Below are 144,179 nucleotides of genomic sequence, written 5' to 3' on the forward strand. Positions count from 1 at the left end.
GTGTTGCCCTTTATTTGAAGTTAGACGCAACAAGGCAAAAACTTCAACTGATACGACTGCATAGTCTTGCCATGTGTACTTTCACAGGCCGAACACAAGCAAGCACTCATAACGCACGAGAGTCTGTTAGTATGGTATAGTGTTGTAAATACTGAAAAGCGTTCGCTCGTGGTTATAGGCCTGGAAACGCTTTCAGTGTGTGAAATGGCGACATCTGGAAAAATCGAGAGGTATGCGAGAACTGTAAAGTTTGTTGATCGTGAATTTCTCGACAACTTTCACCGCGCATCTTTGTCGAGTAAAATATTCCAGCTTAGCATGAAGGCAATTTACGTCAATCAGTTAAATAAATGCAAGCATCGGGATTGTTTATCAGTGCAGTCATCGATTCAAACCAATAAAACGGTACTTTGCATAGGCAAAGAACGGCGTCCATTAACGAAAACACCGTCTCTTCTAGGCCGTGCCAATCCAGAGCTGCAAAGCTAAATTAACACAGCTCAAACTTCTCAAAACCTTCTGAGTGGAGCTTTTCTCTACTATAAGTACAAGTGATTGATGCTTCGCTCAGGATAGACATTAAGAAATACTTCTTGTCTGATAAATTTGACAGAATCATGAACTCTTATTCCTACCAAGGCACTCGAGAATTAATGTTGATTACGCCAGAACCCTTTTTCTACTGATCAGCCGAAAGAGGCAAAAATCGACGTACTGCTGTGTACGTTGCTGTAGAGGTGACAAAGGTGACAGAACCGCCTTAGGGTATTGGCTTTCAATAGCAGCAGCATGCATGAAAGGAGCCTCAGGGGGACTGTTGAAAGTGATTTACGCGTATCGCAAGCACCACGAGCATTTGTCTCACAGGCAAAGTTTGCTTATGATTGATCTGATAAGTTTAAATGCAATATTAAGGTTTTCGCTTTTCATCTACTCTGCTTTTGGTTTTGTTTTTCATGTGTCTTTTTCAAATATTTCCATTTTCCCCCCAAACAAGATTAAAAAATAAACGACTTTGTAACAAACCAAAATTTCTGATAATTTTGCACCTGTAGCGGCATTCATTACTGCGGACGTTGCTAGAGAGCGTACGCGTGATATTTATCGAGAAGCAAATTACCGTAGGAGACGGCGGTAACCAGGTCGTAGACTAAACATGCCAGCGTGCGTTGCTTCGATGCTAGCTTTGATGCTCTTTCACGAAGCAAACCTGGCTGCTAGCGGCAGCTGAGTTCGACGCCCTTTGAAGGTTCTCAGTATCGAAGAGTTGGATACATGAATAATTCACAACACAAAAAGTAACGGAGTCGTCAGGAATATCAGCTTTGCGAAAAATAATCGAACGATCTCAAATTAGAGGAAACTGTCGTTGATTAGGAGTACTTAGCTGCTGGCAACCGGTTACGAATAACTCTAGTTGCAACATCATACGTCCTGTAGGCACTGCTTAACCTCGCTGTGGAAGATGCATTATGCGATTCAGCAAGGAAATATCTACTGAAACTGCGCCGTTAGCAACGACAGTATAAAAAAAGACCTCCCGTTGCCGGCAATCCAGGATATCGGTGCGGCCAGCGCGTGCATATCACAGACCTTGTTTCATTGTCTGGCTGTAAAGCTTTCGTCGTAAGCCTTCTGCCTACGTACTCAACTAAATAACACTTAAAGAAACACTTCACTCAATGCCCAGAGGGAGTCATCACTCTAGCCGCATACCGTTGAGCTAGTTTGAAGGCAAGAAAGGACACCATGTTAGTTTTCGTCGTTTTGCGTCGGAGATCTAAAAGAGATGCCTCGGTAAAAAAGCGTTGATTTTTCTTTCGGTAGCCTGAGCGCGCTCCAGCGGTATTTGAGCTGGCTCAGGTCCAGGCGTCACAACTACAATTTATTCACTCGTGCGCACTTCATCGTTCAGTCCACGAAAAAAAGAAAAGCCACGTAATGTTCCAGCACAGTACGCGTGTATAATACTAAGCACAATTTACTTCAGCCCATGAAATAATATAGAGGCCATAAAGCAAAATGTTAAATACGACCTTAAGCGAGTTGTAGTATGTACTACATGCCAACATTCAAGACAACTTGAGCTCAAGAAGTTGGATACAGGAAGCTTTTTTCAGCACGAACGTGGCCTTGCGACTCTTATCGTGCAACGTGCAGACAACAAAGGGACGCTATCCTTATCGGAGCCGCTGTTAAGCTGCCGCAAATCGGCCGTCGTCCCAGTAGGGCCATGGGACTCCTCAGAGCGCTCATCCAGCGGACCGCGGCCCGCGGCTGCAGCCATTTGGCCGGTGCCTCACAACCACCTCTAAAACAGGACTCGCTTGGTGATGCCTGCGCCAAGGCTGCACGCCAGTGGCCCGACAGGGCCGCCCTGCACTTCCCCGCCGAGAATGTGTCGCTCAGCTTCGCCCAGTTTGATCAACAGGTGCGTTTTGCCACTGCTCTGACTACAGTGTGTACGCCGCTCCAGCACCAGCTGGATGGTCAACCTTGAGAAAAATGTTTTCAGTAAAATATGCTACCTCTTGGCTAACTATTATCCTTGTAGGGGCTCGTTATAGCACAGCATTATGCCCTTGAGCGAAATATCACCAATATTTGCAATATCGCGAACAAGAAATCGTCACGGACTTTATCAAACGCCTTCGCAAGTTTCCTATGTATTATAGCTACTAGGCCAGCCTTATCTGATACCGTCTACAATACCGAATGTGCAATATGGATATGGGTTTAGATACTGCGGCCTCTGATACCACATACCTGGTGCAATCAGATTAAGTTAGCGATCACTAACTGAATGCGGGCAAAAAGAACCTAAGCAAAAAGTTTGTAATCTTCATTAGAGGAAAATTATTGCCTCCGCTTTTTGGTACTGACATATATGCCCAAAATAGAAAGTGGGAGGCAGAAACCCAGCGCCATACGATGCCTGAAGCACTTCCAGCAAAATAAGCCAAGACGAAAATATTTTATATAACTCACTCAGTAATGCATCCAAGTCAGGAGATTTCTGATCCTGTAGTCTAGAAATCTCAGATCTATTCTCGTCCAAGGTGATATGACTACACGACGCTGCTCATCATCGATTCAAGGAAACACATCTAGCGAACAGCTTTAATCTGATCTCCCATTTTGGCCCCCACAGATCCCGAAGAGCCTCCGGCAATAGACAAAGAAAGACCAGGCATTTCATGTGCATCCCTGTGCGTGCAGCCGCCATATTGAATTTCTAATAGTTCCTTCGCGAACGCAGTCTGCTTTTCATCTCTCCAAGGCCGTCGATATGATTGTTCATCGAGAAATCTATTGAATCTAGACCTTACTAAGGCCCGCCTATATCTCTCTGTTGCACACTGCAGCTCTGCTTTGGCGTTATTTCCTGTGCATAGGCACCAGGGTTAATTCTCTCATGCTCATGTAAGTCAATTAAAGCATGCCTAGCTCATGAAGCTGATGCCTCTTTAGGAATGCGGTTCTTGCTGAGGTTTCAATGGTCAAACTCTTTGTCTCCTGTTTAAATAAATCCGACTACTGAAATATAGAGAGATTCATGCGCGACCAAGCGTCTTTCAGGCAAATAATTATACCAGGCTGAAAGATTACGTCTAACAGGAGACAGTTATTCATTTTACACAGCCCCCATCGACGGTGTACTATAAGCACTTACTGTACTTTTCTATCTGAACAGACACCATGTATTAATCACGAAGATAATGGGCCTCACCCGCTAATCAGAAAATGTAGCTAACGCGTCTGGGGAGAGAAGCCTGTCAAAACAAGCACTAAAAAAACGATGAAAATTTAAAATGGATATTATCACCCTTATCATGCCCAGCATCCACAAGGCTGTGTTCAGAACATAAGCCAGTAAGTAAAGCAGCATTATATGTGACAGCGCCTACTTAACACTAATCAGTCTTCATCTCTGCAAACACAATTAATATATCCCAGGAGTATAATTTTACGATCTGTAAATAAATGGCCTACCAATGAGAGAAAAAATAGCTTTCTGTATTGCGGCTTTACAGGAGCATAAACACAATTAATTATCCGTTTAACGCCCAAAATTGCGAGGTCATAGAATATATATCGCTCATCGTCGTCTATGCAATATGACATGGCAGTAATATCCAATGTGTTGGCCAGGAATAGCATGCAGCCTACGGATAAGATTTCCGAGTGGCTAATGATAACATTGAATATTGGCAAAAGATGCTCGAGGGCCGCTTCCGCATTCTCATCAGACAACAGATTGGTTTTCTTAATGGCTGCCACCCTGACATTGCATTTTTTTGTAATGCCGTAAAAGGTATTGCCCTTGACGATTGCGAAAACTCCCTACGTTAAGGTATAGCGACTTGAAATTCTGTGGTCAAAGCTTATTTTGGAGAATGGCTTTTGGAACGTCATCTCCAGGATTGCGGTGGCCAGACGATGTCCTCATTTTTGAATGAACTCTTCCCGCGGCCACCATACCGGATAGCTCTTGCTCCTCACCACCGACATACATCTCCTCATCTGCAGTAAGTTGAAACGATGCGCAGTTGTACATGATTTTTTTATATTTAGGAAACAGCGCAAAGGACGGAACACACAGACACAAGAAAGCACAAACACATGATCCCTTCCCATATAAGCAGGTCCTTGACCCATGAAGCTGAACGGACCACGTGGCTCGCAGCCATGCCGATGGAGCGTATAACATACTTAAGACTGACACTGCACTACACTGCTGCACTCCAGCGACGAAAGGTCATCACCAAAGGGCAACTAGAGAATTTTTTTCTTTAACTACGAAGTTTCTGAGAAAGCTGTATAGCTTTCTTTTGCAGCCGTATGGCTGCTCTTGGGTCGATGATAATGAGTAAATACTCCCTTATTAGAAATCTACTACACGCTGGGGTTTCCCCTAAATATTTGTGTAACAGCGCATGTATATAGCGCCTGTCCCGTCTCTATCTGTGTCGTCCGTGTCTAAATTTGCGCTATGGCTTGAAGAGATAATCGATTTAACAGAGATGACCCCTGCCAGTTCTTTAGATCCCTCTAACGAATGTGTTTTCAATGTCACCATCAACACCAATGCATTAAGTGCTCTGTTCTTTTGACGTCACTGCTGCATTAGTGCGTGGTAAAAAGTTGCCTTTGAATTCGCGCTATAGGCCGGGCGTCCGCTAACAGGACTCTCGAAACGACGTTGCATTCGTCTTTATGGCAAGGTTACCCGACCAGTGTAAATAGCGTTGCCTGGGTGATGGGTGCTCTTTCCGAGGGCGAAAGCAACCGAGCGCAGAGAGGATTTCACAAACGCGACTACACGCGACGTCCTTCCCTGCTGTGTACAGAGACCGCAGTCCTTGCGGTTCGTGGCGAGTGCCGTCGGCCTCGTATTGCCGCCGGCCCCAGTGCTGTTTGTGGACAGTGAGCTTCAGATTTCGATATACTCCTCTCACATATCGCGTATCTAAAGTGTCACGTGAGTGTTTCTAAATATCGAAGACGTGTGATGCAACCTTTTCAAGATCTTGTACAGTCGCAAATTTTTAGCAAAAAAAAAAAAAAAAAAAAAGAAAGCCTCTTGCGGCAAAGATATCAGAATTCACATTGGCAGTGACCAGGACAGAAGGTTGTTTAAAGCGAACATAAGAAGCATCAACATTACGCTATACCGTAGTCTCTTCTTGTAATTCGGGTATAAATATAAGTGTCTGAGCACAACAGTTCACTACCAAGAAAGTTTCGAAAGCGCAATGACTGGAATTCTACGGTTTGTTACTATGCAAATAAGAAGCTGGAAAGAAAGCGTGATCACCTTTTTGTTCCATTGAGGATATGGACTGGACGTTGCAGTTTAAGTATTTCATTTATCTTCAGCAAACTATGCTTAAAACGTTTGTATGCATAATCCAAGTTAGTTTTCTTATGCACCGTAGTGCCCTTTTCTTCTTTTTTTTTTTTTGTTGCAGAGCCTCAAACCTGCGTAAGATTGCTTAGGTGGTAATGCAACAAAATAAAATGCAGCAATGTAGCTGTGGATGAACTCAAGCAGAATATAATTAATGGTTAGGCCAGCTGGGAGCCAAAGTCATATATTATGCAATATGACAATAGACCTAAGGATATCTGCGTGAAACTTATTTATAACAGTCCAGCTGGGACTTTTCTAAAAAGATTCGCCTAATAACCTATAAATGAAAAAAAAAACAAAAGCGTTCGTGTTCGAGGAGCAATATACAGCTTATTGCGCGGTTTGAACAGTGCAAATGAAATTTAACTTAGTTTGAGCAGATTAATCTGAGTGGAGACGACAGTTTCATTTTCCAGTCCTTCGCCGTGATTTTAAAAGCAGATAAATGTTTCCCAGAAGAAAAAAGAAAAGAAACAAGCTTGTCTCAACCGCGTTCACTATAAGATCAGTTACAGTCTTTGTGCAGAATTCAGAAACCAGAGGGTTTAATTCCGAGCCACACCATGTAGCTCGTCATGCATTCCCAGTGTTTCTAGTCGGCTGAAGGTACGAACAATTTTTCTCATACCTTGTGCAACGGGAAGTACATCGATGAATGCTAAAGGATCGCCACTACACGGCTCTAAACTTTTGACAAAGACTGTATATTGATTATATGGACAATATTATTATTTTAAACCGTCATTAATAAATATGTGGTCATAGAACCTTATGGAACGCCATATGTAACGCCATGGATGTAACTATAAATAGATGTTTAGAAATTTCTGTGCATAATAAAATTAAAGGCTTTTGTGAAATCAAGATACTTACCATGCATGTATTTCTGCCTAAGTTCTTGAACAAAAAGCATGTTGCTCTCGTAACAAGAAACTCCCTTTCATTTGCGAAATTATTTAGACGCACTTTATTATTCTTACAGCAGTTAAAAAAAAAAAAAAAAAGCTCCGCCTTTAAGGCTATGACGCGAATGTTTCACCAGCTTCTACTTGCGGCTCTCATTTACTCCTTACTTACTTAATATGTACCTCTATTGCCGGCAACATAAACGCCTCTAGGGGGGAAAGGCTACGCTTTAACGAAGTCATGCGAAGGTGCCTGTGTCGTCCAAGGGTAGCGCGTCGCACTCATGATCCGATTATTCTGGCGGGTTCGACTTCCTTCTCACCCACTCATCTAAAGCAAGCAATCTGAGTTAGTGGCCATCTCGACCACTTCATGTCGTGTCCTGATTTCACACAGCCCACTGACGGATGAGTGCCCGGCGATGTCACCTGTTGCCTGCCCGAATCATGTTCGGGACTTTCGCTTCAGAGCCCGCGCTGGATTTCCTAGAGAGTAGGGCATTTAACGTTGCCGCCCTAATGTAGCTCGAATTGAAATTAATCTGTAATTGCTTACGTCATCAAGCGCACCACTCTTATGGGAAACGGCCACCCATCCAAGTTTCAGGCCGTCTGGAAAGGCTCCTGCACTCTAAGAAAAAAAAAACCGGCTGAAGTGGGGAGTAACGTTCACTTTGAGAAACGCTTATCACCAAACAAATTATTTATTAGAACCCGACGTTTCTGGACCAACTCGGTCCCTTCCTCAGGGGCGACTAAAGTTCGAGGCCCGCAGTAGCAGGCAGCTCCCGGATTCCTGTTCGCTGTTGCAGCTGTCAGCCGGATGAACCACGACTCGACGTGACGTCTTTTGAAAGGGTTGGTCTCCACATCAAGTATGCTCACCTCCTCAAAGGCGATTTTGTGGTCGCCGCATTCGCAGTGCTCGGCGAGGCGATTGCTTTCCGAGTTGAATTGCCGGACGTCATTTTTGTGCTGTAAAATCCGCCGGCTGAGATTTTTCGTTTCGCCGATGTACGAGGCTGGGCGCTCGGAGCAGTGTTTCTCAACTTTTGTTTCAAGTACCCAACCAGGCGGAGTTCCGCCAAAGATGTTCTCGTTCAAAACGTCCACTTTGGTCCTCAAATCTCGAGCCGTTACTCCGCGAGAGGAGCAACTGCGGCGAGAAGCCTGCCATGTGCAAATTTGGAGGATTAATGTCTAGTCCTGGCTCGAAAAAGACTAAAAAGAGGAGGAATGGAAAGACGAACTGTTCACTTGATCCCTGGCCTCCTTTACCACCTCTCTCGTCGCGCGTTTCAGCTGCAGGGAATGTGTTTCTGGCTCGATGGACAAAACGTGCATACTATGTTGCTGGAATTGCATACTACGTGCTAGAATTAGCTTTTTGACGCTCGGTGTGTCGCTGACGTCCGCGATGCACTGGGAGAAGTGCTGTATGTGCTCTGGGGCCGCACTAATCTCAGTATCGCTTTGAAATAGTCGGAAGTCCGAAAACTGGAAGGCGAGAAATAATTCGCTTATGAAAAATATGGTTCAAGTATAGCAAATTTTTGCTACGAAGTCGCTGCGCACCTGTAAGAAAACAAAGGCAGTATCTTTTTTCTAGAGTTGCTATGTTTCGATAGGTCGTTTCGAGCATTTCGAGAGAGACCACGATCGTCGCACCTCTGATATCTCATGACACACTGACGATTAACGTACAACTAAAACTGGATTTGAATAATGTGGGCTACCACGCATGACAAATTTCACAGCTGATCTTGAGGGCACTCTAACACAATGATTACTGCCAAAATGTTCAATGCAGACTCAATCGCAGGTTCCAAACAGGGCCTACGCATTAGGGAGCGTAACGTGCACCGCGGCCCAGTATAAACAGCAGAAAGGAAAAAAAAAATAAAACGAGGAAGATAGTAGCTTACCGAGAGATGGGCCCACGACAGAAAAAACAACATACAGAGCTTTTGATGCATAATAATTTGAGTGTTTCTCAAGCTTTTGTGCTCCTTCTTGCTCTGCGTATAAACCAGCCAAGCCCTCGGTCATCGCAACGCTTCCCAGAATGTTTACATATACAAATAAGATTTAGATACCAGCAAATCAGAGTCGTCGCTGCTGCGCTTGCCAGTATTGAAGCTTGGTCGCACTTTTTTCCTTGAAGGTTTGTGCTACAGCTCCGTGTTCAGCGAAAATTACGCCCACGGTAGCAGTGCACCACCGAAGAGCCGGCGCTGTTAAATTTTCCAACGATGTCAAACTGCTCATGTTAAAATAATACCAGCGCTCACAATAGTGCGCACAGACATCCAGAACATTAGTTGCAAGTCGAGAGAGGAAGCGGCAAGCTCCAATGATCAAGAAGTTGTAATTGTTAGAGCGGCAGCAACGGGTCTGTACACTTCGAAACATGAAGTTCCAACCTTATAAACGCGGTCATGACATAACATGCAAAAATATTTCAATGGATCCCAATTCTCGGCGTGTTTCGAGAGCAGTGTGCTTTGGTGAGGAGTATGTATGCTGCACGTGAAGAATGTCCAAACTGGATGCCGTATCTAGATGCATGTGTTTGTCTCCCAGAATTTTCATGTTTTGATAATGGTGCATTGTCGGGCTAGGGATATGGAGGGCTCGTATTAAGCAGCCCGATAACTTTAGACATCGACAAATTTAGGTAAGTGGAGTTTTTCCTTTTTTTTGCGGAAGTTTTGCCATGCAATAAAGAAAGGTCTGTTCGGTCATTTTACAGGAAATTTCAAGAGAGGACATTGCATGAGAGTTTGTATAGCCTCTATGAATTAGAAAGTGAGGAACATGGAGTATATTTAGACGAAATTGCTAGGGTAAAGTGTGACCTATAAAAACAGGATGCTAAAAGATACAGGGGTGCCCGAGTTCGATCTCGCACAAATCGTGCTTTGCACTCTGAAACCCCTACGCGATAAGCTCTACTTGATTAGCACCGTTATGCTACTGCCAAATTGATACCGGGAATGATGCCCAATGGCACCCTAGTAACGAAAACGTGTGACATCATCTCTGTGTTTGTGAGCTATTACACGACACTGTTCAGTGATGCTTCTGGTATACTTCTAATTCGGATCTACTAGCTAACTTCAAAGCTCTTATAACGCCTTTATCAGATGATAAGTGTGCTCTTATCGATGGTCCTGTCACGTTGGAAGAAATAGAACGCGCAATTGACCAGTTACCCCTCTCTAAAACACCTGGCCCTGATGGCATATCATGCGAGTTTTACAAAACTTTTAAACCTTTGCTGAGCCTGGCCCTGATGGTATACCATGCGAGTTTTACAAAGCTTTTAAACCTTTGCTGAGCCCTGTCTTGCTGCAGATTTTCGCTTTAAGTTTTGATGTGGGGGTCCTTCCTCAGTCCTTTAGTAGGAATCACACAGTCTTAATTCCAAAGAGTACGGATAAAGAAAAATTGCTCTCAGTGGATGGCTACGGGCCAATCACGTTGGCAAATGTGGACTACAAAATTTTTGCGAAAGTACTATCAAATCGTTTACAGTATGCCATGACGGTTCTCATTGGCCCTCATCAGACGTGTGGCTTGAGGGGACGCTCCGTACAAAATAACATACATATTGCACGTACAATTCTTGAACCTTGCTCTGGCTCTTATGAGGAGCTTGCTCTACTCCAGATTGACCTTGCGAAGGCATTTGATCGTATCCGGCATTCGTTTCTATTTTCTCTTCTCGAGCGTGCAAATGTTGGATCAACTGTACTGAAAGGGGTGCAACTTTGTTACGACAACTGTTCCACTCGCTTGATTGTTAATGGTCACCTCTCAGAGCCTGTGCTATTTCGAACACCCGTGAAGCAAGGCTGTCCTATGTCACCGCTACTCTTTGCCCTCTACCTAGAGCCACTTTGTTTTAGTGTACTGCAAAACCACCGTATCCGTGATTATGTTGCCTTCAGTAATGAAGTCAAAGTGCTTGCGTAGCCGACGATTTGGCGTTTTTCTGCACAGACAAACCCAGCATTGACAAAATTATAACCACCATTGAGCACTTTGGCATTGTATCTGGCGCTCGAATGAATAAGTCTAAAAGTTCGCGTCCGTGGTTCGGTTCATGGGGAGCAATGCCGACTCATTATGCTGGAATTGAATGGTCTCGTGTTCCCCCTAAATACATTGGAGTTCCCTTTCATGCATTCAAGTTTAGTGGGCGTTACTGTGGAAAGAGCGGGTCACGGCACTCAAAAGCTATGCTCTGACTTTTGTTCCGCACCGCCTATCAATTTTTGGCCGAGGACAGGCATGTAACATGTTTCTGGCTACAAAACTTTATTATGTTTTACAGGTACTCCATCGCGCGAGGAATTACATCCACAGTTTTCACCGAACGTTTGCGACGTTCATGTGGCGGTCAAATTTTGAGCCTATGCTGCGCGATAACTTATTCAGGCCTGTTTCTGCTGGCGGAATAGGTTTGACACATCTCTATGTCAGACAGATAGTTGCCCGTTTCTTCTTTTTTCGTAATAGCTCCCATCCAATTACCAGAGCATCCCTGCAAACTAACCTTGTGAACTATCTTCCAAACTTAGCGGTCTCTTCCAATTTTACCGATCGGCCCTTATTATTTGGCTTTATGAAAGAAGTTTACGATTCAGCGCGTTTTCTGGCAGTTCGCTTCTCTTATGAGTACTTATTCTTTCTTTCACGGAAAAATTTATACCAAGAATTGATATCTATGTTGTTCCCGCCTCCCTTATATCGTTCACTCTATTCTAAGTGTATAGGGCATGATGCGTTAAAACGGGTGCGCAAAATGCCGATCTCGCCTTCTACTAAAACGTTTTCTTTTTTTTTTTAAACTTCATGCCGAGGTTTTGCCTGTTAAAGTGTGGCTTCAGAAAAATATTTTAGTTTCGTCGGTTAATTGTCGGTTATGTGATACACCTGAAACCATCGAACACTGTTTTATTGCCTGCAAAGATGCAATATAATTTTGGGACGTTCTGCAAAGAACATTGAAGAAAGACTTTATTTTGAATTCCCACAGTGTGCGTTACTTGATAACCACTGAACATGACCACGAACCCTTTGACATGATTTTCCTCCTTGGACTGCACAGCCTGTGGAAAACGCGTATGTTGGATCGGAATGCTGAGCCTCTAGTCTCCCCCGCTACTCATTTCGACCAGATGGTGCACCAGCTTAGAGACACTTAAGAAGATAGTGACTATCAACCGGACTGGCTGCCATTGTTGATGTGTTGTCTTTCCTTGCCACCGTTTTAGTGAAGTTGTGCTAAGTCGTATTCTAGTTGTGGGGTGTTGTGTTGTATGTTTCAATTGGACTTTTCGCCTACAGGCTGATTACTCTGTAAATAATGTATATAGCTCTACGCTGAATTTAAAAGCATGTAATAAAGACTATGCTGAAAAAAAAAAGAAAAAAATGGTTAGCGTAGCATAGCGTAGCGTTAGCGTAGCAAGCTGCTGAGTTTAAGGTACCGAGTTCGAAGCGCGCTAATGGCGAATTTGTTTCTCTTAGTTTTAATTTTTTTTTTCTTTTATTTAGTTTTTGTTTAATGTTCTTGAGCTCCTTCGTTACTTTTTAGCTTTTACTTTTTATCCGAGGCCTCTTTTTCTCCTGGCGAAGAGTACTACATGTTCTCTCCTTAGGATCATTTTCAATGATCAAATGTTTGTCTCGGGGAGCATCTGCAAGGAGCAACCGTTCCTCCTCGTGCAGTTCATCCTTCGGACACTAATTGTTTATCCCCATGCAGTTGGCCTCCGAAAGGATTAATGGCTGTGGCAAACCAGTTGGTCCCCAAAAAGACTAACCTCCCTACCCCTTTTAGTCCTTTTTTTTCTTAGAGTGTGTATGCTTTTTCCCCGGACTGTTTATGACTGGAATGGTTTACCTGAGTATTGCCTTCACTCGCTTGACTCCATTGACAGTGTGCTGCAATCAAATGATTGATGTTATCCTTATGTCTTTTGTTTTTGTAGCACCACATCAATTCATTTTTTTTTTACTTCTGTGCCCTGATCACGCACCATTGCTCCAGTTTATGTATCTTGTGCTTGTATTTCACCGTACTCTACGTCTTGTATGTCCCTCCTGCCTGGGCCTTTCGCCTGCAGTATCTTATAAATAAATAAATAATAAACTGCTAAGCGGTAGCACCGCCCCGATGGCTCAGTGTTTAGGGTGCTCGACAGCGAACTGCGGATAGACGGATTTGACCCCGGCCTTGACGAAGGCGTTCGATGGAAGCGAAACACCAGGCACCCTTGTACTGTGTGGCATCAGTACACTTTAAAGAGCCCCAAGGGCTCAAACTTAACAGAGCCCTTCGTTACGGCGTCCCTCGGAATCCATGTCGCTTTGGGACATCAAACACCATAAACCAAACATTCCATACCCTGCAAGGGATCAGACATATGGTCATCAAAGGCCGAAATATGTGCACCATTGAAAGCATTGTATTCAGGAGCCGTACTTTCAAATAGTGATGTATGAGAACTGCCGTGGAATTGCGATGGTGCAGGGCATTATCCACGGACCAGGTCAAGTTTTTCTTCACCGGTGAAGTTTCTGGCGCATGCAGCTATAGACATTTCCTTCCTAGCCGCGTGGCAGTGCTTGATGGGTTTAACACGTCAGTAAAATTTTCAGAGCCTTTTGCGGATTCTTCTAAACATTGCTTCAATCCGCATACAGCTATAGACATTTCCTTCCTAGCCGCGTGGCAGTGCTTGATGGGTTTAACACGTCAGTAAAATTTTCAGAGCCTTTTGCGGATTCTTCTAAACATTGCTTCAATCCGCATGCAGCTATAGACATTTCCTTCCTAGCCGCGTGGCAGTGCTTGATGGGTTTAACACGTCAGTAAAATTTTCAGAGCCTTTTGCGGATTCTTCTAAACATTGCTTCAATCCGCATGCAGCTATAGACATTTCCTTCCTAGCCGCGTGGCAGTGCTTGATGGGTTTAACACGTCAGTAAAATTTTCAGAGCCTTTTGCGGATTCTTCTAAACATTGCTTCAATCCGCATGCAGCTATAGACATTTCCTTCCTAGCCGCGTGGCAGTGCTTGATGGGTTTAACACGTCAGTAAAATTTTCAGAGCCTTTTGCGGATTCTTCTAAACATTGCTTCAATCCGCATGCAGCTATAGACATTTCCTTCCTAGCCGCGTGGCAGTGCTTGATGGGTTTAACACGTCAGTAAAATTTTCAGAGCCTTTTGCGGATTCTTCTAAACATTGCTTCAATCCGCATGCAGCTATAGACATTTCCTTCCTAGCCGCGTGGCAGTGCTTGATGGGTTTAACACGTCAGTAAAATTTTCAGAGCCTTTTGCGGATTCTTCTAAACATTGCTTCAATCCGCATGCAGCTATAGACATTTCCTTCCTAGCCGCGTGGCAGTGCTTGATGGGTTTAACACGTCAGTAAAATTTTCAGAGCCTTTTGCGGATTCTTCTAAACATTGCTTCAATCCGCATGCAGCTATAGACATTTCCTTCCTACCCGCGTGGCAGTGCTTGATGGGTTTAACACGTCAGTAAAATTTTCAGAGCCTTTTGCGGATTCTTCTAAACATTGCTTCAATCCGCATGCAGCTATAGACATTTCCTTCCTAGCCGCGTGGCAGTGCTTGATGGGTTTAACACGTCAGTAAAATTTTCAGAGCCTTTTGCGGATTCTTCTAAACATTGCTTCAATCCGCATGCAGCTATAGACATTTCCTTCCTAGCCGCGTGGCAGTGCTTGATGGGTTTAACACGTCAGTAAAATTTTCAGAGCCTTTTGCGGATTCTTCTAAACATTGCTTCAATCCGCATGCAGCTATAGACATTTCCTTCCTAGCCGCGTGGCAGTGCTTGATGGGTTTAACACGTCAGTAAAATTTTCAGAGCCTTTTGCGGATTCTTCTAAACATTGCTTCAATCCGCATGCAGCTATAGACATTTCCTTCCTAGCCGCGTGGCAGTGCTTGATGGGTTTAACACGTCAGTAAAATTTTCAGAGCCTTTTGCGGATTCTTCTAAACATTGCTTCAATCCGCATGCAGCTATAGACATTTCCTTCCTAGCCGCGTGGCAGTGCTTGATGGGTTTAACACGTCAGTAAAATTTTCAGAGCCTTTTGCGGATTCTTCTAAACATTGCTTCAATCCGCATGCAGCTATAGACATTTCCTTCCTAGCCGCGTGGCAGTGCTTGATAGGTTTAACACGTCAGTAAAATTTTCAGAGCCTTTTGCGGATTCTTCTAAACATTGCTTCAATCCGCTGCTCTATCCGGCGACGTTCTCATAACAACATTTTATAACCGCGTCTCCACCCCAAAGTAGCAGAATCGCTGCGACTTTGTAGTCATGAGGCAGCTTTGGATTTTATTAATAGCGTTGTTTATTGCCTCGGGGCATAAAGAAATATGTAAAGGGGTATCAAATGAAAGAAGAAAGGTTGGCTATTGTAATAAAGTTCAAGAGAGAACGATGATAAGGCCCTTGCCTCCAAGCAATGTACGAAGATGGGTTGTTCGGCGAAAGGACCACTGTAGATTTGGATTGTCCCTGATCCTTAACTGCCGATGCGCTTTAGTCGATCTGCCATACCCGACCCCTTTCGTATTTCCACTCCAGATAAGCTCTCACTACTAATGCATTTAGAAGGCCTCCGCGACCATTCTGCCGAGCATTGTTCATTCAATCGTCGCGTTTCACTTCCACATAAAATGACGGGCACGATAACCCCATACGACAGAGACTTATTCAGAACTTAGTAATTATAGGCTGGACAGATTTTCCGCCCATCAGAGACATTTGCAAGTTTCTTTTTCCTTAATAAAAATGACTTTTTTACTCCAGCAGATGCATGATTTCGTGGTAGCATATATGCAAACTACCGCTATAACAAAAAAAAAAAAATCACAGTCATCGGCATTGCACAACGTCGGACCAGACGTGTAAGTCATATGAAATTGCGCTAAGATGAGTTAAATAATAGTCATTGCTGGTGGAAGCAGATTACACTGCCCGGGAAACATCCAATCCCCGGCAAAAAAAAAAAAAAAAAAAAAAAAAAAGAATTTGTTCGTGCCAACAGTTCTGGCCATGTTAAAAAAAGATAAGAATTCATACTGAAAATACAAATCAAACTGAAGGATATTAAATCTAAAGCACATCTAATCGCAAAATTGGGCGGGCAGCGAATAAATAGGAGTTCCCAAAGGTATTAACACTGTCTCAGGCAGAACTTGCCGGCCCAATATTGGGTATGCGTTGGTAATCAGTTCAGTTCAGGCGTTCAGTCGTGTCCGACTCTTCGTGACCCTATGGACCATGTCACGCCACGCTTTCCGGTCTCTCACTATCTTCTTAACATCACATAGCTTCATCTGCAATGCCTCGAGAATGCCATCTAACCATCGCGTTCGCTGCCTACCCCTTCTCCGGCGACCCTCAACCTTTCCCAACATCAAATCTTTCTCCAGCGACTCCTCTCTTCTCATCAGATGACCAAAGTAGCTGAGCTTTAACTTTAGAATTTGACCCTCCAATGAGCAGTCAGGGTTTATGGTCGACAATAATACGTTGGTAATACTCAGCCCTATATCGGACGAGTACATTGCCAATATTGGGCCGATCCTGCGTGCTGCCTGGGACGTACGTACCAGAAGATCTGCAACACAAAACGATGACCTCAAAGAAATTGTTTGATTCTGTGGTTGTAAAAGGTTTTTGTCTAATGTAAAATACGGAAGTTAAGGCGTAACTGCATGACCTGGCTCAATACCGCGAGCGGTTTTAAATTTGAATCGTAGTCACTGAATGCGTCGTCATCGGGCGCGCCGTTTGTACCAAGCTCCCTGCACGTCTAATGTGCCCGGTGTAAGTTCTGAGCAGAGTAAACGCCGGAGTGTTTTACTTCGTTTCAAAAACTTATTTATATTTTATGCACACCTTGACGATTCTTTTCGTTGATATTGTTTATGAAGAGCCACACACAATTAAACGGCGCTGAAGGGCACAACCTCCCTTCCAAATTTAGCACCTATTAGCATCTAGTCGTGCGCGAAACAATGCCTCTATTGATGGTGTTCGAAAAAAAAAAGTATTTCAGGGCAGATCGTGCTATTGATTTGTTCAAACATTCAACTACTGTTTTACATTGTATTTTATAGCCTGCTTTATACCTCGATCCGACGCAGCAGTTTTCAAGCGTCGTTTTTATGCATAAAGGGATGACGCATGAAACATCCAAAATCGAAAATGAAGAAATGTGGTTCAAGCCTTAAATAACCAACAGGACATTAGGCCAACAACATAACTGTCAATCTATTTGAATCTGTCGCTTTCATTCCTATAGTTCTCGCTGCGGACAGTGCATTCGAGCGGATCGAGTCGAAACATCTCGCATAAAACGTTCCATACTTTGAAGAATGCAACATTGCAGAGAAAAGAGAAGAATCAACAGCCAAGGCTGACGAAACTTCATCGTCATTCAATTTTTCCTGTTCCAACCGAAACTGAGCATAGCTTCGGAGCCGAACTCGGAACTGAACCCTACAACCATAAACCCGAATCCGAACCGAGCCTGAAAGAGTGCGATTCGACATCTTGCTCAAAAGTTTTTTCATGCGCGGTTTGATGTTTAAGGCGGCAGTCTCATATGTCCAATTACGCCAAAACCTATAGTGTCATGGTGCTGTGATACGAGAAAACACCACTTCCATCTGAGGAAAGGTAAGGCGCAAAAATCAGCAGAGGAAAGGGGGGGGGGGGGGGGGACTTAAGGTTCTTAAGGTTCGCCTTTCAGGGCACGACGCGATATCTGTAATGGCTCTCGACCTCTTGAGGATCTCGCAAACATGCACTCTGCTACTCATCTAATCAGTAATGACTTTATTTTTGCCCCCATTATCTCGCTCCCTCACCTTTTGCCTCTATTGGCCCACGCATATTCATCAGCGCAGAGCCATAAACTACGCAGTTAATGCGACTGACCCCCGGGAGGTATCTCTAAAGCCCCGTTTTGAACCAGCCATGCGAACGTGCCTGCGTGGAGCAATGGCTGTGTGTCTTCACTGCTCATATATGGGCAGTGAAGACACACGTATATATTATGGTGAGGCTACCAAAAAAAAAAAAAAAAACAAAATAATGTGCCTCTCACACAGTGGGCAGTGAGCCTTCCACAGCCTATAGGGTGTGGAAGGCTCGATTCCGTTCCACCCACTCATCTCAAACGACAGTCCCATTTGGCAGCTCCTGCCGTTTGACATGGTGCACACCTGAACCGCACTGTGAGGAAAGGGAGCAGGATGGGAATGGAAGAAGAAAGAGGTGCTGTAATGGAGGCCTTATTAGTTACCGAGCGTCCTAACCACTGGGCCATAGCGGCCTACAGAGAGCGAGAGGAAGACAGAGAAATAGGACTCTAGAGGGTTCCTCAGCTTCGCGTGCATTTCATGCACACTAAATATGGTGCCAGCAGAAATCATTTCACTACGTAAGGAAACCATAACTCGAAAGTGTTTCTCCCGCTGGACAATAATGTTTTCGCATTCATAGATGTCAGCAACCATATTTCAGCTATTTTGTCAGCACATCAAGCTAACATGGTCACATCGACCCTCCCAGAGCCGTTATCTGTCTTTAGTGCACATGTCATCGCAATCGCGTTTTTACAGTAAACACTTTAGTGTATCTTTGTTTTGCGACAATATCTCGCGATTGCTACCGTCTATTCAACTGCACTTCAAGGCTGACATTGAACACCCGACTGTCTGTGAATTAGCATTGTATTTCTGGGACACGTGAGGTATCAGTAATAGAATAAACAGTAAGACAAAGAGGCACACTGATAACTAACAGCTGCTTTATCTGTAACGAGCACTTTGTCGCCTTACGGATTTTCACCTTAGAGATCAAGTGTCGGTAATCACTGCACGTCCAGGAGAGCAACCTCTGCTCAACTTCACAATCTCCGAGTGCTTGATGCGACTAAAGGGAGGAAGAAAGATGGCTTGAAAATTCGAGCGCCGTAAGCCAGAAATTTCCGAAGAAGAATTTGCGTGTAATGGGCCGAACACAAACAAGAACGTTCGAGGCGTCCCTTTCGCGCAGGTTTATTTCTAGAGAAACGTTCAGCAATTCGTACAGTCCGACCTGTTTTCCCCCAACCAAGATGGCGCGAGGCCCTTCTGTTAGCATTTACGCCCGCAAGTAATTTCAATTCCAGGTCACCGTCTCTCTCAACATTTCCTCAGCCGCCTCCTTAAGACGCGGTACACGCGCCGACCTTAACTGCAACATTGATACTGTGCTCTTTCTCGCTTCATGTACGAAGTGTGAAACACGCGGAGTTGCGGGATGCGGTCCGCCAACCCTAAAAAAGATTTCTGGATTTATTCCGAAAACTTATGCCAGCTTCACGACTCGGTTTTAACACCAGGTTCGTTTTCCAACTAAAATAATTTAACAACTTAGACACTATAGGCGCTACGCGTTCCTTGCGGATTTGAAAAACGGATTTTACCCCATAATCAAGGTGAACTTCAGATGGACTTCAGCGGACTTCTATAGCGGTGCGCTCTCTCTTTCGTCACCTAGTATGCATTTTTTTTTTATTTTGAAGATAAGCGGCTGAAGTATGAACTTGATAGCGTTAAAAGCCCCGTTTTCGAGAAAGATCGCACGTCGGATTCGTCGAAAAACAACGGGCTCAGGCAGATGGTAGCTGGTAGCTGACATGGCCGGACACTGGGTCGTCTTAGGTTTGTTCGATGTCACTCATCTACGTGACAAGGCTGATTTGGCTGAATCTGCAAACTAGCAGTGCGGCACTCAAGATCCTCAAAGAGGGTGCGCCCTCGGAGGAGACACAAAAGCAAGACATAATCTGGATACCGAGCCACGCGGGAATCAGGGGCAACGAGGGGGCAGACAACCTAGCTCGAGGGATGACCAGCCGAGCGGGAGCGTCGCACACCCCGGAGGACCCCCAGATCAGATGCGGAGACAGATATTCAGACCTACTAAACCTATATAAGGGGCTGAGGTTCCACTACCCCCCGCCACACAAACAACTAACCAAGGAAGAAGCCACGGGATGGAGGAGACTACAAACGGGCTCCTTCCCAAACCTACACATACTAAACAAGATTTTTCCAACACAATATAGCGCCAGCTGCCCATGGTGCGGATGAAAACCAACGCTATATCACATCACGTGGGAATGCGAGAGAAATCATGCATTTCACAAACAGAAAACACCAAGTGCGGAGCAATGGGAGAGTCGGCTCACCAGCTGCGAGCTAGAGGCCCAGAGGGCACTCATAGCACACGCAAGTGAGGTGGCCCGACTCAGTGGAGCCCTGGACTAGGGGCCCAACCACGGCCAGGGAGGTGACGGACTTCCAGAAGAAGCCTCGACCTCCACCGCTAACAAACTTACAAAAGACAAATAAAGTTTTCAATCAATCAATCAATCAATCGGGCTCTACGATCAGACTGCGTAGTGAGGGGAAACAAAATCATCCGGGTCATTTGCATTCCGAATCAGACATGCTACCCCTAGGCCACGCAGGCACGTCGTTCGTAAGGCTTGGGTAAGCTGGATTTTACATCTATGCCGGGTGGTATTTCGCCTAATATGATCCAAAGTTTGACCTTAAAGACTAGCTTTCCGCTGAGGCTTATTCACATTTAGCGCTATCCCCAAGCATAAAACGAGCCTACAACTATATGTCAACGAGTCTGTTTTCACATAATCATCAGCATAGATAGACATCTGAGCAGATTGTGGCAGCAAATCGACCAGGCTGATGAGAGCAAGGTTAAACAGGGTTGGACTCGACACCCTACCCTGTGGGACTCCGCGTGAGCACCATTGTAAGAGGTTGGTCCGTCCTGAATCTGGATAAAAAGCGACCTCTCTGATAAATAGCTGCGTATCCAGCTGAACATACGGCCTCCAATCTCAGCGGTTTGCAATGCTTCCATATTAGCCTGATGTGTAATGTTGTCGTAGGCGCCCTTAATGTGCAAAAACAACGCCGCAGTCAGACTTTTCAAGTTAAGAGTGGAAGTACAGTATGGGGGTGACGCACTTCTATTTATTTATATTTAACATTCATAATATTTTATAGTGTTTTGGAAGAGCTTGCGTTATTTTTATTTTATGGCTCCTGGTCCGCCAGGGACGAAATTTTCTCAATGCAGCCTGCACAGCCATATGAATTTTTGAGTCCGTGATACTGTGCCTTTGGCAGCGCGGCGGCTCCCGTGCTGGGAGGTGTTTATGTTATGAGTCAACTGTTGTGGCGTCCGTAAATAATTCTGCAAGGTAAAAGTGGCAGCTACCACTGTGTGACAAGGGAAACGGCGTACGGTAAATGAACGCTCTACTCTGTGCGTGCAGGTTGATCGGGTGGCACAAGGCCTCCTATCTCTCGACCTGGAGCCGGGGTCGCGGATCGGCCTCCTCTCTCCCACCTGCCACCGCTGGATCATTTGCCAGTTCGCCGCAGCCAAGGCTGGCCTTACCCTGGTGAGCTGCGATGCGCTTACACAGCCAAGCACTTCAGGATTACGCGAAGACAGAGCCATTAGCACCATCCCATTTCCAAAGTTGAGAAACCCTGACTGTTCACAGTCATTGACGGCAATATTTAAAACCTCGACATAAAATCATCCGCTAAATTTTGTTTCTCAAAGTGCACTAGCTCGTCATCTTGTTTTATGACTTCACTACACCACCATTACGTCATTGTTATACCATCGCATCTTCGTAAGACATGTATTTTAAATGTAGGGTTTTGAATATTTGGGGGCTGGGATTTAAAACATTCCTATGTAAAATCTACTACACCATTCGAGCTGAAATAACGTTCACAAAGTAGCAAAATATCGTCTACGTTATCTGATAAGTGATTCAACATTGGTACTTGCCTAGATTTTCCGAAATCGAGAAAAACCTGCTCTCGGCGGCTTGCACAATTTTCGCAGAAGAGAGTCGAAAAGCTATTTTAACATGGTGCGTCATCTGTCGGGCAGCGAGGCAAGCGCACCAACGGCCGGGATGGAGCTTGTCTCACTGCTCGACAGATGACGCATCATGTTAAAATAGCTTTTCGACTCCCTTCTGCGAAAATTGTGCACGCCGCCGAGAGCAGTTTTTTCTCGATTTCGGAAAATCTAGGCAAGTACCGATGTTGAATCACTTATCAGATAACGTAGAAGATATTTTGCTACTTTGTGAAAGTCATTTCAGCTGGAATGGTGTAGCTGATTTTGCATATGATTTTTTTAAATCCCAGCCCCCAAATATTCAAGACCCTGTACATACCCGCCGAGGTGGCGCAGCAGTTACGGCGCTCGACTACTGCGCCTAAGGCAGCGGGATCGTATCCCAGCCTCGGCGGCTTCTTTTCGGTGGAGGCGAAGCGGAGATGCGTCTGTGTGCTGTGCGATGCCAGTGCACGTTAAAGAACTCCAGGTGGTCGGAATTTTCGGAGTGCTCCACTACGGCGTCTCTCATAGCCTGAGTCACTTTGGGATGTTAAACCTCGCAAACCAAACCATTTCCGGAATGCATATCTGCCTTGCTTTGTATCCAATAGATCAGTATTTTTTCGCCCCATAAATTCTGCTCATTATAGCGCAGATTGCTTGGACTTACCAGACTAAAGCACAAAAGTTTCGATTAATCGCATTAACCAGAAGTGTGCAGATATTTTGTTTTAATGCACCAGCGTTGGAGTCAGCATGCGGAGAAAGATAAGGGATGTTTGACGAAATTCTCTGATGAGTTCGTAAACCTCTCCACCAATCAGCGCCAGCGATCAGGTCAGAAGGCAACATGACCTGATCAATGGACGTCACATGGTTACGTGACGTCTTCAATATGGCGACCAATCATGGCTTTTGTCGACGAGCTTGCCGCTGTTCTGGTAGGTGGCAGTCCGCAAGCGACATAACCGAGCATGGTGGCAACCGCCATCACCCCGTTTCAACGGGGACGCTCATACAGTGCGTTGCACAATTACATGAGCGCCGTAGATTGCTTCTCCCAGCTAAACCATCGAATACTTGAAGCTCAAAGTTCGCACGGGAACGGCATTTGGCAGAAAGTATTTTTTAATATCAAATTAGTTTGGAATACTCACCTGATTCCACCAGAAGTCTGATGTTCCTATCTTATCCGGCGGCAGGCCACTGTACTGCGTTATAGCCTGAAGGCGGGGCTCTATTGTCCACCTAACTTTTTGTTCCGTTGCACGTGTAACCAATGTAACCGTAACATGTTATGCGGGAAAATAAAGTTATGCAATTATACCCTGAAATTTTATCTGTTGGTAGCCCACATAAATAGCAACTAAAAAGGGGAAGGGAGATTTGTGTGCCGAAAGACATTTGGGTGACTTTATTAAAATTAGCATCTATTTGCTAGTTTTTACTCCAAACACAATACATTGCAAAGTAGTCTCGGAAGCGATAATTGCCAACGGAACTATTAAACTACTAGCAACTTCATATGAAATTCAGTTATCAACATAAAGACAAGCCTTACTATAAATGGGCTTTTGAAAATCATTTTTGTGTGTTAAAAAGTTGCTGGGCGGGAACAAAGCCCTGGGGTGCTCCTTAGTCGAACTTTTAGTCGCGTTAGTCGAATTAGTCGAACTTCGAGAGAAGACGTGGAAGTGAGCGTCATAGTAGATCGCCGTCTCCGGAGGAAATACCACGTTCTCTAGTTCGCATGACGATGATGATGGGGGGCGTACTTCTTCATATTCATGAATGCCCCACCTGAACTCAAGGTCCATTTTTCTTTCTCAGATTCCTATGAACGACAGATGTCATGCCCAAGAACTGGACAAGGCCTTGATCAGGGTGAGACACCACTGAACAGATCTGCCGTATACATGGTCGCGGTAATGTCCAAGGGATTACGTCATGTGCATTCAGCCAATGCCAGTTCTTCATAAGCAAGGACGATAGGCATTCTTTGACGATTATGGTAGAATTTAGTGCCAGGGGGACAGCAAAGCCCAAGAACGCCAAATAAGGGTAGGCGCGCTATTCTGTTTCTTTTTAATAGTGGCCCTCAATACGAGAACTATACACTTGCCGTTTTCAAATACAATGGGCGCAACCACACAATCTTCTTTGTGTGTGCGCAGCCAATTCGTTTTAATATTTCTCCTACATGTCCTCAACTCAGAGTGGTGTGCAGAGACTCAGCGGCTCACAGTTCAAAGGTAAATTTTCACGGTCAGTGGTTTGACGGCAAATGAGTGTTTCTTCTCCCTACAGTCCGTACGTGAACGTTTCTCCGGACATCATTCTATTAATTTATTGTTCAGTACAGAGGCCAGTAATTTATCCCTAAGAACAAGCTTCTGACAGGAGAAAACTTTCTGGAAGATTGTATTTCGGATGCTTTCTTAATGCCCGATTCGGCGGCTACCTGAAGGGCAACCACAAGCCTAGCATTCAAGAACAAATTTGCTCCAGCACACCCCACTTTTTTTAGTGGTGCTGCGTTCTCAGAAGCCATTATGAAGGCATACTGAGAATCGAACCATCTTATTTTTCGTTCCACAGGACAATGTGACTAGACGGCTATTTGTAGCTCTGATATACAGCACGCTGAGCAGTAGTAGAGCAGTAGAAGGGACATATTATTGGTAAGACGCTTGGAGCTGCTGAATCCATACATTTTTCCATCATTAAGTAAAAACTGATGACATGGATGATGTCGTAGTTTCCGCGAGTGCTGGTTTCTAGTAGGTATCACTGTTAATGTTACTTGATTATTGCTTTCAGTAGCCACTTTTCGCATGCTTACGCATGGTTGCGCCATCTGGAACCAGACAATGAAAACTATCGCTTAATGTCGCCCACTTCCCCTTCCCCTTAGGCCTCAATCATACTTGTGAATAGATTTATGACTGATTGCCTGCTATCTTTTGAAATGCTTTTCTTATGTTGCATTTTATTTAGGTTATCTCCCAGACTCACCTATCTGAATTTTTTCTATTATACTACATCTGTATAACTAATGTTTTTGCCAGGTATTTGTACATACCAAAAATGTCCAACGTTTGTAACTTCAAAACTGGTCACGTTAGTTACATATTTAAGAGCGTTGCCGATTTTTGTAAACACAATAATTTTGGCAAACACACACCGCCAGTTTGTTAACGTATGGATCATTAAAAGAAACATTGCAACTGATAATAGCAGAATATTTCTGCTCTAATTTTTTCCCGTTTTGTAGACAACTTGATCATGGCGCATTTCTTAATACTACCCATCGGAGAAGCTGCAGCCATCTAGCGGACTGAACCAAATCAAGCGCGGTGCGGCACGATATAACGCGTGGGAAAGAAAAATATGACAGGTACATGGAGCAGCGTGCCCATTTACAACACTGTTTATCGCCTGCGCCATATATTACAGTAAGAACCCCTCGTGAAACAGCCGAGAAAGACCTCCCTCGCGAAGAGCTGCGAACCTAGCTGTGACGTAGGCAATCACTAATTGCGCTGAAGTCAATAAAATACATAATACGGATAGAGGTCACACATTTTCACCGTTCGTATTGTGCACTCTTAAAATTGGATATCTGATGCAGGCGGTCAAGCACCATTTAGGCACTCGGATACTGAACCAGAATACCCAGATTCGAACCTTGCCGCGGTGGTCACGTTTTGATCTCAGTGCAACGCAAAGCTAGTGGTTACCGCACTCGACTATTGTACCCAAGCACGCCGGATCGAATCCCGAACTCGGCGACCTCTTTTCGATGGAGGTGAAAAGCAAGGCGCCCGTGTGCTGTGCGATGTCAGTACGGGTTAAAGAACCCCAGGCGGTCAAATTTTCCGGAGTCCTCATATCCCGAGTCGCTTTGGGACATCAAACGCCACAAACGACAACCACACACTTGTTTCGTGCGATGTCAGTGCACGGTAAACATTCCTGGGTGGTCGATATTAATCCACAGCCCTTCACGTGTATGAAGTGCTACCACAAATATCTCAAATCCATACGTACTTTCTGGTGCGGCTTATTTTGTTGTCAACTTGGTCACTTGCGCCTGTTTCTGTGCAGACCTCGTGCAATGCACTGTTGGTCGGTGAGGGCTTCAAGAAGCAGGACTACGCTCGCTGGGCGCGGGAGTTGGCTGGAGACAGCGCGCCACCGCCTCTTAACCTGGACAGGTGAGGGATCACGCGAATCGCGCATTGCTAGATTTAGTTCATTATTTATTTATTTTTTATTTATTTATTTATTTATTTATTTATTTATTTATTTTATAATGTCCCTGTCGACACTAGCTTATTAACGTATTAAGGGCTATGGCTGTAACCAATATTTTGTCATGCAACTTCATGAGTATACATAACTCATAAAAAACCCAGAAGAGGAGCACAATGGAATGCGTAAACAAACGTTTACATGAATATGAGACACTTGTAGATGTGATGTGATTGATGACCGGCGGGAGGCATTCCGCTGCGCTTTGCCATTACTTATTTTCCGATCTCTGCGTTTGAGCATGTGAATTAGCTTGTGCTTCTGTTGCAGTGTTGATAGAGGCACGACTGCGGCAGGCAGATAATCTTTTGGATACTAGCGTCTCCCAAGTGGGGGCTAACACTCGATGAAGCTGTACTTGAAGCCCTTGCCTACTCCCACAAGTCACTTCGACCTCGTGCGCAAACAACTCGGTGTTTGAAAGCTCCTTACACTTGGCCTCGGCTCATTGCTTCTGTCGGGAACGCTTAGATGGAGTCCTACTAATCGCTCCCCTCACGCCTTTGCCTTTTGGGAGACTGAAAAGAGACGAGCGAAATGTTAGAAAGGAAAGCCATATATGGCGGCGCCGCTGTTCGTTTCGGTGTGATTCTGCTTCGGCGCTTTGCGTTTATGACCCATTTGCGAGCTCCCCTGTGTACATAACTTTGGCAAGTGTGCGGAGGCAGAAAAATCCAAGTGCCTTTCGAAATGCACCTCGGGCGAGGTGAAGACCAATTTAAATGACGCCTGACTTGGCGGTTTTCTCGAGACTTCTATAAGTATTTTAAGCCCCTCCTCAGCACCCTTTACGTAAAACTTTCCCAGCCAATCTGTATTCCATAGTTTGGCCGCAGATGTTTGCAAAACGCCCCATTGTATTTATATCAAAAAGCATTCATGATGAAATAAAAAAAAAAACGATATGTGGAGGGCTGAAGGCCCATCGTCCTATCCAGCCTTCACTATAAGATTTTTGAACAGTTTTAGCGGCTGTAGTTTCCAGTTATCAATATCATTAGACCTCAGCAGACATTTTATAACGTTATTTATTGCTTCAATGCATAAACGGGGTTGTTAAAGTGGCGGTAAATAAATGAAGAAACAAAAGGTTGGCCTATCTGGTGACTTCAAGGAAGGGGCGATGATAACGCTCCTGCTACCGAGCAATATATCAGAATAAGGGACCGGACCAGCCAGACTAACCTACGTATTGGTATGGTTTAGAGTTTAACGCCTCAAAGTGACTCAAGTTATGAGGGACACCGTACTAGAAGGCTCCTCGAATTTAGACCACCACCTGCGCCGAATTCTCGCAAGTACTTCACAGCCTCAATCAGGCCATGCGTATGGGTCTGGCTTCCCATGTGATGCCGACCCAAGTAAACACTCCCTACCTGCCGACCGAACAGTGCGCTTGGAATTCGGCCGTTCAGGCCACTCCCACCGGCGCTACCAACGAGCCTCGTCCCTCGACAGGCCCGCCGACATTGCACAGTACTCGGACGCGCCTTGCTTTTCGCCTCTGTAGGAAAGCACCCGCCGCGGCCGGGATCGAACCCCCAACGTTTGGATCAGCAGTATGGCGCCTCAACTAGTGAGCGACCGCAGCGAGTAGCTTACGCATACTGTCCGCATAGTTTGGCAGTTTTGTACGAGCTCCCACGAACAACCGGTGGTGCTCCAAATTTTCCTTGCGGAAACGTTTAGTCGAATGCGTTGAAATTTTTATTTTTCATTCTTGGACCTCTGTACAGGTAGTTCAGCTGCCTATAAAGACGTACGTCTTTGCCATATATAACTGTTATACCTATTTTATCATAAATGACTGTCTTTCCCAGCCACTGTCTTATCCCCTGACTGAACACGGTATTCATTACCTCCAGTACTCTTAACGCTTACTTGGAATGCATCAGCATTCTACAGGATAGTGTCATTCGAAATTTACGAATGCTAGAAAACGAGATCGAAGTACTAACGTCAGCAGAATATCTAGCGTTTTTCTGGACAGACACGTTTATCTTGGATGATTAGGTCGCCTTTGCTGGCAAAGTTTGGCACTTTTTGCGGGTTATAGGCCGACCATTCTAAAGGCTGTGGTGATCAGCACCTACTGCATATTCTGGCACAAACTGAACGTGTGCGCCGCCCAAGTACTTAGACCTCTCATTGGGAGCTTACCAGCAAAGTTAAAACTGATGGAATGAGCGCATATGGGCTGTACAGAGCGCTATTATGCACGCAGCCCATATAGTTCGTCTAAATTCGCCAAGGCAAGGGCCAACAGTACGTTTCTAGCAGCAACACTATATCATGTCTGGCCGATTGTTCATGGCACCAGGCTTTCTGTTCATTCCTTCGCGGAGCATTTGAAAGCCTTGGGCCGGGGTTCATCTGTTCTTTATTCTTTATTCAAGAGTTACCCCGCATTGCCCGAAGGCGTTATAGCAGGGGGGTTACAGATTGGCAAAAAATACCTCCTCACTTGCAGAACACAGTTGCATTTCGGAAAGCCGGTTCATCTATAAATGTTATATGCCAAGTGAGAATCCTTCCAAACCTATCACCGCTGGTGGGCCAGCTTTAGTCCATCTTTGTGCGCGGTCTCAACTTCTGTAACCGTCCGTTACAGTGAAATATTACATGACTCCGGCGACTGATAGTTGGTAGGTTATATGAATGGACATAGATTAGTCGTTGGGTTTTGTGACGTCATGGAATCGTATGCCATCGCCGAGTTGGCAGGATCTATCAACTTTCTAACTCTTTCAAGCACAGAAGTTTATTTTTCTTTAAATTTTCGATTTTATCGCACAAATGGTAAAAAATGATCACAAAAACAATATTACAGAAAGAAGAAAACATTTCTTATAGCTCTTTAGAACATATGAGGTGGTCAGCAGCACTGACAGAGTGATGAAGGTGTACACCTTCATCACTCTGTTTATTTTTGAATATCCTGCGGAATATCCTGGAAATGGAATCTCCTCATATTCAACATATGAAAGACAGGTTTGAACGCGAAATTTACATTCATGCTGAATTTGGATGATAAAATATAGTACTACCTATAACGCCATTCATGCATGGTGGTCAGTGTAGCTGACCACCGGTAAACAACATTGCCACATGACACCTATCTGCTGCAGTCTATTTTTGCCTCGCGAGAACAAGCATATATGCTCACGCACTACATATTGATAAGCTCCATAAAACCCCGGCCCTCAGTCACCAGCGGCTGCGGAACAACTGACCACGGCGGCGGTCAGACCTGTGACGCAGCAGGGGGTGCTAAGAAAGTCTGGCTCCGCTGGACAGGCCGCCATTGGAAGCTGACCCTGGCAACGTTTAATGCTAGAACCTTAGCTAGTGAAGCTAGCTTAGCAGTGCTGTTAGAGGAACTGGAGGGCGTGAAATGGGATGTCATAGGGCTTAGTGAGGTTAGGAGGCCGAATGAGGCATATACTGTACTGAAAGATGGGCATGTACTGTGTTATCGAGGCTTACCAGAGAGGCGACAACTAGGAGTAGGTTTCCTTGTCAATAAGTATATAGCGGGTAATATAGATGAATTCTATAGTATTAATGAGAGGGTTGCAGGCATCGTAATTCGGCTTAATAAGCGGTATAAACTGAAGGTTGTACAGGCCTATGCACCTACATGTAGTTATGATGACCAGGCAGTTGAAAGCTTCTACGAAGATGTAGAATCGGCAATGCGAAAAGTAAAGACGCAGTATACTGTACTAATGGGTGATTTCAATGCCAAGGTAGGGAAAAAACAGGCAGGAGACAAGGTAGTAGGTGACTATGGCATTGGTTCTAGGAATAGCAGGGGGGAGTTACTAGTTGAGTTTGCAGAGCGCAATAACTTACGAATCATGAATACCTTCTTCAGCAAACGGAAGAACCGGAAATGGACCTGGAAAAGTCCTAACGGAGAGACTAAAAATGAAATCGACTTCATAATGTGTTCAACCTCCGCCATTATGCAAGATGTAGAGGTAATCGGGAAAGTGCGATGCAGTGACCACAGGATGGTGAGGTCCCGAATTAGCCTAAATCTGAAGAAGGAACGCTACAGATTAGTAAGAAAGAAACCCATCAACGAATTAGCGGTGAGGGGGAGGGCAGAAGAGTTCAGGATCACGCTACAGAATAGGTTTTCAGCTCTAACTGAGGATGGCGACATTACGCTAGAGGCAAGGAACAATAATTTCAGAGATGTCATTACTGAGTGCGCGGTAGAAGTAGGCGGCAGGATAGTTAGAGAGGATACCGGCAAGCTGTCTAAGGAGACGAAAGATTTGATTAAGAAACGCCAGAGCGAAAGCTTCCAATCCAACAGACCAGATCGAATTGGCCGAGATATCAAAGCTAATCAATAAGCGCAAGGTGGCCGATATAAGAAAGTATAACATGGAGAAAATTGAGCATGCTGTAAAGAACGGGGGAAGCCTTAAAGCGGTAAAGAAATTGGGCATAGGCAAAAACCAGATGTATGCGATAAGGGACAAGGCGGGCAACGTCATCACTAATATGGAAAAGATAGTCAAAGTAGCCGAGGAGTTCTATACAGATCTCTACAGTAGCCAAAGTAGTCAGGACCGTAATGAGATTGGCGGTAGGGAAAAACAGTCAGACGTTCCACCAGTGACGAAGGACGAGGTCAAGAAAGCACTAGAAACTATGAAAAGGGGGAAATCAGCTGGAGAGGATCAGATAACTACAGATTTGCTGAAGGACGGGGGGGATATCGTGCTAGAAAACCTGGCCACCCTGTATACGCAGTGCCTGGTGTCATCGACGGTACCGGAACCATGGAAGAATGCAAACATTATCCTCATTCACAAGAAAGGGGACTCTAAGGACCTTAAAAATTACAGACCAATCAGCTTACTGTCTGTTACGTATAAGGTATTTACTAAGGTAATCGCTAATAGAATCAGGACAGCCTTAGACTGCAATCAAGCAAAGGATCAAGCAGGGTTTCGGAAACGGTACTCTACTATCGATCATATCCATACCATCAATCAGGTGATAGAAAAATGCTCGGAATATAACCAGCCCTTATACATAGCATTCATTGATTACGAAAAAGCATTTGACTCAGTTGAAACCTCGGCGGTGATGCAGGCATTGCGAAATCAGGGGGTAGACGAGCCATACGTGAAAGTGCTGGAAGATATATATAGCGGCTGCACAGCAACCATAGTTCTACATAAAGAAAGTAACAAAATTCCCATAAAGAGAGGTGTTAGGCAAGGAGACACAATCTCCCCAGTATTCAGAGACTTGGAATGGGAGCAGTTAGGGATAAGGGTAGATGGAGAATACCTCAGTAATCTGCGATTTGCTGATGACATTGCCTTGCTAAGCAACTCGGGGGATGAACTGCAAATAATGATTGATGACCTAGACAGGAAGAGTAGAAAGGTAGGCTTGAAAATCAATATGCAGACGCAAGGTAATGTTCAACAGCCTCGGGAAGGAACAGCAGTTTACATTAGGTAGCGAAATACTGGAAGTAGTAGGCGAATATGTCTACTTAGGACAGGTAGTAACCGCAGACCCGGACCACGAAAAGGAAATAACAAGAAGAATACGATTGGGATGGAGCGCATTTGGCAAGCACTCGCAGATTATGACTAGCAGCTTACCGGTATCGCTCAAGAGGAAAGTATACAACAGTTGCATCTTACCTGTACTCACCTATGGGGCTGAAACGTGGAGGCTAACCAAGAGAGTTCTACTTAAGTTGAGGACAGCCCAGAGGGCTATGGAACGAAAAATGGTAGGGGTAACATTAAGAGATAGAAAGCGTGCAGAGTGGGTCAGAGAAATAACTCAAGTTACCGACATTCTAGTAGAAATTAAGAAGAAGAAATGGACATGGACAGGACATGTAATGCGAAGAGAGGATAACCGATGGTCGCTGAGGGTAACAAACTGGATTCCAAGGGAAGGAAAGCGTAGCAGGGGGCGGCAGAAAGTTAGGTGGGCGGATGAGATCAAGAAGTTCGCAGGGGTCAAGTGGATGCAGCTAGCACAGAACCGGGTTAAGTGGAGAAATATGGGAGAGGCCTTCGCCCTGCAGTGGGTATAATCAGGCTGATGATGATGATGATGACTACATATTGCACTAAAAAAAAAGGTTCTATATAATGTACCTTACCTTTATGCTTGTAAAACATTTTGGGGTCCATCGCGGGAATTGATATGGCGGGTACAAAGGCGCGTTTTTCACAACACTAACATCCTTACAGACACCTCCCGCCGTTTGGAGGGTGCTCTGAGAACACTACAGAAAAAAAAAAAAAAAGTCAGCGTTTAATTTTTTTCCATGAACCCCAGGTGGCTCTGCAAAAAAAAAAAAAATTAAATGGTGGTCAACAACCCTGATCACCGTGCCTAAAAGAGTAATGCGCTTGCAATGCTCTCCCTCTTGTTCGTTCTTCCCGCTATTTCCCCGTGGTGGTTCGGATCTGAGGTTACTAGCTATGCTAGGCAGATGTATTTTCTTATTATTTCCGGCGCTTTGTTACCGATTATGAACTGTTCTTCCGTTCCCAGACTCTTGATTATAAGACGAAAGCCTTACTCGCCTCAGGGGTAGTATGGACAGAGAGTGATACCAGAAATAGCCCGTGATTTGTATCAAAATCGTGAATGAACTGTTCTTAGTGCACTGTTCAGATTGCGAGAATTGTACGCGAGATTTGTGCGTGAGATCTGTCATTTCCCGCGAGATTATATGAGATTAGTTGTTGTTTAGCGTTCCTGCCACCTGCAATGCCACACTTAAACGCGCGCCAAGGAACGCCACGTGACAGGAGCGATGGTTTACCGTCGAAACACACTTGCCGGAAAAAGTGTGGCAGATAATGTGCATTTCCTTTCCTGTAAATCAATTATACGTAGCACTCGAAGGAACGCCGATAAGAGGCAAACGATTAGAGGCAAATGATAGGAGAGGAAGAGACTCTCGAATTTTTTTGCTTGTATTTTTTCTGCTCTTGTTATTTTTTGCTCTTTCTACTTTCCTCTTCTGATTCTTTTTCTGTTTCGTTATTTCCCACGTTTTTTGCACAATTTTGATGTTTTCTGCACAATTTCGACGTCCGTGGCTGTTTGACGTCTGGGCACTATATCGACGTCCTTGGCTATATTGACGTCTACTTAGCTTTTAGGCTCTAATTAACTAATCACTCCACCAATCTTCAGAATAAATCAAACATTTAAGAAAGGAGAGTTCACAGGCGTCAAATTGCTCATAAAGGAAAGCCATTGTTGCAGATGCTATCCGTGTTATAGGATCGCCTTAGTCCCAGGAGAAGCCTGGAGCTGCCGTTGACACATTCGTTAATTAATTGATCTTCCGCAGTTTGGTGTTGGGGGAATCCGCCTGCGCCTATCTTAACCGCTTAGTGCGGAATCACTGGGCCGCTTGGGAGCCATCCGACTCACTGATCACTTGACTGCAACGCAACGTCTGGCGAAGGAGAACCGTTGCAGCACGAACTCGCTCCGCCTGCCGGTGCAGACGACGTCCTTGTTGATATTGCCGCGAAACCTTCAAAACAGTATTTGTTGTTTTTTTAACAGCCGCCGGCATACAGGCTTATCACTCTGATTCTGGACCGCGTATCAGTTCCGTAATCTTTGTTTGTTAATGTTCGATGCCGCGAATCACACCTTTATCAGTTTTGTTGTAGCACAAGATGCACCGAGATCTGTCTCGAAGGTTCCGGCCACTCGGGTGTCTTTCCACAATGTTCCAGCCCGTGCTGGTAGCTGCTTGCGACGTTATCTAGATTGTTCTGTGCAGCCTTTAAGTTGAGCGTTGCCGAGTGTGACGGGCAATCTTTGTTCGACGACCGACGGGCGCGTTTGTTGCTATCGCCGCCGCCGAGTTGCTTAGTTCTTTTGCGGCCGCAAGTCAGCCCAAATAAAAGGTTTCTTTAGTGCAATCATCGACCCCTTCATTTGTGTCGTCGACCTCGTCCCCACTACGTGACATCTGGTGGAGGTGCTACCTTTGATCCTTCAAGCGAAGACCCAAGCCGTGTTCCTGACGCCCTGGAAGACCAGCCTACAGGTCACCGAGCCAGCCGCCGATTTCAAGGCCTACAACCCGAACACGGTCTGCTGCCTGACCCCATTCGATCTCGGAAGGCATCGACGCTGACAATGGCCCAGCCTACAGCACCGGTTGTTTTCGTCCAACCTCGTGAGCCCCCCTGCTTCCATGGACTACCGGATGAAGATGCGGGAGATTGGATGGACCTTTTCGACCGTGTTGCAGATTTCAACGGCTGGAACGACGCTGCGAAACTCAGGCAGGTCTACTTTGTTCTTCAAGGACATGCCCGAATTTGGTTTGAAAATCACGAGACTTCTTTCAAGGATTGGGAGACATTCAAAGCACAGTTCTTGACGGCCTTTACAAGTTCTGTTCGAAAAGAAAGAGCTCAGGCCCTCCTCCAATCAAGAATTCAACTACCAAACGAGCCCGTCCTGGTCTACGTAGAGGAGATGAAACGCCTGTTTCGCCGCGCCGACCCTAACATGACCGAAGGTGATAGAGGGAAATTCCTAATGCGAGGAGTTAAAGAGTCGCTTTTTGCGGGGCTTGTTCGGAACCCGCCGAAAACAGTGGAAGAATTTGTAATGAAGCATCGACCATCGAGAAGACGTTGGACACCCGGATACGCCACTTCGAGCGACCACTTCAACCAGCCTACTCATGCCACTACCCCAGCGCATCTGCAAGCGGAGGTAACCTTCGGGACATAATCCGGGAGATCGTGCGAGAGGAACTCCGCCGAATGCTGCCACCATCGCAACAACCCCAGGTGGCGACGCTCGCGGACATCGTCCGTGAAGAAGTCCAGCAGGCGCTGGGCGTTCCTCAAGCGACGGCTGCGACTGTTCCAGCACGAGAGGCAACAGCGATGAACTACGCTGGTGCATTACGTCGCCCTGCGCCCCGACGTGATGACTTTCCGAGCCCTCACCGTTACCGCCCTGTTCCTGAAAACCGCCCCTTGGTCCCCGCCCGCCAAGAACGACCCCCAAGCCCCAGAAAGTGCGACGCCTGGCGGACAGCAAGCAACCGACCGCTCTGCTTCCATTGTGGTGAGGCAGGACACATCCTCCGTCACTGCCCGTACAGGCGGATCGGCCTCCGTGGTTTCGCTGTCGACGCCCCACGACCCCGTCCTGGCGAGCGACCACAGGAAATCAACGACTTCCTGCGCAACGGAGAGCACTCGTCGCCAAGGCGTCTGTCACGCTCCCCTTCACCGTACAATGCCCGATTTGCGTCGCCGGGCCGTGGTTACGTGCAAGGACGGTCTCCTAGCCCCCGTAGGGGAAACTAAAGGCAGCAACCTTTGGAGGTGAGGTTGCTCAACGGCGAAAAGACGAACATCCTCCGCCGCCGACGACCACTAACGACGACGCAACCATTTCACCGCCGCTCCACACGACGTCATCGACGACATCACGACCATACTGCAAGCAGACAACGCCGCCCAGCGCAGTAACTACGGTATGCCCCGGCCATGACCTGAAGAAACGACGAAGCCGAGATCGGACACTAAGGCCCACGTGCAATGCGAGGACGCGAACAAGTGACCTTGAAGTTGATATCGACGGTCGCAGTCACTTTCCTAGTAGACACCGGAGCTGACTATTGAGTCATTAGTGGACCGTTAGCCTCTCAGCTAAGAAAAGTTACCACCGATTGGGATGGCCCGCTGATTCGCACAGCAGGTGGCAACCTGATTACTCCATCGGGACGATGCACTGCAAGAATAACCGTAAATGGGCGTACTTACCCCACCAGCTTTGTGGTCTTGCAGCAGTGCTCCCGCGACGTGATTTTAGGCATGGACTTCCTAAATGAACATAGCGCTATCATCGACCTGCGATCCAAGCTCATCAAGCTCTCTGCAGACAAAGCCATTCCTGCTACGACGACGTCGATGAACACATCCCTCTAAAGGTCCTCGACGAAGAATTGAACGTCCCGCCCCGATCAAGTATCGCAGTCTGCGTAGGTAGCGCCAACATCGAAACCGCTGAAGGCATCGTCGAAGGAAATATCCAATTGCTCTTAGAACGAGGTGTCGGCATCGCAAGAGGCATCACGAAATTCCGGAGAGGTCAAGCTCAGGTTCTGGTAACAAACTTCACCGAAGAATACCGGCACCTCAACAAGGGCACGACGATCGCCTTTCTCGACGAATTAGCGGACCTCAAAGATGTATTCACCCTCCACGACCAAACGCTGGATGACGCACCGGACCTATTCCGTCAGCCCACATTTGACATCAACCCGGCATTGTCCCACAACCGGAAAGACCAGATTCTCAGTCTGCTTCGAAGCTACGGGGACTGCTTCTCATCGTCATCGAAGGTACGACAAACACCACTGGCCAAGCATCGCATAATAACGGACGAACACGCCCGACCTCTGCGCCAAAGCCCTTATCGTGTATCGCCGCGAGAACGCCAGGCCATTCGCGATCAAGTTGAGAAAATGCTGCGTGATGACGTAATCCAGCCATCGAACAGCCCCTGGGCAGCACCAGTCGTTTTGGTCAAGAAGAAAGACAGCACACTTCGCTTCTGCGTTGATTACCGCCGCTTGAATAGCATAACGAAGAAGGATGTCTACCCGCTTCCCCGCATCGACGACACTCTCGACCGGCTCTGCAATGCAAGGTACTTCTCATCGATGGACCTGAAGAGCGGATATTGGCAAATTGAGGTCGACGAAAGAGATCGCGAGAAGACCGCATTCATCACACCGGACGGCCTTTATGAATTTAAGATGATGCCATTTGGCCTCTGCTCCGCACCAGCCACGTTTCAACGAGTAATGGACACAGTCCTGGCAGGCTTGAAGTGGCAAATTTGTTTGGTATTTTTGGACGACATTGTTGTCTTCTCGTCAAACTTTGAAGACCACCTAAAACGACTACAGACAGTGCTGGAAGCCATCAAGTCATCGGGGCTAACGCTAAAAGCAGAGAAGTGTCATTTCGCTACGAAGAACTCCGATTTCTAGGTCACATCGTTAGCAAGGACGGTATTCGCCCAGACCCAGAGAAAACAGCTGCAATCGCACAATTCCCACCGCCTGCCGACAAGAAAGCTGTGCGCCGATTCCTTGGGCTGTGCGCTTATTATCGACGATTTGTCAGAAACATTTCGCGGATCGCCGAACCGTTGACGCAGCTTACAAAGGCTGACGTACCTTTTAAATGGGAAGCGCCGCAAGGAGAAGCCTTTGACGAACTTAAGCGCCGCCTGCAATGCCCTCCTGTACTTGGCCACTTTGATGAAAACGCCGAGACCGAAATTCACACCGACGCGAGCAGTGTAGGCCTCGGAGCCATTCTCGTCCAGAAGACTGCCAGACAGGAAAAAGTAATCGCCTACACTAGCAGGTCTCTCACAAAAGCCGAAGTCAATTACTCGACGACCGAGAAGGAGTGCCTTGCGATCATCTGGGCTACTTCTAAGTTTCGTCCATACCTATACGGCCGACCATTCAAGGTGGTAAGCGACCATCACGCGCTCTGCTGGCTGGCTAATTTGAAAGATCCTTCCGGCCGCCTTGCCAGATGGAGCCTACGACTTCAAGAATTTGACATGACTAGTCTATAAGTCGGGCCGGAAGCATTCCGACGCAGACTGCTTATCCCGCGCACCCGTCGATTCTCCCCCGAAGGACGATGACGATGACGCCTTTTTGGGACCGGTAAGCGCCAGCAGTTTCGCAGAACAACAGCGATCAGACCCTGAGCTGAAAGCGCTTGCCGATTACTTGGAAGGAAAGACCGCTTCCCCTCCTGGTGTGTTCAGGCGACATTTATCATCTTTCACGTTAAACAATGGCCTCCTTGTGAAGGAAAACTTCGCACCCAACAAGACCGCGCAGCTTCTCGTAGTGCCTAAAACCCTTCGGCAAGAAATTCTGCAGGCGTTGCACGATGAGCCCACAGCAGGCCACACAACTCTCCGACCTCGAGCGATGGGAGGCTGCGGTGTCCAGCTCTGATCCGGCCGTTCAAAAGCGGCTGACAGACTGGGCTTTGGGTGTCGCTGTGAAGCACCAGCTTTCGGCCACAACACGCAGCCAAGAGCCGACCCGTCATTAGAATGTAATCCCTTAAGGCTCCCAAATATAAAGTTTTTCACCACCACCACCACCACAGCAGGCCACCTCGGATTTGCGCGCACGTTGCGTCGAATCCAGGAGAAGTATTACTGGCCGCGACTGCCTGCCGAAGTTGCCCACTACGTGAAGACGTGTCGTGAGTGCCAACGACGCAAGACGCCGCCGATCAAATTAGCAGGACTACTAAACCCGATTCCGCCCCCAATCCAGCCCTTTCAACAAATTGGGATGGATCTCCTCGGCCCCTTTCCATCTTCGTCTATGGGTAACAAGTGGATCATCGTGGCCACTGACTACCTTACCCGTTACGCCGAAGCAAGAGCACTACCAAATGGTACCGCGGCAGAAGTCGCCAAATTTTTTGTCGAACAAATTCTTTTGCGACACGGCGCCCCAGAAGTGCTCATCACGGACAGGGGAACGGCGTTTACGGCAGAGTTGACGCAAGCCATCCTGGAATACAGTCACACAAGCCATCGACGAACAACTGCGTACCATCCCCAGACCAATGGCCTTACGGAGCGCCTGAACAAAACGATCGCTGACATGATCGCTATGTACGTCGACGCTGAACACAAGACCTGGGACGCCATCTTGCCGTACGTGATCTTGGCGTATAACACGGCAGTCCAGGAGACGACCAGAGCGACTCCGTTCAAGCTTGTGTACGGTAGGGAGCCCACGACAACGCTCGACGCAATGCTACCGCATGTAACCAACGAGGACAACCTTGACGTCGCCGCCTACCTGCAGCGTGCAGAGGAAGCCCGACGACTCGCACGGCTGCGTATTAAAGACCAACAGCGCACCGACAGCCGACGATACAACTTACGACGACACCACGCAGAGTACAATCCAGGAGACCAAGCGTGGGTTTGGACACCTGTTCGCCGTCGCGGATGAAGTGAAAAGTTGTTGCGTCGATACTTTGGCCCGTACAAAATCATTCGCCGCGTCGGCCCACTGGACTATGAAGTCATTCCCGACGGAATGTCAGCATCACAACGGCGACGCGCACGCCCAGAAATTGTACATGTTGTACGACTGAAGCCATATTACGCGCGTTAAAGAATGTGTGGTGTTTAAAATTTGCAGTGCTTGCTTTGTTTTGGAACATCGAGGCGATGTTTTTTTTTTAAGGGGGGAGTAATGCCGCGAAACCTTCAAAACAGTATTTGTTTTTTTTAACAGCCGCCGGCATACAAGCTTATCACTCTGATTCTGGACCGCGTATCAGTTCCGTAATCTTTGTTTGTTAATGCTCGATGTCGCGAGTCACACCTTTATCAGTTTTGTTGTAGCACAAGATGCACCGAGATCTGTCTCGAAGGTTCCGGCCACTCGGGTGTCTTTCCACAATGTTCCAGCCCGTGCTGGTAGCTGCTTGCGACGTTATCTAGATTGTTCTGTGCAGCCTTTAAGTAGAGCGTTGCCGAGTGTGACTGGCAATCTTTGTTCGACGACCGACGGGCGCGTTTGTTGCTATCGCCGCCGCCGAGTTGCTTAGTTCTTTTGCGGGCGCAAGTCAGCCCAAATAAAAGGTTTCTTTTGTGCAATCATCGACCCCTTCATTTGTGTCGTCGGCCTCGTCCCCACTACGTGACAATATGCACAGTACAGCTGGGCCTGCGCTTCAGCGCCGCCACCTGTCGCCTAGGAGCGAGGAGGGTGTGCGCCGGTGCGGGGAAGGGTCACAGCTGGCACTGTTCTAGTCTTTTGATGTATGGGACTGACGGTCACCTCGAGTATGAGCGCTTAAAGGCTTTCGCCTTAAATGTGTGACAGAACGAGCTGCATATGCTTCGCGTAAAGACTAACCTCCAAGGAGCGCAAAACCGTCAATAATTCGAGAAATTCTCTTGGCGATGTTCTCACAGCACACGCGGCGCGAAATAGTGCTGTTCGAGCTCGGTCTATCTGGTCAGATATCTTCGCGCTCTGGCCGCCACTTCGACCTGTCCGATGAACGTAAGCCAATCAGCGAGCAGAATATGTTCTTGTAGTTCCGCCCTCTAAAACAGCCGCCGCGAACAGTGGCCGGTTTTGTTCGGTTGCGAGAACGTTTTTCCAGTATCATTAGAGGAAGCGTTTCATGTGGCATGAATCGTCACGTTTCTGATGAGACGTAATCAAATCTAGTACCTGAAGTACCACATGTCCTATATAGCAGCGGCAGATGAGTCGTTTTAACTAACTGCCAGTATCAAGCGTCTGTTCTTACGCTTTGTTTAGCGTTTCGTGAGGTGTGAAGAATGTTTGTCTAGCCTGTCTGTACGATTGTAGGTGTGCTGCAGGGGATTATAGGCTGTGTGATATGTAACTCTGCCTTGTTATCCAAGAGGGAAGCCCAGTGTAAGAGAGCTCGGGCCTGCCGGTGGGTGGCAGCATTCCCTCCCGCTGGTTCCGGGTGTCCCGAACCACTATTACTCAAATTAACATACAAGGTACACCGCCGTCGTCTCCCGCTTCTTTTTTTTCTCTTTAAGCTTTATGCCACTTTATGTGCTGTCCCGAAATATGTTGCTGCCATTTGTTTTACATCCGGCAGCCAGGGGAGTAACCGCGTTGTTGCGAGGGAAGAGTGCTTCAATGTGCGAGACGTGGGAGCGGCACTCTATGCGACGGTTACACACTGCACTTTGCATCGACCATGTGTCCACTTTGCACTTTGCATCGACCTTTGCATCGACACAATCTCCCCAGTACTATTCACAGCTTGTTTAGAGGAAGTATTCAGAGACTTAGAATGGGAGCAGTTAGGGATAAGGGTAGATGGAGAATACCTCAGTAATCTGCGATTTGCTGATGACATTGCCTTGCTAAGCAACTCGGGGGATGAACTGCAAATAATGATTGATGACCTAGACAGAAAAAGTAGAAAGGTAGGCTTGAAAATCAATATGCAGAAGACTAAGGTAATGTTCAACAGCCTCGGGAAGGAACAGCAGTTTACATTAGGTAGCGAAATACTGGAAGTAGTAGGCGAATATGTCTACTTAGGACAGGTAGTAACCGCAGACCCGGACCACGAAAAGGAAATAACAAGAAGAATACGATTGGGATGGAGCGCATTTGGCAAGCACTCGCAGATTATGACTAGCAGCTTACCGGTATCGCTCAAGAGGAAAGTATACGACAGTTGCATCTTGCCTGTACTCACCTATGGGGCTGAAACGTGGAGGCTAACCAAGAGAGTTCTACTTAAGTTGAGGACAACCCAGAGGGCTATGGAACGAAAAATGGTAGGGGTAACATTAAGAGATAGAAAGCGTGCAGAGTGGGTCAGAGAAATAACTCAAGTTACCGACATTCTAGTGGAAATTAAGAAGAAGAAATGGACATGGGCAGGACATGTAGTGCGAAGAGAGGATAACCGATGGTCGCTGAGGGTAACAAACTGGATTCCAAGGGAAGGAAAGCGTAGCAGGGGGCGGCAAAAAGTTAGGTGGGCGGATGAGATTAAGAAGTTCGCAGGGGTCAAGTGGATGCAGCTAGCACAGAACCGGGTTAAGTGGAGAAATATGGGAGAGGCCTTCGCCCTGCAGTGGGCATAATCAGGCTGATGATGATGATGATGATGATGATGATGATGATGTCTTTGAAACGTGCTATCGTGTCATACCCTTTCCCATTCATGTGATCACAAAGAACTCACTATACATAATGCGAACTTACGCTATTCCAGGTACCCGGCTCTCAAGTACGTCATCTCCCTGAATGACACCAGCGACGTCAGGTAAGCGTTCGATTTCAGCGCCAAATCGCGAAAGTTTCACGTAGCTTCTGGCGAGCATTGTAAAATGACGACCGACGTGATTCCCAATTTAATTCTTTGCCAAGCTGGACTTCGAACAAGAGTTAATTGCCAGCGGTACTGATTTCCGGTGCAGCGGTGTAATTATAACGTCGTAACCATTTCGCAATACAAAGTAACCTTTTCTTCACACGCGATTTCGCTTTGCCCTGACAGTCGCATGAGTGCATCTGCTCGTCGACAGTACTCCTGTATTCTATGTTGGCTCTAGCTGCATGCAGCTTCACTAGTTGAAGCTATGACTCGCCTATTTTACGGCGCAGCTCATAGGTGCCCGTTCGTGACATAAGCGGCGTCACCGTGTCGACGTAACCAGCGGGCAGCTATAGAACGGGCCATGAAGCCCCCTATAGTACTGGCCAACCTGCGGCAAAAGATTCTGCTCGGCCTTCAACAACCCGCCATGCTCATCCAAAGCATAGAAGTCTGACAGATTGTGGTGCATGTCCACGTTGGGATCGTCAGGGACCTCTTATCTCTATCACGTTCTACACCTCAAGGCAAAACTAAAGTCTACCCGTTATGGGGTACCCCAGGTGGCTGCCGTATCGTATGTGGCACAGGCCAGCCTGAGGCACAAGGTTCTGCTCGGCCTAGGGCAACTTTCCGTAGCCATAGGGAGCATTGACACCTCGGAAGATTTCATGAACGTAAGAGTAGGATCGGATCCCTGGGGACCCCTTAACGTAATCGCATCCTGCTCTTAAAAGTGGAGTTTAAGTGTCCTTGCGTATTTGGGTGCACGTTGAGAAAAATATTCGGTAGAAAGGCGCGAAAATAGAGAAGTAAAAAAGAACAAATACATTTTAAGGACTCCGTTTCACGCTCAAAATCTCAGCCCTTATATATTGCGCCATAGAAGCATCGAGAAGTAGCGCGTTTAACTGTTTTCTCGTTCGCTTTCATAAAATTTCTCCAATTTTCGCTAGCTGTCCCCGCTCAACCGGAAGCTGTAGGAATCCCGCAAGAATTTGTCGACCAACTGACCACCCAGGTGACTGTAAACAAACGAAAGCACTAGTGTTCCTGTGTATGCCCCCTGTATGTGCCCCCGCAAGGAGCGCGTACGTGCAGGAACACTAAGAAGCAGTGCAGGGTCTAAAACTGTACTGCTGACCTAAAATATTGAACCAGAGAAAGATATGGAAACACAAGAAAATAAGTACACGGGACTGCGCTGTCCCGTGTACTTCTTTTCTTCTATTTCTGTGTCTTTAGTTGGTTCAGTGTGTTAGATTCGCACCAATTGGCCCAAATTTTCATCATGTTAAGTACCGCTTACATAACGGATGCACGCGTCTAGCTCAATCCGCTGACGACGAATACGCCAGGTTTTCTGTGACGTAGGGAGTGTGGAACAAGTTTCACATTACCGAGTATCGCAATGAGAGTTGTTGCTTAGTCTCGATGGTCCCAAGCTCAAAAGCATCGATCCCCCCTTGCGCGGTTTTTTTTTTTTTTTGTCTACCTCGGCCGGCAATGGTTTTGCCTAAAGAAAGCTTCAACAAAACACATGGCACTATGCCACTCTGGCACCTAGCGCGAAAAATAATTTCTGGTTACTACAATCAGCGAATGACACGATCGTCATCAGCAGCAGTCGGACTGTAGCCATCGCAGAGCAAAGGCCTCTCCCATATTGTAACGTAACGTTACACAGAAGACGCTCTGTCACTCTGGCACCGAAGAACACCAACAGCCAGTCAGGGCAGCACAAAAACGGAGCACCGTTTCGCTTCGTCGTCTTCTCCTAATCGCCCGTTCAAATCTTCGTCGTCTATGAATGGCATGTGTCATTGCCCCCCTTCTTAGCAGCATCGCCTCGATGCTGCAAATGCTGCTTGATGCGATGAGCTGACAGATATGCTAGGTTGGTGTGGTATACCACAACACAAAACGGGGCACCATCAGTCTCAAGTATAGTCAGCCGGGCGATCGTGGTAGGGTTTCATCCGGACGACGTGTACAACATCAGTGAACTTGCGTCGTCTGCGGCTTGAGGGATCTTGGGTCGCGGATTCAACTGCGTAAGTAACGTCGCTGAGGCGGCGGAGGGCACGATATGGGCCGAAGTACCGGCGCAGCAATTTTTCAGAGAGCCCGCGATGACGAACGGGCGTCCAAATCCAGACATAGTCTTCAGGCTCGTAGGCAGCGAAGCGCCGTCCCTTGTTGTAACGGTCAGCGTCTAGTTGCTGTTGTAGGCCGTGGTCCGTCTATGGCTAGTGTGTGTAAGGTTCAGTACAGCCTTAGTCAGGCGGGCCGTAAAAGCTGCCCCGCGATCGGTAATGATAACAGCCGGAGCGCCATGACGCAATACAATGTCGTGGACAGAAAACTCTGCGACTTCGGTGGCAGTTCCATTTGTGAGCGACGCGGTCTCAGCATATCGGGTCAAGTAGTCTGTCGTGACAACAATCCAGCGCTTTCCATTACTTGACTTCGGGAAAGGACCAAGAAGATCCATCCCCACTTGTTGGAAAGGAGTTTTCGGTGGAGCGATCGGCTGAAGAAATCCAGCTGGTTTCACGGGTGGAGTTTTTCGGCGTTGACAATCACGGCAGATTTTAACGTAAGATCGCACTGAAGGTAATAATTTCGGCCAATAGTATTTCTCCCGAATTCTTGCAAGCGTATGACTAACTCCCAAGTGGCCGGAGGACGGTTCGTCGTGACAAGCACTTAAGATGTCAGGCCGTAGGTGCGTAGGCACTACGAGTAGAAATGTCTCTTTTGATCTTTCAAAATTGCGCTTGTAGAGAACTCCACTTCGTAAAGCGTATGACTGCAAGCCACGACGAAAAACAAGCGGTGCTCTACCACCGCGTCCTTCGAGATAATCGATGAGTGGCGCCAGCTCCGGGTCCTTGCGTTGAAGGTCAGCCATATGGGATTGGGTAATGGCCCCAATAAAGGGCAAATCGTCGGCGTTTTCCACTGCAGTGGAGTCCAATGGCGCGCGTGACAAGCAATCTGCATCTTGGTGTTTATGTCCCGACTTATAGACAACAGTGACGTCATACTCTTGAAGACGGAGGCTCCAACGAGCTAAGCGTCCAGACGGGTCTTTAAGGCTTGCCAGCCAGCACAAGGAATGATGGTCGCTGACAATACGGAAGGGTCGTCCATACAAATATGGTCGAAACTTGCTGATGGCCCAGATTACCGCAAGGCACTCCTTCTCCGTTGTCGAATAGTTCGCCTCCGATCGTAAGAGTCTTCGGCTCGCGTAGGCGATAACCCGTTCTACTCCGCCTTGCCACTGAATGAGTACCACGCCGAGGCCAACGTTGCTGGCATCAGTATGTACGTCGGTTGCGGCGTCTTCATCGAAATGGGCGAGTATTGGGGGTCTGTGTAGGCGGCTCCTAAGCTCCTGAAAGGCTTGTTCTTGATCGTCTCCCCACAGGAAGGGTATGTCTTCTCTGGTTACTGCTGTCAGTGGTTCAGCTATCTTAGAAAAATCTTGAACGAAGCGTCGGTAGTATGAACAAAGACCTAGAAATCGTCGAAGTGCCTTTTTGTCGGTGGGGCGTGGAAAATTTGACACTGCGGTAGTCTTCTCGGGATCAGGGAGAACGCCCTGTGCACTGACATGGCCGAGAAAGCGTAGTTCCTTGAAAACAAAGTGGCATTTCTCAGGCTTGATCGTTAGTTGCGCACCTTTGAGTGCTTGAAGCACGATGCGCAATCGGTCCAAGTGTTGCTTGAAAGTAGGCGAGAAAATAACGGCATCATCTAAGTACACCAAGCACGACTGCCACTTCAGACCTGATAAAACCGTGTCCATCATACGTTGGAACGTGGCCGGTGCCGAGCAAAGACCAAACGGAAGCACCTTAAACTCGTATAGGCCGTCGGGGGTCACAAATGCAGTCTTCTCTCGGTCTCTCTGATCCACCTCGATTTGCCAGTATCCGCTTTTGAGGTCTAATGAGGAGAAGTACCTGGCGTCGCGTAGTCGGTCGAGGGCATCATCAATCCTGGGCAGCGGATAGACGCCCTTTTTAGTCACGTTATTCAACTTTCGGTAATCGACACAGAATCTCAAGGTGCCATCTTTCTTTTTGACAAGGACCACTGGCGATGCCCATGGGCTCGTCGAAGGCTGGATCACGTCGTCCGCAAGCATTTCATCCACTTGCATTTTAATGGCGTCACGTTGCTTAGGAGAAACCCGGTACGGGCGCTGGTATACCGGTAACGTGGTCTCATCGGTGATGATGCGGTGCTTGGCGACAGGAGTACGACCAACCTTAGAGCCTGTGGCGAAGCAGTCTGCGAAATCGCTGAGAAGAGCCGAGAGAAGATTCCTCTGATCGGGCCTCAAGTCGGGGTTAATTTTAACGGTTTGCAGAGCATGACAAGGTGCGGCTTCTTCTTTAGGGTTCGCTCCGGCGGTGCATAAATGAGGCAAGGCAGTAACATCGTGAAGGACGGCAACAGCCGTGTCCTTGGCGAGATGCCGCATCTCCTTAGCAAAATTTGTCAGGAGGACAGTAGCACAACTGTTCTGAAGTTGTACGAGTCCTCTAGCAACGGCTAATTCCTTCTCGAGTAGTAGCGGAAGGTGCCCATCCGCGATGCCCTCGTAATCGTGGAATAAGTCATGCTTTACCAGAACCAACACACTAGAACGTGCCGGAACCCTCACGTCATCGTCGACTATACGCAAAACATTCAGACCCGGATCTTCGTTTTCAATGCGCGCCACGGCTCGTTTCGTCGAAAAGGAAACACGCGCTTCTTTCACGTCAATGACAGCGCCGTTGGTCTGCAGGAAGTCTAGACCAAGGATCAAGTCTTTCGAACACTCAGGAAGCACGATAAATTCTCCGACATACACAAAACCACGGATGCCGACCCGCGCTGTGCACTTGCCTGCAGGTTCGATCAAGTGACTTCCCGCCGTGCGAATTTTCGGGCCGGACCAATGTGTCAAAACTTTCTTCAATTCTCGGGCGAGACCACGGCTCATTACTGAATAATCGGCACCAGTGTCGAGTAACGCGGTGACATCCACTCCATCAATCGTTACACATAAATCGGAGGTAGTATGCCGGATGCTGTCGCTACCTGACACAAGCGAAATCTCGTCGGGTCGGCCTGACGATGACGGAGGATCTTCACATTTCCCGACATCAGCGACCCTGCCTCCGAAGGACGCTGGTATTACTTTTCCCGGCTAAGGCTGGGAGAGGAGCGGCGTCGGGAAGAGTGGGGACTTGTCGAACGGTGGCTGTTCGGGGACGTAGACCGACGCTCTTGGTAACCGGACTTAACGGGATACTGTAGCGCTGTAAGGTCGCTTGCAATCTCAGTAGGCCGTTCGCCATTCCGAGGGTAGAGTTCCTCCGAGGCGAAACCCCGCATGTTGACGCGGCGGTACGGGCACGCCCGGTAAAGGTGACTGGCTTCCCCGCAATGATAGCACAGGGGCGACGGTCCCGGGGCCGCCATACTTGACTTTTACGGGGTCGCTGGTAGATTGGCGGAGGGGAGTAGTGAGGCTCCATGCGGCTCCATGCGAGGCCCTCCATGCGAGGACCCTGCGGCTCCATTGCTGGAGCTGCGGCGTTGATACTATGGTCCGGCGGGGGAGCCCTACGTAAGACGGACGCGTAGGTGGGCCTCGCGTCGAGCGTCTGGTGGGGAACGCGCTGCTGGGGAACGTCAGCAATTTGCTGAGCTGCCATACGCACCTCGTCCCGGACGACTTCAGCCAGTGAAGGAAAAGCTGTTGTGTTGCAAGGCATCCGGAGCGCTTGCAGTTCCTCCCGCACGACAGAACGGATGAGATTTCGTAGTGCGTCCATGTCGCTGCCGACATGCACAGGGGGTGCTTCGGACCCAATGATGTTCACGTCACGGTTGTACTGACGGGCTAGGTGTTGTAGCGTTGTCTCCATGGTCGCTGCCTCGCTGAGAAACTCCGCCAGAGTGCGCGGTGGACTGCGCACCAGTTCCGCGAAAAGTTCTTGTTTAACGCTCCGCATCAGGTGACGCAGTTTATTATCAGGCATTTGTGTGTCTGCACGCTTGAAAAGGCGTGTCATGTCCTCAAAGAACGTACGCACGCTCTCGTTCTGGCGCTGATTGCGCGAGTGTAGCGCAGCTTCTGCTCGCTCCCGGCGGTCGGCGCTAGGAAAGGTGGCTTTCAAATCACGACAGAAGGCTGCCCAGGATGGAAAGGAAGCCTCATGGTTTTCAAACCAAGTCCGTGCTGACTCTTCAAGAGCGAAGTACACGTTGTGGAGCTTGCGCTCATCAGTCCACCCGTTGTAACGAGCAACTCGCTCGTAGTTCTCAAGCCAGTCCTCGGCGTCCTCGAACACGTCGCCATGAAAAGAGGGGGGTGTTCGCGGCTGATGACACAGGATGTGGGTGGGAAGCCTGCTCTCAGATGTCATTGCAGCAGGTTCGACGGCCGTCTGAGGGTGCGTCGTCCTGGTAGCGGCCGGAAGGGGTCCGAATTCAGGGGGCTCTCCGCGTAGGCGGCGGCCGAGGCATTGATGTACGGGGGTAAGCTCCGTATTGACAGGTTGATTATGCAGGACTGGATCGTTACCTGGCAATTCCTCCACCAGATTTGTAACGTAACGTTACACAGAAGGCGCTCTGTCACTCTGGCACCGAAGAACATCAACAGCCAGTCAGGGCAGCACAAAAACGGAGCACTGTTTCGCTTCGTCGTCTTCTCCGAATCGCCCGTTCAAATCTTCGTCGTCTATGAATGGCATGTGTCAATATTACTCCAATTAACTCGGCCCTGTGCTAGCTTTATCTGCTTGAACCCTGCGAGCTTCTTAAACTCATACGTCCACCTAACATTCTTCCTCCTCCTGCTGCGCCTTTTTCCCCTTGGAATCCAATTCGTTACCCTAAGCGACCATTGGTTCTCCTCTCTACGCACGACATGCCCTGCCCATGCTCATTTCTTCTTCTTGATTTCCACTAGAATGGCATTAGCTCGAGTTATTTGTGACCCACTCTGCATGCTTATTTATGTCTTAACGTTGCACCTGCCATTATCCGTTCCATAGCTCTCTGCGTTGTACTCAACTTTAGAAAAAGTCTTTTTTTAGACTCCACATATCAGCCCCATAGATGAGTACAGGTTAGACGCAACTATTATATACTTTCCTCTTAAGAGATAGCGGTTAGCTGCTAGTCATAATCTGCGAGTACTTCTCAAATGCGCTCCATCTTAATCTTATTATCCTGGTTATTTCCCGTTCATGGTCCGGGTCAGCGGTTACTAATCCGTCCTAATTAGACATATTCACCTACTACTTCCAGTGCTTCGCTACCAGGTGTAAACTGCTGCTCCTTGTGGAGGCTATTGAACATTACCTTAGTCTTCGGCATATTCATTTGACGCCTGCCTTTTTGTTTTGCCTGTCTAGGTCATCAATCATTTTTTGCAGTTCATCCACTGAGTTACTTAGCATGACAATGTCATCAGAGAATCGCAGGTTATTGAGGTATTCGCAGCTATTGCAGCCTCGTAAAAGAAGCGACACAACGAGACTGGTGTCTATCACTGCTGCTCGCGCGGCCAAATCCAGCAATTGGAGGCTGCTGCCGGCGGCAACTGTCCCCCTCTGAGCAATCCCGCTCGAGATGACATATTTTGGGGGTTTCCTCGCGTCTACCGGCGAAGCAACTTAATTGCGGGGAAGCGGGTTCGCCGCAATCGTGTTGTGCGCTCTTAGGTTTCTATGTGCCGACAGCGGCGCCAGTGGATGATGACATCGTTGGTATCAGCGTATTCGTATCGTACCTAGTTTATAAACATGTCAGCCCCTCGTGGCAAGCCAGGAGTTGTGGGGTCATCGCATTTCAGACTCTTGAAGAGAAATACATTTTCTTTTTTTACTTTTTTGGCGGCGGTGTCGCCCTTCATCAAGCTTTTTGGGAAGAGTAAGTGGCGCCGTTAGGCACCCCGCGCCAGGAGCGGTGTAGTGAAATGTGCCGTGTGCCTTCAGGATAGATGTCCAGTGGGAAGGCCCGTGTGTGCGTTTCTTCGCCGTGGCCGTTGCCCGCGGCCACTGTGCCGCTGTTCTGGCCTAAGATCGTCGCGACGCGTCAACGCAGACCGCGGAATGTCATCGCATCAGCTTGCTGGGGGCAGTCTTCACCTAGATCTCGTGTCGCACCTTAGCGTATCCTCCCACTGAGGATTGTGCTTCTGAATTGCAACGCTATCTTGGGCTTGGTCTTCCTCTACAAGTAGGCTTTCTTTGCTTGGGGAGCTCCCGGCAGTCAAAGGTGTCTTCCAAGCGGGTTCGTATGGTTTCTTCTGTAGTTGGGAGCCCAGCGCACCGGTACAGTTCCTCGACTTTCGTATTTCGTGGAAGGCATGCGATAATGCGCAGGGTTGCGCTGTTCAACAACTCTGGTTGCTGCGTCTGGCACTTCGTGGGCTGAAAGCAAAGTACCTCGCAGGTTGCCTTGGCCACCAAAATAGATTGAACGAGCCTGCAGGTGATATTTTGAAATGTCATGCCAAAACTATTGGATATCCCTCGTATGAGTTTGAGCAATGGTCTTCACTCCTTGCTGAACTACCACAGCCACTCAATAGCTCCTCCTGACTCGTGAATAGAAATTCCCAGTACCTGGATCCACCAACCCTTGGTTAACGAAGCTGACCGAGGTCAGTTTGCGATAACAGCAGTTAGTGCCATAGCCATGGCTTGGTTAGCGGCATTGGCTAACCACGGTTACGCTAACAACGGTTCACGTTCCCGTGCCCAAAATATGCAGCTGTCGACGCGTCGTTGGGGGAGTCGTCGTATGGGATGATGGTGGTGATAATGGCTGTAATGGTCGTCAGTGGCTGCGCTAATTTCACACCAGCAAGTTGTTCACAGAGAAGCTAAAAACTTAATTTTAAAGTATCTGCTGAAACGATGGATCTTAAACTTTGAGGTTTAGTAGCTTGCTACATCAAAAATAAAATTAAAGTAACGTCTGATATTCCAGAATTACTGGCATTGCCCCTTTTTGCTCTAACTATTCAGAATGAAGCGTACCCAGCAGTACGCTTTAGTAAAGAAGCCACAGATAGAGTGTACTTTGCCCAAACTAGAATTAATCCAGCAGATCACAGGATGCCGCACTTGTGCTCGGTCGAAGCGAGGCTCTTTAAAGCGTTGTGATCGCATACACAGGGGTGTACTGGGCTTCTCGGAACTCCTGTCCATGGGGAAAAGCTGGCTGCTTCGCGACACTGTGACTGACGTCCACTCGGCAGCCAGCATGCTTCACTCTTCTGTGAGTCTTTATTCAGTCATTACTTTGCTCAGCCGAACGTCTAGCCGAAGGGAGGTCAGAATGTTACAGAAAATGCGTCTTATTAAATATAGTTAAGTAATGCCGAAAGTTGGGCGAGTTGGTTAACATTCATGATGGAAAATAGCGCGAAAGTACACGAAGGACGGAAGGAAGTAAGACAGCGCTTGTCCGTGTCTTACTTCCTTCCGTCCTTCGTGTACTTTTGCGCTATTTTCCATCATGATTATTAAATATAGCCCACCTGTTCATCTCTGAGTAGAGTGCGGCGTTCCCAAATGGCCGGAACAGGAAAAACAAAGCAGCACGGATATCAGTTCTGATACGGCATTCCGAAATTTTATGGCAATGGTAAATACGAGACGACGCATAAGACGCGGGTCAAAGTATGTTTGTTTGCGAATATCGGTTTTCTCGTAAAATCATTGGTGCCAAACATTAGGTGTAATTCGTTTTGTTTAAAACCAAGAATTTCGATATCGTAATTCAGTTCTCATGCAGCTACAAACATCGGCTTTCGTGTACAGAAATGGGAACAACCATGATTTCGGCTTTGGATTTTACAAGCCTAATATAGTGATCTGTATTTATCGGAAGTCCCACGTGGCACAGTGTTCGATCATCGGTCTAACGTATGTTAAATAAGCTGCTCATTTCAAGTGAGAAAGCGTGGGTTTACAGCTTTTCTCTTCAAAATTTAGAATGCTGGCGGCCTTGAGAACCATGCTATATTAATACAATCTTTCCATGAACAAATGGCTAAGAACGTCACATCCTCATGACCATATAGGCGACGGGCGCGAAACATGACGCTAATTGATTCGTAATCAAAATGTGTTATATTATATTTATGCAAGCTAGCATTAATAGACCGCGCTTGCGTAACCTCCAAGGATGAAATGCGATGGCGCCGGGCACGTGCATGCAAAGTGCGCCATTGGCAACTTTCCTGAAACCGTGCACACGCACTCGATGTACAGGACCTTGTATTTTGCCTTTCCCGAACTTTCGTGCACAGTAGTGACGACCTGGCGTCAATCTGGTTCGGTTGAAACCACGTGCACAGCCACCTCTGAATGCTACTGCTCGCTCTGAGTATACTACTATTTCCTTCCAGCGCATGCACCTGTGAGCGGCAGGTCCTTGGTTTTCGAATAGCTTCCTTTTTCTGAAGCTGCTTGACCTGACTATTATGCTATATGCAATGAACTGTCATTACTTCGGTTTTAGATATTTAGAATTGCCGACTTCTCTGAAGTGAATCTTAGTCTTGTTACTGCGAACTCACTTCTCAAAGGGTGACGCTTTATTCGTTCCCCGTTCGAGGTCGAGCTATTGGAAGTGGACTTGTTCCTCACAGCATTACCTCAAGAACGAGCCATTCTTCATTTCCACGTTAATATTAAATTCGTCTTTTTGCGTCGTTCTCCTCGCTGAGACAAAGAGTGCTATACAATGTACTCGAAACATTAAACACTACGTGCTATACAATTTTCTTGCGCCAGCGTTGAAGTACGTTTTTTTTTTTTTTTTTTTTGTTAGATGATGTCACATCGTTTAGCATGTTCGTTCGAACAGGTTGCCGTGCAATCGGCTAAACTTGGCCCCAAGGTTATGTACAGCTACGTCCCGTGACAACTTTCTGTGTAGAAACTTAAGACGATGCTTACACTGCTCTGAAGCTGTCCAGTACAGTTGTCTAATCAGCGCTGTCTTCGAGAGGGTTCAAAGAGGGCTTCTTTCCATTTTTCAGGGCTCCACGGGACAACCCAAAATCATCCCACTTACCCACTTCAACCTGGTGAACGCTGTGCACCTGTTTCGGCACATGACAGGCTTTTCACCCGAGGTGAGAGCTCGGGACATAGCTTCTGAAAGCTATATTCTCACAAGGACGTCAAATGCGATCGCAGTTGTTCTGGAGCTCTTCACTGCTGTGTTTCTTCCTCTGTTCAGTTCTCATGTTTCTCTCCCCTACGCTGTTGAGACCAGAGCTCCTCAATACTACCAGTTGCGAAACTTCCCATAGAGCCCATGTATCAAAAAACGGCGGTTTTGATTGGTCAAATCTCGGGTGTTTACGAATGGTGACGGCACCCGCGGCCAGTAAAGGAAACTGCATCTAAATTACAAACTTTCTGATTGTTGATAAATGCACAACCATTATGGAAAATAAAATTAGTTGAAGGCTTTCAGCGGCAAAAATTATTAGGATAACAGCCATATAGTTTGTTAAGATGGAAACGTGGAGAGAAAATTTTGATTTCCAAAAGACAATGGCGACAATAGCAAAAAGCTTGTATTGAGCGCTTCCAGATGGCGCGAAAATTCCTAGACGCCCGAAAAATCGTACAAAATCCGGTCACTTTTTGAAGCGGAGTTTCGCAGCTGGTATGATCCAAAAGCTTTGGTTGATACGACCACCTAGAGATGACATTTTCCACTTTCGTTCCGGTCCTAAAAGATGATTTTCACCTGTCATAACGTCTATCAGGAAGTTGTCACACTGTAATAGAACATTTACACATCCATGGTAAAGCCGTTGTTACCCGGCTTCAAGACGATATTTCTGAAATTAATCGCCTGGGCTCGCAGAAACGTTATAGATGTGAGGTGGTGCTGTATATTAACAAAGAATGCGGCGTAAACATGGCTAACATGCACATTTGAAGTGCGAAAAGGTTTGTGCATGACTGTTTCTTTAATTGAAGGGCTTTGTTATTGCTACTGTCGACTACATTCCATCCCATTTTCCTTTTGAATTTGTTGCCACACACTGTGCAGTGTCCTTTCTGCCACCGAATCAGTTTGATAAGAGGATTGTAAAATCAAACACAATGGAATTAAATTTTAGGGGTACTGGAGCTCCACCTTAGCACCTTGAGAGTATGGCTTTCATATCACTAATAGGTCCTTTCAGCGTTCACATATTCCTTTGTATATCACTTCGTAGGCGCGGACACTGTTATTATTACTTTTTATTTGCCGCAAGACACACTGGGCCTTCCTTTTAACCAAATCATACGAACGTGCCTTGATTGTCTAGAAGTAGCGCGTTGACTCGCGACCCTAGGATCACAGGCTCTATTTTCATCTAACCAGCCCAGTTTTCTTTTCATGACTGCTAATTATATGTCGTAATGATACTTGAGTCGTGTTACGAAGTTATATTCATTCATCTCTTTCTTCAGTTCAGTGTGAGACGCTTCCCTCTCAACCAATCCGAATATCTCTCGACACGTAGGCTTTTCCGCAGCATGGGGCCCTGAAATCAGGAAACTTGTATCCCAGCTGCCTTGGGTGTATTACATATGGTTCCCATACACTGCTTCAAGACCAATCGAGACAAAAGATGCGTTTAATCCGTCTGAGGATTAAATCCCGCACCTCCAGCAGGCGAAGCTACGGGCTAGCAAGAGTGCATCAACCCTTGACAGGGAAGTGATGTAGGACGAGCGTTCATCCCCTAAAATAAGTCGAAATGTTCGAAGCACACGATGAGCACTATAGACGAGTGCCGTTCTGTTGAATCTTTAATCGTAACTTTTTCTTGGTCATGTAGAGGCTTCGATTCCGTCTGCGAATGGCATGGTTGAAATGCTCCATCGGCAGTTGAATTGCCCGCGACGCCCGAACTTCATGGGTCGACGATCTCCCGCTAGTCCTCCTCGGTATTAGGTCGGCGATAAAGGAAGACCTAGGGTGCACTGCTGCCGAAATGGTTTACGGGACCCCTCTACGTCTACCTGGTGAATTCTTCACCCCACCTGCAGCCCCCGCCCTCTCGCCTCCTGCCTACGTTGAGCAACTTCGGTCATTGTTTGAGCGCCTGCGACTAACACCACCTCGACGGCCCTCCACTTTCAACGTTTTCGTACGCAAGGACCTGGCTTCCTCAGCTTATGTTTTCGTCCGCCGTGAAGGTATCCGACCTTCCCTCACCACGCCGTACGATGGCCCGTTCGAAGTAATACAGCGAGGAGAAAAGACTTTCACTGTGTCTGTGAATGGCCGCGAGGATGTGGTTGCAATCGACCGCGTAAAACCCGCGTACATGGCGAACTCGTGTGTGTCTGTTTTACTCCCCAAGTGTCCGCCGCCCGACTCATCGGCTCCCACCATAGACTGCCCCGTGAGAAAACACGTGTCCTGGACTTCGCGCGTCTGCGGAAGGGGGGGGGGGGGGGGGGGGGGGGGAGCCCTGTAGAGGCTCCGATTCCGCGCGCAATCGACACCGTTGTCTACCTCTCTGCAGTCAGCGGATGTTACGTCAGCAGGCTAGCAGCGCCACCCTCCTCGGCTGTACCTCGGCAGGCACGGCGGGCGCGCGTGATGCAGTGTGAAATAAAATTTGTTTCAAGGCTGCCCGACTGCGCGGCGGTTGTATTCACGTTTCGCTCCTTGTCTCTCGCGAGTGTCTGTCCATAGCGGACGCATTTCGTCCTTGACGCGACTCAAGACATTATTACAAAGGCTTTCGAAAAGCTATTCACGTTTTTCCTCAGCTTCGGGGCGCGACGTTCAAGCACTCTTGAAGGGCTCCAGCGTCGGAGGGCTAAATTCTTCTCTCCCATCCACGTTGTTAGATTTACCGACGATGCAAAATCAGCAACTCTGCGCGGCACAGAAGAATAATAAATCGCCTTAACTTCCGCTTAAGTAATAGAGGTATTCCTCACAGCATGATCCACATTCGGATACCGCAAGCTGGTTTCTCAAGTCGCCAACTGCGCAAGTCCACGGCGAAGCTTGTTACGGCAGCGTGTAATGATATGCTAAACCTCTAATATCGCTCTTCTTTTCACAGCGCACCGTCATGTGCTGCGTGATGCCACTATTCCATGCCTTCGGACACATCGACTTCTCCATTCACGGCATAGCCGAGGGCATCACGACCGTCTACCTGCAGCCCGGAAACGATCCTGCTCATACTCTGGCCTGCATCGACAAATACAGGCAAGGATCTATAAATTCAACGGGTGCTCTCAAGCCATCCACGGCGCGAAAGGGGGGAACACGAAACAGGGGCAAAAACTACCGGAAATTGATTGGGAGCCGCATTTATACGGCAGCCGTTACCAACGCGGCAGAGGAACCTAGGCGTAGGCAGCAGAACAAAGAAAACAAAGTTGGCTGAAGAAAACGTCATAGTTAAGTTGTCTATCATACAGTTAAATCGACATCATGGATTCTATTCTGCCACCTACAATGTATTGTGGCCAATCCCCCACTTTGGGTATGTGCCATATACACAGAAGGTGAAAAAGAAGGTATCTCTAAACCGATACCAAGGAAAAGAAATTGAGGATAGTGTGACAAAATGAAGCAGCATTTATTTCTCAGAAAACAACAACAAATGAATAAAATAAAATGAAAAGGTGAATATTGAGCAAGGCTAGAAACAGCAACGAAAGAAGTATAGAAAAGTTGAAGCAAGAGTAAAGGTCATTAACTTGATCGGCACTTAAAAACAAACACATTTTCTCACAAGATAGTCGGGTAACTTCGAGAGCTGATTCAGATGTACTGCCGCCGGAACAAAGAAAGCGCGGCAAGGAGTAAATTAGGCTAGAATAAAAAACGACGATCTCTGGCTGTAATTCAATGACTTTCCCAAAGTACCACAACTTAAGGAATTCTCAATGACACTGCGTTATTATTTCTTCCCGACCCTTAGTAAGTAAACTGGCCAGGGCCTGTTTTCCGGTAAGAAAAAAAGAAGAACCGCGCTCAAATAATAATAATAATAATAATAATAATAATAATAATAATAATAATAATAATAATAATAATAATTGGTTCAGAGGAAGGGAAAGGAGCAGTACCTGTCACACTTGTTTCAGTGGACATCTGAACCAAGCCGTAAAGGAAGGGATGAGTGAAAGTGGAAAGAGAGAAAGGGGTGCCGTAGTGGAGGGCGTCCGTGTGCTGTGCTGTGTCAGCGCACGTTAAAAATCCCCAGGTGGTCGAAATTACTCAAAAAAGGCGTCCATCATTTCGAGAAGCATTTTGCAAGAGTTATCAAACTAGTCTCCTTTAGAGCGAGGAACTGTGCATTCATCGTCCAACCGGCCAGGTGCCTGGCTCAATGAACGACCAGTGTGTACGCAACGGTGACCAGTCTAAGAGATGCAAGAACGGCGTTTAAGTCTACCTACAAAAGGGTAAAAGGTAAAAGCACGCGCTCGCATTTAAAATAAAAAGCTATTACCTAGGAACTTGCAGGCAAGCTCGACAGTTTATGATTTTAATACCTTGTGTAGCGCGTTTAAACCTCGAGCTCAAGAAAGGAAAGCAGACCCAGCTGAAGTGCTCTTATCAGCCTTCATTTGTGGTCCAGGCCATCAAATGTGATATAAAACCAAATAAGTAAGGTATAAAGTGCAATGAAAGCCAGATTGAGCTTTGGAAATATATGTGTAATTTGCGGCATCTGCTAAATATTGTAAGACACAGTTATGAACATATTGACGGAGACTGTGCAATATTTCCGTCCATGTGAAATTCTTGCTTATCAAGTTTGTCCTCCGCCGGCACTGAGCACTTAAAGCTGCAATAAAAACAATTCAGATATTTTTCATGCGATGAATAGGAAGCTAGAATCTTTTAGATGGTGGGTAGGCAGATATATTGAATGTTATTATGCCGCGAAAAAAAACATGCATTCATTGCATACCTTCACTCAGAATGTCTAGGCATGAAAGCGTTCGATACGTCTGTTCACAGTAGAACTTTTGTTTGAACTCGCTCTGTTTGCGGTAATTCATGCCATGCCTTATTTTGAGAGTGAGTGGGTTTAAATTTGCTGACTTTCTCCTCAAAGAAAGCCAGGCGAAAGCAAACGCATGTTTTGTGTCTTCCTTCGTGCTTTCGCCTGTCTCGGATGTCCGCCCTATGCAAGTCCTGAAAATAACAAATTACTGAGGCAATGCTGATTACCAGAACTGCTGAACCGCATACCCCTGTAATTGCAAGGCATCGATTTTACTGACGCACACTGAACTGTTTCACGACGCAAATGTGGCCATCCAGCTCCGAAGTACTGACAATGGCTTAATTTGCGTTAAATTTATTTTAATGCGTCAACAATGCTAGCCTTCTTACGCAAAACTTAATCTGGCCATGTTATGGTGGTTCAAACTCGATATTAGCCATAAAGATGACGGCGAGCTGGTGGCAGAAAAACAGGATTAAGTGAAGTAAATTGGTCAGCATAGGGGCTCGAACCCAGGCCTTTCGCCTGCCAGGCAAGCACACAACGCATGGGCAACGAAGGATGGTTGGCTCAAGCTTGTTAGAAGGCCACCTTGTGAAAATATTAACGTGTGTATAAGATTTGTACTAATATGACAGTAATATTAATCATTGAGTGCAACCGGGAAGTATTGCGGCTGAATCAATAATTCACCATGACATATGTCTCGACGCACTGAAACCTCGAATCCTCTTCGACGACATTTCGTGCTATGCCGTTCAACCCAAACAACTCTCGACGCTTTGTAGTGACAAGATCCTAATATCGCTGGTCTGGTGGGTAACAAACATTCCTACCTGAAATTAGCCGACCCTTAATAGAATACTGGACCCGCCGTGGTGGTGCAGTGGCTAGGGCGTTCGACTCCTGTGCTTAAGGATGCGGGATCAAATCCCGGCCTCGGTGTCTGCGTTTCGATGGAGGCGAAAAGCAAGGCACCTGTGTGCTGTGCGATGTCAGTGCACGAGAACGCCCAGGTGGTCAAAATCTCTGAAGCCCTCCAATACGGCGTCTCGCATAGCCTGAGATTCGTTGGGACAATGAACCCTATATACCAACTTAGTAAACGAATGGGTAGGACTCAGCAGCCGGTATTCGCAGCAAGCCAATGCAGGCCTAAAGGTGTGCCCTAGTTGGCTGCCAGTTATGCTGGTTAGTAGTTGCCCATAGATTCAGCAAACAATTGGCAAATGGTAGGAAATTATTCGTCACCCAATGCTCAGCAGCCAAACATGGCCCAACGTAGGGCCGTAGTTAGCTGCCCACGAGGTTGGCAGCCAACCATTTTGAGCCGGCCACAAGTTAAATGCCAAACATGGCCCAAAGCAGGGCTGTAGTTAACTGCCCACGAGGTTAGCAGCCAACCATTTTGAGCCGGCCGCAAGTCAAGTGCAATAGGCGGATTGAAGTTTCTAACATGAAGTTGGTAAGCATAATGTATTGCACTGGCAGTGTACCTATTCTATCGAATTGTACTGCTTTCCGTTAACCTGGTGCATGCAGATTTAATGACATATATATATAGGCCTCGGAAAAGTGCCTTCTTCAAAATTAACTTCCATGTTTTTTCGAATAAACTTGCATAATGTTCTCCGAAAGAAGGGAGAGCGGATTTTATGAATAAAAATTATTAGCAACATGAGCATGTCCTCTTTCTTTTATTTTTCTTTTTTGCCGTCGCAAGCTTAAAAATGACTGAAATAACTTCTCATACTAGCGAGTGTCACTAGCTCTAAATGGAAGGCCTGATATGGGGGATATATATAAGCTCGCTGGAAGTTCCTGCTATGTATGTGCGCACAGTACGGTAGCATCTTCTGTTTCGCAGTGTTTTCTTGGTGTGGAGATTTCTGAATTAACAATCGACACTTTGGGACAGGCCTTAGCCGAAACCCTGCCCAATAACGTTGGTAAAGTGGCCTGCCTATAGCTGCCGACATAGGGCCAATGTCGAAAAAAAAAAAACCTTGCGAGCGCTGTCCGTCCAAGCAAAGGAAAACCTTGTTTGAATAGTTTCAAAAGTCGATCATTCGCGCAATTTTTTCTTCATTTTGGTGGACGGTGCCTGCATGCTTGGAGTCCAGCCTTGGTCTTATGTCGACCGCCGAAAGTGGCCGGTTTAAGGCCAATAAGCATCCCAGCCTCGGCCCAACCTTACTGACCTCGCGTGGGCTAAGGTCGGTTAAGACGACGTCGGACCAATGGAAAGTCAATGTCATTTTCTCAGTTCCGTTCAAATACGCTGTGACAAACATATTCAGCGAATTACGACCTCACAAAGTGATGATTTCGCCTCGTCACACGTGGGCAGTGAATTTCTTAAGTGTCTGTAGAGAACTCTTTTAGTTCTTATTATAAGCCCCAGCATAATAAAACACAGGTATCCATCACATTAGCATGAGAAACTTTGATTCCTTTCTCAGGTGGCTGTTTTTTGACGCAGGTATAGTTTCAACGCGATGAAGCTTTGCTGAAGCTGTTTATATTTTTGTTACCAATCACTTTGTTCAGTTTTACTTTAACTGTGGTTTTGCTTACATCTCGTTTTGCATCGCCATCACAACGAGGCTGAAAGGCTTATTTATTAGTTAGTTTTTTGTTTTCGTTTTGTCAGCAGCTCTGCTTCCTTTTGCTGGGCTGGGCATAGATATACTTCTGTTTAAGTTTGAACATATTGCGATTTTTTACAATACATTGCAGCATTGTTGTTGTGCTGAAACACGTGTTCTGGGATCAAATTTTGTTATTGTTCGCCCGTAGTTCCTTCTATCGCGTGAATCTTGATTGGCAAATAATTAAAAACTATCTCCCAATAATTTAGACGGCAGTTTCAGAGCATATACATCACGTGTTTGCACTGCCACTCTTTTCAATGGACTGCCACGAAGTTCCAACTATAACCATAATTTACTGTTAGCAAACGCAAAAGACAACAACAAAAGGCAGGGCTATATAACATAATCTTGTTAACAATAAACCCACACCAAGTACCTCCCCTCTTGACGTAAGTAATTAATTTCATATGGTACTCCGACCATGTTCTAACTCGCTTATTAATGACGTGGAGAGCGATAGTTGTCACTCAACGTGAAGATTTAGGGGCGAAAGAGAACGCGCGCGACTTGCCCTGAAAGTCTTCCCAAGGAATCATATTTCCAGACGTCTTCCTGGCCTCTCTGCAGAAGTGAGAACGATCGTGTCCCTGTACGGCGCACAGATCCAAAGCAGATTGCAGTTGTGTTCTTCCTTGGAACTAGCGACAAGCTCAGCAGCAAAATTCAGCATAACCGCGGTCAGCTTATCAAACATCCGGCACATACCACCAAGCGACATGATGCAAAAGCACTCAAAGCGAAGTCTGAATTTTTCTCAATGATCGCCATCACTACGCAAGACTACATATTCGCTTCGACGGCTCATAGCGCAGTGGGCAGAGACATCTCTGCAATGTATCTGAGAAGGCGCATGGCATCCATTCAACCGTCGTGACAACTGACAGCCTTGCAGTCAATCCACAGGTGCACGGCCATCCAGGGCACCCCCACCGTGTACCACGACCTCATGCACAACCCGGAACTGGCACGGCGGAACGGCACCAGCCTCTGTGAAGGTATGTCAGTGTGCGAGCACATCTTGTACTTTCGTTCGTTTTCGGCACGGTCAGGAAACAAATACAGGTGCTTAGATATAGTAAAGATCATCCTGTCTGAATAGCAAAGGCAGAAGACCTAAACACCTAACAAAGCCTCGAAACCCTATACTGACACTTAACGGTTCAGGCAGCACTATTACTTAATTAAAATATTTTCCTGTCAAAGTTCCATCCGACAAGCTATAAATTGCACCACACCTAGGACGAGGCAAAAAAGTAGTGCCTGTACACGTCATCCTTGTCTCTCTTTTTTTTTTTTTTCACACTGTCACTACAGCGCTCAGCCTCTATAAAAAATGCCTTTATCCAAAGGTCTGTTTCAGTAACACTCCGAGCACTGAAAAGAAGCACTACCACATTAGGACGCACCGCAAATAAGTGAAACAAATGTGTAATTTCCAAGAAAAGGCTGCATCGCACCGACAACAAAAAGTTCTGAAAATATCACGCGCGAATCACATTCTGAAATGATAAGAACCATAATCACAGAGGCAGTAATAAAGAGTAATTGCACGTATTGCCGGTAACGATATATAGATTAAATTAAAAGGTTTAGAAGGAGTAACGCACGCGGGGAAAGTAGTCGGTGAGAATATGAGATCACAGCAGATCTGTAGAAGGAAAGCAGGAAGCTTGTGCTTATAAATTTAGTCGCCCTTTGCACGCAGTGCCTCATGATCTCGAACATGCCAGAATCTTGCAAGAACGTATACATAAGCACGGCAACATCGAGCACTTCAAAATAAACATCAATCAGCTTACCATCCTTTACCTACAAGATACTTACAGGAAAACTTTACACTTCAGTCAATCCAAGGAGCAGGTTGGCCTTCGTAAATTCTGATCCGATGTATATAAATCCGCATTATTAACCGGGTGATAAATAACTGCGAGGAAGAAACTGATCGTTATGTATAGTATTCATATATGACAGGAAAACATCTGATTCCTTCAAACATCAGTATTCGTACAGTCATTCGGTATCACGAAGCGGCTAGTGTAAGTACTCGAAGATATATACTTGTACAGAGCAGGAGAGAGAGAGAGAAAGAGACTAAACTTTATTTATACAAAGTAATTACGCGGGTGGTTCAGCCAGGCCCGGGAAACCATTGACGAATACGGCCCTCCAGGCCTGACCGATAAGCTGGCGCTGAAGGGGGAGCTCTGTTTGAGCCGGCTTCGCCTTCCACTGCTCATGACTAATTTTCTGTAAACCGTATGATTTACGTTGTTCGGGGCAGTTCCAAACCATGTGGAGGATGTCGGACCCCTCCCCGCATGCCGGACATGCATTTGTGGGGTATTGCGCGTGCCAAATCTTATTGTGCCGGGTTGGGTTTGGTAGTGTGCGGGCTTGCATGTTTCGCCGTATAGTGGCTTCCTGACGAGCGGAACATCATGAGAACTCACACTCTTTGTACAGAGCAGGAGTCTCGAGCACCTATTGCTATGCGCGCCGCATTGCTAAAATGTCGTCTCTAGTGGTCTAGGAGCACGGAGATAAACGAAAACAGAAATACGAAATAAAAAAAATATATAACAACAACGAAAATAAAAACGCGTTGTTCTCGAGCGACGGCCTATCAGTTTTTGTACTCGGCTGTGATTTGACGCCGGATAGGCGCGCCACTTCAGGATTGCTCGGAGAGAATCACTTAACACGCACAACGGTTAATAAATACCATATACTTATCCTAAAAAATGTAGACTGGAAGATCACGGAGCGCGAGTTGTACAGCACCTTGCTCATGAAGGCAGTTGACGTGAATCCGAAGTATACTAGATTCAGTGTTTAATGCCTGTTTTCATTTCCAGAAGCAACGTGTATCATTTTACTTGGGAAACGAATTTGATACAGTATGGCACAGTATTTGAAAAATAGTTAAACTTCGTCAGTTGTTTGGTTTGTGGAGAAAAGGAAAGGCGCATCGTCTCACTTCGCAGTGGACACCTACGCTTGCAACGAAGGGCATAAAATTGGAGGTATACATCTAACAACTGTTCGAAGCCCCAACGCAAAGTAGCCACCAACTTTATTTGATGCTATATACTAGGTAGGGAAGCGAAATGGCTTGGCTCCATCCTAAATGCTGCACAGAAAACGGTTGCGTTAGATTTGATGGGAAATGACGGGCGTATTTTTTAGACGTGTTTGTCCGACGCCTTTCTCAAAACTATGTTACGGCGGAGGCTATCGGCACAACGCCCAATACGCTATCGCGTAATAAGCGTATTGCTCTCAAATTCTTTACCTCAGTGCAACCTGCAAACGCAAATGCCTCAACAGCTGTCGCTCTGTTTCGCGTTAGTTATTGGTAACCGTCCTCTGTTGTGTCTTTCGATCAAGTCAGCTTCAACGTAATGTAAAACCGATCCATGTTTCTCGGCGCAGGGCTCATCGGAGCGACGACTTTGCAGCCGCCTGCACTGGAAAACATTGCTTCTAAACTGAGAATTCGGCACCTGGTGGTGAGTGGAGACCACATTGCAGTTACGTCATGGGAAAGTGCAGGTTTTCAGTGCTCAATGTCTACGAAGAAGCTGTGTCTTTGCTATTCTGTCGCAAAAGCAACAAGACACGCTGAACGCGAAGGGCTCAACAGCGCAGGGTCTAACAGCTCTCGCTCAGGCTCTAGCACACGCTAGGTGCAGCTGGAAACGAAACGAATGACTGTGTTTGGCTACAGCAGGCACGGAAGAAATGGACGTCGGTGGCTATACCGTTGCATACTTTTAAGGCGAAAGCCTTTCTAGATTCACTGTGATTATCTCGCATCTGCGAAACGTTTCCGCGAGATTTCGCGAGATGCGTTCGCGAGATCTGTCAGCGAGACATCGCAATAGATTCTGACATCAAACAATTTCCCCTGTAAGGACATCGCTATAGGTTCTTACGACGAAGGCAAACAATGGAACGCAATGACATTATGCCGAATACACAAACACTCAAGATAGAGGAACAAGAGGTAAACAACAGAAGAAGAAGAGGGAGGAAAGGCTTTCGTCATTAAGCTCTTAAAGAAACTAGGTATAATCTTGCAATTTTTTTTAAACCAAGCTCAGTACAGCTCCGTCAAATTCCCGTTCTTAGTGACCATGGACTCTGTCGCTCTTTCTCAATATAGAGAGATTTAGCATACCGTGATCCGCGATCCGCCAACGTGACACTCTACCGCTCGTGGGTGGGGCGTACAAGCTGATTGGTTCCGATGCGCCAGGTCAATGTGCCGACATCAAGTATGTGGCGCCATCTATCGGCATGAAAGTGATCTGGGCATGCGCAATGGAACGCGCGGTGGCGGATCACGGTAGCGAATCGCGGATCACGGTATGCTAAATCTCTCTACTGATGATTGTTCAGTGTCACGAGGGGTGTTTATTAACGAGATAGCGTTAACGACCCCGTTTTCCACATAATCTGGCGCCGGCGTTGTCGGCGTCAGCGTTGCAAGCGAAAAATCCCGAGCGTGCCTCTTGACGTTATAGTGACTCCTAATAATCGCAGCTGATATTCCGGACTTCAGACCGCTCCTATACCTACAAACTATTTTCTAACTAGATATCGTCACCGACGAAAGGGGAAAGAGCAGCACAGCACAGCTGTTCATTAATTAGGCGAAGCTCGCTGAACCGCGCTCTGATCCGAGAGACTAAGACGACGCTCGGCCACAATATGCTTGAAACTATTCGATAATTTAGCGTTTACGTCGTGTCGAAGCGTTTTATAAAGAAAATTTGGTGATTATGATGCGACAACCTTAATGGCTCGAGCCTGTCTGCGGCTCACCTTCTGAACCCTCGTTCGCGTTCATACATTTTGCTATTCACCTAATTATTAACAATTCGATTTATGTTTTAATTATTTGAGACGTATAAGTTAACTGCTAGTAGAATAAGCTATCGCGTTACGTAATATTAGGTAAATACCCGCTTTTAGAAAACGTACTGCCTGCGTGGCTTTTGGTAGCATGCCTAGCTCAAGATCCAGGCAAAGATCCCGGGTCGATTTCATTTCATAGGAGCTACACGAGGTGGGAGCTCTTGCCAATGCGGTTACCTCATATGACCTTATCACGTTACACTAGCCGCTGACCATTATGTATCCGGCCATGTGACACAGCTCCCAAGTATCACGAGCTAGAGGAATTCTCGTGATTTTTGTTCACAACGCTGACTAAAATGACGCCGGATTTTTTGCTGACCGAGACGCTGTTACGTTAACTGTCGGGCGTGGAACGTGTATCGAATTTTCTATCTGGAAATCAGTGCTGAATTGTCACATTGTAATGCGCTGTGCCAGCAGAAATCGGTATAATGCCAAGATTTGGAAGAAGTTGCAATTCTTGTGTTTTCGCGACTCCTTGATCTAAGGTCACAATTGAAGGCGGTGTTTGATAACGGGTAACATTGTGTAACACTTGTTGCACTGCAAGATGAGTTCAACCTTTGCACACTTATCATTCCAGAAAGCTTTTTTTTTTTTTGTTCGTAAATAAAGGGTTCGTGGGGATGAACATCATTCGCTATGTGAAATGTTTCGCTTAGCCTATCTTAAAGGTTCCTTGATCCCGGCATTCGAAGTTAGGTGACCTTCTCTTCTTACTTTGCTACCTAGCTGTTACTTTGTTTGGTACGGAGCACGCTTTTGTTGAAGTTGAGCGCTGCCTTAACCATCGACAAACCGTGCCATGCAAAACTATAGTCCCTTGCACATGCTGAGCGGACGAGTTTGCGCAGACGGCGTACGGCCTGACGGAGACCGCGGGACCCGTGGCGTTCGGCATGCACCACGAGGCCGGCTACCGACCAATGCCACATACCCAGATGCGAGTAGTGGACGACGAGGTGCACATTCGAGGTCCCACCGTGTTCACCGGTTACTGGGACAACGACGTCTCCGGACTGTTGCCAGACGGATGGCTACCCTCAGGGTGAGCTTACAGACTATAGGGCGTTGTAAGGGACTGAGCTGAGCTTCGGTGGAATGCGGAGGAGGCCTGCATTCCAGTGCTTACCGGTCGACATGCTTTAAAGAGGAATATCTTTAAACGGCGGAAATTATCCGCAACGCGCCCTTTAACCACTCCCCCAATTAAAGTGCATTGTTCGTTCATTGTGATGACTTAGATTGAAATTTGCAACTTTTTATTAAGTTTCATGTCTGGCAACACTGCACCATATAAACAAATACGGCCGTCCGACCCGAGTCCGTGATGGCACTTCCACTTGGTGCTGTGCTTCGATTTCTAGGTTGTGGTATGAAATTCTCGGTGCTTTGCCGAGGACGAGCGGATCATATCGGTCTACAACTTCTTCCTGATCGGACTGGACAACCACAGTATCGAAATTGTCGCCCTGTTCGGCTCTGTGGATAGGCACGCCCGTACCGAGTGTGAGCTGCGCCAGAGTGTTCTCAAAATAAGAGCCCCTTCGAAGAGGCCAACTTGATGGCAGTCCAGCGCATATGACTTAGCAAATTTTCTGAAAAGTACGAATCTTTGGTAGTGGCATTTATTCCATTCTGTAATCAAGTCGCTTCAAAGTTTTCGCCGAACTGGCCCCGCACGTTCTCTTTCAACTTTGCTCAACCGCATGAGCGGTGAGACGATACATTTCTCTACAACCGGCTATGCTCGCCTAATGAAATTTGATGAGATGAGAAACGACCAACAGGCTGTGTTTGATGTCAATCTTAATTTCCGTAGACACGCTTTGAGTCCTAGAATTGCGGAAGCACGTTTTGAAGCTTTCTGTGGAGGTCGAGCCTCGTCGTCCCTGAACCACACGCTATTCTGTGCAGCACGCAGCTTTCGTGGGTCTTTTAGAAGAGCCATTGCGATGCTTTCTGGGGCAAATTAAGGTAAAAGGCTGTTTATGGGAGGGAACTTCTGCAAATGTCATTTTGTTCTCGTACTGATTTGCATGGGCTAACTGCTATCTCAGATCGATTCCCAATTAGTGTTCGACTGGTTGCAGTTCCTCATGTGTGAGTGCGGTGATGCTGAAAACGGCTGACAGCGTAGTAACGAGGACTGGGTAGTTTCACTACTAACGTTGTATAGTTTCCGAAGAAGCAAGAATTTAAAAGGTAGTAAGCGGTGGAGGGGACCCGGGATGGAGGTAGATAGAACACTGCAATGATAGGTTCTGGAAATATGACAGTGATGAGCTATCAACGTCCTCCCGTCTAACCAGCTCACCGTCTTTCCCTTCATTACCTCGGAACAATTTTGGGCGCTTCGTCGGTTTGGCGTGCGGTCATGATGAGAGAGAAACATCACCAAGTCAGCCGCTAGAGCGCACTGAAACTTTAGCCACGTTGATTAGCTGTTGAGAGTTGCCTTCAGTTGAAACAAAAGAAAGCAGAGATAGCACATAAGCTATAGGACAAATTCAGTTGTCAAAGAGAGGCCACCTACGAAACGAAAGCGCTTGGTCACAACATGATGTGGGACATTAAATTGGGAAAAATAATCAACTAATCAAATAATTGGGGGGAGGGGGAGTTAAATAATCAACTTACATGGTAAGTTGATTATTTCCGAGTTACAAGAATGTGTCGCAAGTGAAATGGTTCGAACAAAGGATTGTGGTCACGGTCTTTTTTTTTTGTGCTTTCTTTTTTTATTTGTAACTTATTCTGATGAGCGTAGCTTGCTCACCAGCGGAAACTACAAAACACGCCGTGCGGGCTTTCCACACATAAGGATCATGGAATGGAACGCAGGAAGACACCTATGACCTCATTGTTTTCTTTCTTCCCCATTCACATGATGGCATGTCACGGCCGGTCCAATCAGTTACCATTTTATTGCGAAAGCAATACTGCTAGCACTTCGAGCCTTTGGCGTGTCGTGGCGCCTCCATACATGACCTTTCACGTGACCGTGTGACGTCATGCCAGACCGAGAGACGGGGCCCCAGCTCGCGCCATCGGATGGTGATGGGGAGTCCATACACGGCGCTGTGTCGCAGCCGAGAGAGGCGCTCGCTGTTTGTGACGTCACGCTAGGAGGATAAATGGGCTGTGGCTCGGCTCCTCGTAGTAGTCGGGGCGCAGCCTTATGGTATGTCGGATGACGCGTATAAGGCGTATAAGGCCCATTTAAATGGGCAAAGAAGAAGTGAATTAAGCTACTAGAAGCAACCAACAGCAGCATCCGTGCTTTCGCATTACTCCAATGTAGATTCTGCAGAGCTCTAATATTTCCTTCCTCTCTCAAGGGTCCTCTCCCTCTACGACTGAAGTAGAGAAGAGGAGTCCTTCCTATTCACTTCGACACCAGCCTGGCGATCCTACAGCCGTATGGAAGGGTAGATTTTTTGAAGATGGGCTTCATTTCTTGTGCGCAACAATGAGAGATTAGAGCATTGGCTATGGCGTAAAATAAGCGACTCGAAAACATGCCGTGCCCCAACCGGCGCTGCAACGTCTTAGCGCCTTCCCAGTTCTCTGGGCTAGCCAATGCAGTCGGCACACCCACCGAAACATGAATACGCCCGCCGCAAGCAGCGGCGGGCGTAGTTTAGTACAATTACAAGGTCTCACACTGCACAAGTGTTATGAGCTGTGGACGGCGCCGACGAGCAAGAAAAAAATAAGAGGCGATCGTTTCCGTTAATTCAGTGAAACTGCGGGAGTATTTTCGACTTCACCTTTGTCACGACTGCACCAAAGATGTATGATGCTATTTACCTTTCTGATTTGTGGTTCTCTTGAATATTTCTTCTCTTAACACTTTTAATTATTTTTATCTCAAAACGCTTATCACCGTTATCACAAATTTGGTTTTATTAATCATTTACCCATTTCACCTTGATTATTTACTCTTTCTCTCTTCACTCATTTTCGCCGCCAGCCTCTGCCTCGAGCATGCATCTGTTGCTGTGTTCAGCGGGCACCGTGTCGTTTCCATGCCGATTTCATCCTCGGCAAACGCTAACAGATCTTCAGCTGGCTGCACGGTTGCCCCGCCTGCCTCATCCTTGCGTTTTCCGCAGCCGCGCATTCCCGAACAGCTCATGTAAACAACACACTTTTCTCGTTCGGACTCGTGTAAACAACGAACTACATACAACCTGGACACGGGCTCGTTCTGTGTTCTCACAGTTACCGCCTGCTTCCTTTTACACCAAAGGCTCTAGCCACTGCTTTGATTCGGAGGACGATCAAGAATCGGTGGAGGCTCGGTAGAGGCTTGAGAAAGACACTGGACATTATTCTTCGAAATGGTTCTGCAAAAGCTGTCCGCTTAAAAGCACTGATATTTTTAGTATAATATTCTGTCACGAAAGACGCAAAGATTAGACTAGAACACGCGAATAGTAGAGTATGCAACCTAATTGTTCTTCCATACTCGCGCGATATTAGAGCCAATAAGTATAGTCGCCACCCTACGGTTATCTTCATTAAGTATTTATTTCTTTATATCAGCATTCAACGTGCAGAGCATATAACGCTTGTCTAGAACCCTCTGGTGGTGCTCTGAGGTGGAATTAAAGTGAAATTTTAAGGCAAGTACTAACTGCAATTTGTATTATTTGCACTCTACAGCGCAGCCGCAAATTCAAGCGAACCGCAGAGCCACAAGTGCATCGCTCCAGGCAAAGCAGATGCGTTAATATTTAATATTTCACTTCGTTTCCACCGAAGCACACTGCTCGAGCGCTCTGGACAAGTGGGATTGACTCAAAAATCGAGGTACACACCGAGAAGTTAACGGGACCCTACGACTGGATGTGAACTTTTCCTGTCGATCTGTTATTCTTTTTTCTCGCATGATGCGTTAGAATGTCTATCCATAACGTTTATAGTGAGTATTCCTCCCTCATTTAAAGCACTAGAGGTTCAACACACATTCTACAGATGGCAGCACTTTGGCATTTGACATATAACCGAACTTCACCAAGTGCAACATCAATCTTAGGTTTTTTTCGTCACCGTGCTCTGCATAGTGATTCCTCACCGTCCCATATCAGGTCACCTTGCTTCGTCCCTGCCACTGCGCGTGAGCCGTGGTATAGCGTACGTGTAGTGTTACGGCATACGTCTGCGCTAGTACGTCTCCTCAACGCTAAATGTCTCTACTATACATCGTCGGCTGATTCGGATCGAAGTCACTAACGTGAGAGCTACTCTTGTGAATGAGGGTTGAGTACCAGCTTCGCCTATGATGTGGGCATTGCCATCGGCGCAGGGACCAGGCGGCGGTGACAGAGCAAGGCCTGCTGCAGATCCGGGGTCGCATCAAGGACCTGGTCATCAAGGGTGGCGTCAACATCAGTCCGCAGGAGATCGAGACCGCCCTGGCTGGTATTTATTCCTTCACTTTGAGGGCTGGGGACTCAGTCAGCCATTAACGGGGCTACCATAGCAACTGTCCAATTTATCTGGTCACATGCTATGCAATGCAACCCATTCTTCGAGAGAATGTAAACCGAATGTGTGTGAAGTAAACAAATTAAAGGCTGAGTTGTTAAACGAGTACCAATGAGTGCATACAGGCGCGCGTAACCTTATGTAATACCCAAAGGAGTTCTTCGCGTAAGGAAATAGGAGTATTCTAGGGAGCCATACCTTTCTCCTCTAAGTGCATCAAGTTGTTTCGTGAATCGCGCAATTGTTTTGTTGTTTTTTCGTAACCGAATGCAAACCAGTTCACTGCTAAATACATGTCGCCGGTAACGAGGCATTTCCGCTAGCGTGAGCTACCTCACTTCCTGCCGTTGCCAACGCGATTCCCCAAAGCAGCCTGAGCCGACTCTTGGTAAGAGGAAGTGTAGCTCCTTAGTCAGTTCATTCCGAGTTCGGTCCCTGAAAAGGAAACTGTGCGATAGATGCACTTTCTCGCTATGTGTTGAAGTCCACCCTTGCGCGCAGAGCACGAGTCGGTACGCGAGGCCAGCGTGGTGGGCGTCCCGGACGCGCGCCTGGGTGAGGAGTTGTGTGCCTGGGTGCGCCTGGCGCCCGGCGCCACCACGGTCAGCATCCAGCAGCTACGTGAACACTGTCGCCGAAAGGTGAGCGTTTACACAGCATCCATGCCTGTACCTACGCACTGTCTGAAGCCAATGCGCGTGGACAATGCAGCTCGCACTTTGACTGATACGTTGCTATGTGATTTCTTTGGCTTCGGTGACATTTCCGTAATGCCTTCGGCTACGGCTAAAAGCAGTGCTGAAGGCCTGGCGGCGCCGAACGGGAGTCTCTAGTCATTTGAGAAAATGTGAAGAGGGAAATAAAGCGATTGGCAGTCTGTCTTCACAACTATTTGAGATGCGAAGAAGAGAAATCGTGTTTAAATATGTTTTGTTGCTCACTGTATGCCACAAATTTGAGACAGGCTATCTCCACGCTCTGCTACTAAGTCAATTGCTAGGAGGTATCTGACGCAAACCACCTTGCAGTAAATAGAAATGTCGGCACTTCTAATGCATAATATATTATTCTCGAAGCCAGTATTCTATAGTGCTCTTCGGATTCGTTCAGTCCCGACATCCTATCGCTCTGAGGTCTCAGGTTCCTTTTAGATACTAGTACGAGGTTTGAAACCGTACCTTCGACTTTGAATTCAATCTACAGGTAGTAGTAGCTGCAGTTTTGTACTCAGATAGGATTTTGCGGGGACACTGCGCACCTGAGAGCCATTTTTCTAGTTTAAAGGAGTTATATTGACTGATAGATCATCGAATCTAAGGCCGCCCTAACAGCTTCGTATCTCGTGCTCATTAAAAAAAAAAAAAAAAAAAGAAACGATCGGCTTGGATTCGAACAAAAAAATGAATTCTTTTCGGCGTTGTTGCTTAAAGTATGGTAAATTAAAAAGCGCTTTTCGTTGTTTTTCATTGCGCAAGTGTAGCGCAACGAATTGTGGCATGCCATGTTGCAGAACACTCTCAGCCACGAGCGGCTATAGAGCCAGAGCTTCGCCAGTCAGCCTTACAAATGCTCTGTTCTTGAGATGTCCGCGGAAGCGAAAGGCCGGGGTCTATTCGGTCTTTTGATGGAGGAGGCGTCTCATACGAACCAATCACATTGCAGGTCAACAGTTTCAAAGTACCACGCTACATCGAGATCGTGGACGACTTCCCCCGTACCAGCGTGGGGAAGATTTCCAAGCCGGACATACGGAGTGCCATGTCCCGCAAGATGGACGCTTGAGCGCCTTCTGCGAGGCCTCTCTTCCTGCAAACACCATCACAGTACTGCACTCTCAACACCGGACAACTCACTTACTCATGCATAAACATGTTTGGAATAAGAAAGTCATATCCATTGTTTAAAGTGTCAATAAAAACCCATAACACCAGAATACGTGTCATATTTCTAATATGCGTTCTTAAATTGATGTTATTAAATTTGGTATTCAAGCAGAAATAAAAATTGTACATATAACTGAGACCATGAGAACATAAGTAAGCTGTATTATTACTTTCAGTTTGATTGTTTGCCGCGCCAGATGGCCGCCAGTTGCGTCCTGTCGGCGATCTCTTCGGCCCACTCAGGGGAAGGAGGTGGTGGTGGCTGATCCCGGCCCTGGTGGGGCTGGGACCGGTAGGTCACCGCCGCTTGCGGCGGGGACTAGCCTGCCACCATATTTTAACTGTTGTAGGCCGTCATTGCACCCGCTACCGCCGTGGTGGACGACGGTTGTTGCGGCGCGCCTCTTTCTCTCCCTCTCCTTCACTTTCTTCTCTATTTTGGACTTTCTCTCGAGACGCCGAGCTGTGCGGACGAGCGCCGCATGGGCTCTGGCCTCGCGACCACTTTTTGTCAAATTTCTGTGACTTTGGCCCTGTGAACAGTGTTGAAGATTCGGAAGGGTGTTCCATGCTAACCGATACCGGATTTCACCTGGTACGACCACCGACAATCCATTTTTCGGAACTTTAAGTGTCAGCACTTGGTGAACCGCGTTTGGCCTAACGTTAGGCCAAACGCCGGTGTCGAGCCGCCGGGACCCGCGTTCGCTTTTGCGAGTCACCGAGGATACTTGCATCATGGTCTACACCGTAGAGGGTGAAGACTGGCAACAGGAGATGTCTGCCTGGTGGTAAGCCTAGCATGCTACTCCTGATGAGGGTTGAGGGATGAGGGTGACAGAGTGTGGGAGGGGAAGGGGAAATAAATGAGAAAAAAAGAGACTCGGTGTCGCACACTTTCACACGCACATAAGCACACACAGATGAGTTTTAAAGGGTATTGATCAACCCTGTGTCCTTAAAAAAAGTTAACTTTCATACGCACATAATCACACACAGATGAGTTTTAAAGGGTATTGATCAACCCTGTGTCCTTAAGAAAAGTTAACTTTCACACGCACATAATCACACACAGATGAGTTTTAAAGGGTATTGCTCAACCCTGTGTCCTTAAAAAAAGTTAACTTTCATACGCACATAATCACACACAGATGAGTTTTAAAGGGTATTAATCAACCCTGTGTCCTTCAGAAAAGTTAGTAAGGCCTTGGTAGCTCGCGCAGCAGACGATCCGTCGCACCAAGGACCCAGGACATGTTCAAGGCGCGAGGTTGTTTCTTTAGGTAAGCTTAAATTATTGCGCAGTGTCCTGCGATGTGCAGTAAAACGTTGACAGGAGGTTACCAAATGTTCAAAATTTTCACACACATCACATGTAGAGCACAGAGGCCTGCTCGCTATGCCTATTTTATGTAGGAAGTAGTTTGTGTATGACACATTCAAGCGGATTCTGTGTAGACAGTTTCGATGCCACCTGTTCAAATTGTGAGGAATTCGAAAGACGCAAGTGGGATCTATTCGGTGTAGAGGTCGATATTGATGGTTCGGGTCACACCACAGAGAGCGTTGCAATCGCCATGATTCAGTTGCTACAAGTCTTGCTGCATCTCTTCGTGAGAATGGTATTGAAATTGTCCTTGTGGAATCTTTTAGTTCTTTTGCAACGGCGTCTGCGAGGTCGTTGCCCGCGATGCCGCAGTGAGCAGGTAACCACTGTAGCACAATGCTGTGACTCAGGTCATAGGCCTCTGTGTGTAGCTTATTTATGTCAATGACGAGCTCTTCCTGAATTCTTGATGATTTAAGCAATTGTAGTGCAGCGCGACAATCGCTGAAGATAACCCATGCTGCAGGGCGTTGTTGTAGAATATATATAATTGCTTCTCTCAGAGTTGTTAACTCAGTAGCCACAGCTGAAGTGCGATGACTGAGTGTTGCCGAGATTGTGGTGTGCATTGATGGTATCCACACGCCGATGGATGAAGAAATAGCTGTGACAGAGCCATCAGTATAGATGTGGCAATGATGACTGTAGCGTGCACAGATGTGCTTAAGGGCGAAGTATTTAAGTGCGGGTCCTGGAGTGTGGGCTTTTCTTTTGATGCCAGGTATAGTTGTCCAAATTTGCCATGAAGCAAACCTCCATGGTGGGAAAGATGACGGTACTGCGCGTTGATATTGCGCAGGCAGTAGATTGGAGAGTGATGTCATACTTTGCTCTGAAAACGGGTGGGTAGGTTCACGTGCAAAGCGCAGCTGGGCGCGAAGCAGCTCCTGCGGTATCAGCACGGTTACAGATAGACGTCTGCTCTCCGCCAGAGTGCCCACTGTGGAAGTGTTTTTTGGAAGACCAAGCCACACTCTCAAAGCTTTGGCCTGCATGGCTTCAAGTAGTTTAATGCTTGACTGCGAGAGGCCTTGAAGAACAGGGAGGCTATAACGCAAAAGACCTTCACAAAGTGCTCCATAAAGCCGTAATAAGGAATCGGTAGAGCAGCCTCTTCTGGTCGTTGAGAGCATACGGAATATAGATACGTATGAAGAGAGTTTGGTCTTAAGTTGTTGAACGTGTGGTGACCATGAAAGAGACCTATCAAAGGTCACACCTAGAAATTTTTTATTGTTGACATACGGTATAGGAGTGCCAGCAACTTTCAGTACATAACGGGAGAGATCACGTCGTGAAAATGAAATTGCTGCGCACTTTTCTGGAGATATAACAAGACCTCGCTTGTTTAAAAATAATGCAATGCCAACTATTGCTTTTTGTAGCCGAGCATGCACAATGCACCTGTTTCTTCCGGAGCACCACATGCAGATGTCATCTGCGTAGAGGGAGATTTGCCGAAGGAGGATGGCAGACTGTACTAAACCTGCAAGAACGCTACCGGCACCATGGCCCAAAGGAGGACGGACAAGCGAGCCAAGACCTGACGGACGCGCGCGTTCCTCATAACCAAGGCGTCTAAACCCTCTCCTCTCGAAAATCGGAGGAAACCACCTGCCCGACGTAGAAAGGCGCCGCTCCCACGGCTACCAGCATACGACTATAAAGTAGTCATTAGGCCCAGAGGCATGGACTTGCGCACCGTCGCGCCACGCAGCCTTCTCAGAGCTACCTGCATAGCGGTTAACCTACCGCTTCAAGAGGTGCTGGAACAAGACAGCCTTCGTGTTAACCGTTAACAACACGTTCACCATAAGCACACCGCATAAGCTCAGGGCTTCGGTTTACAGTAACCTGCGACGGCTTAAGTTGGGCGAGAAAGAGTACGAAGTGACATCGTACGTGTCAGCGCCGGACGACTCTACGAGAGACGTCATTTATTATGCATATGACACGGAAGTCCCGATGAGGTCCGACAAGGATTCCTGAAGCGCAACCAAGGGATTCCGGTGGTGGATGCTCGTCGCCTTGGCCAGTCAATGTCCATACTGGTGACGTTGGCCGGAAAGAAAGCTCCAGATATCATTTACTATAGGGAGAGTCCTTTCCGCGTACACCCGTACAGAGAGCAGGTGGAAACCTGTTTCAATTGCAGAAGAGTCGGCCATCGCGCGGATGTCTGCTACAAGAGGACCCAAATGTGCCGCAGGTGTGGTTTGAGCCGAAGGGGAAGCTCACACCTGCACGCCAAAGTGCATTGTGTGCAAAGGCGCCCACCACCCCAGGAGCAAGAACGGCAAACATCGCTTTGTAGAACGCCGCCCCAAACAGTAACAACACAAGAACCTGAACGATGAAGTCGACCAGCAATCCCAACACAGGCCGCGCTCAAGAGACAAAGCCGGTAGCCATTCGTCGAGTCAGGGGAAGCAAGACCCGCCACAGGTCGTCCTCCTTCCCGCCACTGTCATCTGGACGCCAGTTCGAGCAGGAGCAGGTGAGCTGGCCGGATAAGGCTTCCCAGAATTACACCGCTCGGGAGAAGGAGCTCTTAGCTAAAATACAGTCAAGGGACGCAACCATTGCGCAAATGCAACGGGAAATAACAGAAATGAAAAGTCTATTTCAATCTCTGCAACCACCCGTAAAAACGACACCAGTACCCCATGCGCCTTCATCCACCACGCTAAGTTCCATACCCTCCACCAGTAATGCAATGGAGACGGACAGCCGCATTAACCTGAAAAGACCGGCTCCTTCCGACGAGGGTTCCGGATCGAAACGCGCTGCAGAAGCGTCTAAAGATGACAACCCGCAACCGACTACCAAATCTGTCAGCAGGCAAGCTAAGAGCAGAATTAAGCGCACTCGAGAATAAATTTAGCGGTCTCGAGGAGAAAGTTAACGTTCTCACGCGCGAAGTAACTGAGCTGGGTTCAAACATCGCTGGTTTTTTTTTTTTTTTTTCAGCAAGTAGTGCAGCGTCTCGCGGCCCTGGAGGCAAGCCGTAATGTAATGCCGGCATCCGCGACCGTGCCCGTAATTATTCCTCTAATGTCTCAATATGGCCCCTCGCCAGCAAATTGAGGTATGGCAGTGGAACTGCAGGGGATTCCGCAACAGAGTAACCTGTTGTTTCACATCCAAAGCTTACCTAAACAACCGGACGTAATATCCCTTCAAGAAGAAGCTAGCGGTCCGGCGAAATTACCGGGCTATAAAGCGTTTACTCCCCGCTCGAACGCAGGGACGACGGCGACCATCCCATTCACAGCGACATTTGTTCAACGCAACATTACGGCTATACAACACACCATAGACAGTTCTAGCGAACAGTACACGCTACTTGAAACTGTGCCCAGAAAAAAGGGTGAGGCAAATCATTTCATACTCAACCTATACAGTTCACCGAAAGACAGAGGGTCAGGAATTCCCGACCTGCTGAGTAAAGCAACTCGACTCGCCGCAGGAACGCAGCTCCTTGTGGTGGGCGATTTTAATGCCCACCATTCGGCTTGGGGTTATCGGAAGAACAACCCCAAGGATACAAAGCTGTGGCAGTCTATCCAGAACCTGGGCTTCACAATTCTTAACGATCCCCAACAAGTCACGCGGGTCGGCAAGAGTTATAGAGCAGATACCTCCCCCGATCTCACACTAACCAAAAACATTAGCGACGCCTGCTGGTCCAACACGAGAAACACACTAGGGAGCGACCATTACATAACAGCTACAACATTTGACACATTTCACAAACTGCACCACATGCGCAAACGCATCACCGACTGGGATAGGTTCAGACGCTTACGAGAGCAAACTGCCCCCAGTCAGATAAACAACCTAACGGAGTGGATTGCTGCACTTAAAGAGGACGTCAAGACCACCACGGTCGAGACGCCGACTGAGGAGCTGCACCCGACGACTGACTACAAACTCCTCCACATATTTGAAGCGCATGCCAGCCGACTAAAACGTTGGAAGAGACAGAGACACAATAGAAATCTACGCAAGCGTATAGCGCAACTCGAGCGCCATATCGAAGCGTACACTATAGACCTGCAGGAAAAACAATGGGGCCGAATCTGTGATAATATGAACGGGCAGCTTGGAAACAAAAAGACATGGTTCTTCCTCCGACACTTGCTCGACCCCACACAAACAAAATGCACACAGCAAGATCGGCTCACGAAATTAATTCACCAATACCAGGGTACGGACGCTGAGCTACTTGCCGAACTACGAACACGCTACCTGAAGACATCCCACACAGACCCTCTACCCGCGTATGAGGGTCTCCCCAACGACACCCTGGATGCCGACATAGCAGATGCCGAGGTCTGGTTTGCTCTCAGCAAGCTCCGTACCACCACCGCGGCGGGACCTGACGGAGTGTCAAACAAAACGCTCAGAAACCTAGACCACACGTCTGTCGCGGCCCTTACGGAACTAATGAACACCTACTGAGGGAAGGCGATATCCCCCAGGAATGGAGGCACGCGCGGGTCACCTTCATCCCAAAACCGGGCAAGAAACTCTCCATCGAGAATTTACGGCCCATCTCCCTCACGTCTTGCATCGGAAAGCTAATGGAACATGTCATCCTTAACCTACTGCAACATTACGCGGAAGACCGCGACTTACTTCCTCCAACAATGATTGGCTTTAGGGCAAACTTGTCCACGCAGGACGTGATGCTACATGTCAAGAAGGATGTGCTGGACCCTCCATGTGGAACTGGGACGAAGGCGGTACTCTCTCTCTCAATTGGACCCTGGTGAACGGATATTTAATTATGTCCGATCATTCCTATCCGAGCGGCCAGCAGAGCTCACTCTAGATAGCCTTAAATCAGATCCCATTCCTCTGTGAAGCCGGGGCACACCACAAGGCTCGGTGCTTTTCATGGCATTACCCATCACTTCAAGCTGGAAAGGCGCACATATCCCCCCCCCCCCCCCCCCCCACACACACAAATCTTTAACAAAGGCGCAGGAAGTTACCTGGCGCCGACTACAAACACGCTCTCTCCTAAATCCGGCGGTGCTTGCCCTGAGGTACCCAGGCCAGCACAACCCAAACTGCAGTAAATGCGGCGAAAGAGCGACATACGATAACATTCTCTGGAACTGCGCAAATAATCCACCTGCGGTGGAATTAATACAGCTCCCTTCTCCCGAGCAGTGGGAAGTCGTGCTGGTCAGCTCGGACTCGAAGATTCAACTACGGGCCATCGAGCGGGCTAATAAGGTCGCCGCCAGCCATGGACTAGCGGCCATCTGGTACATCTCTCCTTAGACCTGCTTGAGCGACGAAATAATGTTTTCCAATCCAATCCAATCTATTTTCTCCTCTGTCCGCACGAGGCAGTGGAGATGGCTCAGCTACAGAGCCAGTAGCAGGTCCGTGCATTTTCTTTTCCTTCTTCCTACAGCCACAACGGCCCACTCAGTGACCCGAGCCTGGATGGCCGGGTCCGAGCAGCGCAGCACGGCCTCCCAATCCTCCAGATGGAGCTGGCAGCAAATCGGCGGGTGGCGGATAGGCCGCGCAACCCCGAGTAATGTGGTCTATAGTGGCGTCGACGCCACACTGAAGGTCGACCTGCTTTGAATATATACGAATATAGTTTGGGGGCAGGGGAAAGAGCGGTATTGTAGCTGGCGCAAGAGTATCTCCTGGGAACTATGTGAGGGAGGAAAGATGCAAACCCGACGCGGCCCCCACACCCTTGTTATGCGACATATTTTCACGCTGCATTTGGAGCCCGTTTGTGTGACGTTGTTGTGGCTGTAGGAAGAAGGAAAAGGAAATGCACGAGCCTGCTACTGGCTTTATAGCTGAGCCACCTCCGCTGCCTTGTTGCTGTGGCTATAGGAAGAAGGAAAAGAAAATGCATGGGCCTGCTACTGGCTCTGTAACTGAGCCACCTCCGCTGCCTCGTGCGGACAGAAGAGAAAATATAGAAGAAATGAAAAAGAAGAGAGAGAGAAAGACGCGTGCTGCAACAGCCGTCGTCCACCACCTAAGCGGTGGCGGGTGCAATGACGGCCTACAACAGATAAAAATTCGGTGGCTGGCTAGCCCTCGCCACTAGCGGCGTTGACCTACCAGACCCAGCCCCGTGAAGGAAGTCTTTATATTTATACTGTCGCTCAGTAAATGATCAAGCATGTGATATACATTGCGGTATGTTAGCTACATTTGTCCATTTTAGCCGAACTTTTCCCAAGCCTGTACAAAAATAAAAATAAAAAAAGAATGAGCAGTGATCGCATCGAAGCTTCTTCAAGGCTAGCATGACAGCAACTCGTCTGCAACAACAAAACAGTCTTTCAGCGCTAGATGCAAAACAATCTATGTAGCACCGAAGATGAGAATAATTTCATAAAAATGTAATGTAAGTTGCAAAATGCTTGAGTAATATAAGGTATTAGTACAATGAACAAAGTAAACATTGTAGGGTTGTTTTAAATGTTATTATAATTCATGTATTAGCAAATGAGTTGTATTATTAAACATTTCTTTAATTTTGCAAATAAACATTGTTTCAATGAAATTTTTATATTACATAAGCTTATTATGAAAACAATCAAAACTGGTTTGATATTCATGACACCACTTGTGCGGGAAGCGGTAAAAGGAAGCCAATAAATGACTCGGGTGATACTAGACTGCATAACAGACAAGTTCATTTGCTGTATCGAAAGCATCCAAGAAACTTCTAAAGCGTTAAATAAGGAAACTTTCACAGAAGAAACATTTCAAGAAATGCTGTTCATCGCGAAGTCTACTGTACAAGAGGTAGAATGCCTCTGGTGGAAAGGTGTTGGCTCCGTCCTCATCAGCAAACTCAATAGCTACCCCACCGAGGCTCTGTTTAGAAAAATAAGGCTATATGCAGAGAGCACGACATGCTAGGTGCGAGGGCCGTAAAAGCAGCACTTGACCACATTTTCAAGATGGACGTTTCACCTTTGAGCAAAATGAAGGCAGCTTGAGTCGATGCCGAAGAAATCATTTCTGCTCCGCTGCCATCAGTAACAGAGGAAATGAAGCAATTGTGTCACTTGTCCTCCCATTACCCACTGTCACATATTCCGGTTTAGCTTGCGTCGCTCGATATATTGGTAAGTTAATCACTGACTTCGGGTGTGACGCCTCCACTATCCTTAAAACCGAGACCCAAGCCCCAGGCGAGGGTTCTGTGCTATGGTTTAACTTGTCACTTTCGGCTAGGCCGAGCTAGCCAGATCCATGCTGCCCAATCTTGCTGTATATACCTTTGCAATCTCCAAGTGTTGCTATCCATATTTCATTACTCATTGTCATTCCACTTCCCCATCCTGGAAAACCTGAAATTTACTTGCCATTTTAAGTTGTACCCTACTATAATGTACAGTTATCAACTACTACTACTACTAAAACTATTGCTACTACTACTATTACTACAACTATTGCTACTACTACTATTACTACTACTACTACTATTATAAAGGGATCCTACTACTACTAGGGCATGCAGGCACGGCCTTATGGTCTGGTTAAAGCAGCTTCATATTTTTGTCGGTATTCTTCCATATACTGTGGTAGAAGACTGTATGACAATGAGCATGTGCAACAGAAAACTGAAGTGCTGATGCAGTCAATTTGCATTTAGCCTAGCCATGCTACATTGAAGATATTTTTTCACAATGCCAAGAACTACATCTCGTGCTGTTTGAGTTGATGTTGTTAGAACTTTATGCTCTCATAGAATACCATTTATTTTTCTCATCACAATTTTTTAACACCTCTTTTTGCATCTGCACCTTTTAAGTATATGCTGCCTTCGTAAACCTGAAATAGCTACAAACTGCACCCCTGCCCAACACTTCTGTCAGATGTATTTTTGGGAGTCCTGTGGTGGACCAGGAGAGACAGGAAAAAAAAAAAAAAAAAATTCACATCATGGTCTGTTGGGTGACAGCATTTTTCATGACTGCTGTGGTTGCTGGGTCAGGTACTGTGTACAAGAAAGCACATATTCATACCCGTGCCCAGCAATGAGGAGGAAGACTGGCAACTGTGTACATACAACCATCTTTACTGGTCAATAAATAAATGACATAAGGGCTTACAGACAGACCGCCTTGTGCGCTCAGGGTGGCCAAGAACAGTTTCCCTCCTGTATGATGGCACCACAGCAGCATGACAGAGGCGCAATTCTCAGTGAAAGAAAAGAATATATTACGGTGACTCTCTACACTCTGCGATGGAAGCGCTTTGCACGAGCTGTGGGTGGCGCAGCGTCTCTAGAAAGCATTCCATGAGGAGTGGCAATGGCCACCTAGAATGAAGTCATGTCAATAGTAGAGAGCAATGGGTAAACGCTCCGGATGGTGCAGCGTAGTTCAGTGGTACAGTGCCACTCACATTAATGATAGGGCTTTCGCGTCAGATTCGATCACCTCTTCAAATTTAGCCTCAAACACCTTCGCAGAAGCAAAATTTAGGCTTTGTAAGATGTGAAATTCCAATACTTTTGCCAAACAGTTAAGTCAGGTTTCATATGAAAGTTTCAGAACCAGTTCACAACCTTTGGCGACCAAGAAAGCTTCTCCTAAACGACCAATGAGTGTCACATTGAGGCACTTCAGTGGCCTGAACAACTAACAGCCTCATTCAGAAAAAGTTTGAAGCAGCTCTGCGAATTACTTTTGGCATCCATTCTACTTTGACACCGCCACCACACATTTCGTGAAATACCAAACACCTCCAGAGATATCACGGGCCAATACCGCTTGCTTCCACTGTTTCGAGAGCATTCGTTCGAAAGACGTGCACGATCCAGGCTTGAAAATTTGCTCTCAAGGAGTAAACACGCAATTCCATAGCAGCACAAGACAATTGTTAAAATTGGCTCCTTCAACTACTACCAAACTCTCAGCGGTATCTCACCATCACAAACGGGGGTTATAAACTTTAGAATTCACCAATTCGGAAGCAGCAGTTCAGAAATGTGCCTTCACTGTACAGCAGGTTAAACGGCCACACCACGATGAGGGTATCCAGCACATGAAGTAAAATTCTACCGATAAACTAAACACAGACAGTTTAAAAACAAAAAAAAATAAGAACCACAAACCAACAAGAACAACAGCAAAGATGGAAAGGAAAAACACACTAACTACCTCCTCCTCCAGGACTGAGAACACTGCGCTTCAAAAGCTCCATTGAACTTCTATGGCTCTTTTTTCTTACCACCAACCACAGGGGCTCCCCCATTCAAACTGGCACCACACAACATCAACTTTTTTCGTAAACATGAACAGTTTGCACACAACCTGGCTTTTCTTGTTGGTAAACAAAACAGTTTGCACTGCATGCACAATGAATGATACTAGAGAGGTTTAGCATATTGTGATCCGTAACCATGACCCACCACTGCACGTTCCCCTGTGCATGCCCAGGTTCCCTTGATGCCAACAGATGGCCCATGTTGGAAGTCAGCACATACACCTGCAGTGTTGGGACCAATCAGTGTGTGCACACCAGCTGCGCGCGGTGGGGGTCATGATGACGGATCGCGTATCAGGCTGTACTAAATCTCTGCGACGGGAGCCAGTGTCACTCTTGTAAAAAGAGCATCCCACACAATCAAGTCGATACACAATTGAGCTAGCCATACCAATTTCTTCCCCCAAGAATTTAGCCGTGACACGGATCCCCCACGGTGGATTCAACAGATGCATATTACTCTCTGCAGAAACACACACACTATTCAACATGCAGTGGCACAGTGGGGATGCCGTGCAAACACTAAATGACCAACAGCCAACATGACAAAGGGGGAGACACGTCGCTTTGTCATGCCATTTCTTAGCCCTCCAGTGTACACAGAGCAAGGGACAAACAAGTCTAACAACACACTTGACTGTCAGATTTCAAAAGTACCTGGGCCAAATCAAATGTTACCACAATCAAAATGGGTCAACCCCCCAAAAAATGCAACACTATTGGAATGAACACTTTCATAATGCGGCACGCGAGCACAGCCACCGCGCACCATCAAAACACAAGCAACAGGAATCAAGTCACTGTACAGTAAGCAGTTTGCGGGCAACCTAACAAAATGCACTGCCCGATCTACAGGTGGCTGCTTTCACAACTGGGCAACTCAGTCAGGGTCGCCTCGTTCAAAGCTCCTCGCACAATAGCAACTATAACCAGCAAGTAGCCCTCAAATACGCATGCAGAGCTTCCCTGGTTAAAACCCGCAAAATGTCAGTGCATTCGAATATGCGTGGCGAGTGAAACAATGCTCGAGACCAGCGCTGTCGCTGTGCTTCCCTGGTGCACATTCTGTTCATCGCCTACTGACCAGATTGGGAATGGGGCGCAGCAGTTTAAAAGAAATTTGTGCCAAAAAAAATATTTCAGAAGCAGTAATAGGGCTGCTTCATGCAATAAGAACTCATGACCAACTCGTAACAGTAAAAACAAGACAAGTCACAAAAGCATCATGTCGTGCGAGATTTGCGGTGGTGTTTGACGCCGTTGGTATGTCACATGCACATGCCTTTCAGCTATACAGGTGCTCGGCACCATCTTGTTTTCCGTACTGCATCTCATTTTCACTTCCAAGACTCGCAATTCATTTCAGTTAAAACCAGCGGTGCTAAATGCCATTTTACAGCACAGCATCCATCAAAATGAGTAACATATCTCCGTGCTGGATGATTTGGTTCATAGAGTTTAACGTCCCAAACCTCAAACCTTTACAGTTAAGTTGATACCTCTACCTTCAGCCAAGCCAACAAAATCGGCTGACAACATGCATGTGTGTGTATGCGTGCGTGTGTGTGTGTTTCTACTGTTTTGTTTCTGCCTGCAATAAAATACATTTTACAAGACACAACAAACTTGTAATAAGAGAATAATTACTCATTAGCATCCTTCATGTCCAACACTGCTGCGATAAGCCACTGACTGCTGTCAAAACAACTGGCACATGCATGGACTGGTTACGCCCTGGTGGGAACTATGCGCAAAAATTGTTGTGCTTCAGGCAAAGGAGACAATGCGGGCCTTCAATACATTCCATTTCATTTCAGTTCACTCGAACTAATAAATGCTAAAGACCAGAAGACACAACTTTTTGAAATGGGCCATTCTGTTAATTGTTATAAAAACTTTTTTTGCTGGCTCAGATGCACATAAACGAGCACAGCGGCCATGCCTACCAGGTGGACCAGAAAAAAAATTTAAAAAATAGAAGCATCCCCATGGAAATGGGTCAGGGTGGGGAAGAACAAAAAATAAAACTGAGTGCGCCCTCAATGCGGGGGGAGGGTGCACACCAGCGGCCAAAGTGACTAGCACCTGCCCCAACCCATGACTGCGCCGCTTGCCACCGTCAGCTCGGCAAAACCCGAGCGGCTCGTGCCATTAGAGTTAATTGGGGCAGAAAAGTTGCCCTTGCCTCTCGAGAAAAGGAGGGCCATGCCTACTTGCCCCAAGAGCCTTTTCATCAATACACAGCAAAAACGAAGACTACAATGAGCTACAATTCAAGGCAGATGTGCGCCACTCGATTTCGGTTTTGTCCATTAGTGCTTACAAGCTGCTCATCAAGGAAAGCGAACAATGGCGTTATAAGAGTGGGGCTCAATGAAGCAAAAAAACAAAATGTAAAACAAAATGTAAAACAAAAGGTGCTTGATGGGAGAAAAAAGAATAAGCGCCGAGTCTGAACGATCCTCGGTAACAAGCAAACATACTGTGCCTAACACAACTGCGTTTGCTCACATGCCACAGCTTCAGTAACATAATGAGCTTTAGATGGAGCAAGATTTGTCACGTTTTTTTGCCCTTCCTCGGCACAATAAGACTGCCAAACACGATTGCTTTATTTTGGGTCATAAAAATACAGGGTCACATAGGTTGTTGCGCTCGTCGTGCTCATATAAATTAAGGTGTTACCACGATTGCTCACTTTTAGTCATAAAAATACACGCTCATTTAGGTTGCATATTCAAGTCATGCTTATGAAAAATGCACGGCATATAACATTCGGCCTGCTTACACCTACAGGTTCTGAAACATCCAAAAATGCTGTTTCAACAATATGGTAAAAGCCTCTAAAATCCTCTCACTTAAAGCGACCATAAAAAATTAAAAAGAGAGCATAATATAGCTATTAATAACAAAGTGTAATATACTTTCTAAAAGGCAAGGAACTGCTACAATTGTGAGTGAAGCGTCTAAAAATCAATTTCCTATTCACTAAACAAGAAAAATGAAGTCTTTGAAAACTTTCACCTTTCACTCGACGCAACAAAAAACGATCGAAAAAGCACTCATGAGATTACAAATGCTAAAAAAATGTTCTCTCAATCAGGAATGATAAAAAAATAAATTTTTCGGCCACACGGTTCCAAAATATACCTCATGATTTCTTCTGCCAAACTATTCGCACCCCACCTTAAATTTAGATATTCACTGCATAATTCATGTACAGTGTTATCTACTGAACAGAGTTATGGTCACGAAGCTGCTAGACACTGCAGTACACGTACTGTGGCTGATGCTCGCGACTTTTTAAACAAACTTAGTGCATTCCCCTTTGTGCCTGCAAATTACAGGTTTACATTGTGCATGCAAAAAATCTTGAGATTCGACTGATGGCTTTGTCTAATACATTGCATAAAACTAGGACATTCAATAGATGGGTTCTGCCTTATTTATGCACTGTCAGCAGCAAAAGTTTGCGGGATCTCCAGCGCGTGGCAGGACGATGGAAAACTGCATTGTGGCGCCATCTGCCGTAGTTGCGCCTGATGACAAGGCTAACGGAACTTACGTTTGAAATGCGCTTTGCGCACGCCTGTCCTTTCTTCGCTCTCAAGCATGCCTCGTCGCTTGCTTCCCCTTGCCGCGGAAGCCGCTGAGGCGCTGGGTTACATTCGCCGCCAATCTACTTTGGCAGGCACGATTGCCGGAATTCGTCGGCACCTTTTGCATTGCGCCCTATGCAACGATGGTGACAACGATTCAGCAGCAGCTACGAGCGTCAAAAGCAAATCCAGAGGAAGCAAGCGACGAGGCATGCTTGATAACGAAGAAAGGACAGGTGTGCTTCAGAGGCAATTACCGTTAGTCCCGTCATCGGGCGCTGGAGATCCCGCAAACTTTTGCTGCTAGCAGTACTTCACATGAAACCTGGACATTTAGCAGGTTTGCCTGCACTGCACAAAATTCAAAACATTCAAGAGACTGTAATTGGATACAACTTTAGAAAGATTGCAGCGACAAGAACTTCTGTTAGGACGTCCCCCTCCAATGGCGACAACTAGTTCCTGCAATAATGTGGTTAATCCCAAAAAAGTGGGATTAACCAGTGTTGGAGGAACTGGCTGTGGCTCCACAATTAGTTAATTGGTTAATCCTGTCACCTGTAAATCCCATAAACCGACACTACAGTTTGCCCAACCTACTGCACAGAATCTGGGAATTCAGTCAACCTAAAAGCAGTGTATGTAATATGGATATTGAACGGCTTGCCTGGTGCTACTACACGATACCTTTGATGCCAGCGGATGTCACGTACAAGCGAAGAGCCCGGAAGCTCACTGGCCGGGACTGCCTGCTGAACGGGCAGGCCGCAGTACCTACTTGTCGTAAAAGGGTTCAGTACTACTGGCGCTGCCCGTTCCAAAGCGGGCTGCCACGCGACCAGTCACTTCCGTGGAACCCTCCTTGGTGCCAACTTTCCGAAATGACGGATTTATAAGACTGACAGCTGTGCTGCCAAGTCACGCGTCTAGTGCCATATGGAAACATTCATTCATTACCGAGTTCATTCTGACAACTAGTAAAAGGTGAACCACACGAGACAGCCCACCCTTATGGGCACCTCTTCCACGTGTGTGCAAGACATCACAGTGTACCAATTTGCAAGCACCGGCAGCGCCCATACCCGTGTCACTGCGAAAAAGCGATCGTCGCCCAGCCCGCTATCGAAAGGGGGAATCACTCTTGTGTTCCAGGCAAGTGAAGAGTATGGCCTTGGCTTCAAGCATGACTACCTGAGAAACTCATTGGTGCTGGTATAGTTCCCCTCAAATACAACTGAGCGGACAATATATGCCTTCCTGAATTCTTACCAGTGCTGTTGAACAGCCACGGTCGATAAAAAAAACCGCCATATACTCGTGACAGCCCTCAGCGGCAGAACCACAAATGCTCTTGTCATGCATTTGGCAGTGGATGAAATTAGCTGTACTGCATGGTCACGAGCAATTCAGGCAATTGGTGTCTGTAGCAATTGTTTCGAGATTTCATCGCATTGCCCCATCAAATGAGTTCAAACAATGGTACCACGCCACAGATATACAAACCCCACAATTGTACACAACACGTTCCTCTTCACTCATGTTTAAGACGCCAGTCGGCTTGGCATACAGTGGACAAAAGTAACAGACCAAGACCTTTCCAAAACACAGTAAGTGCAGCAAGCTGCCATATTTTGTTCATAGCCCAATTTAGATGTCTATGCCTTACCTTCTTTTATGCGCAACAGTTCCATAATCGAGTTGGAAAAATTTCCCACACCATTACACTCTTTAAATTCAATCACACACTGTAGTTGCACTCAGGGTGGTTGCCCAGGCAACCTCGGTGGCATAGGGTGGCAAGCGGCTAGCAACCCGGTGGAGCAGGGAGGGCAAGAGACGGTGCCCCTGCACCTCTGGGAACACATTTCAAGGTGGACAGTGTGACCGTCACACACTACACCTCGTGGGTGAAACAAAAGCTGCATGCGCGCACAACGAAAATGGCAGGCTGGGAGCTACCATACGTACTCTGCTATTTGGTGTACTTCATGGCATTGAAAAACGGGACACCGCGTGTCGGACAACCAAAAGGCTCCACCCCTACGCGGGCCCTGGCGGTTGTGGTGACAATGGATTCATGTGAGCGATGCATGCATTTAAATATGAGGCAGGCTCTGCAAAAAGAAACGACGAGGAGCAAGACCAGCTGCACCCCTCCCTTCCACCAGTGTGGCCACCCCATTTGGCCGCCCGGTACGCAGTGGGGTAGGTGATGGAATGGCAGAAGACCTCCTCCAGGGGTGAAGATAATAAAAAGGCAAGAAAGAGTCATGGGCAGCACACCAGGAGTGGCCAGCACAATCAGGGATGGGCGGTATATGCGGTCGTCGGGCCATACATGTGCCGAGAGCCCCTCTGGGGCACTCCCTTGCACGCGTGTGGCCCAGTCCCTCGGCATGGGCCGAGAAGACTTCCTTACGCGGTGGCCAGGGCACCCCCTCCAAGGCTGAGTCCCTTCCCCCTGGAGCATGCTGGGTCGCAGTGGGAGTCGCGCCAGCAGCTAGCAAGAGAAGCAGGGAGCGGCCGGGGCAAGTCGGCCGCCCGGGAGGGGAGGCGAGACCTCCTTAGGCGAAGTACATGACCTTGAGGGTCTCCGGGTGGATGGTGACCGCACGGGCCAGCGCCACCACCGTCCGGTCATCCCCGTTGCTTGATTGGTGGCTCCCCTCTCCACTGAAACACACAAGGCAGCCATGTCAGCTACAGCAACCGTACTTTGCCACACACTGGTACAAATTATAAGACCCCTAGTGCAGCACCAAGAGGACAGGAGCGACTTGGAAGAATCTGGGCGATGTCTGAACCCCATCCTGCCCAGCAACATGCTTTAATGCATCACTCTCAACTGCCGACAATTCACAGCACAGGTCTAATCCCCCCATGACTGTGCAATCTCTATTTCACACTTGTGCTGGGTTAACTGAATATCCGCAAACTCCTTTGAGTGTCTTGTACACAAGATTACTAACCTTCAGTCTTGTAAATAATGTTCCTCCTGGAACATGTATCTCTCGCGTTGGTAACAGCAACCCCAAAGAGTACCAAAGAGCCCTACAGCTAAGCAAAAATTGCTCGCCTTCATATTATCCAGCCAGCCAGGTCAAGCCGCATGTTGCTTTCAGGCACTGACTGGTGCACTCCTGGTCTTATCCTCTCCATTCCATGCGTCCGGTAAGCCTTATTTGATGTCATCAATGATATCGGTTGCCATTTTGTATTACCATATTAGACATCGCATACTTTCATGCTGCCCACTCAAGCAGTACACAGTTGTCAGTATGTCAATATCGACAGAGATAGGCAGAGATAAGAAGGCCTGATAACAGCATAGCCAGCAGTACAGCCAGCCCAACTCAAGGCGATTCCTGCTATGTGTGGGCATAGCAATAATGACGGTGCAGCTGAGAAAGCGATGACTGGCAGCTTTCAACAATGCAACAGATAATGCTTTTTCAGCAATGATAGCAGCAAGGGTGGTAACGTCTCGCAACGAAAATCACAAACCTTCACACAACAGGCTTGCTTCTAAATGATGTGGTACGAAACAAGCACGTAGCGTGTGTATCTATAGCTGCCTACCCGACTAAGATTACAGTGTGACTGTGACATCTACAGTCGCACGCCACTACTTCGGCATCAATTTCAGGGAGATGCCACGCAAAGATGCCCATCTCTGGTACTAGCCTAGAGACCATGCAATCTGTTCACTGGGAATTTCATTGTTGCAAGTGCAATTATCATGATGGGAAACAGCGTACCCACACAAGAAATCAGTAGGAACTTTAGTAAGTTGTTATCCCTGGTGCTTCAAAGATAAAGATATACTAAAAACGTTTTCCCCACGATTTTTCAAAACTGCACCTTTTATGCATTCAGCATTTTGGCAGAGTGATATCTCAAGTTCTATACCACCTACTGCAACAACTTTTTTCAAAAAAAAAAAAAGCTCGAGCTTTTTATTATTATGAATGTTAAAACACTGCTTATATGAGAAAATTATGGAAATAACTAATGTGTCTCAGTCACCAAAAGGCACCTTTCGTTTGTGAAGTTTAATAAGCCGTACCTTTTTTCCAAATCACCTTAGCATTCTCATCTTTGCTTCATTGCAGTACTTAATTACTCTACACTCGTTGGTAAATAGAAATCTCCTGCTTACTTCCAGCTATGCTTTTTCCAAACAAAAACTAACTTTCCTCGATACATTTGAAACAGCTGCAGGCAAAAAATGTTCGGTTTTGAAATAGGCACAAGAAATGCACAAATGGTAAAATTTTGGTGCAGATCAGCCCATAAATTAAAGGAATGAACCTAAGAGGGATTTTCACCTTTGAGTTCAGTCTCAAAGAAAACCTAATTTCTCGAGCTGAATTTGTATGAACACAAACATCGCCAATGGACTCGTTGACACTCGAACTGGCGCTTCACCTACATCAACACATTGAAAAAGCTGAGGCCAATTCCAAGCCGAGCATACCTGAAACAAAATCCCCCCTCAAAACATCGTCAAACTCAGAGAAAAGCCAACAGTTACCTGTCGTGCTCCTTTTCGACGAGGTGGTAGCGGGCTCGGAAGGCCACCAGGTGGGCGTAGTAGGCAGGTGCCGGGATGGAGACTGAGCGGGTGCAGCGCACGTACGTGTGGCAGAGCTGGTAAGTCAGGCACTGCAGCTCATCAGCCGAGAACTGGTTGTCGTCCCACAGAACGTGGTAGTGGGAGGGCCGGCTGGTGCCCTGGATGCCCGCGTGCGAGCACAGGTAGAAGTCGAACTCGGTTGGGTGGGTGATGCCCATGTCCACCGTGGTGCCAGCGGGGATGTTGCCGCTCTTTCCTATCTGCTCCTTTTTGTCGGAGCAGAAGAGGCGCGTGTGATGCCGCTTCTGCACCACCACGAAGGTGATGCCCGGCTTGTAGTCTGTCTCGAGCTTGAGGCAGGCCTCGCGCACCGCCAGCAGCTCGTGGTGCAGCACCTGCTGAAACTGGCCCTCGGAGACGCCATCCCGGTAGAAGATGATGCGCGTCGGCTTGAAGCGAGTCGACTTATAGAACTGGATGAGCAGCTCACGCACCATGGATGCCAGGTCCTGAATGATCTCCTGCCGGTGCTGCTGCACTCGCACCGTGGCCGCATACCGGCTCGGGTGTGCGTCCATGCTGCCCACCACCTGCCCACCACCACCACGGCACTCTCAGGACAAGTATGTGTTTGCACTGTCGCTTTCAAGGTTTAGTGCATTTCTTCAGTGGGTAGGAAATAAAATGATGCACTGCAACTTGTTTAGGATCCCTCCTACATTTAAGAAACTGCAAATGCAGAAAATCTAAACGAGTGGCTAATCTCCTAGCAGCAGGTTGGAGTAGAAAGGCAAGGCATTCGATGTATAAAAACTCGATACACTTTTGTTTCTCTAACGAGTTTTCAGCAGCCAATAGTATGTCGATAGTATCTGCACGTAAGAACCCCCATTGCTTTGCTCTTCTTTAGCAAAGACTGATGAGGCAGCTGACAGCCCAGTTTCGCGTTTATTGTACCAACCACTTCATCAGGGCAAATTCCATTTGGTCCTATGTACAACATAAGGCCTGTTCCTTGCCCTCCAAACACACTTGAGCAGGAGGGTCTTTTATACCAGACCCTACTGCAATTTTCAAAGCAGTGGCGACTAAAGTAGTTACAGACAAGGAAGGGGTCACAGAGAAATTATATATACACAAACCAGAGAACAGTATGATCTAAACAGTACTCTATTTATGCATAAATAATGCAACCATGAGTGTAATATGAGGGGAGGAGACAGAGACCTATAGAAGATAGAGAAGACGGGGAAATAGAGAAATTAAATTAAAGATAAATCAATATTATTTGATTAAATGGTCAATATTATTTGAGAATTTGTGCAGCATCATGAGCTGCAGCAAAGCCTCTGATGTGCACACAGTCTCCCACACAAAAGAAGCAATCATCCCCATGCCACCCCTACAAGTTTCAAGTTTCGTACTGCCAAGTCCTAAGTCCTACAGCCATCTGATTGGCCTTGCTTTCCCCTTCTACCTCAACTGTTTCAGTGCCCAGAAGAGAAACCACAAGCTTCTTTTTGTGTTCATGCCATTCTCTGCTCTACCCAGACTCGACCCCAGGGTCTTACAAAAGCCACCTTCTCCCAACAGCTTGCAAGCCTTACGGCGAAGGCCACTGTAGCCATCTTGATGTACAGTGAGAAAGAAGGTTTGGTTTATGGGGTTTAACGTCCCAAAATAACTCCGAATATGAGGAACGCCGCAGTAGAGGGCTCTGGAAATTTCAATCGCCTGTACTTCTTTAATGTACACAGACATCGCACAGCCCGCAGGTGCCTTGCTTTTTGCCCCCATCAAAATGCAAAAAGCAATGCACCCAGATTATGTTCTCACTCTGCTGTTCAATCCCGTTAGCACAAACACAACATTAACAAAATTTTCAAAAATATTTTTTAAAATCCCCACGAGATTCGCCATCACTTTCAATCTAAAAATATTTCAGAGCTATCCCTTTCAATATTAGCTCACATTTGGGAATAATGTAGGAAATATATTTTACCTCAGTAATCAAGGAACACCAGCATTACGAATTCAGCTAAAATTAACAGCGCCGCAACTTTGGCGTGAAACAGAAACTGCAGTTTCAGTGTGCATGCTGCAGAGAAGTAACTATCATCAAGCCGAAGGAGTATGGCTTGTCACTGGTGATATTGATGCCAACTCTAATGTTAAACGAGTACAGCTAGGGAGGGGTTGGTAGTTGAAGGGTTAAAACGAAGCAAATGCAGTCTTGGTTTCCTTTCGGTTATAGCACTAGTACATATAACAGTGGAGGCGTTATACATATACCCAGCACAAGAAAGCAGGTTTTATCACAACTGTGCAGGCAAATTTCTTTACGCAGGCGAAATGAGGAAATGCGATGTTTCTGCGTGCGGTAAAGAACCCGAGGCGGCCAAAGTCAATACTGCTCACTGCCAAACGGGCCTCATCACTAACCCCATTAAACTGCTTAAGCAATTACAATTATGTTGCAACCCTTATACCAAGAGCATCCCCAACAAATGCAGGCGCCACATCAAAACATGGAAGCACTATATATGTCAGATATTGCTTCAATGCATGAGCCACTGTTCAGTGAAACTTGCCTTCGATACTTGAGCCTCCCAAGCAGCAACAGCCGCTGTTACGCAATGTTTCGAGCATGTCCCCAACCCCCTAACCTCATTTTCCCAGCCCCTTCAGTGACATCTCTTTCTGAACAACCTGCCTCCTTTCATATATACACCTCACCCCCTTTACCTGGAGGACAATAAAAGCATGGTTTGTCCCGGAACACTTCCAGACTCGTGACAAAGGTGCTCTAACCATCATCTGAAGAAAAAAAATAAAAATCACACTACACTGGTTTTGAATGCAGCTCTAGGTGCATTCTGAAGCATTACTGGTGGTAACCCACAGAATTTTGCGGGATATTACCGGAATTGCAATTTTTCTGCTGCAGAAAATCAGGGGCCCTACCAATCGATCATTGGCTTGTGCATATTTCATTGTTCGCAATCGTGGTGTTTGTGATGCCCCAGAAGTGCTTTGTGCTCAAGAATTCGGTTGCATCTTGCACTTTCTTATCATCTGTCATGCCATGAGAGAGCTGTGGAACATAATGACTTCTGCACATTGTGCACAGAGTACTCTGGCCAGTCGATTTTGCATGTCGGCATTAATCAAATCTGATAACGTCACCGAAATCTCACAGTTTGAAAAAAAAAAAAAAGCCTCCTACAAGACATCTGATCTAAAAATGAACTTGACTTGGTAATCATTGATTTACTGAGCAAATTGAATATGAGGATATTCAATAATGGCTGTGTTTGGGTGAGTTGGTTAGACATATTGATCCTGAAAAGAGCATAAAATACACATGGACAACAGCAAAAGACGGACACACGAGCGCTCGCATGTGTCTGTCTTTTGCTGTTGTCCATGTGTTTTTAATGCGCTTTTCAGGATCAACATGTTATTCAAGTTTATATTCAAGGTGACTAATGAAAAGCAGCTTTAAGTTGGCAGAACGGTTGTTTGCAAGTATTGCAAGTATACCATCGACATTTCTTCTTAGATTTTCCTGTTTATCAGACGGACAGCACGGACAACAAAGTGAGGCACACAAAGAAGCCCACTCACAGCAGCGATGGAGGGCTTCTTGTTGTCCCCGGCCGGCGGGTGAGTGACGTCCGCCCCCAGGAAGATGACGGGCTCGTTGAACACCTTGGGGCGGATACTGGGCACCAGGATGGAGTTGATGCCTCCCAGCTTGACGTTGATCTTGAGGCACAGGTTGGACAGGGTCTGGGGCGAGGTTTTGTTGACGTTCTTGGCCTGCACGCACTGGGTGGCCATGCCCAGGACGGTGTCGCCCACGCGCTTCACCTCGGCATAGACGGGCGTCTTGCCCGGCAGCACTACCACCACCAGCTGGAGCCCCTGGAAGGTGGACTTGAGGTAGCGGAACATAGGCTCCACCTGGTCGGGCCCCGTGGCATACTTGCAAAAGCAGGGCTGCCCGATAATGGGCATGCCCGCGTCGTTGCTGATCTTCTGCAGCTGCTGGGTGAAGTTGCGCAGGGCGTCCTCGCGGCAGGTGCGCTGGGGCGCAAAGCAGGCGATGGCCCAGATGCGGATCTCGACGCCCGTGTGGAACTGCTTGCCCCGCATGTCCCACACCCCCTGGTTGGGGATCGCCTGCTGCTTGGTCCGACCGCCATACTGCAGCTTTGGCGGAGGCAGGATGCGGCCCCGAACCTCCATCATAGTGTTGCTGATGGACAGACCAAACTCCTGCACGTACGGGTCCGTGTTGAAGTCCGCCTTGCGCACCAGGTTGTTGATCTCCCGCTCCCGGTCCGGTGCCGAGCGGGCCGTCGCCTTGATCATGGTGGACGTCTGCATGTCGGTCAGCTTCTTGATGCACCGCTGGCCCGCCACAATGTTGCACACCTCTAGGGGCAGGTAGGTGTGCTTGTGCTCCTGGCCCACTTGCAGGCACGGCAGGTGTGGGTACCTGCGGGGACACCTTGCTTTTAATACCACTCTTTCCCAGGGCAACATGCCCACCTTCCCTTCCCTTGACACCACCCATGCCTGCCCTCTTTGCAATGCAAACCGACACATTTACAGCGCTGCTATAAAATAACAGCCGTTATCATATCCTGACCAGACAGCTGCGGAACACCTCTCCCCTTGCAAGTCGTAGGCTGCGTACTCGTTTCCCTGGCTCTCTCTATACTCTCGTGTTTTCAGGCTCATCATCAGAGTGGGGGGGAGTGATCCTATTTACATCTCCCTGGCATGATTTTGAAAATTTTAAAATTGCAATTAAAATACCATATTCACCCGTGCAAAGAGATAATGAACCTGCTCCCTATTTTATCGCTGAGAATTTTTTTTCTTAACAGCATTCACTTTTCTTTGCACATTCATCAGTGTTTCGCATTATCTTCGTTCGATGCAGTCCACTGATAACTCGAGTGGTGTTTCTCTTTTGATGAGAGCTCATGTGGGGAATGACTTGGGAGAGCCCCTTGACGGGAGCCCTGACAATAGTGACTTGCTTGGCGAGGTGCTGTAAGCCTGGCTCTACCAGTGTACGCATTGAAGGCCCAGTGTTCAGCATATTCACTCTACTTAACCATCATCGGTCACCAACGTATGCTATGTACTACAGAGTTGTCAGCTCACACTGCGATAATGGCAAACACGTTCGGAAATGAACAATGCTAAAAAATGGGGATGTGATCGATGTAACCTTATGCTTTGGTTGATGATGATTATCAGACATTTTTTGGGGCAGGCAGGAATATGAGAGTTTTAAGTTGTGATAAAAATCAGTTGAAGCTTCACTTTTCTTCATAAAAGAGACTCCCCTCAAACTGGTGTGAACATTAATTGAAAAAGATAAAGAAAATATGGTCTAATCGTGCAAGTAAATCAAGGCCCAAAAATTTTGTACCTGAATTCCTAACAGCACGTACTACTGTGGCCACGGGTAGTCTCATTTTTACTTGGCACATTCAGAATACAAAGGCAGATTTTAAAATGGAAACAACACTTTTCTTTATGGGGACTATCGAAATAAGGCTACTGACTATGCACCTTATAGCATATAATCACAGTTCAACTGCAGTTTTCTCAGTTGCCCGTGTCTGACAGGTTTCTTGAATGTTGGAGAGCTTTTGATAACTTGTTCTTGTTTCACACACGAAGGGATTTTGAACCACTTTCTACATAGAGAGCTGCGACACCTGATGACATTCTTAGTTTATTCGTACAGGTGGAGCATAATGTCAATTAAAAAGTAACTGAATGCAATTTGAAAGTTCATTAAAGCTGTGCAAGAAAAGTTACCTGGTTCCACTCTAGCATTTCTATTAGCACTTTTATTGAAAGACCAGCAATTAAGCTGTGATTGCATATTCGTGGCTTTACACAGGTGCCATCGCACCACTGGGAGGGAGGAAGAACCTGCTCACCTGAGCTTCATCTTGTACTTGTCCAAGAAGTACTTGGCCACTGTGCACTCCACAGTCTGGCCATTCTCCAGCTGCAGCGGAAACCTGCAATGACCACATACACACTTTGTTTACAGCTGCACCAATGCATAAGACAAACCTTTTTGCAAAGAGCTGTTTTTCCTACAAAAAAAAAATTTTTGTACACAAGTTGCACTTGTATAAAAAAATAACATCCAGACAAGAACAACGGTGAGATACAGTGAAATCCCGTTGATACGATTCGGCTAAATACGCTTTTCGGCATAATACGTTTTTTTTTTTTTTCGTTCCCGGCCGATGACCTATAGAGGTAATGCATTTTTGTACGGCTAATACGATCGTATTTCCACGTCGGTTTGGATAATACGATCGTGGAAACGTCTTCCGTAAATCTCGCGCAGTTTCGATTTTCGCGCCAGGAGGCAGCAAAAGTGTCCTAGCGGGATCTGACAGTAGCTGCAGTGGTCGTAACTCCCCTAGCGCTCGTGGCCGATTTTCGATGTTGGACATGACCTTTGCTAGACACGTGTAGGAATCACATCTCTCCAACTATGATGATGACATCAGAGCCAGTCCTTTGCAGAGGGTGGGCAGAGCTACTAAAATTATCGCATCGAGCGAAACTACAGGCACGGCGGACTAAACACGCGACATGCGCTTCGTATGCTCAAGGCTTGGCTTGGCTCGGCTCGAGTCCGGCCGTGCCTCAGCACAGCGTCTGCAGCAGTGTGGCGGCCTCTGGGAGCCATTTTCCCAAGCTCGCACAACAAAAGCGCCGAAGCGCACCGAAGGTTTTTAGCACCATCTATCCTAAGACATAGTAATCACGGTAAAATCACGTGACCAAGAAGCAGTGATTGGCGCATGCATTGACGATGCTGTAGGCTTTGTTGGCTTTGTGTTTGCCATTTCTCGTTGCCATTTTGGTTTTCCGAGCGTTCAGCTTGCACTTCGCACTTATCGTTTTTGTTTTGGTGCCGCGTTTCACCCGTGCGCTTCACCATGTCTAGGAAGCGTAAAGCGTTATCGCTGAAAGAAAAACTTGATATTCTCGTAAAAGTCGACAACAATCCGCAGAAGAAACGTGTCGACCTGGCACGCGAACTTTGTTTGCCTGTCTCCACGCTGAACACGATCGTCGGCAAGCGAGAAGAAATTCGGAAAAAACATTCAAGTCTTCGGCGCCAACGTGAAGCAAACAAGGGGTGCCCAGCATGGCAAGATGGAAGAGGTTCTACTGGCGTGGTTCAGGGAAGTAAGGGCGGCGGGCGTGAACGTGGACGGGACAGTTGTTCGCGAGAAAGCTGATGAGATTGCACTCTCGTTGGGCATTGAAGATTTTAAAGCTTCGGGCGGGTGGCTCCATCGTTTTAAAACACGACATGGCCTGTCGTATAAAACCGTTTCCGGCGAAGGGAAGTCTGCCGACCAAGATCAGGTCTCCAACTGGCTTTCGACTCTGCCGGCGGTGATTGCTCAATACCAGCCAAGGGACGTGTTCAACGCAGATGAAGCTGGGTTGTTCATCAACCTCCAGCCCGAGAAAAGTCTCAGTATGAAAGGTGAGACGTGTCAAGGTGGAAAAAAAAGCAAAGAAAGAGTCACCGTATTGTTGTACTGCAATGCTGATGGAACCGAGAAGCTCAAGCCTACCGTCATTGGCAAGTTCTGGAAGCCACGCTGCTTCTCGCGTAACCCACGCCTTCCTGTCGTTTACAAAGCGAATAGGAAGGCATGGATGACCGGAGCCCTTTTCACAGAGTTCCTCACCCATCTGGATGCCCGGATGCGTGCCGAGAACCGTAGAATTCTTCTATTTCTCGACAATTGTGCCGCGCACCCTGTCGATATTTCGTGGCTGCAAAACGTCAGAGTAATTTTCCTGCCGCCCAACTGCACCAGCCACTTGCAGCCCCTAGATGCAGGAATCATTAGAAACGTGAAATTTCACTTTAGGAGCTTGTTGGTCAGACGCTTTTTGGCCAAGATTGACTGGAAAGATGCCAGCTTGAAGGTGGATCTTCTTGATGCCATTCATTTTCTAGCGATGTCATGGGATCGCGTCAAACCCGACACCATCGCCAACTGTTTCAAGAAGTGTGGCTTTTTTTGTGCATCTGGCGATACGGAGGAACATGGAGCTGACAGCGCAGAGATTGACATCCCGGACTGGGGTGACCTCGATGTCGACGTGTCTCCGGAAGAGTTTGTATCGACGGACGACCAACTGGCGACATGCGAATTGCGCACCGTCCAAGACATCATTGCAGATGTTACCGCTGAAGAGGAGAGCAACGACGATGACAACCAAGACGCCGGAGATTGCAGCGGCGATCGTCGGCCATTAAATACTGACGGTGCACTCCAAGCTATGGACGGGCTTCGTGGCTTTGTCGCGTCTGCGGAGCTGAGTGAGGAAACTGCTACTCATTTCTACGAGTTCCAAAAAAGCTTTCTTCAGGACCTCGAAAAGCAAAAAGTGCAAAGCAAAGTGACGGATTATTTTAACGTGCTTTAATAAAAGAAAGTTCTGTGCCAAGTATGTATTATTCGCGATCTTTTGGAGTCCGTTTTGGATAATACGATTTTCGGATAATACGCTTTTATTGTCGGAGCCCGTGGGAATCATATCAACGAGATTCTACTGTATTTGTTCGAAAAACATGTTACTAAAAGAGTACCCCAACAACCGCGTACGTCCAGGATCTCAGCCAATGCTTCACCAGAGAGGCTAGTACCAAATGCTCATTGTGCTCAAGGGCAATTTTCAATAGACAGAACCATGCAATGCGATGTCAGCAGCCGCCAACACTTATAGAGTGGAAAGAAGGGGGGGTGGGGGGAACTCACTCATCTTTCAGAGACCTAGAGCACAGACAATGAAAACCGAGTCCCACTGAATGGCCAAGGAAACCTGGATGATTGTACATTTCGAAGAGCCATACCCCATAATTGTTCACAGGACTCAAAATGTGCTTTGCAAAGAAAAGGTCACAGTAAGAGTCATCATCAGCATGCTGCAATGGGCCAGTGATAATCTCAACGCCAAAGTAATCATGGCTGCCTCCCTCCAAGCACAACAAAATCTCGACAATTTGACATCACCAGCTTAAGACCGCTTCAGGCCTTCCCCATAACTGTACAATGCACTGTCTTGTGACAAGGGCCGCCACCTTACACTAACCGCATATTTGCCTACCTGAGCTGACTGCCTGGCCCTCCCTTTAGCTTTTGTCTTCCCTTGGAGGCGCTCCTTTAACTTTAATGACCATTGGTCACCTTGCTTTCCCATTACATGCCCTTTCCAAGCCTTCGTCTTGATTTTAACCATGAAGCAATTAAGCTGCATATGCTCTGCCACTCCTTTCACTCTTCCTGTTTCGTAACAATACTTCTATCATCTTCCTTTGCACATCTTGCAATGCATAAGTATTCCATCCCACTTCATCAGCCTCTGTGTTTCTGTCACACAGGTAAGCACTGGCAAGGTACCACTTCTATATCCTTGCTGATCAGATGTTCATCACTCGAGAGTGCCGGCCAAATGCACTCCACCCCATTCTTATTCCATCAGCTATTTGTTATTTGACACTTGCACGGAGCTGCCTGCCCTAAGTAGACACGTTCGCATACCACTTTCAGTGCCTTGGTAGTTGTTGCAGACATTAAACTTTGGTTTTGTTTTTGCCCATTAAGCTGACGTTTTGTTTTGCGCGCTTAAGTCGTTAAACATGCATTGCAGTTCGTGCCCCAAGTCCCCTATACTCGCGGACAAGTTTTTCTGGCTATGGAGCCAAGGCTACAGCCGCGGAGCTTTCACTATTGTGTTACTACACCATGTAGTTCTGGTGTATCTGGCTTCAGGTACGGTTTTGGTTTCAGTTGCGCCTTTATTTGACATAATGGCTTCCGAGCCTCCAACAAAGCAGAAATGTCTTTTACACTACTAAAAGTATAAGTGGACATATATTCACGGTTAATGAATATCACGTGCCACATACATTGTCGAAACAAGCACATTGCAAAAGCGCACAGAAGCCGACGTATAGACACAGCAGCAGCAGCTAACGTACGCTTCGGGTAATTCTCGGCAGATGACGCAGCCATCCTGTTTGCACGTTGTGGTATACGGATATTAAAATGCACTACACTAACATTGTATTGACCTATATTGTAGTACAATCTTGATGCAATTACAACATAGACATCTGTGTATTGATACAATATTCTACAGCACAATTCACATAGTTTATCAAGGGACTATATTCTGGTACACAGTGAGCTGATGAGTGTTGGCTCTGTAGCTTTGGCTGCATAGAAACAAAAAACTTATTCGGGAGTATAGCAGGGTAGTGGCATTGAGTACTAATGTATCCTCCATTAGCTTTTATTTCAACCCTTCCCGATAGCTCCTTTAAACACGCAGTGAATAGCGCTGGACAGACCTTGTCCCCTGCCCAACACCCTTCTTAAATGTTATTTTATTGTTTTCTTCGTGCAGGAGTACGGTGCCTCCATAGCCATGATAAGCATACTCTATGGCCCTTATATAGGCCCCACTACACCCTTGCTATGCTATGCTTGCATGACTGAAAACGTAAAAGTGTACAGCTGAACTAATTTGATTAGTGATTACCTCAGTAATTTACCTCGTCAATAAGTGACAGCAGGTTGGTCGCCATGCAGTTTCGGAGCCCATGGCAATTCCTTTCTTTGACATCACTTCATACAGTAATTTGATTGAAGCTCTTTCATACCCTCAGTTCCTCTGAACACTTAAAACTGTCCCGCTAACTTTTTGTTATTATTGCTGTGGGCACAACGCAGCTTCAGGGGCGAGACAACAGTGCATCACTTCTCCTCCCAGCCAGGCGCAGTCTTCACCAGGCATCACAAATGACATTTGGAGAACTGCTTGGGCTTCATAGAAAACAAGTTCCTCAACCCCTCTCCTCCACACTTCTAAAGCTTTCTTCAGACAAATTGTTTGCACAATGGAAAGTCCCACGCCGCAGGACTGTGCCTAAGAACACCTTCCAAGAGTGCTACTATTATGTCTCCAATGTGCACAACTGTAGCAAATGCATACAACAGCCGACTCGGAACACTGTATTCACACAAGACACGGTCAGTGCAATGCACTGTTTGCCAGGCACACTTGACATCCTAGTAGGCACCCTAATGGCTCTATGAACTGGGCCCACAATGACTCAAACAAGCCGTATACTTTGCCCTCTTTTTTGTACGATGAAGTGCTTTCTCGTATTCACCAACCTCACCATTAGGGTGTTCTAACAACACACAATAAAATTTTGAAACGACTGCACCGCTTCCACTTAATATGGCCTAATAATAGAAAAGCAAAGTGCTTGCTATCTGCATTAAAATGGTTTACTTGCAAAAAGAGCAGCTTTAATAATGCACTTTTCAGAAAACCCTGCTTCAAACAAATCATAATTATGAACAATCTAACCATATTTGTTGTAGTAAAAGTATCCCCCATACTCCTTCAATGAACTCTGTTCTGTGCCATGTCCTCCTCATTTCACCTGACCCCATCACTTTATGCCGCAACTAGCTGACCCTGTTTTCACGTTATATGCTCTGTGTATAAACATTTTTCCTCGATTTAGACAGATTCATGAAAGTCGCATTTGTTCCTTGACACCCACTACTGTTTTTCTGCTTCATAACAACACACCTTTGCTTCCCCCTTCCTGCACTGTGCCCACTTTCTAGCCCTTTTTAATGTTTTAACGAACCTCTTTTTTTCCTACGAAACACACACCCATTAACAGCCATGTCAGCCTTCTGCACAAGCCCCCTAACTGTGTGTCATGCACATGTTGCTAGTGATCTCTGGTTACCGGGATGTAAGAGCCCTGCTTAAAGCTTCCCTCATTTGGGATAAAAATTGGTGACTACTCACGACTGGAGCTGGGCAGGCCGGCGGGTGACATTGCAGACGCGGTACTTGCGGCGCATGCTGCCGCAGTGGGTGATCTCAATCTTGAGGCCCTTGATCTCCTTAGTGAACTTGACCCGCTGCGAGTCCGTGAGAGGCTTGCGCTGCTCGTTGACGTCCCGCAGCTCTAGCACCTCGCACATAAACTCGATGACTGGCTGCGCCTTGTAGAAGGCAGTGGCTGATACGTCGATGTTGAGCATCATCTTCCACTGACTGGGCCGCACACTCTGGTGGAAGCCGAACCAGACCTCGCGGCCACCCCCCAGTGGGTGGAAGTAGCCGTCTGGCGACGAGAAGAAGGACCGCCCGACGGGTGTGTACGTCATCGAGGGCAGGTGGCGCATCACCACATCCAGAGCTTGCACCGCGTCCATGGGGATGTGGCGCGAGCGGCCCTCCAGGACTTCCTCCAGGGCGTACAGGCTCACCTGGGCCACCCATTTGATGGCCACCCTGAACACCCGGTCCTTGCCCTCACCTGGCAGGGTCACCTCCAGCTCGGCCTTCTCCTTGCCGATGGGCAGGTCATCCCGCGTGTACATGTTCTTGCGACCGTCAAAAACGGGCTTCTGGCTGCCAAAGATCTTGGAGTAGGACTGCACCATGGTCTCAATGATCTCCCGGTTGACCTTGCGCGGGCACTTGTCCGGCGTGATGGTCACGTCGTAGTGGTGCAGGAAGCCTCGTGGCATCGAGATTTGGAAGTGGTTGGCCCTGAGCAGGATGGGCCGCCCCTCACTGCCCAGGTTGGGCCGCCGCGGGCATGAGAACTGGGGCAGTGCCACGGCCAGCTCGGCGGGGCCCCCCGCACCCAGGGCCCCGCCAGCGGGCGGGGGGCCCACCAAGGGCGGTGCCGCTGGCCCTAGGGGCGGGGCGGGCCCACCCAGCGGAGGGGGAGCACCAGGAGGCGGGGCCCGCGGTGCTCCACCCGGACCGCCACCGCCAGGAGGCCCAGGGGCTGTAACATGAAAAAAAGGCCATGGTCATTCCTAGGCTACCCACTCTGCCACAATATAACCAGGATATAATCAGCAAAAGCTGAGCAAAAGACTTTCTTTGAGAAAGATGCCACTGTATAATCAACATTCTCCCTCCAGCAATTGGCAGAAAGGCATCCATAACACTTTACACAACTACTGTAGCCCAGATAAAGGACAGCATAAAAAAGGTAACCTAAGGCCCTTACAAGACCACATAACCATGCTCTACAGGTTTTTCTGCACTAGTGCACTATAATAGCCACATTAGCTAGTAACACGCCAGCAATGGGCAGGGCAATGCTGCCTATTGCACTGCAACACTCTGCTAAAGCCAGAAGGCCAATGGCACCAGGCATCCACACAAGATTCCTGCAGCTGACAGAATGATATACATGATCAGAAATTTCAAGTCAATTCCCGTGGCAAGCAAGCATGAAATCTCGTAGCTATCGCCCCAGCCAATGAAGCCGCATATTTTACTGCCACTCTCTCGTGCTGTGCATTCCATATCCACTCTAAACATGTATACATGCACAATGGATCCAAACACACTGCTACTGTGTTGTCCTCCCAGGGTGCATTAAAGGTGAGGGCTGGATCGGAAATTGGGCTTGTACCACCCCTAAAATACAACTGACTTTGAGCAGTTTGCAAACCGAGTTAACCTATGTTCAAAGTCAGCCTGGCTCGCCCTAAAATATTTGGGTTACAAAGCCTTAAAATTATATTTGGAAAGTCCTAAATGTGAGCAGAGTCAAGATGTAGACACTTCTGCAAGATCTCATGTCGGTTGGCACAGTCAAACCATCTATAACGTTTTGATACACTGGAACATCCCCCATAACTTTGTGATGAGAACACAGTGGCTTATCAACAAAGGTAAACCCTTGTTCCTGCTCACAGTTCATTTTGACTATGCACTACAGTTAGCTAACAAAAAAGTCATCCCAAATTCAATTTTTACATTCTGTATATTACCTGTTTTAAGTGTTATTTTCCAGCTGTTGGCTTTGTACTTTTCTCTGTATACAAGTTTGAGACTCCTGTTTAAACTAGGAGGTCAGCACAACACGGTACTAAACAATTAGCCTTAAAACTAAACTATATACCCCTCAAAAAACATCACTAAATACTCCCACCCTGCACAGACAGACCATAATACAGGAATTTTTTCGTGCAAAGAAACTGTATTTAAAGGGACAGAACAATGGAATTTAGGTCTCGATTTTTTTTCGCCGCATTGGAAAGATTGAAGTCTAAAATGTTCAATTCCATTATGGTTTTGCTAGAAACGCTGTAGAAAAATTTTACCAAGAATTTTTCGACCAATGCGTGCGCCCGTTTTTATGTAGTCCGATGCTGGAAACCATGAGCAACGACCGCGATGACGACTGGTGGTCGACAAAAAAAGACGTACCGAAACAAATATGACTTTCACTCGGCAGACAGTAATCAGACATTTTTTTTTGTGTAGAGTAAAGTCCTTTTCAGTTTCACATTCAATGCTGTTACGGCACAATAATGCACGCCCTCGTCAACGAAAGTTTCAGAGAGCACTGTCATCGCTTCATTCACAAAATTGCAAACACTGTGGTGCCATCTAGTGGTAAAACCTGACAGCATACCTCTCGCGGTACGAAAGCAGGGGTGGTTTTCAGTTAAGGACGCGCTGCAGAGAGCGCAAAATATAATAAATGATGGCCAACACTCCTAGAAGAAAAAAGAACAGTATGCAGTCACGAAAATCGGCGATATTTTGCTGACATGTAGTCACGTGGGGGCTACACTAAATGTACTAGGGTTTCTGCGCTAGATAGCGCCTCGGCTGCTTTTATGAGATTTTCAATGGCAAATTAAAACTGTAAAGCCTCTTTTCTTTGATAATGTAGTGCTCGATCTGTACTATATGAGGAAAGATCTTTTCATCTCCACCATAATCTCATGACATATTTTGGCCAATGTTCTGCCCCTTTAACAGATTGTTTGCAAAGAAGAAAAAGAACCTCATTCTGCATTTGCATCTCCTCTAAGGTGTAGTTGCCATGGCAAGGGGCATAACTTCAGCAACAAACTATATTATTGCAACACCCTGCAAGGTGCAGCCTTAGAGAAGTGAAGGAATAGCTGTATTTGAGTATGCAGTTTTAATCTCCTTAAGCAATGCTGCTGCAGTTACACGCCGAGGCCTTCTGTCAAGGCTTGCTCGCATTTCTGGCAAAATTCCCAAGAAGACAGAGTCAAAATACGCATACAACACTCAAGACATTTTAATCAGAAAGCTACCAACACTGCAGCCTGCAGCCCTCAACCTCAATGGCACCTGCGTGCTGTTGTACAAATTGTAAAATACATACTTGGTTTTCTCACAGCATCTGCTACATGACACAGCTGTCATTCCCAATGATGGACACGCCTGTTAATCAGAGGGGGTTACCTTCCAGGGTGACTACCTTGAACAAACACTGCATTGCTTTGCACTGTCAGTTTTATTGTTAGTCCAAATTGCATGCCTTAAACTGTAGGGAGTCTATTGATAAACAATGGTGTTAGAAACAAACTATTGCATTGGACTAATAGGATTGAGGGCACTAAGTACTTAATATGCATTACACTGCAACATGCTAACAGGCACTTTGTAATTTTCTTTTTATTCTCTTACTGCTACTTAATGTGAAAATAATTTTTGATGGGGCAAATGACACCAGAGAACAGGATGAATTTGACACTACACTAAATGCCTGTAAAACAGGATGTCTCACAATGGTATATTATTATGCCGCTTCGACCTAAGCTAACACCTTAGCATAATGATATTCCTCCTGCAGTGACAAGGAGTCTCAAATTAGCGAACACATGTCGCCCTCGTGTGCTTGAGGTAATGGTTGCCACCACACTATGAAATTTTTATAACGGTCCAGCAAACTAGAACCGAATTCAATGAGCACAATGAAATCCTAAGTTACGCAGAAATAGTTGCACCGCTTTTAGCACTAAGGATAAATGAATCTCCACGCAGAACAACAGATCGGTTTCCCAGAAGGTAACCCTACACGAGACCCGCCACCAAGCCCAACCTGCGAGAAATTAAGGGATGCAAGAGGCTTGACGAGGAAACGGAATTCATGCCTGCTGCCATAAAGGACAGTCGCAACATGTTAAGCGACTTCAGGAATTCGACAGGAAGTGATGCGACTGCGCATAGCCTCGCAACAAAGCATGAGGTTTTCCGTGAGCGATCTACACAGCAGGTGAAATGAATGGATGAAACAGTGTCAGAGCTACGCAACGTTGACTGAAGCGCATCTTTTTCGCAGCATGGACGTTTCAGATGTAATCACGGGTTAACAGTAGGCTTCTGCATCATCCTACTCCGTAGTATGCCTTCGTGCGCGTTTCTTGACCAGCTGAACGACGAGTGATCGAGCTAGTCAACGAACGACGCTGTCGAAACAGCCAGGCGAGATCGGGCACGGCTGCACGCGCGAGGGCCTTCGCAGGCGCGTCACGTGCAGCTGAGGACGCACCAGTGCTGGGCCACGCGCAGATCGCGTCTGATGACGAAACAAAAACACCCCGAGAATGACTCGCATAGCGTGCGACAACGCCACAGGGCCCGACGTAGGCCTCGGAGATGCCCCTACGCGGAGTAGCGCGTAGGCCTAACCCCCGAGGGCCGTCGTAGGGGCCACGCTCATACTACTGCTGGTTTATGGACGATCGAGCAAGAATCACGGTGTCAAAGGTTTACTCACGCTGGCCAACAGGGTACATCCTCCCTTCCGCGCGGTCTCCGGTAGTCCTGCTGCTTACGTTTCAAGCTGCAGCCCCGCAGCCCCGCACCTTAGATCGGGGAAGGGGGAAAATTAAGCCCGTCGCTGCTGCCGTCGCCACCGTCGCGGAACCCCACCGTAGGACTCAGTTCGGTTGCAACGACGTCACGGAAGGCCGCTTGAAGCGCCGCGGATGCGATCGTCCATAGCATAGATACTAGATAAGTGCGGACCCGTCCATTTTTCATGCCGTGGCTGAAGCGGCGGTGGCGCTACAGGCGAAAGCCAGTCCCGCGATCGTTGCCTCCGACTTCACTCCTTTCTGGTGCAAATGAGTTTGTTGCAAACAAACCATCTTGCGGAAATTTTGTTTGTTTGTTTGTTCGTTTGTTTGTTTGTGGGGTTTAACGTCCCAAAGCAACTCAGGCTATGAGAGACGCCCGACCACCTGGGGTTCTTTAACATGCACTGACATCGCACAGCACACGGGCGCCTTGCTTTTCGCCGCTATCGAAAAGCTGCCGCCGAGGCCGGGATTCAATCCCGCGTCCCTTGGGAACAGTAGCCGAGCGCCGTAACCACTGCGCCACCCCGGCGGGGCCTTACGGAAATTAGGAACACATTTAAACGTGTTACAGTGGCAGGGGACCAGAGCTTGAAGGCTTGGTAAAAGGCAAGCAACTCATGTACGTTCTTCTAATGTTCCGCGCCATATGCAAGTGTTGTTAAACTTTGATCGCGAATAATAATTGTAGGAAATGAACTTACAGGCTTGTTTTGAAATCAAAATCTAGCTAAACTACAGTATAATGGCAGTAAGTGACTCGCATAGTTTTTGAGTAAACAAAGTCGAAGCAATCGGAAGAAAACATATGCCCGTGCGTCATTGTTGTTTAAAGCACTACGCGTCTCAATTTCAAATGTTTTCTTTTTTTTTTTTTTCGCGCGTACTCGCGGGCGCGGTGAATGCTCTTGAACAACACGTGGACGCGCGTGGTTAAAACTTGACGCTGTATGGTGATCTGTCATGCTCCACATCACAACCGATCACGTGCTCCGGAAAAAAGACGACGCCAGCATATAGCACGACTGTAAGGCTTTTCTGCGTCGTAACGAGATCGTAAAAGAGTGATCAGTATTAGTGGTCATCGAGGTAACGTCGCGGGGCTGTTCAATTAAAGCTTCAAATAGAAAAATCAAGTTTCCTATACATGCTTCCATCACGGCCAGACTCGAGTGGTGGCGGCGCGCCTAATTTTTTGGGCTCGTGTTTTATCCTTTGTAATGATGGATAAGACATTACCGTACACGAATCAAGTACCAATTCGACTATGATCGCTAAATAATTTATAATCTTCTAAATAATTTATAATCTTCTAATTTATAATCTGCAATTGCTTTTCTGGCCTGTTTGGGTTTCAACAGCCGTGCAATGGCTGTAATGTCAGTAAACTCTTGCTTCTCTCCCTCTTCTTTTACTTTCCTTCTCTACTTTCTCTCTTCTGCCCGCACGAGGCAGCGGAGGTGGCTCAGCTACAGAGCCAGTAACAGGTCCGTGCATTTTCTTTTCCTTCTTCCTACAGCCACAAAAAGAACAAGAATCTGAACAAGTGAGAGATAGTGTAGTATCACCGTTTTCTCGTACAACGCGTGACCTAGGACATATTCTTTATTGCAATGCCCCAGCCATCTCTTGGCTCCGGAAATCGAAACCAAAAGTGGTGAGAAAAGAAAATTCAATTAAGGGCAATTTAGCGGTTATAATTTGAAACCGCGTGGTGATCCATATACAGTGTTCTGCAGCTTTATCGCACGCGTTTTCAAAATGTCCCCCGCCTCTACCGGAGGCTCATTTGTACTGAAACCGCGCATAAAGCTTGCGCGTTGTTGTCCCCTCCTTTGAGACCATGATTACTTGGTTTGCGAGTCTTCCGTCTCGAGCCCGCGGAGGGGTCGCCTCCGTAATGCATGCAGCGGTGGCGCTGTACGCAGTCGGGATGCGATCAGCCGGCGGGTGCGCGCGCGGGTGAGCGCAGGCATGGAGCGCAGGCGAGCTGCCGGCCGCGCACGGCTCACGGTCGCTTTCAACTGTGCGCTTTCGACAGCCTCTGTTTTTCTTAATAATTTTCGCACATGAATATTGTTTTAGATTATATGAAAAGGTTACATTTGGACATTGCTGTTAACTCTGAATTTGCCACCTAAATGTAGTAAATTCGTAAGCACCTAAATTTCTAAATGTGGATGCAGCATTCACTTCGTTTTTGTTTTATTTTTTTTTTCTTCCGTACACTGCACGACTGAAAGAGATGCGCAGGAGCAGTTTTCTTTTCACATTATCTTCGTGGTATAGATCGATGCAGTGTAGTACGCGTGATTACAGCGTATAATTGCGAACACATTTCTCTTCGCTATTCGCCAAACCCTGTCACTCGTCACTGAAAACTGTTCACTGATCCGATGCCATCAAGCGGACACGGCGGAGCAAAAAGCGAAGTACGAGTATAGCTTTTGTCCGCGCGCACCTCAGACTACACTTCATCTCACAAGATGTTTGCAGCACTGCGAAATGCAGAGGCATTGCCCTATTCCCTATTCGAATCAGGATCACACGCACTGCAATAGGCAAATGTGCTTCTACCTGCCTTTAATCCCCAAATTGGCGGGGGCGACAGTAGAAGCACAATTATCTATTATAGTGCGCAGGGGTGAGAAGCACTGAGAAGCAATTTCCCCTTCCGCACCCCTATCCGGAACAATCAACTATATACATCTCACAAGCTGTTTGCAGCACTGCGGAAGGCAGATGCCTCATAATTGGCCTAGTCAGAATGACAAGGCTCGCTTGGCCAATTCATATCGTCCAAGCTTTCTAATGAAGGAAAGAAAGCTCTTATGTTGGTGTGCTATCTGCAAATTGATCCTCACCGCCACCAAATCCCCAATATCTATAATTTGGAAACCCCACTTGCCCCTAGCTGACTGCGGCGTTTTTTTTAATAAAGTATATGTGATCTGCGTTCGCTCTTTAATAATAATAATTGGTTCACAGAAAGGGAAAGGCGCAGTATCTGTCACACTTACTCTGTGGACACCTGAACCGCGCCGTAAGGGAAGGGATGAAGGTGGGAGTGAAAGTGGATAGAGAGAAAGGAGAGCCATAGTGGAGGGCTACGGAGTAATTTCGACCACCTGGGGATCTTTAACGTGCGCTGACATCGCACAGCACACGGACGCCACTTCGTTTAATTTCCTCTTTTCTGAATGACGCTTCTTTAGCCCTCCTCCTTTTTTTCTTACCTCTTTCCTTTTTTCCCCATCTCTTAGATGTTTCTTAAGAGGAGAATGGCGAAAGCCTACCCTTCCTATCTTATAATTTGCCTCCTATCGTTAGCCTCTTCTCGGCATTCGTTGCAGTGCTACATATAAATATAATTGGTTTACAGGAAAGGCGCAGTATCTATCACACTTTCTCCGGCAAGTGAGTGTTGAAACGGCACACCATCGTTCCTGTCGCGTAGCGTTCCTTGGCGCGCATTCAAGTGTCGTATTGCAGATGGCAGGGACGCATCCCGCCTCGGCCAATCAGAACGCCGCAAAAGCGGGACACACTTTGCCCATGACAGCATGAGTCATTAAAGGCTTTCGCCTTAAAACACGCACAAAAACCGGCAACTACGTACGATCGCCCTCAGCCTTGCCGGGAAGGAGCAACGCCGGCGGTGGGGAAGTGCCTCATCCCGATGCATCCGACTGCGTATTGCCATTCCCTGAAAACTGCAGTAACGGAAGTGCCGGGTGACGTTATTAAAAAATAAAACACAATAAAAAAGAAGTCAATAAAGCTATATGGTTTTTGAGTACATATTGCAGTGCATAAACTAAAATACATACGCAATAAGTTTGCTGGAATAAAATTGCTTGCAGTACTCTGATCATGCCAGTTGCGTCCGTCGCGCCATCTTTAGTCCGTTGAATCAAAACGAATAAGAGCGCATTTAAAGGCCGCTCTATAGTGCTCTAGAAGATTGGGCAGTGTGTCGACCGCGCCGCGAAATGCATGGGAGCGAGGGGCCGCTTTTGCGATGACGGAGGTGCCGCAGCGCAGAGGGCGCCACCAGCAACTGGTGTGTCAGCCGTCCGGGCGCCCGCGTATGCGCATGGAGGCGTATGCGCGCTGTGCGGCGGGGCGGATACCGCGCGGACTGTACGTTCTTGTTTGCTTGTGCGTCGTCTCGAGCTGTTCGCGACAAGATTTTACAAATATGCTGGTTACCGGTGCTCAGTACTGTTAGCAATCACCTAATTTATTTTCCATTTTGGCCGTCGGCAACACCTCGGGGAAGTAACATGACAGGAGTTGGCTCCGAAGAAAAAAGCTTGGAGAGGGCCGGCGTACGACTCGCACAGCATGCTTCACTCGCCGTACAACTTGCTTTAGCATTCCTAAAGCACCTAATTCACGTCTAGAAATGTAGTCGTTTTGAAAAGAGGGCTGTGTGGAGGCAGGATGTATGAAGAAGTGAAACATACAACACGTGCGTTTGAGCGCTGTCTAAAACTGGTCACAGTAACCCCATTATCAAAACAGTCCAAAATGGTATATTCCGTTGTTTTTCATGCCAGCTATGCCGACTACAGCACGTCACTGAAGCCACTAGAGAATTCGGCATTCAGTTGGATATGAATTAAATGTGGACTACCCCGCATGGAGGTAGAGATACAGTAAAGTAAGGACATGAAAAACCAACGACACCACGCCAACTGGCTACTGAATAACGGAACACAGTGGGTCAGGAAAGGTGGAAGAAGTGGGAGGTAAAGGTTTCACAGGAAAATAAAAAGAAACGTGTCGCCTACCAGGGAGGGAGAAAGGGGTTGGTAGAAGGCATGCAGCGCCGTGAAAAGAGCGACCGCGAATGTGAATAAAGGTTCAGAATATTCGTGCGGCACGGCAAACGCACGACGAAGAAAGCAGGCAGCTAAAGACGAAGAAAAATTGAGATATTAAAAACATTAAAAAAAAAAGAGGAAACAACCCAGCATAAGAACCAAATGAAGGCCCGGGAAGAGGAAAGCAGTGCACAAACAGGCTGCAGTCGAACGCGTACAAAGATATAAGCGTCGAAATTTAAGAGACAACAATTCGTGAAACTGTACACTAATCTAAGAACACACCATTTTCTTTTCTCTCCATAAGCTGAAACATTGTTGTAACGGGTAGCTTTATAAATATCCAGAGATGTGCGCTATACTTAAAACATTTAATCTCAATGCGTTATAGTTTAACAATGACCTAATTGTTCCAGAAAATGTTTCCATTCTAGGGTGCGCAAGCCGCCGGTAATATGCAAGTCATTGCCTCCAGAAGATCGCTCTAGTCCTGTTTTATGTACATACAAAAAAAAAATGAATAGCTTTGAAAAAGAAATAACGACGGAAAATAGAGGACGCAGAGGCTATAGGGTACGCTTAATTCGCTTCCGGTAGATCATCCTTCTGCGAAAGAGAGGCTGGCACGGTTTCTCACCACGAACAAAAATAGCAACATTTGGCTCGGATGCACGGTCCTTTTCGACTGCTTTGCACTTCAGATTTTGCAAACTTCCTGTAAAATGTGAAGGTTCAAAACGTGTACCTACTTGGAGCTCCAGAAATGCTCCCACTTGAAGCCATGAAATTTAATGTGTTTTTGCGGCTTCGCTCTTTCTGAAGTAAGCGAATCACGACAAGAGTTCCCAAAGGGAAAATAATTAAATTCCCTTGGAAGTATTTCACGTGTAATATCAACCTTGTTAACAATTATAGTCTGGTTAGTACTGCAAAGAGCATCCGCGGCAAGTAGCCCGATTATATATAGTCTGGTAAGCAGTAGTTGCAAGTATATCCAGTCGATTACTCATATTAGGTACTCATTAGGTGCTCGTCATCTTTTTCGCATTTTTTCGCTTTCTCTCGGTGCGCGCCAAGAACTGCATCATACCTGCCAATTCGACGCGCAATTATCAGTGCTTTAATTTTGTTTGTTTGCTCTGTACCATTTGATGCCAGTAAAGCGTAAGCACTGAAGTGCCCACTATGAACGTATTACGTATGTGACGGGTTTAATTTTTCATATTTTAGTTGAAGTAATGCCCTAGCTGCACTTGACTTTCTTTTTTTTTTTCATCTAAGCAGCTGGTTCACCCTTTGGTTAGTGGCACGCAAACAAATGTCCGCGATATAAGTAATTGTTAATCACGAACAAAAAATAAATGCTTGAGTCGCGTATACCTTGTTTATTTTTTTTTTTTGCCGGTAAATACCACAGTGCTTTAAATTAGTACGGTAGTGAATAAATGTGTTTTGCTCGCACTCTGTATTTGTAATTTCTATAAGCGGTGATTAGGGCACATAAAGAGCACCTATTAAAGAGATATATTATTACTGGCGATTTAAGATAAACGTTGTTATGTATTAATAAGCGCAATCTGCAAAATGTAAGCAGGTGTTCGTAAATAAGGTTTGTAAAAAATAGGTCTTCCTAAAGAGGCCTTACGAAGCACAAGCTTTGATTCGCATGTACACTGTTTTTCTCCGCGTGTTAATACCACTCCTGGGCAGCAGCCTTTATTCCCTTACGGGAAGAACGAATGCAAAACACCACGCTTCATTGCAAACATTAAGTACAAATTGCTCATCTGGACGATATGTAACTGTCTGCAGGAAGAAATGTTGAGTTTCAGATAGCGATTCAAACATCGCGCGCTGCTTTGAAGGACTATCCAAGCGTGCACGATGTCACGATGTCTCCCGATAGACGTAAAAGAATGGCAGGGATCAGTTTAAGCACCTGGAATAAGTAGCCTCTTTATTATTTATCACACTAATTGCGTAGCGTCTGAAAATCGCTCCAAAGAGAACCGCAACCCTCCTCTGTAACCCCGCTATCCCGCGGCCGCTACGCGCCGAGCGGCGAACGTGGCACCCCTGTTGCACGTCGCGCCCTCTCGCGGGAATCGGTTCTTGTCATCGCAAAAGCGGCCCGCTCTCCGGCGCCGGTCGTCACACTGCCCAATATTCTAGAGCACTATAGCCGCTCTACCCGTCGCTTCTGTGGCGTAATGGATTCACACCAGGTACCTGATTATAAGAATTTTTATTTTTTAAAATCACAACATTAAAAAAAAATTACAACCTAATCTCCCGGGGTATGTTCTCTTCTAGGTTGCATAATCCTAAGTTTTTTTTTTTTTTGTTATTAAAAACAGCAAAACCAGCCGCGAACGCAGCCAGGATGTAACGGTATGACAACGGTTACACTATACAATTACCTCCACCGTATCCTGACTGCGTGCAGCACGCCATTACAAGAGCGGACACCCCACTCCATGGGAGGAGAGCGGAGGCGGAAGACTAGCAAGTATTTCCAGAGACAATAGTTTGGCCGTGCATTATGAGAAACCAGAACCGTCTGCGACGAGACTGAGTAGCAAAAAAAAAAAAACGCCGTGGCTTAGCACAGCTAGGCTGTAGCTTGGCTATAGCACTATAGCTTGGCCAGGATATACGTAGCGAAAGCATTTGTACCTGGCGCTGGGCTGCCTACTTGCCCCCAATCCAATCTAATACCACCCAATCCAAAGTAATCCAATCCAATTTAGTTTAACTTAGTCCAATTCAAACTAGTCCAATCTGACTAACCGATCATCCACTACGATCAAACTCAAGCTAGATGCGCTACACATTATGTTTAGTATTAGAACGCCGGTGATACGTTCAATGTGTTCGATGCAATGCTCGGTAGCTTGTTTTTCCTTCCTACATGCCGTCCGAGCCAAAACGCTTTGCCGTCGCCGTTCGCCACCGCGAACCGCCTCCTCGCTGCGTATTCTACGTGGACGCCTGCGGTCCCCACCATGAGGGGTGGTATACGGCTGCAGTCGTCCACTGATCCGAACTAGTGAACGGTCTTACTTTGCGAGCTCGTGACATAACACATGCGGAGGAGGTCGCCATTGCATTAGCTGCATTAGGAAAAAAGAGAGTTAGCACAACATGCGGAATCGACCACCAAAAGAAGATCATAAACTGTGATAAGTGTGTTGCGTACAGCATTCCTTTGTCTTGCGGCAGGAGATACGTGGGCCAGACCGAAAGATGCATAAACATAAGATTGGGTGAACATCGAAGGAACTGCGGCCAAAATCACGATCCAAGCAACCTCGCCAAGCATGTTAATAGCTGTAAAACATGCATCCCTATATTCGAAGAAACTGCTGTAATCGGACATTTCACAGACCGGCGCGAAAGAATAATCTTTGAAGCATATGAAATGGCACGGGCCGGTTCCACGGAATGCGTAAGCGATCCGTCGATAGCGCTGACGAGCAGAGAGATCCAATTGTTAATAGGCAGCGTGATGGAAAGCGGCGCTTCAGGGGTTATGGGTTGATGAATTGCACTTATAAACTTGTTTCTGACACGTGTTTGTACATGTTTTCTTTGTATGTGTGTATATTGTTCCGGCGCACGCCGAGAAGCGCTGCGCCAGGAAAAGAAGAGGCGCAGGACGAGCGCGAGACAAGCGCGCGGAGAACAAAAGAAGAGCGCCGGGGCAAATGGTTTTTGCCTGGTGTCCTCCGTTCTTCTGTGTCTATCTCTAGGCGGGAACAGCGTCTCACAACAATATAGAGAAGTACAGTTGAAAGTTCATGCATGTACCAGTCTTGTCTTGTGTTAGTGAATCGTCTTGAGTTAGAGTTCAGCGCGCCTACATGATGACGGAAAACCAACTAGCCGCCATTACAGCATTGATGGCTGCAGATCATCCAACTTCAAAACAATTATTTCTGACTTACGGGGGGCCTGTCGGAACGTCGCGCAGGGCTGGGTACCGTACCTAGCCTATTGCCCAGCTCCCTCTTCTCCATGAACGACAGAAGAGACGAAGAAAGCGGGCTGTTCCGACTAGCATCTACCGCCCCCAGGAGCCGAGCAGCCTAGCGATTAACTGCGCATGCTTTTTCAATGGGCGTCATGTTGGACGCGGCACTAGCTTGAGAAAGCCTATACTACTACTACTACTACTACTACTACTACTACTACTACTACTACTACTACTACTACTATTATTAGTAGTAGTAGTAGTAGTAGTAGTAGTAGTATAGAGGAAGACTCGTTTCACGAAGTTGGCACTGAATTGTCTGTAGGTAACGGCCGAATTAACTGGCTAAATATTATCTTCACAGTTTTAATTATTATTAATAATAATAATTGGTTCACAGGAAGGGAAAGGCGCAGTATCTGTCACACTTGTGTCTGTGGACACCTGAACCGCGCCGTAAGGGAAGGGATGAAGGTGGGAGTTAAGTGGAAAGAGAGAAAAAGGAGCCGTAATGGAGGGCTATGGAGTAGTTCACGTGTCCACAGACACAAGCGTGACAGATACTGTACCTTTACCTTCCTGTGAACCACTTAATATTATTATTACAATTGAAGCTGTGAAGATATTTCGCCAGTTAACTCAGCCGTTACCTACAGACAATTCAGTGCCAACTTCGTGAAACGATTCTTCCTGTATACTACTACTACTACTTCTACTACTACTACTACTACTACTACTAAATATAATAATAATAATCATAATAATAGTATTAATAATATAATTAGCAGATATATATTACTGTCTGTATTATTATTATTATCTAGTAGTAGTAGTAGTATAGTAGTAGTAGTAGTAGTAGTAGTAGTAACAGTGGCTCTCTCAATCTAGTGCCGCGTCCAACATGACGCCCATTGAAAACGTATGCGCCGCTAATCGCTAGGCTGCTCGGCTCCTGGGGGCGGTTGATGCTAGTCGGAACAGCCCACTTTCTTCGTCTCTTCTGTCGTTTTTTCCCTTGCGGAGCCACCGTACCGAGCAAACCCAAATACGCGCCCGCGCCTCCACCCTCTGGTGCCAGTACGGTACACGGTCTGACGCCGTGTATGTTGATGCGGCACCCTACCTCTCGCATCACGCCTATGCCCTGGCCACTGTCTCTAATACACGAGCCCCCCTCTCCGTCGCCACTATCCATGCTCTCACTTCCACTGCCGCAGAGGAAGCAGCCATCGCCCTCGCCATTGCCAGCACACCAGCCCTTTTCATATTTAGCGACTCTAAGACCGCAGTCCGCAACTTTGCAAAGGGTAGAATCTCTTCCTCTGCGCTCAATATCCTTAAGCACTCCTCCCCCCCTTCCCGATCTATCCAACTATTTTGGGTTCCGGCTCACGCGGGGCACCCTGGAAATGAGGCGGCAAATTCTATCGCTCGCGAAATGACCGACCGAGCTGGCCCCCTCCACCCCGGGATGTACACGCGTGACTCCCTCCTCACCTTCCATGACATCACCCTCCACTACCGCAACTTCCGATTATCCCTCCCTCCCCCTCACAAGTCCCTATCTAAAATCGAACAGAATACGTGGCGCCATTTACAGGCCCACACTTTCCTCTCCCCTGCACGCCTTGCCCTTACACGAACTACCATGACGAGACTACTTCAATATAGTTCCTCTCGTAAATGCAGATCAGAAATTGTTCACTTCGAATCAAGTTATGGATCTTTTCCGTGCAAAGCTTGTGTCCATATTTTAATCTCGAGGGCGTCTATCGGTGACGGTTCGGCACGGCTCACTGAACGAGACAACCGGGTTCCTAAAAGAACCGCCGCTCACTTTTACTTGAGCCACAGCTCACACGTCCTTTAAAAAGAGCGGCTCAAAATATTCGCTCGCTCCCCAGCGACCCATCTCCGCCAAGAATTTAAACATGTCGATCGCTGACAGTGGGAGCCCGAGCTTCGCGGTATCAATTTCAGTCACCACTTATTTCGAGATTAATAATGCGTCTAAGGAGCCAAAACGGCGGAAATAAAATAATAGGGTCCAGTATTCTCTATCAGAATACAAAACTGTAATATGACTATGTCGAGAGGCCTTAGTTTAATTTGGTTAAAAAACGCAACAGTAGCTACTGACCATACTATACTGACATCATATTCCTGTAACTCCCTTTTATCAATAAATTTTATATCCACTCACTCCCTTCACCCAGTGCGGGGTAGCAAACCGGATTCTTCCGGTTAACCTCCCTGCCTTTACTCCTCCTCCTTGGCGTCGTTTTGCACATATTTTTGTTGTATCACATTTGGCCAATGACTGATATTTTTCTTATCGCCATTTCGCCAATCCGCGCATGTCTTACACGAATGTAAAGCAGGTAAATTTAATATCAATCCCAAAAAAGTGAAAGGCAAGGTTCGTGCTCTGATTTGCAGTACCTTAAGAATGAATCAAGACACAGCCTGGCTCAATATATCGTATTTGACTCGAGGATTAAGCTGATTAAATGTAGCAGTGACAGCGTACTGCCCGAGAGGTTTGCCATGGACTGCGTCGACACCGACTCCGGCTGGATAACGCGGGCACAAGTATTCCCTAAAAATTATATCACGCCTACACCACACAGCATTTATCGCCCCACAGGAAAGCTCGCTGCTCACGGATAGAGCGCTGAGTGGAGTGAATTCACTGAGCTAACAATGGGGCGAACACTTTTTGCAGTCAATGCCAGAGATCCGGATGCGCAAACGACTCTGAACAATTTCCTGAAACTGACGTAAGTATAAGGGATTCTGATTTGTGCAATTAATAGTGTAATATCGTTCTTCTTTAGAATGACAGTAAGTTTGGCTGTGTGACAGAGTTTTACACACCTGCCAAACTTTAGGTCTATCTGCGATTAATCTTCAAAAGTGAAAGGTCAATCTACGAATCAGTCGCTGCGAAGTCGTGCATCGTAAATAAGTGAGCATGGAGGTTTAGTCTTATGCAAATTGATAAATATTATTTATTTGCAAAACAGGTGCCGGATATAGAACTGCCCTGAAAGAAATTTGGTTCAGCTTATTACGCGACTATAAGGATGTACTTATTACCGAAGTTAAACGCGTATGAAATATATTTTAGCGTCCGTGTGCTGTGCGATGTCAGTGTTGTTGTTGTTGTGGCTGTAGGAAGAAGGAAAAGAAAATGCACGGGCCTGCTACTGGCTCTGTAGCTGAGCCACCTCCGCTGCCTCGTGCAGATAGAAGAGAATATAGATAAGAAAGAAAAGGAAGAGGGAAAGAAAGACGCGCGCCGCAACAACAGCCGTCGTCCACCACCAGCGGTGGCGTGTGCAATGACGGCCTAGAACAGATAAAAATTCGGTGCCAGGCTAGCCCCCGCCGCAAGCGGCGGTGACCCTCCTGTACCAGCCCCATCAGGGGAGACCAGTGCACGTTAAGATCCTCAGGTGGTCGAAATTACTCCGTAACCCTTCACTGCGGCTCCTCTTTCTCTTTTTTCACTTTCACTCCCACCGTCCTCCCTTCCCCTACGGCGCGGCTCAGGTGTTCACAGAAACAAGTGTGACAGATACTGCGCCTTTCCCTTCCTGTGAACCAACTATTATTATTTATTACCCCCTTGTTAGATATAACGAGTGTGCGAGGAAGACAGCAGCAGCACTTTGACGAAAAGCGATTTTAATAGGCTACCAGTGAAGTACATTGATGTAGCTTTAATATGTAATATTTATTGTAATAATTTGACGCTGGCCAAGGTTGCTTTCTCGAACTTTCGACTATTTCTCTAAAGTTAAAGTTAAATTGGTCCACAGGAAGGGAATGGCGCAGTATCTGTCACACTTGCTCTGTGAACACCTCAACCGCGCCATAAGGGAAGGGAGGAAGTTGGGAGTGAAAGTGGAAAGAGAGAAAGAGGAGCCGTAGTGGAGGGCTACGGAATAATTTCGACCACCTGGGGATCTTTAACGTGCGCTGACATCGCACAGCACACGGACGCCTCTTCGTTTCGCCTCCATCGAAACGCAGCCGCCGAGGTCGGGTTCGAACCCGGGAACTCCGGCACAGTAGTCGGGCGTCTTACCACTGCACCACCCCGGCGGGGCCGACTATTTCTCTAAAACAAAATTTGCTCCTTGTCCCTCTTATGCGCAGCAGGCGTCAACAGCAAAGAAAGAAAAACAATGCATGCGGGGTCTAAGGCACCGAACCGATATTGGCTATGGCGGATGATGTGTTGGCGGACTACGGTGTCGTTGACCACCTGTGACGGTATTCCAGAAAGTGGACGAAAAACAAAGCTTTTACGTCACCTGATACGCACTTCTGGTGTGGAGTTTTCCCGAAAAGGGGGGAGGCATAACGTAACAACAATTTTCGTGGCGACATAGCTCGGGATATTACAGCCAACGAGTTAGCGAAGCTACTTTACTTTATGGCCCCTCTAAGCATGGCCTCCGAGATCACCGCGTGCACGTTCACACGCGCGCGAGGGTGATCTCGGAGGCCATGCTCTAGGCATCGCGAGGCTCGTCGTGACGAGATTACTGCCACGCCATGCCTCGAATTCTTCACGACGCCCATTTCCGGTGGAAATAAAAGTTGTCCAACCAACCAATATTCCTCTTGGCGAAACTGCACACTTAAAGTGCGGGTCAGCTGGCATAAAAGCGTTCAGTTTCTTTCATACTAGCCAAAGCTTAGAGCGGAAATGTGTCGTCACTATCGTGTCGTCTGCTTCCAACCAAATCACAGAGCGTTCCGGACTGAACGTAGTTCTCTTATACCGCCCCTGCGGTTGTTTACGTGTAGTCAAATCGCACAGCACAGGAGCGCCTTGCGAAACGGCCGCGATTGAATCCCCATTCTCGAACTTAGCAATCCAGCGCGCCCTACCACTGACAAACCAATGCGTAGGTTTAATTAACCGGAAAAAAAAAAAAAGGGGGGGGGGGGGGGATAAACAACTTGATTGCGCATCCACAAGGGCCGGTTCAAGCTTCATTCTGTTCGGCAGCTGTCTCGTGTTTTGTGGTATTTCGAACAGAAGCGTGAAAATACGATTTGTGAGTGTTTGCATTGAGTTGTATTGACGGCAGCGACCTGTTTGTTTTGCCTTCACACGGCGCCTAACGACAGCATCACTTTGAGAAGCCGCTCCGCAAAGAAAAAGAATCTCGAGCGTTGAAGCTCGACGCAGGATGCCATTATCCAGTATGCCACATGGGCAATATTTTTTTTTTAAATACAGCATTGGATATGATAGCCTGTTCCGACTTCTTTTACAAGAGGCAGATAAGCAAAACCGTATCGAAACCGCGAAACAAACAGCAGACAAACACGCTTGTGCATTCCGCACACACGATCCAAATAATAATAATAATAATAATAATAATAATAATAATAATAATAATAATAATAATAATAATAATAATAATAATAATAATAATAATAATAATAATAATAATAATAATAATAATATATGCATATATTTTTCTGAGTAGTACAACAAGAATTAAAATATGGGGGAGCAACCAGCTCATTTAGTCTGGCAATAAACTTTAGCGCCCAGTATCCTGCTGCAGATGGAAAATCGATCTCTATACTTCGTCTCACAAGATGCTTGCAGCACTGCGAAAGGCATATGGTTTGGTTGGTTTGGTTTGAGGGGTTTAACGTCCCAAAGCGACACAGGCTATGAGAGATGCCGAAGTGGAGGACTCCGGAAATATCGACCACCCGGGGTTCTTTAACGTGCATTGACATCGCACAGCACACGGGCGCCTTGCCTTTCACCTCCATCGAAAAGCGGCCGCCGACGTGTTGGACGCGGAACTACCTTGAGAGCCTATACTACTACTACTACTACTACTACTATTATTATTATTATTATTATTAGTAGTAGTAGTAGTAGTAGTAGTATGGAGGAAGACTCGTTTCACGAAGTTGGCACTGAATTGTCTGTAGGTAACGGCCGAATTAACTAGCTAAATATAATCTTCACAGTTTTAATTTAGCAGAGAAACATACACACATACGTACATACATTACTGTGTGTATTATTATTATTATTTACTAGTAGTAGTAGTAGTAGTAGTAGTAGTAGTAGCAGTAGTAGTAGTAGTATAGGCTCTCTGAAGCTAGTGCCGCGTACAACATGACGCCCATTGAAAAAGCATGCGCCGCTAATCGCTAGGCTGCTCGGCTCCTGGGGGCGGTAGATGCTAGTCGGAACAGCCCGCTTTCTTCGTCTCTTCTGTCGTCTTCTCTCTTAAGGGGCCACCGTACCGAGCAAACCCAAATACGCGCCCCGGTCCAATCAGGATCACGCGCACTATAATAATAATAATAATAATAATAATAATAATAATAATAATAATAATAATAATAATAATAATAATAATAATAATAATAATTGGTTCACAGGAAGGGAAATGCGCAGTATCTGTCACACTTGTGTCTGTGGACACCTCAACCGCGCCGTGAGGGAAGGGAGGAAGGTGGGAGTTAAAGTGGAAAGAGAGAAAGAGGAGCCGTAGTGGAGGGCTGCGATTAATTTCGACCACCTGGGGATCTTTAACGTGCGCTGACATCGCAGGATAGTTAAGCGGGCGAGTTGGTGTTCCTGTGGTTTCCTCTTGTCGTCCCCGTTCGCGCTGTTTTTTGGATGCTGACATCGCACAGCACGCGGACGCCTTTTCGTTTCGCCTCCATCGAAGCGCAGCCGCCGAGGTTGGGTTCGAACCCGGGTATTCCGGACAGTAGTCGGGCGTCTTACCACTGCACCACCCCGGCGGGGCGCTACAATAAGCAATTGTGCGCCTACGCTCCTCTCATCCCCCAAATTGGCAGGGGTAACAGTAGTAGCACAATTCTCTGTTATAGTGCGCAGGGGCGAGAGGCACTTAGGAGCACAACTGCAAGGGCTCCTCTGCCTTTCGCAGTGCTGCAGATATCTCGTGAGACGAAGTATAGAGTATTTAAAGATTAAGAACAGAACAGGGGTTTGTTGTTGTTTGTCATTTGTCACAGAACGTCAAACTGTTGTTCCAAGATGCCGCGATTATTAGGCATCTATCCTATGTCGGCCAACAGATAAAAGTGGGAAAGCGTGCTCGTCAGTCTGATTTGGAGGCCTTCGGCAGTGCTCCCCGATAAGAAGCCCTTCTTCTGGACACATCGCTGCCACTCAACAAGATAGTTGATATTCAAGGAAACTCCGAGCTTTCGCCGAGTTGGGGCAGAAGGCAGCTACTGAAAAACTTTCCTTAGGCCATTATACCGATGACCCTTTATACATCAAACTGACAAGTTCGTGAAATAAACCTTGGATGGGCTCAGTCAACACGCAAAGGTCACGACGGATACATGCATGCTGGAGAAATGCGCGATAAAACGGCTTTGCGTGCCTTAACTGGGCGTTGCCTTGAACTTGATATGACTGTGTGGATATATCTTCTTTGCGGCATCAACGCGCTTCATGGATCCCACGTCCAGAGAACTGGTCAAAAGGTGCTCTAGTGGTTGTAGCAAGCTGTTAATACGTTCTTCACCAAACCGGGGAAAATCGAAGAACAAGCGTGCGGAGCGGTTGTTGTGCACAGGGTGTGACGACTTGCAAACAGCTTTCGTCCTTCTTTCCCAGAAATTACAAGAAATGCGCCACACGGAATTACTCCGTAGCCCTCCACTACGGCTCCACTTTCTCTCTTTCCACTTTCACCTTCATCCCTTCCCTTACGGCGCGGTTCAGGTGTCCACAGAGCAATTGTGACAGATACTGCGCCTTTCCTTTCCTGTGAACCAACCAACCAAAGGAACGGTATTCCAGGTAGCGGCGTCTGTTGTCACAAAACCCACAGGGGTTTTTTGCGGGGCGTTTTTGCGCCATTGACATCACCCCCTCGAGCGCAAATTTGCCTGTACGTCAGCTTTCACGAACCCCTTAGAGCGAAAACGCCAAGCACCTGGCAACATAGTCCAGTGAATTGTCGGATGAGTACAATTACAGTTTCAAATACATTCCTTCCGAAAATAACTCATAACTACAACATTTTTCCGGGTGATATTGTCACCGCTAGTCTTTCGATCATCTTTCTCCACACACTCGTAGCGTTTCATGTCCACAATGCTTTCTGCCTCGTTGGTGTCTGTTGTAGTTTGATCCCTTGTCACTTCGTTTTTGAAGTGGCTATAGTGAACTAGAATACTTTATTCTAGTACACTATAGTTGTGGTTTTATGTCATTCTAAGCGCATTCTTGGAGCTATTTTGCTAAATACGCATAACGTCGTCATCTTCTTTTTTCTGTTTGAAATGGAGCGTTGCTAACATGTTAGCGTTCGCGGTGTCTGCAAACATAATGTTGATGTTCCCAATTCTTATATTTATGTGCACCTCTCTCCCACAGTAATCTCTGTTAGGGTGCCGTAGGTGCTGTAAAAAATTGACGACGCTTAAGCATCGCCTTTATGAGTTCAATGCGATAGTATAGTGCCAGTATATTCTAGGCACTATAGCGATAGTGTTTAAAACATAGAGTTCCTTACACTACCTAGAGGGAAACCTAGAGGGAAAGCTGAGGGCACTGCACTTCAGCCACCATGGGCGCGCTAAGAATCATGGGCCGGTGTGCTACTTGTTGCGGGACAGTCGGTTTTTCTCGGGTACGTGGAGTGGCGTTACTGCGATGTTTCTTTTTTGTCATCATCATCATCTGAAGGTGCGTACATAGACCGCGAAAGCCATAGTAGCGAAGGCGCTAAAGCAGACGTCGTCAATAAATGGTTTCTGTTTCCCGAAATTCCACTAAAAACTTTCTTAAGTGATTGTACAGCCATAAATATTTTCATAACGCTTTTTTATTTCAATGTTTGCCTACTAAGTGCGAAATATTGGTATTTGTGCTGCTCAAAACTAAGCCAATAGGAGAAAGAGTCATCGCTTATATTGGATAAATCTCACACTGGCATTCTGTTTCTCTCTCTTTTTGTAATTTATAGTCACAATATTCAATCTTAGGACATTATTTACGGTAGAACAACGTTTATCTTTGCATTAGTTTTGGCCAAAAGTTGTAGTTCTGCACTCGGTAGCTCTCCGGCCCATGATGCTTTGAGCGCCCATGGTGGCTGAACTGGCGTCTGAAAACTCCATGTAAACTCCCATAGACGGCAGCACAGCTTTCCCTCTAGGTAAGAGTAAGAAACTCTATGGTTTAAAACGTTTAAACTTAATGCATTGAAGACGATGGATGGATGAATAGATGAATGTATGAGGGTTTGAATCGGGCGGCGGCTAGCGCGATCTGTTGCGGTAGCGCCGTACGATCGAAGGAATTTTCCAGTGAACTGCACCGCATCGCAGGTAAGTAATAATAAATAATAATAATAATAATAATAATTGGTTCAAAGGAAGGGAAAGGCGCAGTATCTGTCACACTCGTGTCTGTGGACACCTGAACAGCGCCGTAAGGGAAGGGAGGAAGGTGGGAGTAAAAGTGGAAAGAGAGGAAGAGGAGCTGTAGTGGAGGGCTACGAAGTAATTTCGACCACCTGGGGATCTTTAACGTGCGCTGACATCGCACAGCACACGAACGCCACTTCGTTTCGCCTCCATCGAAACGCAGAGGAAATGTTCTTTATTACTCGCTTAACTATTAATTCTGTAATTAGCTTTTTTCTAATGACCCATATAAACATTCGCTCACACTCTAAGTCAACGCACACATCATGTCCACCTTTATTTGGAGCGATGCAATGCGGTTGACGTTTGTAATTGAACTGTGAAATTATAGATAGCTTGCACTGACGTCAGTGGAAGGGGGTTCTGGGATATGCGTCTGCCATACTTATGAACCGCACTCCATCGCCCGCTCTCGCGCTGTAGTTGCAAGGCGTGTTGTCACCATGGTCATTTGTGCGATATTTCGTTGCTCTAACCGCAGTGATACCCGTGGGCGGAAACAACCAAACAATAAACACTTATTTTCAGTACTTAAGGTTGAGGAGCATCAGTGCTAGCGCTCGAAGGAGCTGAGCACGAAGCGACGCGCGTTCTGGCGCACATTAACCGTGCAAACTTCGACAGTGAGAACCGCAACCTGCGAGTCAGTGGCGCACACCTCATTAGAGGTAAATAATAATAAAAATGATTGCGTGATGCGTAACGTAGCGTTGAAATTGGCTTGCGAAGTAGCGACGCAGCGACTAGACGTTATGACCGTAAACGCAACGATCGAAGTGCGCGGGAGGTTCGGCAGCTCGCTGGCTTTTTTGTCACGTACTACGTTCATGTTGCACTATTCTGTGCAGTTCGGAAACGCGGAAAGACTGCTCACCGTCCAGACGCACGCCGCAAATCATGCGCCCCAAATTCACTTGCCCCGAAAGGAAAACGCTGCCACACGCATTCGGCGGCCTCGAATATTTTGGCGGCTCACGCTCGCGTTTCGGTCAGGGATTATGCATTGATTCTACATTTTTACGTATATTAACGCTGAAGGGTATTCGCCGTCGACGTGGTGTACTGAGTCGGCTTTGCGTTTCGAGAGAGTTTTTGCTCGGCGGCCAATCTCGGGAGACAATCGGCAGACTGGTTTTGTCGGTGTCCCCGGTATCTCCGGCCTCGAAGCCTGTCACACTGGGAAGACATTTGGTTTTCGGTCGTGTTGGTGTCGTCGTCGGCCTAGTGTGACAGCTTGGTCGGCCGCAGACACGCTCGGCCGACGAGATGGCCGACCGTCGGCGTCGTTGTCGGGTCTGCGTCGTGCTAGTGAGACAGGCAAACCAGTCAAGTTGTTCAGCGAGACTGACCCCGACTGGGCACCGTCGCTTCTCCTGGCGTACAGTACGAAACACAGATTCGGCAGGACATCAGCGCAACGAGAAACGACGCGTCGAAAAGCGGCAAGCCGACGCCGAAATACGGGAAGCCTAAGCCCAAAAACTGCGTGCAGAAGCCGACGCGGCGGTGACAGCGATCGGCCCGTGTGCCGATGAGCCCTTGTCGCCGCACCCGGTTAAAGAAAGCCCTACAACTGCGAGAACTAGCCCTCTTGAAGTGGCTGTGCACTCGAAAATTCGGGCATTTCGAAGCAGAATGCTAAAAGCAGCCAACCCCAACGCGGAGAAAACGACTGCTTCGCGGATTCAGGCCGCGCGCGCGTCAGACAACCGGCAAGCGGTTCGCAAGCATGGCGGCAGCAGCAGACGACCCGCGAAGGTGACGTCAGGTGCAAGCTATACAAGATATGTTGCTTAGCTTATGGACAAATTGCCATCTATAGTTATTTTATATAACGGGGTAACGGAAGGCACAAAAGCGGCCTATTGAGCCCTGTGCTCTAACGCGCTGCGCACAGAAGCAGTCAGATCTCCAGCGCCCCCTCCGCTGCCGCTCAGGCCGATTTAGCCCATAGTTCACTGCTAGGGAAAAAAAATTAGATGTTCTCTTAAGAGGAGAATGGCGAAAGCCTTCCTATCCTATAATTTGCCTCCCATCGTTGCCCCGACGGGGTGGTGCAGTGGTAAGAAGCCCGACTACTGTCCGGAGTTCCCGGGTTCGAACCCGACCACGGCGGCTGCGTTTCGATGGAGGCGAAACGAAGTGGCGTCCGTGTGCTGTGCGATGTCAGCGCACGTTAAAGAACCCCAGGCGGTTGTAATTACTCCTAGCCCTCCACTACGGCTCCTCTTTCTCACTTTCACTCCCACCTTCCTCCCTTCCCTTACGGCGCGGTTGCAGTGTCCACAGAAAACAAGTGAGACAGTTACCGCGCCTTTTTCTTCTTATAAACCAACCAGTCTTGTCAGCATTCGTTCCGGTGCTACATATAACAGGTTTACAGGAAAGGAAAGGCGCAGTATCTATCGCACTTTCTCCGGGAAGTGCGAGTTTGGACGGTACACCACCGCCCCTGTCACGTGGCGTTCCTTGGCGCGCGTTCAAGTGTGGCATTGCAGATGGCAGGGACGCATCCTGCCTCGGCCAATCAGAACTCCGCAAAAGCGGGACACACTTTGTCCACGACAGCATGAGCCATTAAAGGCTTTCGCCTTAAAAAAGATTGGTTTATGGGGTTTAACGTCCCAAAGCAACTCAGGCTATGAGAGACGCCGTAGTGGAGGGCTCCGGAAATTTCGACCACCTGGGGATCTTTAACGTGCGCTGGCATCGCACGGCACACGGCGTTTCGCCTCCATCGAAACGCAGCCGCCGTGGTCGGGTTCGAACTAGGGAACTCCGGACGGTAGCCGGGCGTCTTACCACTGCATCACCCCGGCGGGGCTTTTTTGAAGCAAGCAAGCAAGCGAGCGTGCATACTGCTGTGCTTAACCGAGGGGTGAGTGAGTGAGTGAGTGATGAGACTTTATTTACACCGACATGGACCTCGGGGCAGGGTCTCCTTGCCGGCTCTCCTGCGCCGTAGCCGCAGAGGTCTTGGAATAAGCCTCCTCCGCCCGGCGTAGGACGATCTTTTGTTCATCCATGCACATTTGGGCTGCGGATGTATACTCCCAGGTAATTTGATCAGTTTCTTTAGCTCTCGGAGAATCGGGGCATTGCCAAATGATGGGATGATTTTGACTCAGAGGTATGTTGCTGCGATTGCAAGCTTCTAGGTCCCCTGTCAACCCATTACGTAGACATGAGGAAAAAAAAAATAACGAACGCATGCGTGCTGCTGTGTGCTTTGCTCGTAGGATGGCTAGATGCTTGTCGATGACAGAACCAGGGTTCTTGATGTATTAATGGTTCGGACTCGCGAACATTCACGTTACTCGATGAAAGACAGCTAACTACTTATTTACAACATAAATAAAACAAGAAGAAACAAGCAAGGTGAAAACTATTTACAACATAACTGGGCCGTTGATTAAGACTGAGCTACACGTGAGCGAAAAAGAGAGCGACGCGACGAGCGGCGAAAGCGATCATGGTTCGCTCCGTCGCCTACTGAGCAAGATACATGCAAGCGGCAGCGCCAACCAATGGCAACGCGAAACGGCGACGACGCTCTGTGTTGATGACATAGTACACCGCAAAAAAACTGTTGGCAAATGCAACAACAGTCATAACAATTGCAAGAATTGAAGTATTATGCGACAACATGCAAAATAAAATGGGTTTGAAGCGTCTAACATGTGTACTTGTTTTTTGGCTGCGATCAGACGTGAATCCTTGGTCATTCACCATTGTTCGTACAAAGTAAGAAATTTACACGGTAATGCACAATCACAATGAAACACTGCAAAAGAACGAAAGCGGACTAAATGAGCGGCAGTGACGTATACGCTCCGCGATTGGCTCATTGCGCATGCACTTTCGGGCGAACAAGCGAAATTTTTTATTTCGACAGATCCGAGCGACGAGCTCAGCGACACATGCATTTGTGTTCGTGCGAAGAGTGCCGTCGCCGCGTTCACGTGAGCTTTCGCGAACATGTAGCTTAGCCCTCTTTCTCCGCATTTGGAGGGTGCATCAATCATAAGAAATCGGACCTCTCACCAGTCGATGGTTAGGGAAAGGAAAATAAAGTTTCCATCAGCTAATCAAAGACTTTGGAAAGGATATCGACTAATCAAATACATGGGAAAGGAGAGGTCCCAGGCAAGCATGCAAACAGTACTAAAGGCAGTGCATTCCGAACTTCTGCCTTCCCCTAAGTTTTCTCTTCTGCGCACGTGCATACGGGACAATATGCCGCGGGAACAGTCGCTTAAGGTTATTCATAAAAAAAAAAAAAAAAAAAACCTGTCGGTGAGGCGTTAAGCGCATGCCAGTTCCAGCTTAACCAGGTGCCTCTTCTGAACACCTGATGCTCAAACAACCTTTTGGCACTGTACACCTGCTTCTTCACAAAAAGCTATACACACGAGCGGAGCGAATGACGCGCACGTAAGCAAACGAGAAGACACAAAAAGCGCCGGCTGGCAACAGAAATGACGACTGCATGCATCAAACACCGTGAACACTGTACAAAGATGCGTCTTGCCTTCCGGACATTGGTGGCAGGAAGGCAAGACAGGGAAAGAAAAAGCGCCTCCGTCTGGTGTCCGCAGTTCCACAACCTTGGTAATGTGACTGGAGACAGGTGCACACCGACATCTCGAAGCAGCTACCTCGCGTCGTACAATTGGGAGACCGATGATGCATCAGAAAGTTCAGCGAACTTCACATAAACCTTACGTCACTTTTGTGTCACGTGACTGCGCGCCCAGGACCTGCCGACGATTTTACGGAAGGGTGCTTATAGGAACCATGTTACAACTCCGCGGGTATCCGCAAAACGTTTATTGTTTCTTTACTTTGTTCTGGTTTTCGCATCACAACCACAAAACCGACACCGGCATTTCTATGACACGGGGCGCTTACAGCTATCACTTTAAAACCAAGTAATAAGATAAGTAAACTAAGCAGCTTCTGAGATGGATGAAATTTTATCGAGGTTCCTTTAAAGACGCATTCAAACAGAAAGCACCATGATATCCGTGCGAAGGTGTTCATAGAACCGTTTGTTCGTTGTCCTTATTATCAAGCAACTCACTGCAAATCAAATCAAGCAAATCACTAACGCAGGTACAATTAAAGAGACGCTGAAGCTTCGCGCCGTACAGGGGTGGAAGCGGAATAGAATTTTGGAGCATGTTTCTAAGGTAAAGCGCCTTGATTATTTGCCATTTTATATTCCTGACATGCAAAGACAAACACTTTTATTCCTTTTTATTCAAAGTTCAATGCTTTGCTCGCATCTCTGACAGCATAAATCCCCAAAACATGTACAAACGTCTAAAATAACAGCTGACCTAAGCAAGGATTTCAAACAGACTAGTAGAAAACGCAACGCTTGCTTTGTCCTTTTCATAAGTGAACACAAAATTGGAACGTTTTACACGTGCAGTAGGCCCCTTTGATGTGCTCAAGCACCGCTAGTAGTCTGGAATCTCCATCAATGAGCACCACGTCTCCACTCTCTATCTCGTTCATATAATTTACCATCCCATGTCTGGTCACTGGTCAGTAGTGTCCCCAAGGAGGATAGACTGCATTCAAGAGTAGTATTTTCTTCCTTCAGTCAGTGGCCCCTGATGTTTTTTTTTTTCTTTTGAAAGACACTGCCACTCCTCCATTTCAACATGCTGGCGATAATCCCTGTAGGGATTTCCAACCCTCTTGAGGTTTCTAGTAGCCGTGTTTAAATGAAGGCGACAGTAGCGCATCGTATCGCATTTAGTAGCGCCTCACTGTAATGCGATGCGACAGCGTTTATATGTAGCGCATCATCTCTAGCGTGGTGGTGGCGGAACGCGGTGTCAAGACCTTTGCAACGAGGGCCTCCTAGGCGTCACCATATTGCTCGCTGGACTGTTGTGTTCACCTGACGTCAACACGGTGAAGGCGGCAGCAGAACCGGTTTGCAACAGTCCAGAGAGGAGGCGTTTCGACAACCTCCTCGCCCGATGCAAAGGCCGTGTTTACATGAATGTGACAGCTAGCGCATCGCATCGCACCCGGTTCCTAATGCATCGCATTCATGTAAACAGGGGTAATGCGCTTGGAAAGCGCATCGCATTAATGCGCCAGAGGGCTGGATTGAGAGGGGTAAGTCGACTTTCTCCGTACATGTAAACCCTGTCGCATCGCATCGCATTAAGAAAAATATGGCGGCGGCCGCTCGCCTCGCCACCAATTCGTCGTTGCCGTTTCACTGTCTCGCGTTCGCTGCAAACAAGTGGTGAACGAAGCTTTTTATTTGTTTGATGATGCCCGCACAACGCAATTCTGGCAACAAAACGGCTCAAATTTTAAGATAGCTTCAGGAATCGGGCAGGTGTTAGCCTTAATAAGCGTTGTTGGGCGCCATGGACAGAAAGCGCGGGATATTCAAATACCTTCGCGTTGTATAAACAATGAATAAGAAGTATTTAGTTTCGCTTCATACGCTCTTTTCGTATTTATTCCAGCTTTCCTTTTATTCTGGTATGTATAAAATAAATATGAAACGAATTTGAAAAATTTACAACCTGGTGCCACTAATGCTTTCGATGTGTGACATCATGTGGCGCCTCCACTGCGCTAGAGATGATGCGCTACATGTACACGCTGTCGCATCGCATTACGGTGAGGCGCTACGAAATGCGATGCGATGCGCTACTGTCGCCTTTATGTAAACAGGGCTTATTGAGATTGAGAGGGGTAAGTCGACCAACCCCTCTAAATTCATCCTTGCTTGGCGCATTAATGCGATGAGCTTTCCTAGCGCATTACCCCTGTTTACATGAATGCGATGCGCTAGCAACCGGTTGCGACGCAATGCGCCAGCTGTCGCATTCATGTAAACACGGCTAGTGACTGGCATCTTCGGTGCGTCACCCCCAAAACGCTTCAAGCATGCTTCTGCCTGACACAGGCTGACACTAGTTGACTGACAAACAGGTGTAGTGGTGGAATACCTTCCTGCCTTCACAAAAGAAGCATTAAAACTCATACTTTAAAGCAGCTGGAGAAGTTTCCCAACAGCTTGTGTTAATTTGCGGCAACTGCGTCACTTCTCTCTCCACAGCCCGTCGAAAATGCTTGGAGGAGATGCTATGTCACATGAGCAGCATTTTTCTGCAATTAATTTTTGCCACGTGCATCAGGCTCGTTATAAATTTACTTACAAATATTTATTACTCCTCCAGATATGCTTTTTATAAATTATTAAATTTTATTTGTAGTATGCACAGCATAAAATGGGTTATACCTCTGCCGGCGGTACGTTGTCATCGTTTCAACTATGGCAGCTCCAAAATCAAGAATGCACAACTAAAAACATGCAACCAGCCTGCTGCGCTTCTCATGGTTACAGCGTACTGCAATGCTACTGCTGGTTAATTGGGCATGCATCACAAACCAGCCTTCCGCTATATTATGTCAATACACTTAGGCAGCTGGTTTGGAGCAATATCAAGGCGAAAGCCTTCAATGCCTCATCGTTGTCGGCAGAGGGTGTCACACTTGCGAGAGAGATAGTTAAAAATAAATAAATAAATTTTGTCTCCACCGGGAATCGAACCTCCATCCCTTGGATCCCCAACCGAGCGCTTGACAGGGGTGCAACAGCTCAAATACGATTTGTAGCAATTTTTGGAGCCGCAAAATCTTAGTCTTGGAGCAGCTCATAAGAAAAAGAAGCTAATTCAAAATTTGGAGCTGTTAAACAGGGAAGAAGAAGAAACCTTACTTTCGGCACAAAAAGAAATGAAGAGGTGTGAATAACTGACTGTATGGATGTGATCCAAAGGAAATTTAGCAAGGGCCACCTATTACCGGCGCTATATGTACCTATGTTTTGTAAATAGGTTTTTTGTACTGCAAGGCATGCTATTACAATAAAAAAAACAAAAAAACATGTGAGCCATAAAATTGAGGAGACGAAGTTTTCAGACTTCGGGGGCCGAATAAATATGAAAAAAAGCTAGAGGATATGCTTTTTTTTTTTTTGCCTCTAGCATGGTTTGACAATCTTAATCGCGGAATCTTATTCTTCTTTCAAGGCTTATAGAACAATGCTTTACTGCCTGCGAAATCCACAGCTTGTGTCGTGCGAGGGCAGATACAAAAGAGCTTAATTTGAAGTCGTGTCTGCGATCACCGAGTCCAGAAGTGAGCGCAGTACAAAAACAAAACGTTGATTAAAAAGCAAATACAGAAACAAAGACCAAAATAAAAGAAAAACAGCGACCAAAAGGCGAAACGGCAAATGCCGAGAGCAGGTAAGAAAGCAAGTTGTAAACAAAGAAAACTGACGAGCGAGCGCGTCTTCGGCCCGTGAAGTATGCTTCCTATGGGGCTGGCGATGACTTGTTGGTTTTGACAGGATATTTTGATTAAGGAGAGGTGGCCAATTACTCAAGATATTAGGCTATGTATTTCGTGCACAGAGCAGACTTTACAGTATTTCGATGTTGCACCATCCATAAATGTTAATTTTGGCAGTCTTGGGCTCCACTGCGGCATTATGGAATTCGATAGCTAAGGCTGCTGCGCGTTTTCCGACTTCCTGACGACCGAAATAAATTTCACATGTGCCACCTCCAGTTATATCAGCACAAACACAGAAGCCATAACTGACGCACCTGCTACACTATCTGACAATGGGAAAATCAGTATCAACGAGACAGCGTATAAAACAACTTTGCTGTACATGAATAGCCCGACAGGGTATCGGAAACTTCCAATAAAAGCAAGCGGCGTTTAAAACACAGTGTTGAAGTATTGCTCCAAAATCACAAGTACCACCGCGGCCCTTTTCGCAGTACGAAGCTATTGCAGGGTTGCCTCCTCACAAACGGCCCCTTTACGTAATGAGGATGCTTCACCACACAGAGATTTGCACGTGCGGTGAAGCATCCTCAAATCGCAAAGGTTCAGCGAACTCGAAAGCAGAAAACACGTGGATGCAGAGAGAAAATATGAGTAGGCATTATAACACCGTCACGCCATCTCAAAATAAAACTAAAAGGCCAGTGACACATGCTGCAGTGTCTGAAAGATCGTGACTGGCCATATCACTGCCGCAGAAAGTTGTCCCCGTGTATGGCAAACTTTTGCGGATAGTCAGGGCATTTTGGCGCAGCGTGGTGAAAATTTAACAAATTTCACGTTTATGGCGAAGAAATATGTTGCCGTATCAAAACGGTGCAATGTGCGCAGCTGTTGCACCCCTGGCTTTACTAACTGCGCCACGCCCCGTTTCTTTCTTTCTTTATTGCATGGGAAAACTTCCGCAAAAAGAAAAAAGAGAAAAACTGCATTTACTTAAACTTGTGCATGTCTGAAATTACCGGGCTGCTTGATACGAGCCTGCCATATCCATAGCTAGACACTGCACCAACATCAAAATTCTGGGAGGCACACACATGCATCTAGGTACGGCAGCCAGTTTGGTGGTTCTTCGCGAGCAACATATACACTTCTCACTGAGAACACTGTTCCTGAAACACGGATCTGGACCATCTTGGTGGCTCGGCATGCCTATCCATCATACGGCTTTTCCAAAGACTGAACAGTCCCATCAATCCAAATAGATCATAAGGCGCAACAGAGTTTTTGTCAACAGGCAATAAAATCTAATAGTATATGGCGTAATTTAAATGTCCTTCTTAAGCGTTCGTTGTGGCTTGGTGGGCAAAAGCGTCCTTTTCAGTCGGGATCTTCGTGCTGGAAGAAGAGTCGGGGAGCTTCCTGCTGCATATTTCTTTGTTATTATTTTCTTCCATTGCTCTTTTTTTTTCCTGTCTGAACTGTTCTGAACAAACGTTTTCATCATCATTTACATTAACTGACTTGCGGAACCCTGTGCCTCAGCTTCTCTACAAGGCTTGTTTTCCAACAGAAAAGTGTCCCAGCCACCACTCTCGCACTATTCGAAGAAATGTATTCGAAGAAACGAGTGAAATGTTTGAATTCCACCTTTTGTATGCGAAATAGATGGTGAATGGTACGAGGATTGTCCACGGCTTTGCTCCGATCGAGCGTGACTGGGTTCGGCCACTTCGTCGCGCTGACTCGCCGCGACTCGTAATGGACCGTTTTCAAGTAGCGCAACTGTGCATGCCCGAAGTCTCCTCGGCCGCCATTTTCGCTGGGATACCACGTGAACATAGGCGGAGGACCTCGCTGCACGTGCTTTTCCAGGAAACGATGCCCCTCGCTTCAACAACGCGACGAACTGCTGCACAATAATTGCCACCAGTGCATCTTCTAGGCATTCGGTATGGGCACATTATATTGTTGCCGCCTCCTTCATCTTTCCTCAACAGAAGACACCGCCAGGTCCTATTGCCTGATGGTTTAACAAAAAGGGGGGGGGGGGGGGGGGGGGGAGTAGTGTGTCAAGGTATGCTCACAAATGACTCACGCGTCTCTGCACAGGCTAGGCGATCCCGGTACTCAATTACTGCTTGGAAAATAAGGCCTACCCGGCTACGAGGATTGAATTTTTGCACAAATTCCCGCTAACCAGTCCCGTCAATCCTACTTCTCTTCTTGCGACACGTTCGCGCCCTAAAGATGATCCATGCTTTTTTTTTTTTTTTTTTTTCATTTGAATAGACTGCGAGTGTCGTTGGTAACGAGATTTTTCAATGGATCCTTTTCTACCCTTTTCCAGTAGCGAACCCCTCTTGCTGTCGCGAGGCGAAGTAGGATTGACGGAACCACGGACGGAACAGGTTACCGAAAATTTGTGCAGAAATGCGTTCCTGGTAGTGGGGTGGTTTTATTTTTCAAACAGCAGTTCAGTGCAGGACTGGTCTCGCCTAGCCCATGCAGAGACGCGTGAGTCATCATACCTTGACACAATACCCCCCCCCCCCCCCCCCCTTCTCTGTTAAACCATGACAATGACAACAGGAAGCTGGAGAATCTGGCCGTGTCTTCCCTGTTGAGGCAAGGGCAATACAATGCGTCCATAATGAAGGCCTAGAAGATGCTAGCACTGCACGCTGTTATTGTGCAGCAGTTCGTCATGTCCATGAAGCGAGGGACGTCGTTTCCTAGAAAACCATGTGCAACGAAGTCCTCCGCCAATTTTCGCGTGGCATCCCAGCCAAAATGGCGTCCGAGGAGGCTTCGCGCAAGCGCAGTAGCGCTACTTGGAAAAGGTGCATTAAGCCTTGCAGAGTCCTACCAAAGGCTTGAAACGCATAGGACTTAAGCGTACTGGAAAAAGGGGTCAAGAGGGTTTATTACAGGCATCGTGTTTTTATTTTTTGAATATACCGTTCACAAAAGCGACTGCTGAGCCCCGCTAAGCGTGGTCAGTGGCGATCGAAAGCAGCAGCGCACGCGCTTTTGTGTTTGGCTGAATTACAGCTGGGTGATCTCCCACCCAAGTAGACATTTGTAGTTTATTTAATGCTCGTCCAAACATATTTTATTGTTACTTTATAGCCCTTAACTGTTAAAAAAAAAGTGATTTCCGCCTAGTCGTGTAATTCAGTCACCTAAAATGTGTTACGAGAAAGCGGGAACTTTCCCTGCTGCTATTAACGCGCGAATGGGTCCCGCGCGGTATGGAAAGAAACAAAGCGCCTTTTGTACCACATAACAATATTCGTGCAGGGCGTACAAATATGCATAATCGCTCTTAACTGATGACAGTAAAACCACTTTTGCGATTGGGATACTACAGCATTTGAACGCGCTATCTGAGGATTCAATCTAGGGATGCTGACATGCCCTTGGAAGCCTTGCCGTGACGGAGGCTAGCTTCTTCAACAGGTCCGTTCGGTTCACCTCTACTACGGAAGTGGTTCACGTGGTGCTGGACTTCGCCATTAGTTTCAAAAAGTGAAGATGTCGTTCTGACCCAGATCACGAAAAGCTGAACAAAAACGGTACATCACCTCAGCGCTCAGTACCGAAACGGTGCAGCTGCAGCCGCCGCACGGAAGAAGATTACAGCTTGCGTGTTGTGACAAACGGCAAAGAGACCCTGTCTAACATGTAAGCACGTGCATGCTGACTTTCAGTCGTGATCTGTAAAAGTTGTGTGCGCTTCGTGCCAGCAGCCACATGGCGCCCATGCGGCTGGGTCATGTCAACGCTTTATCGCTATATGAAAATTATTCGCCTTATACGGTATGTTGGCGCCTTTCATATGAGTCACAATATTCACAGCAAGCTGGCCACATGAATGTGGTAGGCTTATTACTTGCGCGCCGCATTCATGACTGAATGAATCCTGTCGGTTCTGTACATGCCACTCAGATAAACCAGTGCTAGCATCCTGAGCTGCGCATGAAGATTTTCAAATAGCACATCGCAATAAGTACGTGTTGCACCTGAATTGTAGCACAGGCGGGATATGCACATGATTAGAGTATATCAGCATGCATCGCACCACATATGTGCGTTTGTGAAGTACGCATAGCCGTTCCTTGGCGAACTCGCGTTCTCGTAGACAAGATGAATAACTCAGGACTTTTCACCGTTTATTGAAACGCAGAAGCCACATACATCGCGGTTGGTTAATGACAAAACTTTGTTGTCACGTGATATTTGAAAAATCATCATTATTCGGACGTTGGTGTCGGTTGAAGCGAATTGCATACAGCCGACCGCAGCTTCTTCGCAACATCAAGGCTATAGTAGACGACCCGGCCTGCACTCTATCCACTCGTTTAGGAGAAGCCGGTGCCGAAGCTGCGCTTGAACTGCTGGAACTGACACTGCATGCAGTACCGAACCGAAGCAGAGAGTGCAGCCGAATCGAACGGACCTAACATGGCATATCTAAAACTGATCTCTTGTCATCCGGGCTTTTGAGAGAGCGATCGGTCAGCACATAATAAGTTTGTTCGATCTCTCAGAAATACATGAACGAGAGTATGCAGGAAAAAATAAACGAAGTGTCTAAAGGTACGTCCGACGTATCCATTCGATTCTTGTAAAGATACGGCGGACGTCGATATACAGGCTCATGGCTATATGCACGTCGAACGCGGCCACATTCCGCTTGCTACGCGTGAATGATCTTATCCTCTATGATATCAGCTAGCCGGACTCTCGATGAGGTGCTACGAAGAGTGCATCCGTTCTAACATAGAATACGGTCTTCACTTAGGGTTGTGTACGGCAAGCATCGCTGTCACGCACATAGCTGCAGGCGATGCTACGTACTGCACCAGCTCCACCAGCTGGCATCGAGATACGCACATTCACGAGCAGCTTTCGCTTCGCACTAAACTATCACCTCGATCTGCCCGTAATGCGAGCGAGCTATTCCTAGCATTTACGCTGTCTTAGGTCGTGCATCGACCTCCGAAGATCTAGCGCTGGCACAACACACACGCACCTCGCCGTGCAGAACATTCAGCAGTCCAAAGTATGTATGTGAAATGGCATTATGCTTGTTCCTCACATGCAGACCGAGGAAACAGGATGTTTCTAGCTAAATTCTTCGTTTAAATTCTACCTCAGAGTCGTGGCAGAAGACATGCCGAATCTACTAGAGGCCTGCGCTGCTACTGCGGCGAGCTGCACATCGACTCGTCGAGGCGAAGACCTACTGCACCGCACCGCAAGAGTGCACAACCGGAAAGACGGAAGCGCGAATGACCCGATTTCCATGTGAACAGCAATGTTCTTTGTGCTTAGCCTGCATCTTTTTCTTGTCGTTGAATTTTGCGTACATGTAGTTTAAACCCCCGCATGCTCGAGGTTAGCATGACCCGACTGAACGGCCGCGCAGCTTTGAAACGATCGGGATCGATATGCATGCATCGGCGGACTTGGGTACGCGTTAGAAAATGTGCGCTGCACATTTCGTTGCAGAAGCTGACTCTTGGAATTTTGCAGAGTGCGCCACGCAAGTGATCGTTGCTACAACCACGCATCCATATTCCAACGGCTGGCCTACCCCGAGGCGCATAAATGTTCAACCGTGGACGTATCAATGATCGAAGAGAGGACAGATTTTCACAATATTGGGCGTGAAATCGATAGCTACCAGTGCTAGAGAAATTCTGCCTTGATCATGCGCAATTCAGTGTTTCAGGTGTGGTCAGTAGCTGTAAGTTTGAACAGTTCGCCTGTCAAGTCAGCTGCGCCAGCGATGGACCGGCGGAGCGATTTTCCACGCTACACCGCTGTCTTGCTAGAAAGCCTACCTAGGCGGCGTTTGACATTCAGCTGCTTTTTGTGGGCCCCGTAATTGAAAGCAACGCCTTCAGAAACGCGTTAAATGTTAAAAAATGTATTCTCTTCAACAGTTTCACTCCAGGCTGTCAAAGCAGGCGGACGTTGATAAAACAGTTGAGCACTCCAGTCTTTAGAAATCTGTAGAATCGTCTTCAGTTTGTAGAATTATTGGAATAGGTCACTTTCCGATCGCTGGGACATAGACCCTCATGACAGCGCTGTCACGTGAATAAGGACCACACCAGACCGAAAGCTTGTCTCATATAACATAGCTAATCAAGGTATACCTTACAGCATTGTATTGATTTTTATGGTGCATAAGCAACTAATGCTGCCATGCACCAAGAACAAGGTGTAATGTATTTATTTTGTGTGTAATGACTAAAATGTTCTTTAGGATGTAGCTTGTTTAGGAACATTTTAGGAAACCAAAAATGCAGGAAATTTTCACGTCTCTCCTAGAATCATGCTGGTATGGAAAAGGATCTGTTGCAAAATTGTACAAAATGTTTCCTCTTATTTTCTCGACTCTGGCGCACGTGTAAGATATGGTTTATTGTTAGTTCATCTTCACACTCCTTGCATATTGGTTTGTCCTCTTTCATAAGTATGAAGCTGTGTGTGTGAGTGTGGATATGCGTTTTGTGAAGATGACCTAAAATGGCCTCTATGTTGTGTTTTTGATTACTGCATGATTTCCATTCCTTAATGACAGGTTTGACAAGTATAGTTTGTAGTTTATTTCATTGTTTCAAAAATCCTGCCATTTCACTCTCACTTTTCTTTGTACAAGCTTCTTGGTATCTTCATGCAGCATAGTCACCCTCTGTAATTTAGCATTGCGTCAAGGTAACCTAGTTATTTCTTTTCATCACCTTTCAAGACAACTGTCCCGATTTCATAAAGTGTAGAGTTTCTGACGACAGGAACTCCTTGGAAGTCGTAGAAATAAATGAGATCCACAATCATGAGCTATCTAGGGTGTGCATATACATGTCCATCGCTCAGTGGAATGGTGTCAGTACGCTGCTAGAATAGGTCTTGTGGTAACAACAACCATTGTCTGAGGTGGTCCTTTAATGGGCATTGAAATGCTATGTAACTACAGGTACTGATAGAACTCTTGATCATGTTATGTGATGGTGCGATCCTTGCATGCATATTAGGTATACATTTCAGAATCTGCAGTGCACCACTTGACCATTTGCCACCAGTTTGTGTGAAAATGTATTTGTCATGCATGTTAACCAGTATTTAACAGATGACCCCTGTGCACAAGCCAAAAGTGCCACGAGCCAAATGTCACGAGGCCACACGACATGGCAGGAGCTGTAAAGTCAAGCTTACAAAGTTATATTTGAAATATGTTCTGCGACGTTTCAGCTCCAATTAAGAAAGGTTGAGGCTTACAGAGGTCTATGCCAGGTTGTCTATCACCTAACAGGGCAGCCTACGACCGTATGCTAATGAGTATATCTGAGATAACAGAGACATGAATTAAGGAATTAGTAATTATGTTTGTAGCAAAGGGCATGTAAATTAACGGGAATCCACAGTGGGATCTGCAGACAAGAACCATTAATGCTGGCACACCATACCTTTAAAGGTGGAGATTAGGAGTCTCCCTAATTTTTTTTCTGCTCAACGCTTGTCATTTCCTTCGTTCTTCCAGATGAGGAAGATGTGAAAATGATAGCATCGAAAATTCCAGAGACCATCGTTAACAAGGATGCTGATCCCAACAGCGTAAAAAAGGAATTTCAGAAAAGATGGGTAACTAGTAATGCTGGCAACAGTTGAAGCTAAGTGGAAAGGCATGAAATTGAAATGTAACATATGCAGAGATATGTTGCGAGACGACCAGTCTGTGGTGTGCGACATCTGTCTCCGTTAGTTTCATCAAGTGATTGGCCAAAGCAGATGGGGCTTGTGGTTTTGTGATAAGTGCAGTGTAGTAGCATAGATGCAACCTTGCCCATTAATAATTGGAGTGGAGTAAGTGCATTGTTTTGTTTTTGTAAGATGTTCATGGTTTCCATGCAAACATTATGAGAAATTTTTTCCTAGAGAATGTTTGCTGAAATGTGAATATAATGTGCAATAAAACTAATGTTTTATTGCTATTTACTTTTTCTTGTATACATTAGTTCTGTGAAGAAAACCACAGGCTAGAAGGAAATGTAATGGCATGCATTTTGATACTTGGCCCCCGTTGTGCTGGCTCAGTAGTTAGAGTGCTTGGCTGCTGAACCCAAAGATGCAGATTTGGTTCCAGCCACAGCAGAGGCATTTCAATAGAGGCGAAACAATAGGCTGTCATGCACCGTGCGGTGTCAGTGCATGTAAAAGAACCCCAGGTGGTCGAAATTATACCGGAGCCCTCAACTATTGTGTTCCTCATAGCCGTAGTTATTTTGGGATGCTAAACCAGATATATATCACATCATACTCTGAGTAAGATGCTATTCATGGTCAGTTAATCATACACTAAATGATCAATTTTTTTCTGCATGGTACAGCAGCTGTTGTACAATTTTACTTTAGCCTTCATGAAGAATATCACACTGGCTCCACATGGCTTTCTGTTGACCCTTGATATGCGTCACAATCACACACCCGAGTATGTATTTGTCTAAAGGCACCTATGCATGCAAGGAGGGGACCATTACTTTCCACTTGTCAGAACTGAAATGCATGATCCACATCATTTCTGTAATTCAACTGCTTGCTATTTGAACTGTCCAGCATTGATGCAAGTTTCAAAGAACTGCAATTAGAAAATTAATCTAAGCAGCAAACCATGCCAAGAACTGCTTCAGTTTCATCTTTAGCAACTGTTTGGGAACTAAAATTAGCCAAATGTTGCAAAACATAGATGAGAGGTTACAAAATCTAAAAAACAATGCAGCCTACCTGTGGCATGTAGGGTTTCACATCCTGAAGTGACATATGTAGCT

General features: G+C 46.9%; 2 protein-coding genes across 2 annotated transcripts; one reads left to right on the forward strand and one right to left on the reverse strand.

Moving 5' to 3' along the window:
- The first annotated feature begins 2,233 nt into the window (after positions 1-2,233).
- Positions 2,234-73,206, forward strand: LOC146208726 (medium-chain acyl-CoA ligase ACSF2, mitochondrial-like). Its single transcript, XM_084587317.1, has 14 exons — positions 2,234-2,431; positions 21,250-21,378; positions 23,670-23,723; positions 25,947-26,056; positions 42,011-42,061; positions 51,316-51,418; positions 53,190-53,285; positions 56,244-56,392; positions 61,709-61,800; positions 64,238-64,314; positions 66,583-66,776; positions 71,043-71,158; positions 71,726-71,865; positions 72,887-73,206. Exons 1-14 carry the CDS (start codon positions 2,234-2,236, stop codon positions 73,004-73,006), a joined length of 1,629 nt encoding a protein of 542 aa, XP_084443443.1. The 3' UTR covers positions 73,007-73,206.
- A 14,441-nt stretch (positions 73,207-87,647) lies between these two features.
- Positions 87,648-108,841, reverse strand: AGO1 (protein argonaute-1). The gene is made up of 6 exons (XM_084595959.1): positions 108,639-108,841; positions 103,868-104,864; positions 97,918-98,001; positions 95,573-96,449; positions 91,904-92,535; positions 87,648-90,042 (listed from the first exon to the last, which is right to left on the reverse strand). Exons 1-6 carry the CDS (start codon positions 108,655-108,657, stop codon positions 89,934-89,936), a joined length of 2,718 nt encoding a protein of 905 aa, XP_084452085.1. The 5' UTR covers positions 108,658-108,841; the 3' UTR covers positions 87,648-89,933.
- Positions 108,842-144,179: the final 35,338 nt, after the last annotated feature.

Source organism: Amblyomma maculatum, chromosome 1 (assembly GCF_055883805.1).
Source record: "Amblyomma maculatum isolate TAMU_Amacu chromosome 1, ASM5588380v1, whole genome shotgun sequence".
NCBI classification, from domain to species: Eukaryota; Metazoa; Arthropoda; class Arachnida; order Ixodida; family Ixodidae; genus Amblyomma; species Amblyomma maculatum.

What these genes read in the sequence shown, in the direction of transcription:
- AGO1 (XM_084595959.1), bottom strand. An exon ending in CGGCCTGCCCAGCTCCAGTC is followed by an intron (nt 98,002 to 103,867) that starts GTGAGTAGTCAC and finishes TGGTCATTGCAG; the next exon opens with GTTTCCGCTGCAGCTGGAGA. An exon ending in AGAAGCCCTCCATCGCTGCT is followed by an intron (nt 92,536 to 95,572) that starts GTGAGTGGGCTT and finishes GGTGGTGGGCAG; the next exon opens with GTGGTGGGCAGCATGGACGC.
- LOC146208726 (XM_084587317.1), top strand. Translation starts at nt 2,234, where the DNA reads ATGGGACTCCTCAGAGCGCTCATCCAGCGGACCGCGGCCCGCGGCTGC. An exon ending in GACGGATGGCTACCCTCAGG is followed by an intron (nt 66,777 to 71,042) that starts GTGAGCTTACAG and finishes CCATCGGCGCAG; the next exon opens with GGACCAGGCGGCGGTGACAG. An exon ending in GTGAACACTGTCGCCGAAAG is followed by an intron (nt 71,866 to 72,886) that starts GTGAGCGTTTAC and finishes ATCACATTGCAG; the next exon opens with GTCAACAGTTTCAAAGTACC.